This window comes from Sprattus sprattus (assembly GCF_963457725.1).
Source record: "Sprattus sprattus genome assembly, chromosome: 2".
NCBI classification, from domain to species: Eukaryota; Metazoa; Chordata; class Actinopteri; order Clupeiformes; family Clupeidae; genus Sprattus; species Sprattus sprattus.
The window spans coordinates 42,480,217-42,595,216 of NC_137921.1; the positions used below are offsets into that span (position 1 = coordinate 42,480,217).

The window sequence follows — 115,000 nt, forward strand, 5'->3', positions numbered from 1 at the left end:
TCTGTGAGAGAGAAAGAGTCCCTTCAGCATCTGCATTCTGCACATACTGTATTCCACTGCTGCACACCGCCATAATGCACCATGTGCCTCTATATTCCACCGACATAATGCACCATGTGCCTCTATATTCCACCGCCTTAATGCACCATGTGCCTCTATATTCCACCGCCATAATGCAACATGTGCCTCTATATTCCACCGACATAATGCACCATGTGCCTCTATATTCCACCGCCATAATGCAACATGTGCCTCTATATTCCACCGCCATAATGCACCATGTGCCTCTATATTCCACCGCCATAATGCAACATGTGCCTCTATATTCCACCGACATAATGCACCATGTGCCTCTATATTCCACCGCCATAATGCACCATGTGCCTCCATATTCCACCGCCATAATGCACCATGTGCCTCTATATTCCACCGCCATAATGCACCATGTGCGTCTTTATTCCACTGCAATAATGCACCATGTGCGTCTATATTCCACCGCCATAATGCACCATGTGCGTCTATATTCCACTGCCATAATGCACCATGTGCCTCTATATACCAGCATGTGCCTCTATATTCCACCATGTGCCTCTATATTCCACTGCCATAATGCAACATGTGCCTCTATATTCCACCGCCATAATGCACCATGTGCCTCTATATTCCACCGCCATAATGCAACATGTGCCTCTATATTCCACCGACATAATGCACCATGTGCCTCTATATTCCACCGCCATAATGCACCATGTGCCTCCATATTCCACCGCCATAATGCACCATGTGCCTCTATATTCCACCGCCATAATGCACCATGTGCGTCTTTATTCCACTGCAATAATGCACCATGTGCGTCTATATTCCACTGCCATAATGCACCATGTGCCTCTATATACCACCATGTGCCTCTATATTCCACCATGTGCCTCTATATTCCACTGCCATAATGCACCATGTGCCTCTATATACCACCATGTGCCTCTATATTCCACCATGTGCGTCTATATTCCACCGCCATAATGCACCATGTGCGTCTATATTCCACTGCCATAATGCACCATGTGCCTCTATATACCACCATGTGCCTCTATATTCCACCATGTGCCTCTATATTCCACTGCCATAATGCACCATGTGCCTCTATATACCACCATGTGCCTCTATATTCCACCATGTGCCTCTATATTCCACTGCCATAATGCACCATGTGCCTTTATATTCCACCATGTGCCTCTATATTCCACCATGTGCCTCTTAGTCCACTGCCATAATGCACCATGTGCGTCTATATTCCACCACCATAATACACCATGTGCCTCTTTATCCCACCGCCATAAATCACCATATGTGCCTATATTCCACCATGTGCCTCTATATTCCACCATGTGCCTCTATATTCCGCCGCCATAATGCACCATGTGTGCCTATATTCCACCATGTGTGCCTATATTCCACCATGTGCCTCTATATTCCACCGCCATAATGCACCATGTGTGCATATATTTCACCATGTGTGCCTATATTCCACCATGTTTCTCTATATTCCACCATGTGCGTCTATATTCCACCGCCATAATGCACCATGTGCCTCTATATTCCACCGCCATAATGCACCATGTGTGCCTATATTCCACCATGTGCCTCTACAGTATATTCCACCGCCATAATGTACCATGTGTGCCTATATTCCACTATGTGCCTCTACATTCCACCACCATAATGCACCATGTGAGTCTATATTCCATGTACCTCTATATTCCAACGCCATAATGCACCATGTGTGCCTATATTCCACCATGTGCCTCTATATTCCACCGCCATAATGCACCATGTGCCTCTATATTCCACCGCCATAACGCACCATGTGCCTCTATATTCCACCGCCATAATGCACCATGTGTGCCTATATTCCACCATGTGCCTCTATATTCCACTGGCATAATGCACCATGTGTGCCTATATTCCACCATGTGCCTCTATATTCCACTGGCATAATGCACCATGTGCCTCTATATTCCACCATCTGAGTCTATATTCCACCATGTGCCTCTATATTCCACTGCCATAATGCACCATGTGCGTCTATATTCCACCACCATAATGCACCATGTGCCTTTATATTCCACCGCCATAATGCACCATGTGCCTTTATATTCCACCATATGCCTCTATATTCTCCTGCCATAATGCACCATGTGCCTTTATATTCCACCATATGCCTCTATATTCCACTGCCATAATGCACCATGTGCCTCTATATTCCACCGCCATAATACACCATGTGCCTCTATAGTCCACTGCCATAATGCACCATGTGCCTCTATATTCCACCATGTGCCTCTATATTCCACCATGAGCCTCTATATTCCACTGCCATAATGCACCATGTGCATCTATATTCCACTGCCATAATGTACAATGTGCCTCTATAGTCCACTGCCATAATGCACCATGTGCCTCTATATTCCACCATGTGCCTCTATATTCCACCATATGCCTCTATATTCCACTGCCATAATGCACCATGTGCCTCTATATTCCACCGCCATAATACACCATGTGCCTCTATAGTCCACTGCCATAATGCACCATGTGCCTTTATATTCCACCATATGCCTCTATATTCCACCATGTGCCTCTATATTCCACCATGAGCCTCTATATTCCCCTGCCATAATGCACCATGTGCGTGTATATTCCACTGCCATAATGCACCATGTGCCTTTATATTCCACCATGTGCCTCTATATTCCACCATGTGCCTCTATATTCCACTGCCATAATACACCATGTGCCTCTATATTCCACCGCCATAATGCACCATCTGAGTCTATATTCCACCATGTGAGCCTATATTCCACCATGTGTGCCTATATTCCACCATGTTTCTCTATATTCCACCATGTTTCTCTATATTCCACCATGTGCCTCTATATTCCACCGCCATAATGCACCATGTGCCTCTATATTCCACCGCCATAATGCACCATGTGTGCCTATATTCCACCATGTGCCTCTATATTCCACCGCCATAATGCACCATGTGTGCCTATATTCCACCATGTGCCTCTATATTCCACCACCATAATGCACCATGTGAGTCTATATTCCACCATGTACCTCTATATTCCACCGCCATAATGCACCATGTGCCTCTATTTTCAACCATGTGCCTCTATATTCCACCATTTAACTCTATATTCCACCGCCATAATGCACCATGTGCTTCTATATTCCACTGCCATAATGCACCATGTGCCTCTATATTCCACTGCCATAATGCACCATGTGTGTCTATATTCCACCGCCATAATGCACCATGTGCCTCTATATTCCACCATGTGCCTCTATATTCCACTGCAATAATGCACCATGTGCGTCTATATTCCACTGCCCTAATGCACCATGTGCCTCTATATTCCACCATGTGCCTCTATATTCCACCGCCATAATGCACCATGTACCTCTATATTCCACTGCCATAATGCACCATGTGCGTCTATATTCCACTGCCATAATGCACCATGTGCCTCTATATTCCACCGCCATAATGCACCATGTGTGCCTATATTCCACCATGTGTGCCTATATTCCACCATGTGTGCCTATATTCCACCATGTTTCTCTATATTCCACCATGTTTCTCTATATTCCACCATGTGCGTCTATATTCCACCGCCATAATGCACCATATGCCTCTATATTCCACCATGTGTGCCTATATTCCACCATGTTTCTCTATATTCCACCATGTTTCTCTATATTCCACCATGTGCGTCTATATTCCACCGCCATAATGCACCATGTGCCTCTATATTCCACCGCCATAATGCACCATGTGTGCCTATATTCCACCATGTGCCTCTATATTCCACTGCCATAATGCATCATGTCTGTCTATATTCCACCATGTGCCTCTATATTCAACAGCCATAATGCACCATGTCTGTCTATATTCCACCATGTACCTCTATATTCCACCGCCATAATGCACCATGTCTGTCTTTATTCCACCATGTGCCTCTATATTCCACCGCCATAATGCACCATGTGCCTCTATATTCCACTGGCATAATGCACCATGTCTGTCTATATTCCACCATGTACCTCTATATTCCACCGCCATAATGCACCATGTCTGTCTATATTCCACCATGTGCCTCTATATTCAACAGCCATAATGCACCATATGCCTCTACTGTATATTCCACCGCCATAATGCACCATGAAAGGCACTAAGTGGTCGCTTTACTTTTCCTCTACCCAGAACAAATGCACTTAAGGAAACAGTAATGTACAGAGCCATTGCATACTGGAATGTGCTCCCCTAATATTTGACTCTTACAAGAAATAATTGTGATTTCAAAAGGAAACTTAAGGCAGCAATAATCAGAAAGGAAATTTGAGTAAATGAGGTTATTATTTCAGGTATTTAAGGTATTTAGTTATATATTTTTTTTATTATTATTTTACTTTTAATGTAAATGTTGTTTTCTAAGTCTGTGTTTTTGTTCACCATTAAGCTACATCCACTTCAAGTCTTTTATCCAAATGCAAAGACAGAGACAAATTATTTTGTTGGTTGAATAGATACAGTTACAGATACAGATAGAGACAATGACCTCTCTGTACACATCTATATTCATCCCAGTCTCCTGAGTCACTGGTATAAACAGACCTCCTTGAGAGAGAAAGAGTCCCTTCAGCATCTGCTTTCTGCACATATTCCACTGCTGCACAGCCATAATGCACCATGTGCCTCTATATTCCACCGCCATAATGCACCATGTGCCTCTATATTCCACCGCCATAATGCACCATGTGCCTCTATATTCCACCGCCATAATGCACCATGTGCATCTATATTCCACCGCCATAATGCACCATGTGTGCCTATATTCCACCGCCATAATGCACCATGTTCATCTATATTCCACCGCCATAATGCACCATGTGCCTCTATATTCCACCGCCATAATGCACCATGTGCATCTATATTCCACCGCCATAATGCAGCATGTGCCTCTATATTCCACTGCTGCACACAGCCATAATGCACCATGTGCCTCTATATTCCACCGCCATAATGCACCATGTGCCTCTATATTCCACCGCCATAATGCACCATGTGCATCTATATTCCACCGCCATAATGCAGCATGTGCCTCTATATTCCACCGCCATAATGCACCATGTGCCTCTATATTCCACCGCCATAATGCACCATGTGCATCTATATTCCACCGCCATAATGCAGCATGTGCCTCTATATTCCACCGCCATAATGCACCATGTGCATCTATATTCCACCGCCATAATGCAGCATGTGCCTCTATATTCCACCGCCATAATGCACCATGTGCATCTATATTCCACCGCCATAATGCAGCATGTGCCTCTATATTCCACCGCCATAATGCACCATGTGCCTCTATATTCCACCGCCATAATGCACCATGTGCCTCTATATTCCACCGCCATAATGCACCATGTGCATCTATATTCCACCGCCATAATGCAGCATGTGCCTCTATATTCCACTGCTGCACACAGCCATAATGCACCATGTGCCTCTATATTCCACCGCCATAATGCACCATGTGCCTCTATATTCCACCGCCATAATGCACCATGTGCATCTATATTCCACCGCCATAATGCAGCATGTGCCTCTATATTCCACCGCCATAATGCACCATGTGCCTCTATATTCCACCGCCATAATGCACCATGTGCCTCTATATTCCACCGCCATAATGCACCATGTGCCTCTATATTCCACCGCCATAATGCACCATGTGCCTCTATATTCCACCGCCATAATGCACCATGTGCCTCTATATTCCACCGCCATAATGAACCATGTCCCTCTATATTCCACCGCCATAATGCACCATGTGCCTCTATATTCCACCGCCATAATGCACCATATGTGCCTATATTCCACCATGTGCCTCTATATTCCACTGCCATAATGCACCATCTGAGTCTATATTCCACCATGTGCGTCTATATCCCACCGCCATAATGCACCATGTGCCTCTATATTCCACCGCCATAATGCACCATGTGTGCCTATATTCCACCATGTGCGTCTATATTCCACCGCCATAATGCACCATATGCCTCTGTATTCCACCGCCATAATGCACCATCTGAGTCTATATTCCACCATGTGCGTCTATATTCCACCGCCAAAATGCACCATGTCTGCCTATATTCCACCATGTGCGTCTATATCCCACCGCCATAATGCACCATGTGCCTCTATATTCCACCGCCATAATGCACCATGTGTGCCTATATTCCACCATGTGCGTCTATATTCCACCGCCATAATGCACCATATGCCTCTATATTCCACCGCCATAATGCACCATCTGAGTCTATATTCCACCATGTGCGTCTATATTTCACCACCATAAAGCACCATGTGTGCCTATATTCCACCATGTGCCTATATATTCCACCACCATAATGCACCATGTGTGCCTATATTCCACCATGTGCCTCTATATTCCACCGCCATAATGCACCATGTCTGCCTATATTCCACCATGTGCCTCTATATTCCACTGCCATAATGCACCATCTGAGTCTATATTCCACCATGTGCGTCTATATTCCACCGCCATAATGCACCATGTGTGTCTATATTCCACCGCCATAATGCACCATGTGTCTATATATTCCACCATGTGCCTCTATATTTCACCACCATAAAGCACCATGTGTGCCTATATTCCACCATGTGCCTATATATTCCACAGCTGCATACAGCCATAATGCACCATGTGTGCCTATATTCCACCACCATAATGCACCATGTGTCTATATATTCCACCATGTGCCTCTATATTTCACCACCATAAAGCACCATGTGTCTATATATTCCACCATGTGCCTCTATATTTCACCACCATAAAGCACCATGTGTGCCTATATTCCACCATGTGCCTCTATATTCCACCGCCATAATGCACCATGTGTGTCTATATTCCACTGCCATAACGCACCATGTGTGTCTATATTCCACTGCCATAACGCACCATGACAGGCCCTAAGTGATCATTTTACTTTTCCTCTACCTTGAACAAATGCACTTAAGGAAGCAGTAATGTACAGAGCCATTGCATACTGGAATTTGCTCCCCTAATATTTGATTCTAACAAGAAATAAATGTGATTTCAAAAGGAAACTTAAGGCAGCAATAATCGGAAAGGAAATTTGAGGAGATTAGGTTATTATTTAAGGTATTTAAGGTATTTAGGTATATTTTTTTATTATTATTTTACTTTTAATGTTAATGTTGTTTTCTAAGTCTGTGTTTTTGTTCACCATCATTGATCATGCGGTACTGCATTTTATGATTTGTATTGTAATGTTTTTTTGCCTGGACCCCAGGAAGAATAGTCTCCACTACGGTGTAGACTAATGGGGATCCTTAATAAACATAAACATAAACATGTGTCTATTCCACCACCATAATGCACCATGTGCCTCTATATTCCACCGCCATAATGCACCATGTGTGCCTATATTCCACCATGTGCCTCTATATTCCACCGCCATAATGCACCATGTGTGTCTATATTCCACTGCCATAACGCACCATGACAGGCCCTAAGTGATCATTTTACTTTTCCTCTACCTTGAACAAATGCACTTAAGGAAGCAGTAATGTACAGAGCCATTGCATACTGGAATTTGCTCCCCTAATATTTGATTCTAACAAGAAATAAATGTGATTTCAAAAGGAAACTTAAGGCAGCAATAATCGGAAAGGAAATTTGAGGAGATTAGGTTATTATTTAAGGTATTTAAGGTATTTAGGTATATTTTTTTATTATTATTTTACTTTTAATGTTAATGTTGTTTTCTAAGTCTGTGTTTTTGTTCACCATCATTGATCATGCGGTACTGCATTTTATGATTTGTATTGTAATGTTTTTTTGCCTGGACCCCAGGAAGAATAGTCTCCACTACGGTGTAGACTAATGGGGATCCTTAATAAACATAAACATAAACATGTGTCTATTCCACCACCATAATGCACCATGTGCCTCTATATTCCACCGCCATAATGCACCATGTGTGCCTATATTCCACCATGTGCGTCTATATTCCACCGCCATAATGCACCATATGCCTCTATATTCCACCGCCATAATGCACCATCTGAGTCTATATTCCACCATGTGCGTCTATATTCCACCGCCATAATGCACCATGTCTGCCTATATTCCACCATGTGCGTCTATATCCCACCGCCATAATGCACCATGTGCCTCTATATTCCACCGCCATAATGCACCATGTGTGCCTATATTCCACCATGTGCGTCTATATTCCACCGCCATAATGCACCATATGCCTCTATATTCCACCGCCATAATGCACCATCTGAGTCTATATTCCACCATGTGCGTCTATATTTCACCACCATAAAGCACCATGTGTGCCTATATTCCACCATGTGCCTATATATTCCACCACCATAATGCACCATGTGTGCCTATATTCCACCATGTGCCTCTATATTCCACCGCCATAATGCACCATGTCTGCCTATATTCCACCATGTGCCTCTATATTCCACTGCCATAATGCACCATCTGAGTCTATATTCCACCATGTGCGTCTATATTCCACCGCCATAATGCACCATGTGTGTCTATATTCCACCGCCATAATGCACCATGTGTCTATATATTCCACCATGTGCCTCTATATTTCACCACCATAAAGCACCATGTGTGCCTATATTCCACCATGTGCCTATATATTCCACAGCTGCATACAGCCATAATGCACCATGTGTGCCTATATTCCACCACCATAATGCACCATGTGTCTATATATTCCACCATGTGCCTCTATATTTCACCACCATAAAGCACCATGTGTCTATATATTCCACCATGTGCCTCTATATTTCACCACCATAAAGCACCATGTGTGCCTATATTCCACCATGTGCCTCTATATTCCACCGCCATAATGCACCATGTGTGTCTATATTCCACTGCCATAACGCACCATGACAGGCCCTAAGTGATCATTTTACTTTTCCTCTACCTTGAACAAATGCACTTAAGGAAGCAGTAATGTACAGAGCCATTGCATACTGGAATTTGCTCCCCTAATATTTGATTCTAACAAGAAATAAATGTGATTTCAAAAGGAAACTTAAGGCAGCAATAATCGGAAAGGAAATTTGAGGAGATTAGGTTATTATTTAAGGTATTTAAGGTATTTAGGTATATTTTTTTATTATTATTTTACTTTTAATGTTAATGTTGTTTTCTAAGTCTGTGTTTTTGTTCACCATCATTGATCATGCGGTACTGCATTTTATGATTTGTATTGTAATGTTTTTTTGCCTGGACCCCAGGAAGAATAGTCTCCACTACGGTGTAGACTAATGGGGATCCTTAATAAACATAAACATAAACATGTGTCTATTCCACCACCATAATGCACCATGTGCCTCTATATTCCACCGCCATAATGCACCATGTGTGCCTATATTCCACCATGTGCCTCTATATTCCACCGCCATAATGCACCATGTGTGTCTATATTCCACTGCCATAACGCACCATGACAGGCCCTAAGTGATCATTTTACTTTTCCTCTACCTTGAACAAATGCACTTAAGGAAGCAGTAATGTACAGAGCCATTGCATACTGGAATTTGCTCCCCTAATATTTGATTCTAACAAGAAATAAATGTGATTTCAAAAGGAAACTTAAGGCAGCAATAATCGGAAAGGAAATTTGAGGAGATTAGGTTATTATTTAAGGTATTTAAGGTATTTAGGTATATTTTTTTATTATTATTTTACTTTTAATGTTAATGTTGTTTTCTAAGTCTGTGTTTTTGTTCACCATCATTGATCATGCGGTACTGCATTTTATGATTTGTATTGTAATGTTTTTTTGCCTGGACCCCAGGAAGAATAGTCTCCACTACGGTGTAGACTAATGGGGATCCTTAATAAACATAAACATAAACATGTGTCTATTCCACCACCATAATGCACCATGTGCCTCTATATTCCACCGCCATAATGCACCATGTGTGCCTATATTCCACCATGTGCGTCTATATTCCACCGCCATAATGCACCATATGCCTCTATATTCCACCGCCATAATGCACCATCTGAGTCTATATTCCACCATGTGCGTCTATATTCCACCGCCATAATGCACCATGTCTGCCTATATTCCACCATGTGCGTCTATATCCCACCGCCATAATGCACCATGTGCCTCTATATTCCACCGCCATAATGCACCATGTGTGCCTATATTCCACCATGTGCGTCTATATTCCACCGCCATAATGCACCATATGCCTCTATATTCCACCGCCATAATGCACCATCTGAGTCTATATTCCACCATGTGCGTCTATATTTCACCACCATAAAGCACCATGTGTGCCTATATTCCACCATGTGCCTATATATTCCACCACCATAATGCACCATGTGTGCCTATATTCCACCATGTGCCTCTATATTCCACCGCCATAATGCACCATGTCTGCCTATATTCCACCATGTGCCTCTATATTCCACTGCCATAATGCACCATCTGAGTCTATATTCCACCATGTGCGTCTATATTCCACCGCCATAATGCACCATGTGTGTCTATATTCCACCGCCATAATGCACCATGTGTCTATATATTCCACCATGTGCCTCTATATTTCACCACCATAAAGCACCATGTGTGCCTATATTCCACCATGTGCCTATATATTCCACAGCTGCATACAGCCATAATGCACCATGTGTGCCTATATTCCACCACCATAATGCACCATGTGTCTATATATTCCACCATGTGCCTCTATATTTCACCACCATAAAGCACCATGTGTCTATATATTCCACCATGTGCCTCTATATTTCACCACCATAAAGCACCATGTGTGCCTATATTCCACCATGTGCCTCTATATTCCACCGCCATAATGCACCATGTGTGTCTATATTCCACTGCCATAACGCACCATGACAGGCCCTAAGTGATCATTTTACTTTTCCTCTACCTTGAACAAATGCACTTAAGGAAGCAGTAATGTACAGAGCCATTGCATACTGGAATTTGCTCCCCTAATATTTGATTCTAACAAGAAATAAATGTGATTTCAAAAGGAAACTTAAGGCAGCAATAATCGGAAAGGAAATTTGAGGAGATTAGGTTATTATTTAAGGTATTTAAGGTATTTAGGTATATTTTTTTATTATTATTTTACTTTTAATGTTAATGTTGTTTTCTAAGTCTGTGTTTTTGTTCACCATCATTGATCATGCGGTACTGCATTTTATGATTTGTATTGTAATGTTTTTTTGCCTGGACCCCAGGAAGAATAGTCTCCACTACGGTGTAGACTAATGGGGATCCTTAATAAACATAAACATAAACATGTGTCTATTCCACCACCATAATGCACCATGTGCCTCTATATTCCACCACCATAATGCACCATGTGTGCCTATATTCAACTGCCAAAATGCATCATGTGCGTCAATGTTTTACAAACTTTTACCTTCACAGTCTGGCTGTTGGTTTAAATGCTGTAACCAATGGAATGTGTTCAGACAAACGCAGTTACTCTCCATGACAACCTTTATAAATAAATACAAGCCAAACCATGACAAAAATGCATGACATGCATGTTTAGATCGGAGATGAGCGTCAACTGACAAATTAAGAGCTTATGGCAGTCGAGAGCAGAAAGGTAGTTTTCAGAAACTAGGTTAGTAACTGTGCATAGAGACCTGCGTATTTGCCCACTGAGAGCAGACGTTTCTCCTTTCTTTTTCGTCTTCATCAAGTCATTGTTGCTTTATGGCAGTGGCCCTCATGTTAATCTAATTCTTATCGTAAAACTATTTCCAGGTCAAGGTTTGTTTTATCCCAAGGTCGGCAAATTTACCTTACACACTGCTGATAAGACCCCCAGGACACACAGTATGTGTACTTTCACAAATTACAGTGTGAATCAGATAGTGTGAATCTGCATGTACTGTACTTGCTGAGCAACATGTGTCACTTTCATCAAACAGGCAAACTTGTTCGTCACGGCGATGTGGCTGAAAACGCAAGTGTGTGCTGAGCTGTCCAGGCCTGGTGTTCACACGTCTAGTTGTGTGTGTGTGTGTGTGTGTGTGTGTGTGTGTGTGTGTGTGTGTGTGTGTGTGTGTGTGTGTGTGTGTGTGTGTCTGTGTGTGTGTGTGTCTGTGTGTGTGTGTGTGTGTGTGTGTGTGTGTGTGTGTGTGTGTGTGTGTGTTTGTCTCTGTGTGTGTGTGTGTGTGTGTCTGTGTGTGTGTGTGTGTGTGTGTGTGTGTGCTGAGCTGGGCAGGCCTGATATTCACACATCTAGTTTGTGTAGGTGCGGTAACAGTTCCTCCTGTGTTTACCCCTCAGCCCATTTGCCCCTCTGCCCTAAATGGAGCTCTGTAATGTGAGCCTGTCTGTCCAGCAAGCCCTCTTGGAAGCCTCTTCCGACTCATGTACCTTCAGTTGAGGATTTTTAGCCCTACAAAGCCCAGCCTGGCTCTGATAGGACAAATATAGCGCCTGTAAAAGTACTCTGCGTACAAACAGAGCCAGATGGGAAGACTAACAGGCAGGCGGGCAGGGAGGCAGGCAGACAGGCAGGCAGGCCAGCAGACAGGCAGGCAGGCAATCAGACAGGCAGGCCAGCAGGGAGGCAGGCAGACAGGCAGGCAGGCAGGCAGGCAGGCAGACAGGCAGACAGGCAAAGCACAGAGGTGCTCAATGTTGGTTTAATGCCCTGATTAAACACAGGCTTAAGTGTCTCTGACACATCTCCTGCAGTCATATTAAATAGAAAATGTCGTGATGACTTTGAGAATGACTGAATATTGTTCTGAAGAGAAGAGCATTGTGGGGAAGATTATTTGATCTGGATTTGTATTATTTGTATTAGATGTAAATTGTATTTAGGTGATAGTTCTCCTCTCTGTGTTAGCGATGCAATGACCTCCTTCCTCAACATGAGGTTATCTCTGTTCTCCACAGCCTTGCCAGGAGCCCGGCCATGGCATCTTTGTAAAGATCAAGAATGAAAGGTTGTACCAGGCTAAAGTAATGGTTGTGCATAAGATGTTGATAGCCTGTATTCGAGTCGTGAAGGCTGTCGTCTTGGCCACCAGGGTGGAGTGACTTTCACATGAGAGAAAGTATACCCTCCCTCCCTCCCTGAGCTGAACATGCATTAGCTCATGCAGCATGCTGATATGACCGTCAGAGACATTTACAGTCAAAACACACAAGTCCACTGCAGTTAAACATAAACACGACATTCCCAAACCACTGCAGGTACAGCTACACACGATCATTCCCAAACCACTTGAGTTAAACATACACACAAAATTCCCAAACCACTGCAGGTACAGCTACACACAACATTCCCGAACCACTTCGGGTACAGTTAAACACACCTGTAGGTAAACCTTGCAACAACGCTTTCTATTCTACCGGCTTCTTATAGCTGTATGCTTGCTCTCTATTGCTGTGTTGTATAACGTGGGGAGAGAACAGCTAAAGAAAGCTTGTTTTGGAAAACACAGTGGTGGTCCATCGTCTCCCGATTCTACAGTAACAGCAGAGATGGGCAGTATTTCAATTACTTGTATTTGAAATACTAGTTTATTCACTTTTGAGTATTTAGTAATTTGTATTTGATAGGGGCGATAAAAAATCGAATGTAATTTGTAACAAAATACTTTAGAGTGGAGTAATTTTGTATTTAAAATACTCAAAATACTTTCTCCAGTGTTTAGGCAGAAGGAGATTTTTTTCTGTCGGATTCTACCACTAGACCATCTGATCTGCCTCTGAATTTCATTGTCGAATCAGGCATCAGTCAATTTGCCAAAAGTGGTTCTTCTTATGGCCCGCCCCTTTTTGGGGCGAAAAGGAAATCACCCCAGATCTCTCTCATTGACCCTCATGTTAAATCCATTTTTTTTCACAAAACAGGGCTGTGGTCGAAAACTTAGATAGCTGTCTTGATCCTTGTCAATTTATCTTCATGAGTACACCGACTAAAAGGAGGTTCTTTCAAAGAGCGAATCGAGTTGTTGCACTGAACGTCAGCCATCACAGAATGTGACTTGATCAAAGCCGTATGATGTCATTAAAGCAATTACGTATGACGAAAGTACGGTGGGGATAGCCCTCCCGGAAGCTATAGAGATTGCAATGAGAGCCCTGTTTTGTGAAAACATGAGTCACACAGCTGCTGCCTGCAAAAATATATATATACAAAATCAATCAAGTTGTTGTCTTTTAATAGCTTTGCTTAGTTACACTGACATTCTGTGACTGTTCTTCCTTATTGTGTGGTTCACCAGAGCTTTGTGTGCATTATATAGCCCCGTAGCCAGGGTCCATAGGCATATTTATGTCAATCTTAATAGTCTGAATAGCCATGTCACATTGCCAAAAATACTGATGTATACCTATATTCAGCGAAAACATTACACAGGTGTAATAGGCGGAATATGTGTGCGGGGGGAGGGGCGTGGTGGTGGCGGTTACAAACATGATAAAAAGGATACGGGACTCAAATGTTTGGGAACCACTGCCTTACAACACTGACAAGGGCCCGTCATAATAGCTTGCACCTGGGCCCGTGGTGACTAAGTTACGCCACTGAATAGCCCAAACCTGAATGTTCTGCTATAACAAATTGTGAGAAAACTGAAAATTCAGAAAAAGTATTTCCTGTATTTTAAAAATACAAAATACATGTAGCCTATTGTATTTTGTTACATTTTCTGGCAACAGTATTTTGTATTTTATTTTGATACATTTATTTGAAGGGTATTTTGTATTTTGTATCAAAATACATTTTGATGTATTTTTGCCCATCTCTGAGAAACAGCACACAGCACACCTGCATTATCGCATCAGCAGAATAGATCATATCAAGGACAAGGGTTATCAAATTAATTCCAGAGGCATGAAGGCCAGATAAAGTACTGCTGAACGTGTGAGTTAGACTGTTATGATAACAGTACGCATCAGTGTCACAAGGGTGCAAAGACTGATCCTGTGCCTCTCGTAGGCGACCCTATCTCTCTTTCGGAGACCCCACCCTACCAAGCAAGTTAATTTGATAGCAGAAGGACGCGGCCTTGTTCCACATATGGTCATGGGTGGAGTAAGAACTCGAGAGCCGCTCTGTGATTGAAAGATGCGGGGTGACATGACTGGTTTTTTCTAGCTCAGGGTCGCTGCTCATTGGCTGTCAGACTTGGTACGATTCAGACAAATTTTCTTAATGAGTATAGAGATGGTGGACGTAGGAGTAAAGAAGTAGAAATCTAGCCAAGGAAATCTTAGGTGACGGGAGACCGGCAGTGGTGTTTTGATCCTGGATCGAACACCGGTTGGAGATAGAATGCTTGAAAACAAGAGGGAAAGGTTGAAAACCTTTTTAAGGAAGATAGACGAGAAAGCTATTTTCAAAATCAAGCATTTCATGAAGGAGAGGTAAGATGCCGTTCGCTGATAGCTAAACTCTACTATCTGATACCGTTATGTTGATGCTAGCTTCCGAGCCGTTATGCTCGAAACTAATGACACTGCTGTTCTGGAGTTAATTTTGAACTGTACTTTATACTTGTTTGTGATGTTACCGTGTGCTCAGCCATTGATAAGTAAAGTTACTTATTCATGGGCATTTGAAGAAGTGCTAGCTGGATAGCTTGCTAGTAAGGAATCTAACCTGTGTTAACCAGCCAAGCTAGCAAATTGCGCTAGCCAAATTAGCTTCTATGTAACTTAACGTTACACGTTGGCATTTTAAAAGCCAACCTAAGCAGACCTCTGCCAGTGTCCCCTTTAATTTTCTATCGACATATTGCTGGGACTTGGGACGGAATGTATAACGTTAGCATTGCATGTTGGGGAGGCTAAAGCCTAATGTCATAAAGTTAGTTGCTTTATTAGTGAAACCAATAGCTAGTGGTGCAATTTGGCTCACTTACTCCCTCTAATTTGTGTTGCTAATTAGGTTGCTTCCTGATACAGCCATGAAGGAGGGTAAAGATAATATTACATTCCGTTTGAGATGCAGACGATGGCACAGTTAAAGATGTGTTTTAGGATTGTTTTGAGTTTTTAAGGAGTTTAGAATGAAACTAACTTCCGCTTTAGTCATTGATGTTGGGCTGATTCTTAGACATGGTATGGTATCTTATATGGCATGACTGGAATTTCCAGGTAAACTGTGAGTTTCCCTTGAAATTGGGAGGTTTGTAATTGGTTGTTTTTTTCGCTCTTAGTGATCTATTTCTTAACCCAGTGATGTTGTTTAACTGGAAAAATCCCCATGTCATATCTTTGTTTACACGTGACTGATATAGCGCCTCCGGGAGCCGAAAATACCCTCCACCAGATAAAGAGGTGATGGTCACCATCGTGACATTGTTTAATAAAATCTGCCTCACATAGGCACACATCCGCTCTCAATCCTAATGTTTAATCCGCCGACTTTCCCTGCGAAGAGATGCGTTACACCATGAAGCCATCCATACAGGTCAGACGTTGTGTCCTTCTCCACACGGAGTGGCCTGGGTTGTTAGTGTCAGTAAATTAAGAGAGACGTGAGAGCCATGTTGTGTTTACAGTCTATTAATACCTCCGACCGCTGCCACTGGGACACAGGTGGTGGGCCAGGTGCGTGCTTGGCTGAGGGAGCATGAGTGTTCTCACAGTCCTTGCCTTGCCCTATGAGCTCCCTGCAACACTGTGGGCTGAGGCGGTGTGTTGTACACTTCCATCTCCATGTCTGTGTGTCTTAAGTAACATGTAGGCTAGTTTATTACAGAGCACTTGCAGGGAAAGCTGGGTGGGTTGTGTGTCTGTAGTGAAAGGCTGTCGTGCACAGATGCCGGAAAGCTCTCATTAGTCTGGGTGGGGCAGAGAGAGGAGAGGATAGAGAGCGTGTGTGTGTGTGTGTGGTTACTCCCTTAGGTGGCGTGTCTGTTGTCTGAAAAATATCATGGACGTATAAACTATGCTCTAAGGTTGTCAGTGGAGACTGAATTGCAGGCTGGCTGTGGGGTTTTAGCACTGCCCGAAGCCACATCTCTCTGCAGCGAGGGCGGGGCCTGTCAGTGCAGGAAGGGTGCTCTGTCATTAGTGTGTGAATGATTCTCCCCCTCAGGCGCTGGCCCTGAAGACGCCAGAAAGTTCAAGGTATTCCTCCTCCAAGGGCCCTTTTTGGGCTTCACAGAGGGCTGCTGAATTCTGCATGAAACTCACTCTAGGCTCAAGCTTTCATCAAGGCTTCATGCCTTCCAGACATGTGTGTGCCTTTGTGTGTGTGCCTGTGTATCACAGCAGTGCAGATTGAAGGAGGAAGAAGCTTGCTGCTCTTTTTAAGTAAAATATTTTGATATTTATTTTAAGAGTGCATGTGCGTGCGCGTGCATGCGTGCATATCCTCTGCGTCGTCCTCAGCTGAGGGATCTGGTCATCCGAAGGGAGGGTTAAATTCTGTGACTTGGCCCTTTCCCAGATCATGCGGAATTCAGGTGGGAATTCTAGCGTTCTGGATAAGAACCGTTGGGTGTTAAAAGAAAAGGCCCTCTGTTCTGACCGACAGTCACACTGCAGAAGAGCACTAACCGCCTGACTGACCACACACACAGCTCTTAGTGTAATGCCAGAATAGCAGCCTGCTGCTGTGGCTGCCTGTAGTGGCTTTGTTTGAAATCTCAGTACAGTGTACCCAGTTCACACACACACATGCACTCTCGCAGGCACAGACGCAGTCAGCTGACACGCACACTTAAACCCACACACACACACTTTCTCACGCAGGCACATACACACTTAGCTGACACCAACTTAAACACACACGCACGCACACGCTCACGCCTGTTTGCTGAAGCTTAAATATTGTTCTTGCTGAGATTATTTTGGCATTGATGGACCAAAGTTTGTCATCTTGAGTTACTTTTACAGCTTTGACCATTAGGGTGGTGAAACACTGGACTGTAAAGCAATGCAGATTACTCGAAGCTGTATGTGTGTAAGTAAGTGTGAGGAAGCTGTATTTGTACGTATGGGGAAATGGCTGGTCATCTGGCTCATACGCTCTTCATGTTTCACATCTGATCACATTCAGATTTCCAAAGGCAACGGAGGAGGTGCATCAGGCAGAAATGCCCGGCAGGAAGACCACCAATCATGTATTTCCAATTTGGTCTGTGCTCTTGGTCTTTTGGTCTTTTTCTGTCTTTTGGCTAGTTTGGCAGTCCTCAACATTTATTGGATGAAGGTGCAGTTTCCTGGAAATGGCCAGTAGATGGCGCCACCTGTCAGGTATGGTTTTGGATCCTGCTGACACCTGTGGTTGGTTGGGTCCCACTCATCACCAGAGCTTTTGTCCTGAGCCACTGAAGGCTTTTTGCCTGACTGAATGAGGCTGAATTCTAGAAGGTCTGAAAGGACTTATACACACACGCACACTCACACAGACATTCCACTCTTACATCACTACCAGGAAGTTTGGTGCATAGGGATCTGGGAGGGGCTGATGGTAAGGCACCTCTTGCTCTCGGTTCTTCCTCATAGTGGAACCTGAGTGCTGGGGTGGGCAGATGAGAGGCCTGGCAGGAGTACAAACAGGCGCACGCACACGCACACACACACGCACACACACACACACACACACACACTCCCTCACTCTATGTTGTGTCGGCTCAGATTAACTCTGGACCACACCTTTGTGTTGTATAATAACCCATTAGCAACTCTCTGTCACACGACACACACACACAGGAACACACACTCTCTCACTCAGTCCCAAAGGCCCACGCCTTTGCCAGCAGAGCTACAGTTGAGAATGTTATGTGCCTGTCAAGCTCAGTTACACCATGTTCTCATGTCTGACTGTGGCTGCACGTTTGTAAACACTATGGTGTGTGTGTGTGGTTTTATAAGAGATGGGGTGCTGTTTGGGTTAGTCCAGCTTGGAGTTCCCCCGGAAGCTGAGCAAACACGAACACACACACACACACACACACACACACACACACACACACACACACACACACACACACACACACACACACACTCCAAAGAACCTGGCTTGAGGAGGAAATGGGATTAAGTTATTGTTGGCGTGCGTGGGTGGGTTAATGTGAAGCATGATGAGTCAGAGAGCCTTATTTGACCAGCAGCTGTCACACAGAGAGCTCATGCTGTATGGATCAGTAAAACACTGACTGTCCCGTGAAGTCTTGTTTGTGATCAGCTGACTGAAGTGTCTATTGTGATGAGTGTTAGTTAGTCATCACTCGTTAACTTCTGAGAAGAGGCACAGTAGTCTCTGGGAGGGCTGATGAACTTAAGCTCTCTCTCTCACACACACACTCCTGAATCTCTTTGAGCAGCTAGGCCACCTGATCTCATTCATGGCTGTTATGTTCCCATCATTTGGTGTGTGTGGTGTGTGTGGTGTGTGTGTGTGTGTGTGTGTTTGGGCGTCTGTGAAAGGTGTGAATGTTGTTCCCACTGGCCCAGTGAGGCTCTGCAGGCGTGGCTGGTGTTTTTATTCAAACTCACTTCCTGGTCATCTACTTCCTGCGTGGACATGGGAGTGGAGCCTCAGAGGCCTTGGGGCCCTCACCCCGGGGAGAGTGTGCTGGGCCCGGTGTGGACAGTCAGACCCTGCGTTGGGGTCTGATGACAGGAGAGGTAGAGATGGTGGTAGAGGGAAGCGAAGGAGGAAAAAAAGTGAGAGAGAAAGGGAGAGAGAGACCGTTGGAGAGAGAACTGGAATATTAGTCTGTGATTCGCCTCCTTCAACCAAACCTCCCCCTGTTGCCAAGGCAACGCAGACTGGCTCTGGAGGATTTGATGCAAACCTCATACATTCTCTCCCCCACCCACCCCCCCCTCTCTCTCTCTCTGCATGCGGAACCTTCAACTCTGCTTTATTATTTTGCGGCAAACAGGGCTGTAAAACTTAGACCTTTAGACACTGATATCCTGCTGCTTCCGTAACCACACGCACACACACTTAAACAGTCATTGGCACTCGGACGTAGTAAAGCAGCTCCGTGATTCTGGTTGTGGTTGTGTGTGCTGATGGAGCGTGGGATGACGACGACCACTCAAACTAAAGGAGAAGAGGTGACTCCAGGGGTGAAGAGCCACAGGTAGGAACACAGAGGGTCGTCTCAGGCCTGGGGAGGGGGGTGGAGGTGGAGGTTTCGCTCACGCTCAACACTCATGGTGACGCTCAAAGCTCATGCCCTGTCTATGTTTGTGTGCTTGTCTGTAGAGTCCTTCTGCCTGACTGAAAGAGAAGGAATTCCAGTGTAAACTAATGCAGATTCCTTCAGTCTGACTGCATCATTCACTCGTAGACTTTAGACTTCTGCCCTGTGCCCAGACCATAGCGTGCCACTCTGCTTCATTCACTCTGACCCAGACCATAGCGTGCCACTCTGCTTCATTCACTCTGACCCAGACCATAGCGTGCCACTCTGCTTCATTCAGTCTGACCCAGACCATAAGGTGCCACTCTGCTTCATTCACTCTGACCCAGACCATAGCGTGCCACTCTGCTTCATTCAGTCTGACCCAGACCATAGCGTGCCACTCTGCTTCATTCACTCTGACCCAGACCATAGCGTGCCACTGCTTCATTCAGTCTGACCCAGACCATAGCGTGCCACTCTGCTTCATTCAGTCTGACCCAGACCATAAGGTGCCACTCTGCTTCATTCACTCTGACCCAGACCATAAGGTGCCACTCTGCTTCATTCAGTCTGACCCAGACCATAGCGTGCCATTCTGCTTCATTCAGTCTGACCCAGACCATAGCGTGCCACTCTGCTTCATTCAGTCTGACCCAGACCATAGCGTGCCACTCTGCTTCATTCACTCTGACCCAGACCATAGCGTGCCACTCTGCTTCATTCAGTCTGACCCAGACCATAGCGTGCCACTCTGCTTCATTCACTCTGACCCCGACCATAGCGTGCCACTCCAGGAGTGTCGCTGCTCCATCTGACACTCAGCTGCCTCTCTGGCCTCTGTCGCTCCTCCTCTCTGCTGGCTGAGTGTGAGTGAGGCACCTGGATGCTGAGGAGTGGTGTCCTCTGTTTGTTAAACTAGCTGTGGCATGATATGAAAAGGATTTCTGTATTTAACGTGAAGAAAGGATATCTGTCAGACAGCCATGGAAGTATTGCCATCTACGCTGCTGCTGTTTTAGATCATATAAACTTGTATCACAGTTGTCAATATGCCTTAAAGCTCTGCGACTTTCGTCCTAGAAACATAAAAATAACACCCCCAGAAACTTTGAATCTTCTACTTTTCGAAACAAAACCATAAATTAGCACTTTGTAAGGGGACTAGAACTAAAATGACTCATGTTATTATTGCTGAGGTCTTCTAGAATATAAGCATATATGCCACTTCGGAGTCAATGTTTTTAGTATGTCAGGCCTCCCAAGTGTTAAGGCTGATTCATGGTCGAAAGAAGAGCACTCGTGTGTTTGCATAACGTTAACTTGTAGTTGGAAGAAATAAACAGTAGTAGACCAAACTCCGTAGACGGCCTTATTTGTATCGAAATTGAATTTGTTTGGGGTTGGTTTAGCCAACATATAGACATTGTACAATCTGATAACTCTGTTATTGTAACCCAAAAATACGTCTGATGTGATTTTTGAGGTGTCTGCCAGCTATCCACGGCTAAGCGACCAATCCCAAGCGTCTGGTAAGCGGACCAATCGCAGTTGTTGTCTGCATCGCCGCAGTGTGTAGTTCCATGTCTGGGGAGGTGTGCATCAGGCTTTGGTGTAGGGGACGATGCTGTGCTTCATTGATTTCAACACAAGCAGAAATCAGCCTTTGGCCGTGTGTGGGGGTGTGTGCGTGCACTTGAGGAGAAATTGATCTGTAGTATCTGCTTACAGCCATCATCTCCTGGCCTTGTAGGTTATGTGATGGCCTTGTAGGTTATGTGATGGCCTTGTAGGTTATGTGATTGTGGTGTGTGTTGGTGGCATACTTTGATAAGAGTGTGTGTGTGTGTGGCACAGGGCGTGGTCTCTCCTCAGGAGCGAGAGGGGAACTTTATGTTTGTCACCTGCGTGTTGGCAAACACTCCCACCATCTGCTCTTCATTGACCACCTGATCTAGACTCGTCTACATTCCCTGCGTTACCGTGTCTCAACGCTACACACTGCGAGTGTGTGTCTCTCAGACTTTTTGCTTGTTTCAGCCTTTCTGGGCAGGAAGCAACATGCACACCAGTTGTGCGTGCGTGCGTGCGCTACTTGTGACTGACTGTGTTCTGATAACATAATATCAGATTTATTTTATTTGCACGAACATGCACTTCCTGCATGTGAGGGGCCAAGCTTTCTTTTCTCCTGGCTGCCTGTCTTTAGGTCACATGAGTAAAGCCCCTTTGAGTGGTGGTCGGGTGGAGGAACGTGTGATGCCAACTCCTCCTCTGCCTGCCTGTGGGCTGGTATGGCCTGATCTCTGAGGAGTGTTTGCTCCAATCACAGAGTGGTGTAATCTGACACCGTCTGTGTGTGTGACTGATGAGGGCCATGTGAGTGTTGATGCATGTTGGCAGTGTGAGGCCTTAAGTCAATAAGTCATGAGGGCCAGTGTGCTGGTTAGGCCACATCACACACGTCACTCCTGCTGTGTGTGTGTGTGTGGCCATACCACTCAGTCCCAAACGCAGAGGGAGTGGACTCTGGACATGTGATTCCTGCTGCTCGACAGCGCCACCATCACGCCACCATCACCCCACCAGTCTAATGACCAGCACAGTCAACTCCATTATTAACTCTGTCTGTCAACACAAACATACACCCATGGACACATCAGGTTGTGGACACACTCATCTCACATGCCATGAAGGCAGTGTTTTACTGACTCTTTATGCTGTAGCGTAATTAGTTTTAAACCGGCTGTGACAGGAAGTGACCACGTGTGTGTCGTGTGTGATGTGTGTGTACACACACACACAGAGCAACCTGAAGGCAAAGTGCCTGCAGGCAGCAGATGGAGCAGCCTGGAATGGACATCAGCTCCCAGGCGGTCACCATGCAACACACACACCACTGCCAGCAGGATAAATAGGACACGCCATCACTTCACACAGAAACACAGGCAAAAGCAAGAGGTATTCTGGAGGTATACAATTTACTGACGCTGTGCTCCTGGATGCGTTCACACACCCACACACACCAGTTTGCTCACTTAAGGGCCTGTGGTGTCTGGTTTGGGCACTTTCTCTCTCTCTCTCTCATGGTCTAGTCTCTTTCCTTTGTTCTCCTCCTGGGATAATGATGTGTTCCTCCCTCCCTCCTTCTCTCTTTCTCTCTCTTTGTGTCTCCCTGAGCTTGTGAGTGTAGTGAGTCCTTAAAGGTAAAGGCTAGGCTATTCCGATTCAGAGGTGAACGATTCCGATTCTAAACCAATAATCGATTTCAATTCTAAATCAATTAACGATTATCAATGCATTTCGACTTTTAAAACACTCGAGTTTGCTACTCAGAGTCTTTGCTACACTTCCTACTTTGTGTTTGCTAAATAAAGAAAATCAACAGAATTCCCTTCTCTATTTTTTATTAGAGAAAAAGCTTTTCCTTGGCACAATTTTTACTTTCTAAGAACAATGCAATAATCGATGCAGCTAGCATTTTCAACATAAAATTGATGTGTATTTCAAAATCGAAAATAAACTTTTCTGAATCGAGACAGAATCGTTAAAAAGAGAATCGAGAAAAATCGAATAATCAATTTTTTTCCCCCCACCCCTAGTGAAGGCTGAGGTACACTTGGGTACTGTGGAAATGGCTTTGCACAATACGGATTGGTACATGCGCATTGGTGTGTTTCTAGTATACTCGTTTTTCTGCTGTTGTGGCCAATCTGAGCGCCTAGGCACTATGACCTTATTGTACTGAGCATATGGGGACTACTGCAAACTCTGTTTCGCACATGTGCAGTCAATACGGACATCTCCGTACAGACACACACTTTCGCTGCAGCACTGACCGCCTATATGGACTGTGCTGGTGAGGACCTATTATCCACTCCTTGCGGAGACTGCATTCCCAGAAGTTACCTAGAAATCTCTCTAGGTACATTTTAGCGGTTACAACAGTGGAATTTTACAGACACGGCCAGGCAGGTGTGTTTGAGTGTTCGGCTAGTCCAGGCAAAGCCCTGGAACACACACACACACACACACACAGAGGGAGGAGTTCCATTACATCAGCCTGCTTGAGGTGTCACACCATTTCAGCCGAGACACTCCTCTGTGTGGAATGTGTGTGTCTGTGGGCTCAGCTCTGCGTTGGGTACAGGCAGCTCAGGGTCAGCTTTCAGTCAGGCTCCTCTTCAGCTCCTCGGTGTCTTTGGGTGCATTGGCCTCCGCTTGTGTGTGTATGTGATCTCTGGGGGTTCCCTGCTGTGGACTTGAGCTGCTGCCGGCGGGGCCTGTTTGACGCCCTCGGCCTACAGAGAACCGAGGGACTGATATGAGAAGGTCCTGGAGCGCACGCTTGTCCAGGAAATTCGGAGATCGACTGCACAGGTAAGGCGCTGATGCGTACAACGACGCTATCGGAGGCGAGACTGCAGGCCGTTAGCCGAGCCCTCCGGCATGAGTGAGGCGCTGAGTGCGGCTCTGATCTGGCAGACTCCTCAGATGGGTTTGCCCGCCGTTTTGGGATGTGCGTGCAGACTGCTTGAGTTCTAGGGTTACAGCTATAGTTACAGGGAGGAGGAGGAGGTGGGGGGGACGCTCATCTTTCTAAGAACACGCAGGGAAGAGGACACTCGGCCGTCACTGTCTTAAAAAGAGCACACACACACACACACACACACACACACACACACACACACACACACACACAAACACTTCCTATCTGCTTTAGCAGCATAGGACCAGTACCACGGTCACAACGGGTGCCTGCGTGTGTGCTTTTCCATGTCTGAAAGATAAAGATGTGTTGGCGTTGACCACATCTTTCCGCTGGTCTGTGTGTTGTCTACTCATCAGTGATGCAGGGCCTGGACCTCTCCTGATCTGGTGATTATTTCTGTCTCGTTTCCTCCTTTGGGGGGCGGGGGTGATTCTCTCAGGCTAGAGCTCTGACTGTCTGCTGCTCTCTGCCAGGTCATCGCTGTAGACATCTGACTTCCAACACACACAACTCACCCCTGCTACAAAAACGGGTCTTTACTACACACATGCATCCCAAAGGGCCTCCACTGTACTTTACCAGATCAGCTCTGATGTGAAGCTAGAGGAAGCACTGAGCTGATGCAATGGGGTTGGATTTTGACTGGGTCTTCAGCTAACCTGACTACATCCTTCCTTTCTTGTTTTACATAGACGTTGTGTTTAGAGGTGTATTACTGGGCGACGTGTGTGGAATGGTCCAGCGCAGGCTTCTGTGGTTCTGTTGAGGGCGTGTGTGTTGCGGCTGTGTTGCCTGTCTTGTCGGTCTTGTCGTTGATGTTGGAGCCACGCCTGAGACGCGTGACTCACGTAGGCAGTGTGAATACTGTAACCTGTTCACATTAGCGCCCAAATTAAAATCAACAGGTAACAGTCAGTGAGTTTCGCATTGAGCGTGTGTAAATGTTGCTGACATCACTAGCATTCACTGACACATGATTCACGTGGTCACAGTTGTTTTTTTTTTACTTCAATACATAGCACAATCAACTAGCTAGCTAGCTAAACCGAAAAGCATCACTTTCTCACTTTCTAAATCAGAATGTAATTCAACACAATAGTTCTTGTGGGTGAGAACACGGCTGACACGGACAATCTCTGTTTACTGCTACATGTGTGGAAGGGAAACTGGACAAAATCCAGACCTGATTCTCCGGATGAGGCCTGGTGTTCATTTGAGGAAATGGCTACGCACACATGTCTAGGGGGTGAAAGTGTTTTGTGTGTCAGGTGATCATCATGGCTAGAGTGAAGTAATCTCTGTCTCTCTGTCTCTCTCTCTCTCTCTCTCTCTCGCTCTCTCTCTCGCTCTCTCTCCTTCAGTTATACGGTGGAGGGGGCTCCTGTTCCTGGAGGGAGGTTGAGGAAGGGGAAGTCACTGAAGAAAGTGGAGCCGCGCAAAGCTCTGAGTCTGGAGGAGTCTCAGCTGGAGAGCCTGCAGCCCAGCAGAAGTCCAAGGCTGCCCCCCATAAGGTGTGTGGTGTGTGTGTGTGTGTGTGTGTGTGTGTGTGTGTGTGTGTGTGTGTGTGTGTTCTAATTTATGGACCTTGTCAGTTTAACAATACTACTAGAGAGAGTGTGTGTTGATGTTAATATGCATCTCTGTGCTGTCTTCCAGGTCTCAGACATTTGACATTGATCGATCATCTGAGAGGACCGACAGTATTGGCTCCAGAAGTGTGAGTATGCTATTGAACTGATACACACACACATGCATACGTATACACACGTACACACACCATACACTGATGAACTTAACCACACACACACTGGTTTGCTCACCTATCTCAATGGTTTCTGTCCTGTCTTGTGCAGAGTTTTATTAAGCACAACAAAACATTCCACAAGATCTTCCATGATATTCCTGAGACCGAAGACCTCCTTCATGGTAAGCTGCATTATGGGCATATAATAAAGTGTGTGTATGTGTGTGCGCTGAGACTGTGATTAAAAAATCAAACATTATGAAGTGTGTGTATGTGTGATTGGACACAATGAGAGAGGTGTTGCCTCAACCCACTTGTCAAACACCAATGTCAAACTAACCTCTGGCCTAGTTACTATGATGAGAGGGATGTGTTTGTGTGTGTGAGATATTTAGGTGTGTGTGATGCAGATAAGTTAAGTGAGCTGATATGTGTGTGTGCGCGCGGGCAGGCTCACTGATGTGCTGCAGCTTGCTGCAGGTGTGTGATGTCAGCTCTTTTACCAGCAGTGCTGCGTAAGCCTTGTGTTATCTGACCCTTTGTCTCTGTCCTTACTTCCCCTGTCTCTCTCATTTATTTCTTCTCTTGCTCTCTCTCTTTCTTTCTCTCTCTCTCTCTCTGTCGCTCTGTCTCCCTCTCTCCTCTCTCCCTCTGTTAGCGTACATCTGTGCCCTGCAGAAGGAGGTGCCCTACCACGGCCGTCTCTACGTCACTGAGAACCACGTCTGCTTCCACTCCTCTGTGCTGCTCAAGGCCACCAAGGTGCCAACCAGCGCACACACACATATATGTACACTCACACACCCAAAAGTTTTGAGAATGACACAAATATGCATTTTCACAAAGTTTGCTGCTTCTGTGTCTTTAGAATTTTTTTGTCAGATGCTACTATGGAAGACTGAAATATAAATACAAACATTTAATAGGTGTCACTGGCTTTTATTGGCAATTACATGAAGTTAATGCAAAAAGTCAATATGTGCATATGACCCTTCTTTTTCAAGACCTCTGCCATCCGAGAGCAACTTCTCCCAACCATCCAGGAACAGTTTGGTGATGAACAATAACTTTCCCAGCATGATGGAGCACCTTGCCATAAGGCAAAAGTGATAACAAAGTGGCTGGGGAACAAAACATTGATATTTTGGGTCCATTGGCCAGGAAACTCCCCAGACCTTAATCCCATTAAGAACTTGTGGTCAATCCTCAAGAGGCGGGTGGACAAACAAAAAAAAACTATTTCTGACAAACTCCAAGCATTGATTATGCAAGAATGGGCCGCCATCAGTCAGGATGTGGCCCAGAAGTTAATTGACAGCATGCCAGGGCGGATTGCAGAGGTCTTGAAAAAGAAGGGTCAAAACTGCTCATATTGACTTTTTGCATTAACTTCATGTAATTGCCAATAAAAGCCAGTGACACTTATTAAATGTTTGTAATTATACTTCAGCCTTCCATAGTAACATCTGACAAAAATATCTAAAGACGTTAAAGCAGCAAACTTTGTGAAAATGCTTATTTGTGTCATTCTCTACTTTTGGCCACGACTGTACACACTCATGCACACACTCACATGCATACATTCACATGCACACTCTCATATGCATACACACACACACACAAACAAACATTCACATGCACACACACACACACGGTTATTGGGTTATAAGGGTTCAGCATGTTCGGATGCCATGCATGTGTCTTTGTGTGTTGAGTAAGTATAGTGTCTGTTTAGTGGTGGTGTATGCCTAATGTGTGTGTGTGTGTGTGTTTTGCAGGTGGTTATTCCTATATCCTGTGTAAATGTGCTGAAGAAGCAGAACACAGCTCTACTGGTGCCAAATGCCATGTCTATACGCACTACTGAGGGGGAGAAGGTAATGCATGCACACGCGCACACATACTCACACTCACATACTCACATACTCACACTCACACACGTCTCCCACACAAACAACTGCCCTGTCCATATGCTCTACTCAGGGGGAGAAGGTAGTCACACACACACACACACACACACACATACCATTTGCAATTTTGTTCTAATTTCTATTCTAACTAAATTAGCCAGTTCATATGTTTATCATTTGTGAGGGAAGAGGTCAGGTTATAGGCACACACACACACACACACTCACACACATTTACTCATGGAGCAGAGTCCATCCTGTCTCTGTGATAAGTCATTGCTATAATGGAAATATGCTCATGTAACACCCAGCACCCCCACCTTACATCAAACACCTCCACCCAACACCCCGTATTAATCTCATCAAAGATTTTTTTTTCATCTCCTACAGTTCTTATTTGTGTCTTTGCGGAACCGAGAAGGCTGCTATAAACTCCTACGCTCTGTTTGCCTTCAGTTGGAGGTGGGTATCTAGCTCACACAAACACATATACTGAGACACACACACATACTGTATATACTGAGATGCGCACGCACACACACACACACACACACATATATTGAGATGCACGCACACTCATACTGAGACACACACACACACACGTATGTATATATACTGAGACACATTGTCTTTCTGTTCCTGTCCTAGGATGGCAGCACAAACAGCAGCCCCCTCTTCTCCTCTGCAGAGAACAGCTTTGACCAGGGCAAACTGCCGGTAAGCTGTGTGTGTGTGTGTGTGTGTGTGGTTTCCTGTCTGTATTTCTCTACAGGAGGCCAACTTAAGAGCTGCTCCATTATGATTATCATCTGCCCCTCTCCTGGCCTTGGAAAACAGAACCATGTGTGTGATTGGTCTGTTGCTTTGAAACATAACCGTGTGTGTGATTGGTCTGTTGCTTTGAAACATAACCGTGTGTGTGATTGGTCTGTTGCTTTGAAACAGAACCATGTGTGTGATTGGTCTAGGGCTGAAACAATAACTCGAGTAACTCTAATAATTCGATTACAAAAAATGTTTCGAAGCAAATTATTTACATCGAGGCTTCGTTTAATTCATATCATGCTCCGGTATCATTGTTTTAAACAGACTGTTATTATATTGACACACACATTCAAAGATTTAGAGGGCGCGATGGCGGAGAATCAAGAGACCAGCCGTAAAATGCCTTCCCGCACGTTAACTGTATGAAAAACTCTGTTGATAGTGACGTTGCCTAGTAACGCTGTCTGCTCAGTTAAGTTCAGTGTATAGTGACAAGTTGATTGGTCTGTTGCTTTGAAACAACTGTGTGTGTGATTGGTCTCTCTCTCTCTCTCTCTCTCTCTCTGGTCTTCAGAACTCAAGCCAGTCCAGTCTGGAAGACAGTTTTGACCAGCTGGACAGGGGAGACTCCACCCTGCTGCTAGACCCTCCCCCCACTCGCCTAAGCCGGGGTAAGCACACACGCACTCTCTCTCACACACACACAGGTGTTGTCAGCAAGCATACTGTCTGTCAGTGATTTGAAAAGGCCTTTATGGCTTTCATGGTTTATCAGGCAAAGCTCAAGGTTGTTTTTAATGTGTGTGTGTGTGTGTGTGTGTGTGTCAACAGATCCGCTGACTCATGCGAGTCGCTCAACCTTGAGTTCCCACAGAGAGCATGATGACAGTAGCTCTATAGAAGAATACTCAGGTACGACTACCTCACAAGCATGCAAATCCACACACACAGACGTCTATAAATCGTCCTTCATTGCCACGACTGACAGTACCTTTTATTATTCTAACTGTATTAGTCTAACGTGTGTGTGTGTGTGTGTGTGTGTTCCTCAGGAGGCTCGTGGGTGTGGAGTGTGACAGACAGAGCACGTTCACTCCTTGTGCAGCGAGAGCCTAGCAGCCTCAACACACTCCTCTTCATCTACCTGATCCTGTAAGCATCACACACTCTCTCTTTTTCAACACACACACACACACACACTCTCTTTTTCAACACACACACACACACACTCTCTTTTTCAACACACACTCCTCTTCATCTACCTGATCCTGTAAGCATCACACACACGCACTCCATTTCAACACACACTCCTCCTCAGCTCACATTAACACACAGCAGTGTGAGAACAGCACTTTCTTACATCCTGTACTTATTGTGTGCGCGTGTAGGGTGGTCCTCCTTCTTCTCTCCTCCGGCTACATTGGCCTGCGCATCGTGGCCCTGGAGGAGCAGCTCACATCATTAGGAGCCCTACCTGAGTTCACCCTGCAGGGCGGGTAAGAGCACACGCACACACACACACACACACACACACCTCACTAGGAGCCCTACTGTAGTTCACCCTGCAGAGCGGGTAAGAACACACACACACACCATTAGGAGCCCTACCGTAACTCACCCTGCAGAGCGGGTAGGAACGGACACACACACGCACAGTTTCTGTGCAGTAAATCTGATTAGCATGGAAGCAGGATGAGCTTTTGTGCCAGCAGGCATCTATGTGGCTATGTTCTGCTCACCACACATACACACACACACACACACACACACAGTTTTCTGTGCAGTGAGTCTGATTAGCATTAAACAACAGGATGTGGTTATGTGGCAGCAGTCATCTATGTGGCTATATTCTGCTAACACTACGCCCATGGACCACTGGCCACTGACCTACTTTTAAAGGGCAAATTTGAAACCTTGTTGTGTATATGTTCTCACCGGCTCATCTGAGAAGAACATAACCACTGACCTGACTGTCCTTTATTTGTCACAGGTATAAAGACACATAACCACCGGCTCAATGAGGTGATCGATGACACAGAGGACATGACAGGGTAGCGGCTGACCAGAGATCTGTCCCAAAGAGAAGCATGGAGTCCTCTCAGATGCAACACAGACGCCAGTATCCCCCTTCACCCACCACCACCACCCCCAGCGCGATTGTGGAGTGTGGCCTTTGGGCTCCCTGCGGTTGGCCCTCTGGGCCCCCCTCAGGCAGGCTGGGCTGCAGCCCTAAGGGCTAGCCACATGCACAGCACAGGCGCGGCTGCTGCAGCCTCAGCCACAGGCCTCAACCCTGCACCCTGAACCCTGAACCCTGACCCCCTCTCTCAACAGCAGCTGTGTCCGGCTTCCCGCCGCCCCTTCTCGACCATATCAGCAGCTGTGTGACAGAAACCAAAGACCACTGGCCTGTCTTGGAGCAGAAAGAAAAGAAAATAACTACTGCTATGTGTGATTTAAAAAATGCTCCGTCAAAAGAAGCCAATCTTCCTTTGAATAGCAGTTCTCTGTCCTCTTCAGTGTGTCTGTGCTGGGTCTCCATGACTGCCTGCCACACTGAGGCTGAGGCGGTCAACCACGAGTGCGGATGGGGTCAGAGCCTCGCTGCAGTTGTGCTGGCCTTGTGTTGCATCTGTCCCAGAGTAAGGCTGAAGTTCTGGCCTGGTTCTGTACCAGTGTGGTCACGTCTGGCCTCGCTGGGCCTCCTCTTCCTCTTAGTGCACCGTGTGTGTGTGTGTGTGTGTGTGTGTGTGTTCCTCCTAGTGGGCTCCTGCCTGACTGATCTGTCTGCAGCTGCTCCTCTTGAACTCCTCTCTTGATGATCACTCCTCGTTCTCTTCCCCCCACCTGCTTGCAGTATTATCTCTACTCCTTTGTCCTCCCTTTTCACATGATTTCAAAGACTGGATGCCCAGTGCTTTGAGGCCCATCCTTGAGTATTATGGGATGTAAATGCATATATATACTATGCACAAACAAATCTGATCAGGTCTGTACTTTTCTACTTGAGCTTTTTACTTGTGTCCTTTAATCAGCAGTAGTCATTTTTGTACGCAGTGCGTGTCTCCTAACGGGAAAAACAACACCGCGAACTGTGCAGACAGAAATTATGTTTTCGTGTTTACGGACAGCCAGTCTTGGGCCAGGCAGATGCTGCTGTAGACCCCACCCTCACGAGTACACCACAGCAGAACCTCACTGCTGTGTACTTGGCCTGGACTGGGCCAAGACTGCGTGCTGATCTGAGCAGAGCTGCTGCCGGGCCGGCTGGCGACTGCAGGATGCAGAGTATCTCTGCTCTTGGTGCGAGTTCACGTGGCACTGTTGGGCTCCACAGAAAACCTTCAGCTTTGGCCCATTTAAATAACTTGAATCATATTTTATACAAAGAACAAGAAAAGACTATTCTTTCCAATATATGCATGGTGTTTGTTTGTTTTCGTATGTATGTATGTACTGTATATGTTTAATACCGCAAGGAGCTTTTGTTTGTTTGCCTGTACGGTGAGAGTAAATTATGTCGTTCAGCTGAACGAGCGCACTTTAGGCCTCGTGGAGTTCAGAGACCCAATCAGGAAGTGGCTTTTTGATTGGAGTAGATGTTTCGGATGGTGCTAATGGCGCTAGCTCTCAGGGCGGGGGGTAGGTTACCTGTGACCTGCCGGGGCGGTTGCACCTTACACATTTCACGTCCTTGGTTGGATAAGTTATTCACCAAGATTGCGCACCTCCTCCCTCCGCACCTGCAGCTCCTCTCCTCCGCGGAGGAGAAACCAATGATCTGTCTGTCTGATCCGAATGCATTTCACTAGAGGGGTTTGCTTTTGGTGCTTGTAATGCAAAGATCAGCAGAATCCCTTTTTTTCTAATGTTTGCACGTTGACAATTCTTCATGTCTGTTTTGCTGTTCTTCAAAAGAGCTTTTTGGAACACTCCTAAATAACAACAGCTGATGCTAAGATGAAGCCATCGATGTTTTCCCAAATGATCAATGATTGCCACATGGCTAGGGCAGACAGCAGAGCATTCCCTGGTACATGGACTTCATCGACCTCCCTCCAGGGGGCAGTGGAAGTCATTACATCTGATAACCAAAATGCAAGAATCTATCAAGTTCATGTCTTTCTTCTTCTTTTTTTCTGGTTCTTTTTTTGTTTGCACTATCCACGTTTGTAAATAATTTTTGTATCGATTCTAATGTCAGCGACCTTCCTGTGTATTTATTGCATAATGTGTTATTCAAAGTAGTCTCTGTGAGACCTGCTTTGGGATTGTTCAAAAATAAATCAGATGTTAAGGAAAGATATATCCTCTCTTTGTTGTCGAAAACATGTGCATCTTGTAAGCTATTTAAAACTCTCAAAGACGCGTTTAATTAGACCTACTCCTGTGACTTCTGTAAATTGTGTGTCATACAAAAGGAAGAAACTAAATGAATTGCATTTGGGAATCACGTGTTGCCCATAGACTTTGAAGTTCTACAAGTATTTATTTACACAAGAACACAAACATTGACAAAGCATTGGGAAAAAAAATATCATTGACACACACACACACACACACACCCTCACACACAAGGTCAAAATACTTAACACTTTCAGCATTTCAGTAGACTATGTGAACTAAACTGTGGATACTTTTGCATTGCTTAGATTAGATACAACATGCATCCAATGACCTTAAAAATGAATGGATACCCATCTCAGTCAATGTTCACCACCAGCAAAACTCAACTACAGCCATTTTGCAGACATTAAGATATTCTGTTCATCAAAACCGCTAACTTTTAGTTCCAAACCATCACATTTTAGATCACTGTAGATGGAAAGATGCTGTATTTTGATAGACAAATGAATGTATACACATGACGTATATACAGTGCTGCTTAAAAGTATAGATCTTCTCAGTATTTTCAAAGTGCACGAGCTGTGCAAGAAAGGTGCGCGTTTATCATAGACCCATGCACATGAATGACTGGCGATTTAACTAGCGAGATTCAAAGTAATGTAGAGGCAAATCTTTTTCACACACTTCACGTAGAGCATAAACCCTTGAATACTCCATGAAATTGGTTGCGAATGCGTAAAACCCAGTTTGGGGTGATTGCACCATATTGCACTGCCTCCCCTGCCCATAGACACCAATGCAACCCACGGCACGTCCCTGTTTTCTGGAACCGGAAATGCGCAAATGCAGTGATTTTGATAATAAAAATGCTCGAAATGATCGGAATCATGCAGAAATGACACCCGTAACACAGATTACTAGAGAAATATGAATATTTATTTTATAATACATAAATATATATTACTATTATATATATTTTTTTTTTACTTTTCAAAATGAGGCTCTGCTCTGCCTCCCCTGCCTCCTATGACCGCACGTCCCTGTTTCACACATGGTCAATGTCTCTATTGACGGTTAAAATTATAGGGAAGTCTGTTGCGTCCGCCATTAGGAAGCGGTGAGGACGCGCTTAAGAATAGCGGCATCAAAGTCTCTCAATACAAACTGCATCTTACAAATGGAGCACTTATAAAGTCAGCTCCTTTGCACCTTGCATCATTACCAAATATACTTGTATATCTCCTTGAAATCCCAGTTTTTATACATTTTTCTAGATGTGTCAATGGTAAACAAATGCCAGCTTTAAGTATGGCCTGCCTGTTCTGCCTATGTGCCCACCACTGATTATGAAAAAGTCAAAGATGTCCCTGTTTATCATCTAAAATGATTGCAGTAACTGTGTAAAGAAGATTTTTGTATGAATATGGCATGTATAGTTGATGATTTTTTTTTGTCAGGGCAAAGATGACGATCTGCAATGTGACCATCCCTAGAGAGGTGCAGGTCTTCCAGATGGTGACAGCCGTCCCGACGTTCATCCTGGGCTTCCTTGCCAACTCCACCTTACTGGTTCTGTTCTGCCGGCAGAGGAAGAACTGCAGTGACATGATGGTGTACCTCGCCAACATCGCTCTGGCCAACAGCACTGCGCTGGTGTCGCTGCCCTTCAGGATGTACTCCTACAGCAACCACTGGCCCTTCTCTGTCAGCTCCTGCATGGTGTTCGTCTCCACCTACTTCGTCAACATGTACGTCAGCATCTTCACCACCGTGGCCATCAGCGTGGTGCGCTTCGTGGCAGTTAAGTACCCCTTCAAGGCCAGGGCGGTCAAGTCCCCCTGGAAGGCCCCCCTGTGGGGATTTGGGCGGTGATTGGTTCTCTGAGCGCCATGTTTCACTCGGTGGACGCTCCTGAAGCCAACGCCAGCAACTTTAGATGCTTCCAGAAGAACTCAGAGCGGCCACTGCCACTCTCCTTCATCATGACGCTGGACGTGGTCGGCTACCTGCTGCCATTCTTCGTCATTACGTACTGCACGGCTAACGTGATCCGCACACTGTCAAGGAGAAACAACTCCAGCAGCAGTGCTATTAAGAACAGATCCATCCACATCATGGCCGCCAACCTGGCCGTGTTCATCGTCTGCTTCTCCCCGCTCCATTTTGGCTACCTGTTGAAGTTCCTGGCCGAGACCCACTCGCCGCACAACTGCAAGCTGCAGCAGTTTGCTCATTCGTTTGTCCACGTAGCCAACAGCGTGGCCTCCACTAACTGCTTCCTGGACGCTTTCAGCTACTACTTTCTGGCCAAAGCCAGCTGGGGGACTCTAAGGGAGGCATGCTGTGGCACCCAGCGCAGGGAAAGAGGCAGCACAGTCATCTGACACAGGGAGGGGGGAATATTGAACTCCTCTCTTGACGATCACTCCTCGTTCTCTTCCCCTTACCTGCTTGCAGTATTATCAATGCTCCTGTGCCCTCCCTTTTCACATGATTTCAAAGACTGAATGCCCAGTGCTTTGAGACCCATCCTTGAGTATTAGTGGATGTATGTGCATATACAGCCGCGGAAAAAATTAAGAGACCACTTCAAAATTATCAGTTTCTCTGGTTTTACAGGCCAGTAAAGGTGTGGATGGAGTACCACCAGATCAGGACCCTGTCATGGCCAGCCCAATTTCGAGACCTGAATCCCCAAAAAAAACCTCTGAAATGTGATCAAGAGGAAGATGGATGGTCACAAGCCATGAAAAGAAGCCGAGCTGCTTGAATTCTTGCGCCAGGAGTAGCATAAAGTCACCCAACGGCAATGTGAAAGACTGGTGGAGAGCATGCCAAGACACATGAAAGTTGTGATTTTAAATCAAGGTTATTCCACCAAATATTGATTTCTGAACTCTTCCTAAGTTAAAGCATTAGTATTGTGTAGTTTAAAAATGAATATGAGCTTGTTTTCTTTGCATTATTCGAGATCTGAAGACACTGCATCTTTTTTGCTATTTTGACCAATTGTCATTTTTCTGCAAATAAATGATCTAAATGACAATATTTTTATTTGAAATTTAGGTAGGTTTAGTAGGTTATAGAATAAAACAAAAATGTACATTTTACTCTAACACATACCAATAAATAGTAAAACCAGAGAAACTGATAATTTTGAAGTGGTCTCTTAATTTTTTCCGCGGCTGTATATACTATGCCCAGTGCTTTGAGGAGTATTATGGGATGTATATCAATAAGTCTTTACCCCCTTGGACGTTTTATCCTTTTATTGCTTTTATAAATCAATCATGGTCAATAGAAGTTGGCTTTTGTTGGCAAAAAAAGCCCTCTGAAAACAGATTTCTACACAGTTATGTCAAATATGTAATGAAAAATGAGTGATTCCATAAGTATTCACCCTCTTTAAAGTGACTGACCTAATTCAACAGAGGTCCAGCCAATTGGTGCTAGAAGCCTAAGAATTAGTGAAATGGGGCAGAACCTCACCGCAGTAGAACCTCAGTGGAGTGGACCTGGCCTGGACTGGGCCAAGACTGCATCCTGATCTGAGCAGAGCTGCTGCCGGGCCGGCTGTCGACTGCAGGATGCAGAGTATCTCTGAACTTGAGGCAAGTCCATGTGGCACGTGCCTCTGGAGAGACTGTTGGGCTTCACAGTTAAATAACTTGAATCATATTTCATACAAAGAACAAGAAAAGACTATTCTTCCCAATATATGCATGGTGTTTGTTTGTATGAATGTTTGCTTTCGTATGTATGTATATGTTTTAATAGTGCAAGGAAATGAGTTTGTTTGCCTGTACGGTGAGAGGAAATTATGTCGTTCAGCTGAACAATCACACTTTAGACCTCGTGGAGTTCAGAGACCCAATCAGGAAGTGTTTTTTTGATTGGAGTAGATGTGTCGGATGGTGCTAATGGCGCTAGCGCTAAGGGCGGGGGGTAGGTTACCTGTGACTGTCAGCCGGGGCGGTTGCACCTTACACATTTCACGTCCTTGGTTGAATAAATTAAGATTACGCACCTCCTCCCTCCGCGGAGGGGAAACCAATGATCTGTCTGTCTGATCCGAATGCATTTCACTAAAGGGGTGTACTTTTGGTGCTTGTAATGCAAAGATCAGCAGAATCCCTTTTTTTTCTAATGTTTGCACGTTGACAATTCTTCATGTCTGTTTTGCTGTCCTTCTAACAAGCTTTTTGGAAAGCTGATGCTAAGAAGAAGCCATTGATGTTTTCCCAAATGATCAATGATTGCCACATGGCTGGGGCAGACAGCAGAGCATTCCCTGGTACATGGACTTCATCGACCTCCCTCCAGGGGGCAGTGTAAGTCGTTACATCTGATAACCAAAATGCAAGAATCTATTATTTCATGTCTTCTTCTTTTTCCCTTTCTTTTTTTATTTGCACTATCCACGTTTGTAAATAATTTTTGTATCGATTCTAATGTCAGCGACCTTCCTGTGTATTTATTGTATAATGTGTTATTCAAAGTAGTCTCTGTGAGCCCTGCTTTGGGATTGTTCAGAAATAAATCAGATGTTAAGGAAAGATACATCCTCTCTTTATTGCCAATGACATGTGCATCTTGTTAGCTATTTAAAACTCACAAAGACGCGTTGAAGTAGACCTTCTCTTCTACTTCTGTAAATCGTGTATCATACAAAAGGAAGAAACTAAATGCATTGCATTTGGGAATCACGGGTTGCCCATAGACTTTGACGTTCTAAAACACACACACTCATACACAAGGTTAAGTTACTAATGTTTTTAACACATTTTGCATTGCTTAGATACAACATGTGGCCGGTTCGATCCCCGACCAGTAGGAAAAATGTGGGTAGAGCACTGCTCTCCCATGCCCACATCCACGGCTGAAGTGCCCTTGAGCAAAGCACCTAACCCTGATCACTGCTCCCCGGGCGCCGCCAAAGGCAGCTCACTGCTCCGGGTTAGTGTAACTTCACTTCACTGTGTGTGTGTTCAGTGGGTGCTGTGTGTGTCACTTCCCTGGATTGGTCAAATGCAGAGGTGGAATTCGGAGTGTGTGTGTCTACACCACCTCTGCCATAGAGTCACTTTCACTTCACATGCATTCAATGAACTTCCAGAATTCATGGATCCCATCTCAGTCAATGTTCACCACCAGCAAAACTCAACGACAACCATTTTTGCAGACATTTAGATGCTCTGTTCAAAACCGTTAACTTTCAATTCCGAACCGGACACATTTTAGATTACTGTAGATAGAGATATGCTTTATTTTGACAGGCAAATTAAATTATACACTTAAAATATATATAAATATATATATTCAAATTTTTGCTGAAAATGTATTCAGTTTTCTCCTGTTTGCAGCCTTGTTGCCAAGTATACAACAGTGGTGCAGTACAGTATAAATATCGATGTTCTAAAAGAATAAATAATAAAATATAGATGTTATAAAATAATACATGATACAATATAGATGTACTTGTCACTGTAGACATTTTCCCACTTTTACTGCTGTATTTGTAATTCATGGCTTTGAATGAGTCTAAGTGACCCAAAAATGCTTCTATATGACTTGCAGAATAGCACCTTGCATTGTCCAGCAACTGAATCATTGAACCAGATCAGTTACTTGTTATTCACCAACACTTACCATTGTACCACTTATTACACAAAGTAAACATGCCTCTACCACTCAGTACTCAAAAGTGGTATCTACAGTATTGTGATGGGCAAACTGAAAGAAATTATTATATATTATCATGAAGTTTTAGACTAAAAGAGAATACTTTGAACTGCTATATGTATTGTGTTCTGAGTTTAGTTGAGAGAGCAGTATTTTTCCACAGACAAAAACCGATCAATAACAGCAAGCCTGTGAAACCTAGTAACCTCAAAGAAATGTTTATGTCACCTAGAAACTAGGTCTAGCCATTACTGAAATTGACTTGTTGCTCGGCAGCAGGTATTTAGACATCTGCTGGTGTTTCTTCTTACTACCATGTTGTGAAACCTCTGTTAATGATCAATGTATTTTGTAAACCACTGATGTTCAATAAAAGGATTGTTTTGGTCAGAAGGACGGCAGAAGGAATTCTCCGCCTAGGATCCAGGGCGTAAAACAATCTGTTAAAACTTGTGTTGTCTTTATTCTAAGAAAACTTAGTAAGTGTTTAGGGTTTTTCCCTGACACAAACCAACAGACAAACAAAAAAGTTATTATTGGTGTCATGACAACCTCCTGCCTTGAAATATTAGTAAAATATGGGGATTTAAGGGGTAGATAAGATGTGCTAAAGATTGTTTCTAAGGATTCAAGGCAAGTGAGAATGTTATCGTACTGGAAATGTGAAGTTCACAAATGTTTCACCAAGGATCAGCATTAGGGCTGCATGAAGTGGTCTCATGTATTGTTTCACTTAATGTACTGGTAAAGAAAAGTGTCTGCACACTTTTTTGTACAAGTGTTTTGGTGGTAAATCCCACTGTGTGAAGAGTTTTGAAAAAGTGGACATGATATTGATTAAGTGTAAAAATGACTGGAAAAAAACTAATGTGAGGCGAGTGACTGAAGCTAACAAACTAAAAAGGCACCCAGAGCGCAGTTTCAGACCTCATTCAAGGCTGGGAAGATACCTTCTATCATTATGTTAAAGGAAGTACAATTTAAAATCCTGGATCCTCCATATTTCACATAGTTTTCAACAAACTGTTTCAACAACACACCAAGTGTCTCATATGTATTAAAGGTTGATGATAGACACATCAGATGACACTTTACATATTAAATGACAAAGGGAAATGGAACTCAAAACAATAATAGATGATGACTCATTGCAAACATTCCGTCTTGCTCTCATTTCAAAACCTGCCATCCGGGTTTCTCAGTACAGAGCACAACGAAAGCAGGTTGACGTTGTTGTCCCGAACGCAGTGATCCCTCTTGCGCATAGGCTACTACATCCGACAGGTAAGACGGACTTAGCTTTCTTTGGAGTTTCTATTCAAGCTTACGATTAACGTTTTAATGTCACTGGAATGGAGGAAAAGCCAAATGCATATTTTTAAGAAAATGTCACATCATTTTAGCAATTCCCAGAAATTCTAAATCGTATCCTTGGCATTGTCTATTTAAAATACACAGTGGTGATTAAAGTAGTACCCAAAATCCATACTTGAATAAAAGTAAAGATACCTTACTCGAAAATGACTCTAGTAAAAGTGAGTCACCTTTTTAAATACTACTTGAGTAAAGTCTTAAAGTATCTGATATTTACTTAACTTAAGTATCAAAAGTAACTTTCTGTTATTAAATGTACTTAAGTGAAAGAAAAAGTACAAGTAGGCTACATCCTGTAAATAAAAAAGCAAAGGGTCAGAATTTTGAGAATTATGAAGTTTATTCTTTTAACTGCTGTGGCCACCATGACCAAGGACAAGGAGTTGTGATGGAAATATTTGTGTGCTGTGATCCATCCAGGAGCAACGATGTTCAACATTATATATATTATATACAGCCGCGGAAAAAATTAAGAGACCACTTCAAAATTATCAGTTTCTCTGGTTTTACTATTTATTGGTATGTGTTAAAGTAAAATGTACATTTTTGTTTTATTCTATAACCTACTGGCAACATTCCTACCAAATTTCAAATAAAAATATTGTCATTTAGATCTTTTATTTGCAGAAAAATGACAATTGGTCAAAATAGCAAAAAAGATGCAGTGTCTTCAGATCTCGAATAATGCAAAGAAAAAAAGCTCATATTCATTTTTAAACTACACAATACTAATGCTTACACTTAGGAAGAGTTCAGAAATCAATATTTGGTGGAATAACCTTGATTTAAAATCACAACTTTCATGTGTCTTGGCATGCTCTCCACCAGTCTTTCACATTGCCGTTGGGTGACTTTATGCTACTCCTGGCGCAAGAATTCAAGCAGCTCGGCTTCTTTTCATGGCTTGTGACCATCCATCTTCCTCTTGATCACATTTCAGAGGTTATTTATGGGATTCAGGTCTCGAAATTGGGCTGGCCATGACAGGGTCCTGATCTGGTGGTACTCCATCCACACCTTTACTGGCCTGGCTGTGTGGCATGGAGCATTGCCCTGCTGGAAAAAACATTTCTCAGAGTTGGGGAACATTGTCAGAGCTAAAGGAAGCAAGTTTTTCTTCTGGGACAACGTTGTACTTTGCCTGGCTGAGGTTTGTAAAAGACCATAAGGATTGAAAAAAGGGGACTGGAGGGTCTTCTAGTTCGTCTTCTCTGATGAGTCCAATTTTCAGCTTTGCCCAACACATGGTCGTCTGATGGTTAGACGGAGACCTGGAGAGGCCTACAAGCCAGAGAGTCTTGCACCTACTGTGAAATCGGACTCATCAGAGAAGACGAACTAAGAAGAACCTCCAGTCCGCTTTTTCAATCCTTATGGTCTTTTACAAACCTCAGCCAGGCAAAGTACAACGTTGTCCCGGAAGAAAAACTTGCTTCCTTTTGCTCTGACAATGTTCCCCAACTCTGAGAAGTGTTTTTTCCAGCAGGGCAATGCTCCATGCCACACAGCCAGGCCAGTAAAGGTGTGGATGGAGTACCACCAGATCAGGACCCTGTCATGGCCAGCCCAATTTCGAGACCTGAATCCCATAAATAACCTCTGAAATGTGATCAAGAGGAAGATGGATGGTCACAAGCCATGAAAAGAAGCCGAGCTGCTTGAATTCTTGCGCCAGGAGTAGCATAAAGTCACCCAACGGCAATGTGAAAGACTGGTGGAGAGCATGCCAAGACACATGAAAGTTGTGATTTTAAATCAAGGTTATTCCACCAAATATTGATTTCTGAACTCTTCCTAAGTGTAAGCATTAGTATTGTGTAGTTTAAAAATGAATATGAGCTTTTTTTCTTTGCATTATTCGAGATCTGAAGACACTGCATATTTTTTGCTATTTTGACCAATTGTCATTTTTCTGCAAATAAATGATCTAAATGACAATATTTTTATTTGAAATTTGGTAGGAATGTTGCCAGTAGGTTATAGAATAAAACTAAAATGTACATTTTACTTTAACACATACCAATAAATAGTAAAACCAGAGAAACTGATAATTTTGAAGTGGTCTCTTAATTTTTTCCGCGGCTGTATAAGTATAGCCTACTTTTGCATCTACTATGTAAGGGATAATGTATTGTCTGGAGGTCATTCTCCAAAAATAATTCCCGACAGGGCGAACAACACCCCGACGCACAGAATGACAGAGGAAACAGTTAAACACTGCATACATTGCACACAATACCAACATGTCCTACTGGCCAGTATAATTTATAGTTGGTGCACTTTCGTTGGAGCTCGTAAATAAAACCAAAGTAATCCACTCACGACTTCCCTGTTCAGTGGAAATAGGTTGTCCTCTTCTCCCACGATCATCCTTGAGCGAAATGCAGTCAGTGGCTAGTTTAGCTCACCTAGTCTGCTCAACTTCAAGCCAACTGTCCTGTAGAAGCAGCCTTTAGCGTGGTTCGTGTTGCGCATGTAGTCCCGTTGGGAAACTTGAAACACTCCAATGCAAATGTCAATACATTCTGTCCCGTCGTTTGAAGCAAAACATTTAGCTCCGGCATTGGTCTCCCATTATTTATCATTTCACATATCATTTCACGTTTGGATTGAAAGTCCAGTTTTGAGATCTGCTTCAGCTTAGCAATACGATGTTCCATTTTCGCCGTCAAGTAGAAGTGTAGAAGAAGTCCAACCGACATCAGAACCTATACCCGACAAGTGCGCTCTCGCTCGCCTCCCTACCTGAGGCAGTGGTACTGCCTGCCTCCCCTGAGGGATTTTTCAATGAGTTTTGAGCTCGACTCAAAGGTTCTACGCTTGCGCACGCATGCGTAAAACCCAGTTTGGGGTGATTGCACCATATTGCACTGCCTCCCCTGCCCATAGACACCAATGCAACCCACGGCACGTCCCTGTTTTCTGGAACCGGAAATGCGCAAATTCAGCGATTTTGATAATAAAAATGCTCGAAATGATCGGAATCATGCAGAAATGACACCCGTAACACAGATTACTAGAGAAATATGAATATTTATTTTATAATACATAAATATATATTACTATTATAATTTTTTTTTTTTTAATTTAAAATGAGGCTCTGCTCTGCCTCCCCTGGCTCCTATGACCGCACGTCCCTGTTTCACACATGGTCAATGTCTCTATTGACAGTTAAAATTATACGGAAAGTCTGTTGCGTCCGCCATTAGGAAGCGGTGAGGACGCGCTTAAGAATAGCGGCATCAGAGTCTCTCAAAACAAACTGCATCTTACAAATGGAGCACTTATAAAGTCAGCTCCTTTGCAACTTGCAATATTACCAAATATACTTGTATATCTCCTTGAAATCCCAGTTTTTATACATTTTTCTAGATGTGTCAATGGTAAACAAAGGCCAGCTTTATGTATGGCCTGCCTGTTCTGCCTATGTGCCCACCACTGATTATGAAAAAGTCAAAGATGTCCCTGTTTATCATCTAAAATGATTGCAGTAACTGTGTAAAGAAGATTTTTGTATGAATATGGCATGTAAAGTTGATGATTTTTTTTTGTCAGGGCAAAGATGACGATCTGCAATGTGACCATCCCTAGAGAGGTGCAGGTCTTCCAGATGGTGACAGCCGTCCCGACGTTCATCCTGGGCTTCCTTGCCAACTCCACCTTACTGGTTCTGTTCTGCCGGCAGAGGAAGAACTGCAGTGACATGATGGTGTACCTCGCCAACATCGCCCTGGCCGACAGCACTGCGCTGGTGTCGCTGCCCTTCAGGATGTACTCCTACAGCAACCACTGGCCCTTCTCTGTCAGCTCCTGCATGGTGTTCGTCTCCACCTACTTCGTCAACATGTACGTCAGCATCTTCACCACCGTGGCCATCAGCGTGGTGCGCTTCGTGGCAGTTAAGTACCCCTTCAAGGCCAGGGCGGTCAAGTCCCCCTGGAAGGCCCTGGTGGTGTGTGTGGGGATCTGGGCGGTGATTGGTTCTCTGAGCGCCATGTTTCACTCGGTGGACGCTCCTGAAGCCAACGCCAGCAACTTTAGATGCTTCCAGAAGAACTCAGAGGACCCACTGCCACTCTCCTTTATCATGACGCTGGACGTGGTCGGCTACCTGCTGCCTTTCGTCATCATTACGTACTGCACGGCTAACGTGATCCACACACTGTCTAGAAGTAAATCTGCTGAGGAAGTAAAACTGAGGAAGAACAAAGCCATCCACATCATGGCCGCCAACCTGGCCGTGTTCATCGTCTGCTTCTCCCCGCTCCATTTTGGCTACCTGTTGAAGTTCCTAGCCGAGACCCACTGGCCGCTCAACTGCGAGCTGCAGCAGTTTGCTCATTCGTTTGTCCACGTGGCCAACAGCGTGGCCTCCACTAACTGCTTCCTGGACGCTTTCAGCTACTACTTCCTGGCCAAAGCCAGCTGGGGGACTCTAAGAGAGGCATGCTGTGGCACCCATAGCAGGGAGAGAGGCAGCATAGTCATCTGACACAGGGAGGGGGGAATATTACCCCCCATCCCCCCTTATGACCTACTGCACAATGTAGAAGGATACTTTATAAGCATCTTATTACCTGTTGCACAAATGCGAAGGATGCCTAAATGCTATCTGACTAACAACAGAAACGTTGTCAGGGTTTGTCTTGATCAGTTTAAGTACTTGGCCTGACTTACAGCCACAACATAGAGATCTACTCTTGAATTGACTCTTGAACAAAAAAAAAGCCTACTGATGATGTTTATAAACCTGGATTGTTTATATGTTTTTATAAGTGCTGTCAAACGATTAAAATATTTAAACGCGATTAATCGCATTTTTGTCATAGTTAACCCAAAATGAATCGCGATTAATCGCAAATGTATTAATCGCACATTTTTATCTATTCTAAATGTCCCTTCAATCATTTTTTTTTTTTTAATGCTCTTATCAACATGGAAAAGTGGATTGGCTTGCTTTATGCAATGTTTTATTTTATTGAAAAACAACATTGCCAAACAGGGCGGTACAAAATAAAATTATAAAGTGCAAATTTCAGATAAACAAGGACATGCGCACCGTGTGCATGGCGTGGCCCATGTAGATGAGTGCAGTTAAACCATAGCTTAATATTTTCTTTTTTTCAAGTTTGCTGTGAACATAGAAGTCAGGCCTCTTATTTCAAAAACAATGAACCGTAACAATTAGGTTACCAATAAAAGGTAAGCCTACTACTTCTGTGCTTTCAGCCAGTTGCCTGTTGACATTTTCAGACAACAGTGAAGCTTGCTTTTTTTGATCAACACAACTTTTAAAGGTAAACTTTCTATTCAGAAGCTTTTTATCATCCATTTTGCCGTATCGCGCTCACCATTCAGTCAAACGTAACGTTAGCCTACTACACAGTTTGGGAGAGCAAAAAGAGCGTAAATCTAAAAAACACGTTAATCGCGCGATAATAAAATGTACGGCGTTAAAATGGGCTAGTTTTTATATTTGAATAGTCTGTCTTTTATTCATATTGTGCTTCATGTTGTTGACTGTGACCTGCTGTTCTGCCTATGGACTGCTGCCTGTGTGGTCTTGTGATGTAGCCCATCATCAGTCCACTGTTTATCCAGGAGAATAATGGAGATAAACACTGTTAATGACTTAACTATATTAGAAGAATATATTAATCAAGTGCCCTGTATTAATAAGTACCTTGTATGAATCTTGTGCTTATGTATCAAGAACATGGCTTCTGTGTGTGTGTAACCTAGATTATTAGGTGTGTTGGATATTTTTTATAAATTGATGAACATGGATTAATTCATTAGTATGAAAAGCCTCACTGAAAATGGCTGACAAACAATACCAAACAGTTGACTTTTTAGAGGGAGATAGCCGGGATGGAGACAAGATGAATTGATCCTCAACAGGATCCAAGGGTAAGAAAGGGGTACCAAAAACACACACACACACACACAGAGAGAAGTTAGGAGTAAAAGTTAGAGAATGGGGTTAGTTCTGATTGGCCTTGGAGAAGGCCAAACACAAGAGAGTGGGAGGAACTAGGTTCCTTTAAAAACAGACATTCATACAATGAAATGGAGCTAATCCATGGACCATCTCTTATTGTGGCTGAATGACTACAATAAACCTCAGATCAACACATGTGGCCTTTTGACAATTGATTGTGGAATTGCAAGAGAGTGGCTGGTTTTCGCCGCGACAGGTGCCACATAGTTGGCATATGTGCAAGAGCATGTTGGGTCAGAGGTGATAAGAAGGGTCGAACTGTGCTTCTTTTGACCTTGTGTAAAACTAACATCCTTGCAAGACAGGAAGCATAGTTAGATGACCTCGGACGTCAGAGACTCACCACGTGGTTATCCATGCTGACAAGTTGTTTTGGCATCAGATATCGCTAACTTCTATCTATATAAACCTTGTGTGATGTGTTCTAATTTTGCTTCTCTTTCGTCTGGGCTCTCTCTCTCTCTCTCTCTGAGAGATGGCACGTGCCTTTCTCTGGCCTGCTTGTTGTTGCCTTTCTCTGGCCTGCTTGTTGTTGTTGTTTGTTAAATATACTTATTCAAATCTGGAATCCTGAGATAACCTGAGTGAATTTTCACCAAACAAAGAATGTTCAAGCACTCAAAGTTACAGCGGAGGCAACAGGTGTCCAAAACATATTTTTAATGTTTTTGTTTTAATGCTTTCTAATTTACAACCGCATCTGAACCCTGTTACATTGTACCAGCCATGTTTCTATGGGTAGGCACTAGTCTCTTCAGAGGATGAGAGGGATAGGGTGTGTGTGTGTGTGTGTGTTTGGTGCTCAGCTGTCGGACAGGTCTGGGGGTGGAGGCTCTGCTGTGTTCCTCTGATAAGCCCAGAGCTGAAACATACCTGAGACAGGACAGACAACACAGAGGAAATAATGACCAACCATTATTAATGACCGCCAGGAACTCATTCATTCATTCACTCACTCACACTCACATTACAGCTAAACCAAATATGGGCTGCCATACAGGCTTTGTGACCTCAAGGGTAACTCTGTGGTACTGTAGACACAATTTTGTTTTTGAAATATACACAACACTGCATCAAACATGCATTTCACAGGGAACAGGGAAGTGACAGTATTTCCTAATATTTTGTTCTATGCAACCCGTTTCTTACTTTCAGATGTTTAATTTAGTGTGTTATTATTTCACTTACCCGAAATGTAAACAAATGCTTACATTTTTTAATTCAATTAGAATTACTATGAAAGGTGTTTTGTTATCAGGCCTTCATGATAATTGTAGTTTTAAGTCTTAAAGAAACGTGACATATTGCACTGTCAAACTACAAGCTGTGCAGTAGAGCAGTATCCATGGCAAAGTCACAAGTTATGCGTGATGGTGAGGTTGGTATTATAATCGTGCAGGAATAGAGCGTCATGGTGAGGTTGGCATTACTAGTGTGCAGTACTAGAGCAAGGTGGTGATGTTGGCATTACTAGTGTGCAGTACTAGAGCAAGCTGGTGATGTTGGCATTATAATCATGGAGTACTAGAGCAAGCTGGTGAGGTTGGCATAATAATCCTGCAGTACTAGAGCAAGCTGGTGAGGTTGGCATTATAATCCTGCTGTACTACAGTGTGATGGCGAGGTTGGCATTATCAGTGTGCAGTAATAAAGCAAGGTGGCAAGGTTGGCATTACTAGTGTGCAGTAATAGAGCAAGGTGTTGATGTTGGCATAATAATCCTGCAGTACTAGAGCAAGGTGGTGATGTTTGCATTATAATCCTGCAGTACTACAGTGTGATGGTCAGGTTGGCATTATCAGTGTGCAGTAATAAAGCAAGGTGGCAAGCTTGGCATTACCAGCGGTGAGAGAAAGGATGATCCCGAGCCATCCCAGGATGTAGGACCAGGAGAAACGCCAGTCGATGTAGCGCTTGCCAAAGAAGTTGACCGTCACCCCCGTGTAGATTGCCAAAGCAAGCAGTGCAAGAAAACCTGTCTCAGCACAAAGCCAAGCAAAGACACGGCCAGAGGTTAATACCACTGTGTTCCACCCAACTGCTGCACAGGCTGTGAGAGTGGATTAGAACAGTAAGGGAGAAATAAAGAACATACAGGATATGTGCCATAGGGTCGTCATCTATGCAACTATTCTAGGAAATGTACACAATTCTCAAAAATTATAGTTCTGCTGTTTTGTGATGTGAGTGGGTCTGTGTGTATGTGTGTGTGTGTGTGTGGGGGGGGGGGGGGGGGGGGGTATGTGTATTTGTGTATGAGTGGGTGTGGGTGTGCAGACCTGACAGCAGCAGGGCGAAGCCTCCGGTCCGCACCCTCCTACTCTTGGCTCCATTGGCAAAGGCGCTAAGTCCAAGCACAACTCCAGCAAAACAACTCAGGATGGACAACAGCATGAAGGCACGCGTAGCATCCCAGAAAGCTGAGAAGCACACACACACACACACACACACACACAGAGATACATCAGCCCAGGATGGACAAGAGCATATGTGGCTTCCCAGAAAGCAGGGGAGCACACACACACACAGATGACAACCACACACATACACACACACACACACACACACACACACACACACACACACACACACATACACACACACACACATACATACACAGGTGCCAACAAGATGCGTGAAGTAAACCTACACCATCTGTATAACAACATGAAGGTGTAAGTTGCCATCACAGAAAGGTAACAGTTTAGGGCAGGGGTGCCCAAATTCTTTCTCGTCAGGGGCCAAATATTAATCGGAGTGGAGGGCCGCGGGCCAAAACCAGAGTTTCATGTTAGGTCAGGTCCCATTATATTGAAATGTATTGCATATGTGTACCCAATTAACATTACCATTAATATACATACCTGCAAACTCAGAAGGGCTAAAAAAGGTGACAAACCAAGCCCCTGTAGGGGGGTCTGGGGGTATCCCCCCCAGATTATTTTGTTATTTTAACATGTAGGCCTAAATTAAGCATTCTGGTATACTCCAAGACGAAAATAATGGGGAAAGATAACATTTGCTTCAGGTAAAAAAAGAAACATTTATTAACATATCATACTAATTTAATGTAATCTATTAGTATACACAGGGAAGATAGGTAGGGGACTTCTATAATGGCCAATCAACTAACAGCAAGTTAAAGGCTAATAAACATGATTGCAGGCAACAAGAGTGACTGCTGATGTTTCGATGGAAATACTCCCATTATTTTCTATTTGTATCCGTCAAAAGAGAAAGATATAACAGTTACGCGTAAGCTGTGCCGTGGAAACAAGCGCCGTGACAGCACTTGACTTCAAAGGCTACCTCCACAAACATTTGTTAAGCTAACACGTACAGGTGAAACTTGTAGCAAGAGAGCGTCATGCCTTGACCTCAACTGAAGGACAGACTGCCCCAACTCAGATAGAGAGAGAGAGAGCTTGCACATTGACTACTGGTTGATTTCATATTTCATATCAACATTCTTTACACAAACATAAGTAAGGTACTTACAGTTGGCAGTTGCTAAACTCGTGTTGACATGTGTGAATTTGAACTCATGAATATGAACTTGTTCTACCTTTTCCCATTATACATGTAAGTTGAGAAGACTATAACATCAGCTAGATAACTAGCTATCATTTCATGCAAACGGAGCTCTTCCATTTAAATCGTTTAAGGTTAAGGTAAAAGCTAGCTAGTTAGCTAGCATAGCAACAAGATAACCATAGATATGGATCTGTATTGACAAAAGGTCAATAGCGCCCCCCTTGACCCATCTGAAACAATGTAAAAACTGTGGCCAAGCAGTGAACTGCAACCAGTCTTAGTTAAATATGACGTTGAAACAGAGACCCTGTTAAAAATGGGTTAAAATGCTGTCTAACGAATGACGTTCTAACTATAATTCTGACCGGAGCGCGGGCCAAAATAAATCCAGCGCGGGCCCCAAATTGGTCAGCCCTGGTTTAGGGCATCCTAGAAATCTGAAAAAACAGGCATGAACAGACATACATTCTAGACATCACACACTTAAACACACATACCTCAGTGCACACATACACACACACACAGCAATAACAGGAGAGGCCCTGAGATCTCACCCTACCTGTAGAACACACCCATACAAACACAAACTGTCGGTACGCACAGGTGGAATGAGATATGGGGCCTTGCCTTAGCTGCTGAGCTTCTCACCACCTGTTTCTCTGGCTGCACACAGATCAGCCTTTCCGAAGATGTCCACTTCTCTACACATTCATACACACAGACCGCTATGTAATGCTGTTCTACAATGCTCGCACACACACACGCATACGCACACACCCACACACAGACACTTGTCACTCACACAACAGTGAGTGTGTGTGTAGTCACTCACCCCCAGTGAGAGTGTGTGTAGTCACTCACTCAGCCCCAGTGACAGTGTGTTAAGTCACTCATCCACAGTGTGAGTGTGTGTAGTCTCTCACCCCCAGTGAGAGTGTGTGTAGTCACTCACCCCCAGTGAGAGTGTGTGTAGTCACTCACCCACAGTGAGAGTGTGCGCATGACACTTGTTGTTGATACAGAATCTCCACAGTCCTTGGCTGGCCGAGTTCCCCGAGTAACGGTACTGCATCCAGAAGTCAGTTGCCGTGGAGACGATGAGGAGCACTAGGGCAGCCACACCGCAGAGTGTGCCCCCACCTGCCAGTGTGTACAGCATCAAGGAGTGACCTGGGATAGCACAGTCCTCCTGTTGGCAGGAGGCAGCGCATAAAGTTGGGGCTACTCGGAGAAGACAAACATTACTCACCAACATCTACCGAAGACCTGCAATGGTGTCTGTTTGTTCTGAAACACGGAAAGATTGTAGTATTTTGAAACGCTCCAAAGAAACCTTCTATTAACCTTAAGCTAAAATGGAACCTGTTCCGTATCTCCATAGAACCTCGCTTTAACCTTAAGCTAAGATATGACCTGTTCCATATTGGCCAGTTACACTAAGAAAATGAGTCAGCAGGTTAGAAACGAGGAAGGTCAGCCATGCACTTACATCAAGAAAATGATTCAGCAGGTTAGAAATGAGAAAGACAGCCATGCACCAGGAGCTTGTCTAGTGGCGCTCCTCTGGGACAGAGTATAAATTCTGCCCCGTGAAAAGACACGGGGGCAATTAATTAATCTAGCCCTTTCTGGGCCATGAATGTGAACTGTCCACACAGCACAGACCACATCAGCACATTTCACCCACACAACGCTGGCCTACCCCCATCCCCCCCCCCCCCCCCCCCCCCCTAAACCCAACACCCCTACAGCAGGTCGGCACAGTGGTGCTTGGGTAAGCGTTGCACTGCATATCACAATCCAACATTCATCTGCTAAATACAACACTGTTCGCTGTGGAACCTTGGGGAAAGCATGAAAATAATCCCAGATGGACGCGGCTGCAGAACAAGAACAAACCGGCTCTTTGTGTGAAACTGTCCTTGCTGTTGCTTTTCAACCCAACCAGAAACAGCAGCGTTGTGGTGTTAGAAGCTTAATTCCTTGAGTTATCAGTAAAAAGAAACATGCTTTTCGATCTCAGACCACAATATAGCTTATGCTGAATGTGAGGATTATAGAACATCAGGTTGGTATGGTTACGTCTGGACGGTGTTATCCTTCACTAGCTTGATGGTGCTGGTGTGAACATACTCTGTGTTCATGTGTTGCAGTGTCTTTATGTGTTAATGTGAGGCAGTGTGTAAAGTACCTGTGTGGTGATGTGTTAGTGTCTGTGTGTGTGTTAGTGTGAGGCAGTGTTATAGTGTATAATGTTGTGTTAAAGTGTCTATGGTGTGTTATAGTGTCTAGGGTTATATTAGCTGTGTGTGTGTGTGTGTGTGTGTTAGGTGTGTTATTAGCTGTGTGACTTGTATTATGTGTCCATGTGTGTGTGTGTGTGTGTGTGTGAGGTGTGTTATAAGCTGTGTGTCTTGTATTATGTGTTTATGTGTGTGAGGTGTCTTATTAGCTGTGTGTCTTGTATTATGTGTGTGTGTGTGTGTGTGTGTGTGTGTGTGTGAGTACCTCTGGTGCCGGTGTGTCTCCCCAGCGGGTGGCTGCAGCCTGAGGGTCCTGTTGCTTTTTAAAGCGCCTGGACCATGCTGGCATTATCTCTGCCACAATAGAGCGAATGATCCAGTACCACACGTGAGCAGTGAGGTCATCTCTCCCTCTCTCTCACTCCCTTTCTCTCTCTGTCTCTCTCTCTCTCTCCCTTTCCCTCTCTGCATGCACTCGCCCGTGCCCTCTCTCCTTTCACCCCTCTACAATCACTTCACTCTTCTCCTCCTCCTCCCTGTCTCTCCATGTCCAGCTGCTGTGGCGTGAACCACACATCTATCACACACACACATCTATCACACACACACACACACACACACACACAGCCTCTGTCCTGCCTCTCTTTCTCCCCTCTCGTTCCTCTTGAGTGAAAGTCGCTGATCATGCCTGGCAGAGCCCTCCCATCATGTGGCTGTTTTTTGGGGGGGGGGGGGGGGGCTATCAGTAGGAGACCCTCTCGCCCCTCTACACATTCTTGGGCACCCCGCTCAGACTGGCATCACAGGGCAGACCCATCCAGCACCAGGCCTGTTTGCCCTCCCTGGTGGCATAAAAACCCCACTCCATCCTAGGAAGTCCCTTCCCTGTCAGTGGTGTGATTACTACTGCTGCTCATGGTGGCTAAATTAGATCACCTTTGAGTAGAAAGGAGTGGGTAAGATGACCTGGGGCGGATGGCAGAGGACACCCTCCGTCCTGACAGCATGGCCTCGGCCTCGCGGGGAGCACAGAGCTATTAACACACTGCTACGAAAGGCCGCACACTAATCCTTATCGCAGCGCAGTTTTAGCAGGCCGCTGCACATGACACAGAATGCGGCGGTGCATTTGTTCTTCGATCGGGCAAGGACGACACATAGAACTCCTCTGCCTGCGATTAATTCAGCTCGAATTGCTTAACGCAGAATGGCTAGTACAGGACACGTGTGCTGTGTATTGTTCACTTTTCTGAACATGTAATTAAACTGTCTTGCACCTGTTTCAGCTCCCTTTCTCTGTCCCCCGTCAATATAGGCCTAGCTGTGGAGAATCTACATGTCCATCTGTGCGTCTTTGTATCGATCTATCCATCTACTACTACTGTTACACTCCATCTCTCTGCATCACGCCACTTCTCTCCTTCTTTACTCGTTCCCTTCGCCTTGACATTTTCACTCTTCTTTCTATTTCTCCATCAATGTCTACCAATTCTCAATTTTTTCTTTTCATGCCAGCTTTCTTATAAGTCACTCACTCTTTTTTTTGCTCTCCCTGTCTCTATTTCTTTTGCTCTATTTTAATATTTAAGTTCCCCATTTATTTCATTTCATCTCTCTTTCACTTTCAATCAGTCTGTTTTTCTGTCTTTGGGTTGAGCATGGGCATCATTTGCTTGACGGATTAAAGCCATGCTGTCTGCAGCTTGCATTCTCATCATGCTTTGGAGGGTGGTGCTCACTATGGGGTTTTGTGCTTTGCATTGACTATTTTATCCCCTAGATTTATATTAGTCAATTTATATATTGAAATAAAACCCTATTTTATCCTCTAGAGAGTTCAAGTATTTTAATTAATTAAAATAAACCTCTATTTTTGTAAACTTTGTGGTCAAATGCATGTTGCAGCTCATGAGCCGGGTAGTAATAATGTTAAAACACCCAACTGCTCGATAGGTTCCATTTCTTTCTCTCCCTCTTTTGTTCACTTTCTCTCCTTTTCTCTCTTTATCAATCAATCTAGCAACCATCTTAGCTAGCTGTTGTGGTTACAGATTTTTTTTAATCTAATGTTTTGTTAGTCACTTTGGCAAAAAGCATCTGCTTAATACCTTCACTATAATCCTTCTGAACACCACATACACACTTGTGAATGAGGACATTACTAGAGAGAGCAAGTGAGAGAGCACGCACGCACACACAAATACACCTCACCACTCAAAACAACAGAGTTTCTCTCAAGTTTATTCAAAGTAAGATTTACATATCGCAAACCTGAAAGTGAAAACATGGACACACAACAATACAAACCCGTGTGTAATGTACATAATTTTGACACCAATCAGAAATAACAAACTCGGACGTCAGGGCTTTGCACTAAAGTGTAAGTCTTTACACTAAACGTCTCTCATTCACAGATTGTGTGAAAGGCAACCCATAGGTTCCGCATCCTGTGCAGGAGGTCATGGTGACAGCATTCTTAGCTCACAGACAATACAACCTACACATTCTAATCAGAGTTATATATAAAAAATAAATATATATAGATCCTCCGGAATACCCACAACGCACCATGGGTGGGTATGACTAGATGACTCTTCCTGGGGAAATGCGATTGGTTCCCAGGCTCAGGGCCATGTGTCACAGCACTGGGCTGCATGAGTCGCTAAGGATGAGGGGTGGGGTTAGGAGGAGGGTCAGGGGCGCCAACTTCCTGTTTACCTGCGACCCCTTCCTCCCCTGCCGCCTCCACCTCCCCTGCCGCCTCCACCTCCTCTTCCGCCAAATCCTCCTCCTCCCCCGCCGAATCCTCCCCCTCCTCTGCCGCCTCCACCTCCTCCTCTGCCACCAAATCCTCCTCCTCCTCCTCTGCCGCCTCTTCCTCTTCCACCACCTCCTCCTCTTCCGCCACCTCCTCCTCTTCCTCCACCTCCTGCTCTTCCGCCACTTCCTCCTCTTCCTCTTCCTCCACCTGGTGCCCCTCTTCTGCCCCTGCCTCCACTTGCCCTCTGTTCGCCCCTCAGGTCCTTCTTCATGCGGGAGTCCACCACACGGAACGCACCCTTCACGCCGGCCGGACGCGACACCTTTCGGCCAGCCCCTTTCTTCGCCACCAGGTACGTCACCTCGCGTTTCTCCTTGCCCACGCCCGCCTTCTTGTAGATGCTGCAGTTGGAGGGGTAAGAGAGAGAAAGGGATGTGACTAACTGTCATGGTGGTGGTGTGTGTGTGTGTGTGTGTGTGTGTGTGAGCCTGTGACATACTGACCTTCTGAGCTGTGCCATCTTCTCCCTCTCAGAGATGTCCACAGTGTCCACCACTGCCTCCGCCTTCTTCTTAGCCGACTCCATCTTCTTCAGCTCCTGTATACACACACACACACACACACACACAGAAATTAAACTCTCTCATTCCAGGTTTCACTCATTTTCACCACCAAAATCACATTTTTGTGTCTGATTCGCAATGACAAGTTCACTAACTTATCATCCTGCCATAATACATAATAACACTGGTATTATATAACACTTTCTGGTTGACTGACTATTAATTGCTTGGAGTGATGAGTTTAACCACAGTGATGAGAGGGGAGTTTAACAACGTTGATGAGTAAATGCAGTGAATGTGCGCTGAATGTGGTGAATGCGATGGGTGCCGTGAATGAACATTTTGCATCATTTAGCACCTCTTAAGAATTACGAGGTGTAAAGAGGCTTATCACATTGTATGCTAGCTACTTACCGTTTTTATAAATGCATCTCATAAGGATATACTCCTCGAAATGCATCACCTCGTAAAGTTACCGAACACGTTTTAACGTTTTCTTAACATTATGGTCATGTTAATGTGCCTGATTATTAGTCCCTCACTTCCCATTACACCTCAGCATTGCAGCATGTAGTAGTGTCAGTGGATGTTGAGTGAGTGAGAGTACTATTTCGGGTCGGGTCGGGTTACAGAACCACAGGCACAAGGTCGTAGCATCTGGTACAACCCGAGGGATGTAGTTTAAATAAATGTACGGTATAGGTTTGTATTGATTGATTTTTTTTGTGTAGTTTCAGCTGGCATTTCGTACCTGCGTAATTTGACCAAGATAGGATTGGCACACAAAATGCGTGCAGGTTGGCAGGTCTGCATTCATGACTGAAACCGATCATCATGACTACACATCACAGCAACATTAACAGACAAGCTAGACATGCTATGCAGACATAGTCGTTTTAAGTCTGAAAGCACAACCTCCTTGGCGGAAGAAGTTTGGTAGCTAACCATAAGGTGGCATTTTGCAAATACTGTGGTATAGAAATGTCTACACCACAGCAGCCCTAGTGTGTGTGTCGCTCTCTCTCACCCTGCTATATACACCCGCGGAAAAAATTAAGAGACCACTTCAAAATTATCAGTTTCTCTGGTTTTACTATTTATTGGTATGTGTTAAAGTAAAATGTACATTTTAGTTTTATTCTATAACCTACTGGCAACATTCCTACCAAATTTCAAATAAAAATATTGTCATTTAGATCATCTATTTGCAGAAAAATGACAATTGGTCAAAATAGCAAAAAAGATGCAGTGTCTTCAGATCTCGAATAATGCAAAGAAAACAAGCTCATATTCATTTTTAAACTACACAATACTAATGCTTTAACTTAGGAAGAGTTCAGAAATCAATATTTGGTGGAATAACCTTGATTTAAAATCACAACTTTCATGTGTCTTGGCATGCTCTCCACCAGTCTTTCACATTGCCGTTGGGTGACTTTATGCTACTCCTGGCGCAAGAATTCAAGCAGCTCGGCTTCTTTTCATGGCTTGTGACCATCCATCTTCCTCTTGATCACATTTCAGAGGTTTTTTTATGGGATTCAGGTCTCGAAATTGGGCTGGCCATGACAGGGTCCTGATCTGGTGATACTCCATCCACACCTTTACTGGCCTGGCTGTGTCTTCTCTGATGAGTCCAATTTCACAGTAGGTGCAAGACTCTGTGGCTTGTAGGCCTCTCCAGGTCTCCGTCTAACCATCAGACGACCATGTGTTGGGCAAAGCTGAAAATTGGACTCATCAGAGAAGACGAACTAGGAGACCTTCCAGTCTGCTTTGGTTCAATCCTTATGGTCTTTTACAAACCTCAGCCAGGCAAAGTACAACGTTGTCCCGGAAGAAAAACTTGCTTACTTTTTCTCTGACAATGTTCCCCAACTCTGAGAAGTGTTTTTTCCAGCAGGGCAATGCTCCATGCCACACAGCCAGGCCAGTAAAGGTGTGGATGGAGTACCACCAGATCAGGACCCTGTCATGGCCAGCCCAATTTCGAGACCTGAATCCCATAAAAAAAAACTCTGAAGTGTGATCAAGAGGAAGATGGATGGTCACAAGCCATGAAAAGAAGCCGAGCTGCTTGAATTCTTGCGCCAGGAGTAGCATAAAGTCACCCAACGGCAATGTGAAAGACTGGTGGAGAGCATGCCAAGACACATTAAAGTTGTGATTTTAAATCAAGGTTATTCCACAAAATATTGATTTCTGAACTCTTCCTAAGTTAAAGCATTAGTATTGTGTAGTTTAAAAATGAATATGAGCTTGTTTTCTTTGCATTATTCGAGATCTGAAGACACTGCATATTTTTTGCTATTTTGACCAATTGTCATTTTTCTGCAAATAAATGATCTAAATGACAATATTTTTATTTGAAATTTGGTAGGAATGTTGCCAGTAGGTTATATAATAAAACTAAAATGTACATTTTACTTTAACACATACCAATAAATAGTAAAACCAGAGAAACTGATAATTTTGAAGTGGTCTCTTAATTTTTTCCGCGGCTGTATATATATAGCACATATATACATACAGTGGTGGCCAAAATTATTAGAACACTAGACATATTTAAGAGTTTTCAGTTGTTTTTGTTGAATTGGCCATTAAAATACCCTAAAAACTAATTCAATATGTACAAAGTCATCATTATGCTCTATTAATCATAGAATAGAGCCATCATAATGAGATTTAGGTCATTTTCCGTGCAAAAACAAGCTAGGCCTATTTCACTGTCAATGTCACACAATCATGTTCCTGCACAGAAGAAGCCAAATTACTTGTGTATTCATTGTCAGGTGTTATTGTGGTTAAATTGATGGTGATGCAAGAGTCTTAGGACACAGCTTGGCGATTCTTTTGAATGTACAAGGCCTATCCTGCTCATTAAGTGATTGGTAACATCAGGGTTTTGTCACTGAGGCCACACCACAAAATTGTATAGATCCAAAGCCTCTAGAAGCAGTCTTGAAGCACATGTTGCTCTTTGAACATGGCTAGGGTGAAGAAGGAGCTAACGAGTGAGCAACGGGTTCGAATAAAGGCTTTTTTTGATGCTGGCTGGAGTTACTGCCCCATAGCCAAGGTCTCCCACCATGGCACCAGAACCGAAAGGAGGGAGGTTTCAAAAAGAAACTCTCAGACACACAAGTGAAGCATCTAAAAATTCTCAGTCTTCAGGACCGAAAAAAGACTTTACAATAACTGTGTGACGAGACCAACATCACAATGACTAATGGTGCAACAGTGTCTTCAAGAACTGTCCATCGAAAACTGGGAGAAAAAGGACTTTTTGGCAGAATAGCAGCAAAGAAACATTACTGAAAGAGAACAATTGAGTGTTACGCCTGAAATTTGCAAAAGAACACAAGAAATGGACAAATAAAGATTGGTTTAAGTGTTGTGTACTGATGAGTCCAGGTTTGAATAGTTTGGCAACAAGCAAAGCGTGTATGTTCCATGAAGTGAGGGGGAGAGATATACAAATTAGTGTCTCTTGCCAACAGTTAAACAAGGAGGGGGTAGTATTATAGTATGGGGTGCAATTTAAGCCTCAGGAACAGGTGACTTTGGCTATTTTGATGGCATCATGGATAAAAAAGTATACCACAACATTTCTGGTGAGGCACGGAGTTCCTTCTTGTAGACGTCTTATTGGGCCTGGATTTATTTTCCAAGGGGACAATGACCCTAAACATTATTTTAACTATTGCCGGATCTACCAGCGACAAGGAATCTGCTGGAACATTGAAAATGATGGACCGGCCCTCTCAAAGTCCGGACTTCAAACCCATCAAGCAAATTCGGGGCAAGTTGGAAAATAAACTCGACATATCTACTGTAAATTCCAAGGAAAGCCTTTGGCTTGAGTTGCAGAAGGCATGGAATAACATTATTGTTGAGGTTCTCAAGAAATATATTGACTCAATGCTAGAGAGATGTGCTGCTGTAATTGCTGCAAAAGGTGGACGTACCACATATTAAAGTTAAAAGTGGATAAAAACAGTAGGAATCACTTCATCTGATATTTGTTGTGCTCAGAACAGCCATCTGCATGTTTCATGAACATTATGAAATTAAATCATGTTTTGGAGGCAAACAAAGGTAATTATTCTCAGATCTGTCAGGTGTTCTAATAATTTTGGCCACCACTGTATATATATATACAGCCGCGGAAAAAATTAAGAGACCACTTCAAAATTATCAGTTTCTCTGGTTTTACTATTTATTGGTATGTGTTAAAGTAAAATGTACATTTTAGTTTTATTCTATAACCTACTGGCAACATTCCTACCAAATTTCAAATAAAAATATTGTCATTTAGATCATCTATTTGCAGAAAAATGACAATTGGTCAAAATAGCAAAAAAGATGCAGTGTCTTCAGATCTCGAATAATGCAAAGAAAACAAGCTCATATTCATTTTTAAACTACACAATACTAATGCTTTAACTTAGGAAGAGTTCAGAAATCAATATTTGGTGGAATAACCTTGATTTAAAATCACAACTTTCATGTGTCTTGGCATGCTCTCCACCAGTCTTTCACATTGCCGTTGGGTGACTTTATGCTACTCCTGGCGCAAGAATTCAAGCAGCTCGGCTTCTTTTCATGGCTTGTGACCATCCATCTTCCTCTTGATCACATTTCAGAGGTTTTTGATGGGATTCAGGTCTCGAAATTGGGCTGGCCATGACAGGGTCCTGATCTGGTGGTACTCCATCCACACCTTTACTGGCCTGGCTGTGTGGCATGGAGCATTGCCCTGCTGGAAAAAACATTTCTCAGAGTTGGGGAACATTGTCAGAGCTAAAGGAAGCAAGTTTTTCTTCCGGGACAACGTTGTACTTTGCCTGGCTGAGGTTTGTAAAAGACCATAAGGATTGAAAAAAGCGGACTGGAGGGTCTTCTAGTTCGTCTTCTCTGATGAGTCCAATTTTCAGCTTTGCCCAACACATGGTCGTCTGATGGTTAGACGGAGACCTGGAGAGGCCTACAAGCCAGAGAGTCTTGCACCTACTGTGAAATCGGACTCATCAGAGAAGACGAACTTAGAAGAACCTCCAGTCCGCTTTTTCAATCCTTATGGTCTTTTACAAACCTCAGCCAGGCAAAGTACAACGTTGTCCCGGAAGAAAAACTTGCTTCCTTTTGCTCTGACAATGTTCCCCAACTCTGAGAAGTGTTTTTTCCAGCAGGGCAATGCTCCATGCCACACAGCCAGGCCAGTAAAGGTGTGGATGGAGTACCACCAGATCAGGACCCTGTCATGGCCAGCCCAATTTCGAGACCTGAATCCCATCAAAAACCTCTGAAATGTGATCAAGAGGAAGATGGATGGTCACAAGCCATGAAAAGAAGCCGAGCTGCTTGAATTCTTGCGCCAGGAGTAGCATAAAGTCACCCAACGGCAATGTGAAAGACTGGTGGAGAGCATGCCAAGACACATGAAAGTTGTGATTTTAAATCAAGGTTATTCCACCAAATATTGATTTCTGAACTCTTCCTAAGTGTAAGCATTAGTATTGTGTAGTTTAAAAATGAATATGAGCTTGTTTTCTTTGCATTATTCGAGATCTGAAGACACTGCATCAATTTTGCTATTTTGACCAATTGTCATTTTTCTGCAAATAAATGATCTAAATGACAATATTTTTATTTGAAATTTGGTAGGAATGTTGCCAGTAGGTTATAGAATAAAACAAAAATGTACATTTTACTTTAACACATACCAATAAATAGTAAAACCAGAGAAACTGATAATTTTGAAGTGGTCTCTTAATTTTTTCCGCGGCTGTATATATATATATATATTACACACACACACACACCTAGTGTTCATGTCGCACTCTCCCTTACCCTTCTCTTCTTGCGGGCCTTGGCCTCGGCCACTTTCTTGATGGGCCGGGCGTTGATCTCTTTCCAGCGCTGTTTATACTCCTCCACCATCTCCTTGGAGACAGGGATTGGCTTCTTCCGGTGCTTCTTCTCATCATCCACAAACCACATCGGGACTCCAGTGATACCCTCAGAGCTCGCGAACCTGGGAAAACAAAAACACACACACACACACACACACACACACACACACAGGTTTGACAGCTGATGCAGTCACACCGTTTGTTCACAAAGCCTTGTGGCCAAGGATACCTAAATACCCAGAGCCAATGTGTAGCACCTACCTGTGGAAGGACCCATCAATCAGGTCTCTGCTTCTCTTCTTAGAGGTGGCGAGCTGTGTGCCGAGGGCCAGTCCCTCTGGGGTGAGGATGCGCGCCCTCTTACCTACACACAGGTGAGATGGGCACAGCGTCACAGTGATGTTACCATGATGCTGTTACCATGACAACCACACAGACCACCAGATCTCATACTCACTGGTGCTCTCCACCGGTACGACTTTAAAGTCCTCGCCATCGCCGTCTCCCTGGTCACCGAGTGACCCTGCTGACCCCTGGGCACCGTGTGACCCCGCTGACCTCTTCATCTCAGCAATGTCTCTGGAGAGAGAGAGAGAGCGAGAGGTGCTTAACTGACTGACCACTGGAGACATACTTCAGGTATGTGACCTTCACGAAACCACTCAAGGTCATTACAATCAGCTCAGATAAGTAGCCTTGTCTGCTGAAGTCACTTTCAAAGGAAGCTGGAGTTGTAAATCCCACTGTTGGACTGAATGAACCAGGACAGGTGGGAACATGGAAATTCCAAATAACAGACCTTCCCATTGGTCCTGGCCAGGGTGCTTCCTTATCCAAACTTTAAGGTCAACACTAACTTTAAAGTGAAACCAGATACATAGTGAAAGACATACTTGGAGATAGGGCTGAACGATTTTAAGAAAAAATTGAAATTGCGATTTTTCTGGTAGAGATTGCGGTTTCGATTTCAACCACGATTTATTTTCTTTAAATCAAGTTTCAGTATAAATTAATACAACCAATTAATTCCATTAAGGTAATGCAAGAATGAAAACGGCTGGCAACAGATTTCAAATGCAAGACTGTTTATTCAAGTACCTAAGAAACAACAACCAAAAAAGTCAAATAAAAAGGGAGCCCTCTTTCTTAAGTAAACTTTTGCTTCAATGGCTCATCAGCATCAAAATAATTGCACTTTTGTAAAATAACAAAGGCTACATAAAAATTATAAAATATAACAACAAAGTGGAGCAAAAAATAGGTCTTACCTTAAAAGTAGTGCAAAATGCTCAAAACACAGTATTCAGAACATATCATCTGTTGTCATATGATCAATGACGTTTTTTAACAGAGGTCAGGTGGTACTACCACATTAAGTTATTGCCCATTAATTCATTTGCAGCAATATGCTTCTTAGATATTCCACTAAAAACAAAAAACAACTTTTAATCCGTAATAGTATAGTGGCATTAGTGGTTGCACCATCCTGATATCTGCTACAAACACGTCATTGGCCCATTAGTAAGGGCTTCAAAAATAGGGGAAACCGCATTTGTATCTCTCTGTTCCTTGGCATTCCGCAGTTAAACAGAAGCAAGCAGTAGCTTATTGGGAGGTTTCAAAGTTTACCCATGAAAGGGTTTTACCCCTAGGATAAATGGTTGCATTGCGCTAACCAAACAGTTGGCCAGCTAACGACAGCTTGACAACAAACTTATCGGCGCTACACTTGTAAATTTGGAAACACACACACACATTGACATTGATTGTAGCCACTTTTCCACGACATGTTTGGCAAATCACCTGTTTCTGGTGTTCATCAGTGGCCTTAAATCCAAAATACTGCCAAATGACCGACGTGCTGTTTTTCTTTGACAATAATTTCGTCGGCTCTGCGTCTTCTCCCGCTCCAGCCATGCTTGAAGTTGAATGTCGAGCTACACTGATTGCAAGAGTCACCTGGTCACGCGCAGCCTGCAGCTTTGTGATTCGTAGCTGACACAGAGCCTTTCTACACCGGCATTGAACATGCATGGGAATTATTGACGAAATGATTAGGCCTAGGCTATTATTATGCACCAAGAAAAAACGCAGCTTTGACGATTCCAAAATCGTAATGTTTGAGATCGCGATTTTCGGTCGAAAATGATAGATCGTTCAGCCCTACTTGGAGAGACGGGATGTCCACGCCTCATAAGTACCGCTCAGATGGGTTAGGACCCATCTTCACTTTCCCATTATCACAATCATCATTATCACCATCATCCTCATCATCATCCTCCCCCCTTCCTCACACACCTCTCATCATCGCTGGTGTCATCATCAGAGTCACTCCCAGTGTCCTCTTCTTTTCCCGCGGCGGGCACTTCCTGTGAAGGCCCCTCCTCTTCATCCTCCGCTGATGGCTCCTCTTCAGCTTTCCTCTTTCTGCCTTTTCCTGATACAACAGAACACAGGTTACACACACACACACACACACACACACACACACACACAAACAAACACACACACCTGTGGCCTGTTTGCTCTGAAGTATCTGCGTCTGTCTGATCTCCCTCAATGCATCCGTTTCCCCATCCAGCTCCAGCTCAGAGAAGATCCCCTGCAGGAAAACACCCACACTTGGAATGAGATAAACGGACACACGGTCGACATATACGGACACTGGGAAAAGACTGCGGAAGGTGTGTAGTGGGTTTTCCTGGAGTTCCGACTCCGATTTAACTAATTCTCGTTCCAAACTAATTTCCAACTCACTTCCATTAAAAACATCTTCTCAACAGGGAATACCGGTCTCAGTACAGAGGTTAATGCCCCATGATCTCACATAACAGAACTAAAATCCAAACATTCCCAGGACTTCCAAGTCAAAGTGTTTATTGTCACATGCACCAAATACAGGCATGAAAACGGGTCAGGGGTGAAAAAGGTGAGGAGGATATTACCCCTCTAGGGGGGTCCGGGGGCGTGCTCCCCCGTAAGTAAAATTTTAATATTCCATATTTTAAAGCGTCAATCTGATGCAGTTTGAGATGCTTTTTTTCCAACCTGGGGTGAGCTGGAGGAACTTAGCTTCAGCCATGAGTCAAAAATGATTTTGGCCTCCTTACTTAGTATTATGCAAGCCATTTCATGCCAGCCTGTCACTGGGTCTATCATTTACAGTATATGAGGCACAATGTGGTAAGGGCACCACAAATGGCTTAATGCATAGCCCCCACGAGAGATGCCGTAACTTAACTTGTCTACTCTTCCATCCATGATTGACAGCCAATACAATGTAATGTAATTCAGATTTCAATACATTGTATTGGCAAGGCCCTTCGCGTTAATCAGCGGCGAAAAAAACAATACAATCATATATTCTTTAGAAGTACTAAATGATGCAAAATGTAAGGATCTCTTCATTTATGGAATTCTTGTCAAGAAAATATGATTCTATTGTTTGTTTCGCCGCTGATTAATTATGTTGAATAACTGTGTATATATATATACAGCCGCGGAAAAAATTAAGAGACCACTTCAAAATTATCAGTTTCTCTGGTTTTACTATTTATTGGTATGTGTTAAAGTAAAATGTACATTTTTGTTTTATTCTATAACCTACTGGCAACATTCCTACCAAATTTCAAATAAAAATATTGTCATTTAGATCATTTATTTGCAGAAAAATGACAATTGGTTAAAATAGCAAAAAAGATGCAGTGTCTTCAGATCTCGAATAATGCAAAGAAAACAAGCTCATATTCATTTTTAAACTACACAATACTAATGCTTTAACTTAGGAAGAGTTCAGAAATCAATATTTGGTGGAATAACCTTGATTTAAAATCACAACTTTCATGTGTCTTGGCATGCTCTCCACGGGTCTTTCACATTGCCGTTGGGTGACTTTATGCTACTCCTGGCGCAAGAATTCAAGCAGCTCGGCTTCTTTTCATGGCTTGTGACCATCCATCTTCCTCTTGATCACATTTCAGAGGTTTTTTATGGGATTCAGGTCTCGAAATTGGGCTGGCCATGACAGGGTCCTGATCTGGTGGTACTCCATCCACACCTTTACTGGCCTGGCTGTGTGGCATGGAGCATTGCCCTGCTGGAAAAAACACTTCTCAGAGTTGGGGAACATTGTCAGAGCAAAAGGAAGCAAGTTTTTCTTCCGGGACAACGTTGTACTTTGCCTGGCTGAGGTTTGTAAAAGACCATAAGGATTGAAAAAGCGGACTGGAGGTTCTTCTAAGTTCGTCTTCTCTGATGAGTCCGATTTCACAGTAGGTGCAAGACTCTCTGGCTTGTAGGCCTCTCCAGGTCTCCGTCTAACCATCAGACGACCATGTGTTGGGCAAAGCTGAAAATTGGACTCATCAGAGAAGACGAACTAGAAGACCCTCCAGTCCGCTTTTTTCAATCCATATGGTCTTTTACAAACCTCAGCCAGGCAAAGTACAACGTTGTCCCGGAAGAAAAACTTGCTTCCTTTAGCTCTGACAATGTTCCCCAACTCTGAGAAATGTTTTTTCCAGCAGGGCAATGCTCCATGCCACACAGCCAGGCCAGTAAAGGTGTGGATGGAGTACCACCAGATCAGGACCCTGTCATGGCCAGCCCAATTTCGAGACCTGAATCCCATAAAAAAAACTCTGAAATGTGATCAAGAGGAAGATGGATGGTCACAAGCCATGAAAAGAAGCCGAGCTGCTTGAATTCTTGCGCCAGGAGTAGCATAAAGTCACCCAACGGCAATGTGAAAGACCCGTGGAGAGCATGCCAAGACACATGAAAGTTGTGATTTTAAATCAAGGTTATTCCACCAAATATTGATTTCTGAACTCTTCCTAAGTGTAAGCATTACTATTGTGTAGTTTAAAAATGAATATGAGCTTGTTTTCTTTGCATTATTCGAGATCTGAAGACACTGCATCTTTTTTGCTATTTTGACCAATTGTCATTTTTCTGCAAATAAATGATCTAAATGACAATATTTTTATTTGAAATTTGGTAGGAATGTTGCCAGTAGGTTATAGAATAAAACAAAAATGTACATTTTACTTTAACACATACCAATACATAGTAAAACCAGAGAAACTGATAATTTTGAAGTGGTCTCTTAATTTTTTCCGCGGCTGTATATATATATATATATTTAAATATATGTTGAGCTCCTATTAAAGTATCCATCTATCTACTTCCAGTGGCACTTGCTCTTGACTGCTTTGCCTCATAGCTTGGCGACTTGGCCTTTTTGAGCAGAGCTCACCTTTCTTGTCACCAAAGTGCTTGTCATGTCAGTGCTCAGGGTTGCTCTGTATTGGGTCTTGTTTATGGTAACGAAACTGAAAATCGTCATCTGACGTCATGATTTGTTTTATACCTGCAAGGCTTGTAGGTTGACTGGCTGCAATAGTAGGAATTATTTGCTACGTTAACAGTCTGTAGTCAAACACCTTTGCAATGGTCACTTTGCCCCAAAAGAGCGATTCAAAGTTAGAACAGGGAGTCTCCGTGACGTTTGAGTTAATGTAGCTAAATGAGCTTACTCAGTTATTCAGTACATCAGTTATTCACACCGTAGCCGTCTCGTTACCAGGCTAATCACATCATATGCTTGCTAACTTTTTTTATACAAATGTATCTGGAGGTTATACCCCTTGAAATGAATCATCTGGTTAAGTTACCGAACACATGTTTTAACGTTTTATATGCTTACATTACGGTCACAAAAAAAAAATGCGTCCAGCAGGGATTCCAAAATTGTCCGGGATTTTGCCTCGTCGGATATAAGTGTTTCTCTGGGTCTTTCACAAATTAGTTATTACGTCTTTACACGTTTTGGAAACTGTATCTAAGACTTACGTTCCACCTTCTTGCGCGAGCTCTGACTGTAGACAGAATTGTCATTGGTCAAACTTTCCCAGTGTTGACAGATAGAATTCATTATCCTCCAAATACGATCATTTTGAGCCTCTGATATGATACGCCATTTACAATCTGGCAACACTGACGCCTGCCGCCACTGAATATGACCCACCCCCCCCACACACAAAAACAAAATTCATCGAATCTACACGATTCACGTTGGTCACCTATTTTGTTTTCAAAACGGCGAATTCTCGCTGAAAGGTGAGTGATTCTCATGCCTGCAAATAGCTTAGCATCATCAGAGCAGTGAAATTCCCCCTTCCCTTTACTGACTTTGATTCTATCTGAGTATTCCCCTGACATGCGTCTGGGAACCAGTGTGTGTACGTGCGTGTGTGTTTGTGTGTGTACGTGCGTGTGTGAGTGCGTGCGTGTGTGTACACATCACACCTTGCTGAACCACATGCTTGTCTCTCGTTCTGTCTTCTCATCTTTTTCCTCCAGGTCAACCAGCAGCTCGTTGGCTGTGCCTTCCTCCTCCTCCTCCTCCTCATCAGGGGCACAGAACGACACTCTACAACAAACAAAAATACAAACCATCAATACAAGAGAACATCCAATCAGCAAAGAGAACAAACCATCAATACAGGAGGCTATCCAATCAGCAAAGAGAACCAATCATCCATACAAGAGGACAACCAATTAGAGGACAAACCATAACAACCAATCAAAACAGAGACTCACAAATTAGTCTCGAAAATCGGGGCAAAGACACTCAGTAAGGGGACTCCTGAAATATCCAGGTATATTCCACAAGCAGGAAGGGACATAAACAGGCACAAATATATGACAGAAAGTGCTGTGGTACTTTTTCTTGGGCATTTTCTCCATTTTCATCTCCATCTCCTTCTGCTCCACCTCCTCCATGTCGTCCGAGTCCAGATCGGAGGCCAGAGAGATCTTATCTTCATCTTCATCGGAGAAGTACACATGGTCCTCAGCCTCCTCATCTTCATTCAGTATGGCGTCCACTGCCTTCATGTCCCCCCCAGTGATCTCACACAGGGCCTGGGGTAGAACAGAGGTTATAGAATGCTAATCTCACACAGGGCCTGGGGTAGATCAGAGGTTATAGAACGCTAATCTCACACAGGGCCTGGGGTAGAACAAAGGTTAGAGAACGCCAATCTCAGACAGGGCCTGGGGTAGAACAGAGGTTAGAGATTGCTAATCTCACACAGGGTTTGGGGTAGAACAGAGGTTAGAGATTGCTATTCTCACACAGGGTTTGGGGTAGAACCGAGGTTAGAGATTGCTAATCTCACACAGGGGTTGGGGTATCAGAACTCTAGCGCTGTCTGGGTTAGGGTAGGAGCCCTACTAGACCAGAGCACAAAAGATGATCTCCAGGCAGCATTTGTAAACCATCCACTAGTTTACATAGTCAGTGGTAAAAGAACGTCCCCCTGTACACACACACTTGGAAATTGATAAAAACCCTTTCTGAATAACAGAAGATAAAAGTTTGATTTCAGTAATCGAATTAAACTTCTGCCAATGGTGTTCTTATGCTAACTAGAGAGGTCCACACCCTGGCGCCGCTTTAGGCTAACTCCTACAGTCCCACACGACGGCTATCAATTACCGAAGAAGTACTAGGTTAGTACTGGGAGAGGCTTACAGAAAACCATCTTAACAAAGGGCCATCAAAAGTTAATTAGCTTTAACCTTATTTACACAAAAGGGAGTTACCAGAGCTTAATTATTATACATTACAGCAACAGATCTAATTATTATACACAAGGTAAATTAAAACCACCCCCTTTCTGTATAGGTGTTATACATCTTCATGAAGGGTTATGGTAAGTTAATATATATTTATTGTGTGTTCTACAATGCTTCAGGATTCGTTTTGACGCAGTTGAATCCAAAGCATTCACGTACTTTGCTACTGCCAATTATTGGATTAAGGCTTAATTTTTATTCCAACCTCGAAGAGTCCTCCTTTTTCTTGCACACACACAGACAGACAGACAGACAGAGACAGACAGACAGACAGACAGAGACAGATAGACACACCTTGGCCTTCTTAATGGTGCTGAGGGAGAACATGGAGGAGTCGTTGCCATCGGCGATAGACACCCCTGGCAGATCCATCTTCAGTGCCACCCTCTCTCTCTGCTTACGGTTCTCCTTTAGCAGCCTCTTCTTCTTACTAAACACACACACACACACACACACACACACACGCGCAAGAAGAAACACACACAGGGAGACACACACACACACACACACACACACGGAGGGACACACACAGGTTATATTGTATGCATGTTTTCGACCAGTGTTACATTGTATGCATGGCAGTAGTGATGTATTTGACCAGTGTTACATTAGGCATGGATACATGTGTCAATTTAACCCACCCAAATCGCTTTTCAGCCATTTGAAGCTCGTAATTAGCTTATAATTGCCTCATGTAGCTCACATCTATTTAACCCTCTCATATTTCCGGCGATGTCTGAGCCTTTCGAGAAAGGTGGTCTACGCCGATCGGTGAGCTCAAACAAGGCCGGTCAAACAAGGCTGATGTAACATGGGTTTAGTGGTGCCAGGGAAGCCACTCATAGGGAGTGTTATGAGCATGCGTGCCTATGTGGCAGTAGACCACCAGGCTACAGACCGTATATGTAAATATCAGCAGTAATTAATCAACTGCACTGATATTAAATGTAATACTAACATGCCATTCTCAAATTAAAGCCAGTGACATGAGTATTAACGATTAACGAGTTAACGATGGATGGATACCGACAGTTAGCATACCTAGCTAGGTAGCATTACCATTGGATCCGAATGGCAGTTATGCTAAGCTAGCTGGCTACCACCAGCCGGGCCTCTTGCTAGCCCGACGAAGGAGCACTGTTACCGGACACTTTTCACTTGACGAGTGGAGGCAATCAGTGTCAGGCAATCCATCAGTACGGGTTGTGTTTTCTTGTTGCAGAAGGCCCTTTTTTAAAGATAAGTTACCCGAAGGCATATGGGATGGCCCTATTGCATGTATTCTCGTTCATTAAGCGGTTGATCTAGCTTTCAATTTGGCTGCAAAAAACGTAGCCCAGTTCATTGCTTATGCATTGCATTGCTAAAATACCCAGAGGTGAGCTGTGACGTAGTAAGCTCGCGCATTAATGTATCAACTATCTGTTGTGATGTATCAACTGTCACACTTGTTGCACTGGTCAGAATTCAGTTAAAGACGGAGCAAACACAGTTTTTCTACTATTGTTGAAACACATACACGCGTAGACTCGTTTTCTTTCCGTCCGAAAGTGGTTATTCAAATAAAATGTTAAGAACTATCTACTGATAGAAAGGAGGGAACTTTTAGCCACTACACTGCCTGTGCACGATGCGGATCCACGTTGATGTTGTTAGTAAACAAACAAGGTGGTCCATGTATACACTTACCAACAAGAGCCGTTTCCCTTATTTTTTTTTTTTTACACCTACTCGCGAAGATGATTCCGTCAGAGTGGCTTACAAAAAAGACACATGTACACGGCCTACTGTATGCATGACAGTAGTGATGTATTTGACCAGTGTTATAGTGTATGCATGACAGTAGTGATGTATTTGACCAGTGTTATAGTGTATGCATGACAGTAGTGATAAGTAGGGATGCACGATATTGAATTTTAGCCGATATCCGATATGCCGATATTTACAAGCTCATTTTGGCCGATTGCCGATGCCGATACCGATATATACATCTCAGCTTTTTAATTATTGAAAAGTCTCTCCTGTACTAGAATTAATCTGTTATTATGCTAGGGTATTGCTGTAAATACAGGACATTACAGACTTGATGTGTATCAATTTAGAAATAGACATTCACTCATGAAACTGAAATGGTTTCAAATATGGCAGATTTATTTATATTTTCACGTCACAATTTTCATACTTGAACAGTACCTCCTTGAACTTGAACAACTACACTCTGGAAATGCAGCTTGGCTTACTTGGCAAGCTAACGTTGGTTAACTGACTTACAGTTTAATAACGTCCCTTCTAGGATTTCTAGACTAATCTATGTCACGTTATTGCCAAGTTAGCAGTTTAAATTCCACATATGGAAAAGTAAGCCATGTAGATCGCGTGGGCTCGTGACATAACGTTTCACATCGGGTCAAATGAGGCATCATCAACTTCTCTGGTGTCACGTAGCATGCTTGGCTAACTTTGCAAGCTAACCTTGGTTGACTGACTTACAGTTTAACAATGTCCATTCTAGGATTTCTAGACTAATCTATGTAATGTTATTGCCAAGTTAGCTGTATAAATTCCATAAATGCAAAAGTGAGCCATGTACAGATAGCGTTGGCTTGTGACATAACGTTTCACATCCTGTGAAATGAGGTATCATCAACTTCTCTGGTGCCACGTAGCATGCTTGGCTAACTTTGCAAGCTAACCTTGGTTAACTGATTTACAGTTTAGTAACGTCCCTTCTAGGATTTCTAGACTAAGCTATGTAACGTTATTGCCAAGTTAGCTGTATAAATTCCATAAATGCAAAAGTGAGCCATGTACAGATAGCGTGGGCTTGAGACATAACGTTTCACATCCCGTGAAATGAGGTATCATCAACTTCTCTGGTGTCACGTAGCATGCAAGCTAACAAGCTAGTGTTGTCTAACTAACTCAGTGACTTATTAACGTCAATTGGCGCGACAGGTAATGTTGTAAAGCGTGGCACGCGGGTGGTCTGCATCTATGCATGCAACCTACATTATGGCCAAGCTGCATCTCCTCCTCCTTCTCCTGAAAAGTTTTCTGACAAATAGGCATTTTGTCATCATCCTCTGATACTGTGAAGTAGGATACTGCCACACAGCCGACGCTCATAAACATTTGCTTTGCGTGCGCATAAATTACACGTCACCTTATCGGCCAGGTACATCGGCAGAAATTTTTCATATCTGCAGATACCAATAATTACGTTTTTAAGCCGATATCTGCCGATACCGATGTCTTGCCGATAATATCGTGCATCCCTAGTGATAAGTGATGACTCACCGCTTGAGCTCAGCCACCTCCTCTGCCTTCAGCTCTGCTAGCTTCTTGTCCATCTCCTCCTCCTCCCTGTCCTCTTCATCGTCTTGGTCTTCAGCCTGGCCCGCTGTCTTCTCCTCCACCTCCTGCCCATCGGAGTCACTCTCGTCACTGGAGCCCAGCAGGACATGGGGCAGAGAGAGACAGGGAGAGAAGGAGACATCAAACATCACAGGGACAGAGGACAGACAGACAGAAGCTTTTTCCATGCAACCTGTGAGGCCCTTCACTGGGAGTAACAGTATGCCAAGGGCAGAGTTTCCAGGAACAGAGTATGCCAGGGCAACGAGTGTAAAAGTAGGAAAGGAGAGAAAACCAATGTAACCAAAGAGGAAAAGGTAGACACCCACAGAGACACACAGACACAGGGTGAGAGGTTCGGAGTATGAGGACGTAAGATTGTGTGAGTGTAAGGTTGATAGATGAGGTAAGAGTGGGTGAGTGTAAGGTTGAGAGATGAGGAGGTAAGAGTGTGTGAGTGTAAGGTTGAGAGATGAGGAGGTAAGAGTGGGTGAGTGTAAGGTTGAGAGATGAGGAGGTAAGAGTGGGTGAGTGTAAGGATGAGAGGTTCGAAGGGAACTGGTACCTGATCTCCTTGCCAGTCAGGATGGCCTCCTCCTTCAGCTTCTTGGCCTCAATCCGCCTCAGCTTGGCCCTCCAGGACAGCAGCAGGCTGGAACACACACACACACACACACACACACACACACACACACTATCAGAGGAGAGGTGGAGAGAACTGGAACACAGCTCAAGTGTCCCTCAACAGCAGACTAGCAGCACAACAGTCTTAACATGCCATCCAACCTGTCTCACACCATCCAACCGGTCTTACAACACATCATCAAACCTGTCTTACAACATCCAACCTGTCTCACAACACAAAATCCAACCTGTCTTACAACATAAAACCTGTCTTAAAACACACCATCAATCTTGTTTTAGAACCCAACATCAAACCTGTCTGGCAGCAGTGGCTCCAGACACACAGTGGTTTCCTGGCTAGCTAGCTGTGCGCTAAAACACCACCGGCAGGGGAAGCGAAAGCAGGCAGAGCCTTGCTGGCAGGAGACTTACCGGAGCTCTTTCCGCCCGAGGACTTTGATGTCACGGCAACACTCCTTGATCTCCTCCGTGGTGGCCGAGTGAGACTCAAGCTCGGCGTCATCAAAGGTGATCTAGAGCACAGGGAGTACGTAGACACAGGAGGCGTCAGGAGGAAACGCGACACACACACACCTACCGCCAGTCCGCGCACACACTCCTACCCCAGTGCACACACACACACACACCAGTCCGCGCACAAATTCCTACCCCAGTGCACACACACACACACACACACACTCACACCTACCCCAGTCCGCGCACACACTCCTACCCCAGTGCACACACACACAAACACACACTCCTACCCCAGTGCACGCACACACACACACACCCCTACCCCAGTGCACACACACACACAAACACACACTCCTACCCCAGTCTGCGCGCACACACACACACTCCGACCCCAGTGCAAACACACATGAATGAGAGCAGAGATGCTAACATGTGTCAGAGCAGAGCACTCACCGCGCTGGCTTTGCTGAGGAAGTCCACAGGGTTCTCGACCCGCAGGAACTCTGAGACGTTGAAGGTGTGGTAGAGTGTGAGGTCTCCATCTTCATACCCCTCCGCCTGAAACACAGCATCAGTCATGATGACTGAGGAATAGCAGAGATACAGAGCAGCTCAGCTCGCTCACAGACAGACAGGCACAGACAGGCAGACAGACACGCACCCTTGGTTTCTTTGTTGTGACGAGCTCCTTAACAGTCTTAACTTGAACCTCCACCTCTTTGAAGGCATATTTGGGGTCAAAGAATTTGTTATCGATTTTATCTGGGGCAAGAAAGCCTAGAGAGGAAGCCAGAAAAACATTAAAAAAACTAAAATTCAAACCAGACAGTTTTAATGATGAACAAACACAACACGGCCTGTAATGTGTGGTTGACATGGCACCCACCCTGGCAGACGACAAAGATCTCGGCAGACTCGTTACGTGAGGCCTGGGGCTTGGTTGCCTGGACCTTCTTGAAGAACTGCTGGAAAATCCAGATGAGGGGCTGGTAGTCTTTGGAGCGGAACACCTTGGTGATGAAGCTCCCACCTTTGGCCAGAAACTCACAGGCCAGCTTCAGAGCCATGAGGGTGAGGTTGGCTGGGGGTGGGGGGGGGGGGGGGGGGGACAGAACAGGTGATGTGAAGGAGCTTCCAGCTGCACTCGTTCAACTAGCTGATCTAAAAACGATTCTGGGTCTGTTGCAGGCAACAGACAAGTCTAGTACAATAGCCTTGTCTGTTGTCTAACACTCATTAGTGAATTCAACACATTAACCGCAGCCCAAACTTGGTTAAGGTAATGCGTGAAGTAGGGATGCAAATTATCGATTAATTCATTAATCATTAGTTGATAATCTTATCGATCGACTTTCAATTAATTGATAAGCGGCGTTTTTCACCTGAGTTTCAGTACTTCAATAGGGCCTTTATAAATATCAGCTAAATAGTTGAGTTATTATATTACATTACATTATGATAATTATATTCTATTCTATTATACATTCCTCAAGTAATTATGCATTAGGAAAAGAAAGCAGAAAAGTTTTTTTATGGTATAACAAAATACATTCTTTAATTTAAAACAAAGAAATAAATTATGGACTGGCTCAGTTCTTGCATTTGAAACAGACATAAAAAAAAAATAGAAGAAATTAAATAGAGAGCCAAACAGAATATTATTGAGCCTATAGATAGGAAGATAAGAAACTGCATCTAGGCTATTACAAGCTAAATAGCCAACACAACTCTCTGAAGTTTAACTCGCGCTCACGGTAGTGAGGGATAGAGTAGTTACATTCTTAATGGCAAGCCATCAGGCAAAGGTAAGCTAGCCCGCTAACGAGCTAGGTATATAATATCATTAAGCCTGAGTGAGCTAGTCCGCTATCAAGCTAAATAGCCAACTCAACTCTTACTTACTTACTTACTAACTCTCATGAGCCAAACTCGCGGGCACACGTTAGCGCGGGAGTAGACAGAGATATTCACATTCATAGCAAGGTGAGCTAGCCCGCTAACGAGCTAACAGCTAACCTGAGTTTTAAGCCTTAACTCGCGGCAGTAAGCGAGAGAAGGTATAATACAGTGTAGCTGTGATTTTAGGTTGACCAGGTGAACTGGTGGTGCCATGCAGGACAGCAGCATGCACGGTGTTCAAATGATAACTGAGTGAGCTAGTGGAACTATTGTATTTCAATACCGCATTACACAGAGAACATTTGACTTCTTTGCCTGAATTAACAATGTTGAAGTGGTCCCACACCGCACTTCTTTTCGCCCGCTTCATTTTGTTTTCAACCGGTCTCTCTCGCTAGCGCCCTCTAGCGATTAATCGTGATTAATACATTTTGATCGAGCAACCTCTTGATCGACAATTAATCTAAAGTCGATTAATCATTTGCATCCCTAGCGTGAAGTGAAGAAATAACCAGTGCTAACAACTCATTGAATCTGAAATCTGTTTGTAAAGTCCAAGGTATCTGGTTACTTAGGGAGCAAAAGGACCGCACACAAACATACACATACACACACACACTACACAGGACAGTTTGGTAGTTGAGCTTTGGCACACACACACTACACTGTGAACAGAGTGTCTTACCCTGAAAGAGGCACGCACGCACAGCTCTTACCCAGAGAAAAGAGCGCACACACACACACACACACACGCACACACACACACACACACACACACACACACACACACACACACACACACACACACACACACACACACACACAGACACAGACACAAGTCTTACCCTGAGAGAAGGCATCATGCACCCAGTTGGCTCCAACATTGGGGGCTCCGTCGTTGAGGACCACGTCTACCTTCCAGGTCTTGAGCTCCTTTTTCAGAGCCTGTGCAGGATGTCAGGTACAGGGGACAAGTGAGGGACGGGGGACAAGTACATTAGTGGAGTACATGAGGTGACGGTGCGACAAGTACATGAGGGGATGGGGGACAAGTACATCAGGGGATGGGGCACAAGTACATGAGGGGACAAGTTAATTAGGGACGGTGGACAAGTGCATGAGGGATGGGGGACAAATACACGAGGGGACAGGTGAGCCTCTAGTCTCAAGAGCTGGCCCACAGAGCAGCCACTGTATCCAATGCAAGGACAGGCAGACAGCAGCTCAATAGGACGTTCTCTTACACCAACATAACTGGCCATGGTCTCAGAAGGACATTCTCTTACACTGACATAACTGGCCATGGTCTCAGAAGGATGTTCTCTTACACAACTGGCCATGGTCTCAGAAGGATGTTCTTTTACACAACTAGCCATGGTCTCAGTCCTGATTTAAAATGGCACTGAGGTTCTACACAGTGACCTCAGATACCGCAGTTTTTAAGCAAAACTGTGAACATAATTTGTTAAAAGCTAGCAAAGGAATGCTAAAAATAAAAACCAACACAAGGTGTATGGTACTGAAGAACCCAATGATGTACTACTGCTTCAGTAGAGCACCTAAAGTGCTGACAAAGACAAAAACCTCCTAGCCACCTGGCTTTCTGTCCACTCTTCCAGCTTCCAGACAGGAGCGGTCTGTGTATGTGTGGCAGCAGTAGTGTGTGTGTGTGTGTGTTAAGTACCTGTCTGCACTTCTCAGTGGTGATGTCCTCCTGCAGAGCCACCACATTTGGTATGGGTTTAATGGGTACCAGGTCAACACCTGGAACATCATGAAGGACCAAATCACATTAGTACATCTGAGAGCGACACACACACACACACACACACACACACACACACACACACACACACAGTGGGTTTCTTTCTCGAAGATTTGCAACATTGTTTACACATCCCTCCTAAAATCATCCCAAACACCAAATGTAATATTATTTGATGAGGTAGTTTCAAATAAAAAATAGTCAACGCATCACAAGAACTTTATTCATTTTGCATAAAATATATAAAACACAATCTATACTCACCAATAATGAGACTGGACACGGGCATAAACTTAGACGCCACCTGCAACCTGAAATGAAAACGACGCAAGAAAGTCTATTAGAATCCCAATATCTATATGATGAGCCTTGTGGTTTCACGGTAGATCCGTCTCAATTACCGCATCAGACAATTATGCTGCAAATAATTGAGTAATATAAATAACTGAGGAATATGGTCAACACACAACAAATAAAATACTATCAAGATCAGTGGCGCATGTTAAAGGGGATCAGCCTGTGCTTACCAGCCACCCGGAGCCGCGCAGAGATCCACCACAGCCCTCGCTTTCTGGAGAAACTGGAACTTTCTGTTCAGCTGGATGAGCTTAAAAGACGAACGGGATCTGTATCCTGTCGGGAAACGGTGGTGCAAACTTTAGGAAAAGAGATGTCTACAACGTTTTGATAGATTTTATGACGTGTTCCCCAAGCAAGCAATTGTGCCTGTGCCGTGTCGTGTCGTGTCTTTACTAGCATTCACGACTGGGACATGTCAAGGCAATGGTTGGTGTTAAGAGTGATATTTTCATACATATTATATTCAGATTTTCACGAGCGAGGGCCATGTCTTATCAAAACTAGTACACTTTACCCTTTAACGTTAACGTTAGCTATAGTAGTACGTTGCCGCTGGCTAGCACCAGCAATTTATTAGTACAACTAGTTAATTCATTCTATTAAGTTGGCTACTTACCCGTCTCCTTTGCCAAATGGTAAAATTTATCTTTTCTGGTCTTTCCGACCTTTAGTTTTTTGCCCATTTTAAATCCTTTTTTTGCTGGCCAATGTAGTTATGGGTTTCAGGTTAACGATACCACCAGCCGTCGAAAACACAACACGTGTGTCTATCTGGCGCAGAAAGATTACGTCACGACACATGCTTTGCCGTCTTCCTCTGTGGTGAAGTGATTTTTGCCGTTGTTTCCAACGGCCTCATCACTGCCACCTATAGGTGTACTATTCGATTTCTTGTTGCTGTCCATACGATTTATGTAAATTCTCCTTTTTTTCTGAGGAATTTTGTTTTGTTTCTATAACATCACGTTTTGGAATCGAAGCCCATCACCGCAACAAAGAGTAAGTCACATGCCATATTCACCCATACGTTTATTCTTTATTGAAACAGTGTACAAGCACTATTCATATGGATTGTATGAAAGGATTACAACAAAAACACCATTGTTTATATTTCTTAACTATTCCCTTTTCAACACCATGTTTTTGGAAATCTTTTAGCACTTAGTTTTTCAGTTAAATTATTAATAATTTCAATTAAAAAATTGGAAATCAGATCACTGAAAACATTCCCACATTTCACTGTTGATCATACAGGAATTTAATCATTGCAACATTTCCGTTGCAATCACAAGGTGGGTCATTTAGGGTTATATATTTTAACATTTTTGATAATGGATTAGATACAATTATTTTATTGATGGCTGGATTTGGTTAACCTGTGGAGAACATGGTGTTAGGATACCTGGTTTATCAGCAAGGACTAAGTATGGTTCAGACTCAGGTAAATCCATGAACTGAATCCTGAAATGTTATGGCATTGTGTAGCCGAATAGCTTGTCTAGAGATCCTTTAAGACCCTCCACCAGAGTAAGTATGCAAGTTAGGCTTTGTCATATCCAGGTTCCCTAGCTCACAGTCTCTGCAGCTTAAGGTGGTGCTTCCTGGACTGGGCGGAGTCAATAGGTCAAAGGTCACATGGCATGGACTTGAGGATGGTTGGAGCCAGTGTAGGTGGGGGCATAGACATATAAAGGTATATATGTCCAGCGGTGGCGGCTTGGAGGTGAGAGGCTACTTCCTCGAGTGGGTGGAGTGTAGAGGTCATAGGTCAGAATGGGCGGTTCCTGGAGCGTGTGTTTATCAGGCCCAGCACTGAGCAGGCACTCGCTGCGGCCGTCACAAGACTGATCGCTCCGATGGCTCGGGTCGCCTACGGAAAAAAATGCATCAAAGCAGAGAGAAGACAGAGTCAGTCTCAATCACTCCCACTCTCAAGGATGCGACAGAGAACAGAGAAGATGCATGAGTGAAGTTTGGTTTAACACAAGTACTGACCTAAGAATAATATTATGTGTGTGTGTGGGTGTGTGTGTGTGTGTGTGTGTGTGTGTGTGTGTGTGTGTGTGTGTGTCTGTGTGTGTTTGTGTGTGTGGCAAAGACAGAGACCTGCTCAGAAACTCCTTCCCCGTATCGTAGCAGCGTCACAAAGTGCTCACAGTTGCTCCCCAGTAGATCATATGACACCTCTTGACCAATGAGGAGCTGTGAGCGCTGTATGATGTCATAGACGGGCAGGGGTGTGTGGTCGTCGTCATACTTGTTGTTGACGCGGTACGAGTCCCCGCCCACCACCTCCTTCAGCAGCTGCATACGCACCACAGCCTTCCGACTGAACACCGACTTAACACTCGACATGGCCGCCGCTTGGCCCTCCTCTGACACAGGGGAGAAGGACAGGGCGCTGAGGTTAAGGGGGTCAATCACACACACACACACACACACACACACACACACTGTAGTCTTCTGTCTGAGCACCAAGCTCACACTGAACTGCAGCCTGGTTCCCATTTGGCTGTGCGGCTGAGTAGGGGTTGGATGGAGATTGAACAACCAGACACTCTCATACACACACTCTCTGCTCGCTCACACACACACACACAAACACACACACAGACACACAGACACACAGACACACAAACACACAAACACAAACTCACACACACACACACACTCTCTACTCACCAACAGGCGTTAGGTTAATGATGTACCCATCGCCTAGGTAAAGCGCCCAGTGCTGATAGGCTGGCCGAAAGATCTCAATGAGATCACCGGGCTGGGGGTTCCCGGGAGGGTCAGAGGGGTCAGCTTCACTGGAGGCCATCTGTACACACACACACACGCACACACACACACAAGCACACACACACACACACACACACACACGCACACACACACATGGCAGATTGTTTGTTTGTTTGTTTGGATGCCTAGAAACAACAGTGGCACTGAGCGGATCCGTCCCTGACCTGTCCAGTCCACACTGGAGCCAAAACCAGAACCAGAATCAGAACCAGCTGCCTCTAGGATGAAGCCTGGATCTCACTTTAATATATGACGGCCTACATGTATCACACAAGAGACCCCACAGTCTTTGTACCTTTGAGATCAGTGTTTAGTCCCCAGAATGCATACACCACACAAAGGCACTGAAGTAGTGGATGGACGATTACTACTGGCCTAGTGTCATGAGGTAAGTGGGCGTACTCTGCATTTCACACAGGCAGTGACATGCACTGCACAGGGTCTAAGGAGCCTTCTCTTAAACATCCCATAATGCTCTTCCTCAGAACAACCACAGAGACCTGATCCCCTGTGATGTTTCAAAACTCTCTATATTAAAGACACGATTGGCCTTGAAGTCTTGGTAACACTTTATACAACAAAACCTGTTTGCTTTGACTGAAAATAGAAACTTGTGGCAATAATCTATGATTTAAATTGAGTTTATGTCTTTGCCCAAGTAGGATTTTTGATGATGGTCATCATCCTGGCTCCACAGAACTGAGTTCCAACACAGTGTAAAGGCCCCCCCCCCTGTGTGTGTCTGACTGGATGGGGTCACGCGTAAACTGATCACGGTTCACAAGTATCGCCTGTCACAGTCTTTCATCACAGGAGCAGATCTAGGATTCAACAGGCTAAATTACCCCACTGCTCCACAGGTCTGTCATATGAAAGCCCTATAATATCAACACAGAGCTTTGTGAAGAGGAAGACATCAAGTAAGGAAACGTAGCTCACATTAAAAGTCTCTATTGGTGGTCTATCCATCCCACATCATGTTTCCACACCTTCTGAAATGACAAACAAAACTATGTAATTTATTTAGAAAACAATAACACTCTTCATAGGCATTAATGGTATAGTTAGAAACGTGATTAATCACAGAGCTATTATGTCATTTATTTAGAAAAGAATAACACTCTTCATAAGCATTAAAGGTGTAGTAAGAAGAATAACACTCCTCATAAGCATTAAAGGTGTGGTTAGAAACATGTTTGGTCAAAGAGTTATTATGTCAAGAGAGGGTTCAGTGCTCCATGTTTGATTTCATGTCAGAATGGCGAGAGAATGCTGGACTGTTTAGCACAAAGAGTGACAAGGCTGCTACAATGAACACACACAAGCTCTCCCTTTCCCTCTCTCTCTCTCTCTCTCTCTCTCTCTCAACACACAAACACACACACACACACACACAGACAATGCTCAGTCTCTTCAACAAGACTCACAATAGCACTCACAGAATGGAGAAATTGCTAGAAAACAATAAAAAATGCTTTTTAAATGTACTTTAAACAAAACAAAATAGCAATAACACAGAGGACCAATGGATGCAAAATGGGCTACGTTGTATGTTTAAGTTGAAGTACATTTCTCATGTAAGATCGTTTCTCACTCTACTTCTGTAATACAAGTCCTTTACCACAACATTCGAATAATTTCTGAAATTCTGGCTGCCGCTGGATTACGAACGAAGAAGGCTCATTGACTTTCTAATCATAAGGCTGACCATTAAAACTTCATGACTACTGATTACATCTTCTTGTATAACCTTTACACATGAACATTAGTCCACCTCTGTTTAAATCTATGATCTGATTGGAATACGCATAGTTCCATCATACAACTTTCTACCCCTGTGAAGTGTTATTAAACTTATTAGGCTACTCACTCAAAAAAGAGGATAAGCATCTGGTGCGCCATCTTAGCTCTCCATCGTTGATCCGCGCTGGCAAACGAAAATGCACTGGTCCAAAAATATGAAGTTTCACACAGCGAGGATATCACAGAGAAGCGCATACAGAGCTGATATCAGTGCAAAACTGACTTGTAACTCAACAGCCCGAGGGAGGTTCGTGTCTTGGTGTGCTGAGAGAAAATAGCGCTTCTGCTAAGTCCAGCGGATAACTGTCAACACTTGAACTGATGTTTGCCCCGCTGGTGTTATTCGTGTCAGTTGTAGGCCTGGCCTGTTAGCCTATTGCGGGACGAGGCGAGACTGTGTATTTGATGTCATCAAGGTGAACATTATTTGTACACCTTTATTTTTAAAGAAAAGGCTACATTTGCTCAACTACAATGATATTATTAATTTGCTAAATTGTTAACCTACCCTTTATTTGTCAGATTTGCTAGGCTTAACCTATAGGCTATTATATACGTTCATATAATATATTTGAATACTCTTTTTGAAATATGTAGCCTATATAATAGGTTAAGCGATATTATAATTGTTTTGTATATTTATTGTTTGTCATTGTCATGTTTTCTGTTCTGTTCTAATCGAACCTATTTTCGATCCATTTTCAGCCGCTGTGCAATGTGTAGCCACAAGGTGACGCACAGAACAAAGCTTTCGTCTGCGGCCTGGCAAGAACGCTTTCTATCTTTCTTTCTTTCTTTCATTAATCCGATGTGAAACCAAACTACACAAAGCAGTGTAGTGGCTGATCCAATAGTGACTCGAGAATCCAATAATGGCTGGCAAGCCCTTCTGAGTCCTGGTAGGATGAAGCTGGATGTGTTGGTGTTTGAATGGCCTACTTGTCATGGTCAGCTAGGATAAAGGCTGACTCTGGATCTAATCGGTTTCTTAGCTGCTGTCCTTGTCCTTGTATTTTCAGGGACTTTGCCTGGTAATAAGCAACTAAACTAAACTAAACACAACTCCCTCATACAGGGACGTGCAGTCATAGGAGGCAGGGGAGGCAGAACCTGTCATTTTGAAAAGTAAAAAAAATAAATATTCATATTTCTCTACTAATCTGTGGTATGGGTGTAATTTCTGCATGATTGCGATAATTTCGAGCATTTTTATTATCAAAATCGCTGAATTTGTGCATTTCCGCTTTCTGAAAACAGGGACGTGCCGTGGACTGAGGCAGATGCATTGGTGTCTATGGGCAGCTGAGCCAGTGCCTCAGTAAGGATTGCGCAATCACTCCAAACTGGGTTTTACGCATGCGTGCGCAAGCGTAGAACCTTTGAGTTGAGCTCAAAACGCATTGAAAAATATTGTTACTGAGGCAGGCAGTACCACTGCCTTTGGAAGGGAGGCGAGCGAGAGCGCAATTGTCGGATATATGTTGTTTTTAAAGCTGGGCTTCTTCTAGGCTTCTACTTGACGGCGAAAATGGAAGGTTGTATTGCTAAGCTGAAGCAGTTCTCAAAATTGGACTTGCAGTCCAAACGTGAAATGATTAATAATGGGAGACCAATGGCGGAGCTTAAATGTTTGCTTCAAAGGACGGAACCGAAGGTATTGACATTTGCATTGGAGTGTTAAACGTTTCCCAACGGGACATATTCATGCGCAACACAAACCTCGCTAAAGGCTGCTAGGTGCAGGGGAGCCGTGAATGGATTACGAGCTTCAACGAAAGTGCACCAACTTTAAATTATACCGGTCAGTAGAACATTTTGGTATTGTGTGCTATGTCTGTGGTGTTTAACTGTTTGCTTGTTAATACGTTGTGTAAATAAATATGTAAGTGTTTTTTTCTCAACTTCGAATTCAAGTGTCCGAGTTGCAGTGTTGGGCAAGCTACTTGATATTTGTAGTGAGCTAAGCTATCAGCTGCTCTACAATAAATTCAGCTTCACTACACAGAAGCTACCACTCAAAAAAAAAAAGTAGCAAGCTAAGTTACTTAAACCTGTCAAAAGTAGTTTGATACATTAGAAGCTACTTTCAGTTAAACAAACTGCATGCCAAGTAAATGCAATTTTAGTGATCAACACAACTATCAGTCAGATAAAAACGGTTGAATGGATGAAATTCGTGTGTTCGTATGTTTGTGTTGGATGTCATTGACGTTGACAGGAACTTTTTCTTTGGATTTCAAAGAAGACATCTGAAAACATATTTAGTTTCACTCGTCTCTTATAAAGTGACGTACTTTTGAAGGTATGGCTGTTGAGTCAGGTATTCAAACGCAGATGAAAACAAATGAGTGCAGAAGACCTCGCCTACCTTCATCTTTCGTCTATTTCGTGCATTTTCGCAATTCGACTCCCTGAGCAGACAGCACGGACTTTTCACTTTTTAACTTTCATCATCTTCAACTGTATCTAAATATCAACAGCATTCTAGTTATCCGGTTGTCTAGAATCTGCATGCAAACTACCCATTTAAAATTAGGGGAGAATTCATTTTAAATGTATGAGCAGCGTCTGGTGTACTTCAAATGACGATATCTATCTATCTATTTTCACTCGTCTCGCCTAAAGTGACGTACTGCTTAATTTTTGTGTTTGATGGCTGCAGGGAAGCCTGTTATGAATGAACATCAGAAAGGTCCAGGATAAATTAGCTTTCGAGGACGCTACTGCGGTACTTGATCAATAAAAGAGCTTAGCTACTGAAAAGTTACTTGGTTTTGTAAATAGCGACGTTACTGCCAAGCTACTGACAAATGTAGTTAAGCTAGTAGCGTCGATACAAGTAGTGACGCTACTGCCCATCACTGCCGAGTTGTGTAAAAGGTTATATTTTCCCTAGACAAATTTAAATGAGCCATATCATTGGTGGGAGGGCTACATACGCTACCTTGTAACTATTAATATCTTATTTGACACGGTGTAAAAGTTCAATTACCACACCGATTGTACGTTTAGCTGTAGGCCTATAGCCTCGTAAATGTCAGTTGACTATTGAGCCGCATAACTTCTTATAATAATAATCGTTTAAAAGTAATAGTATTAGACAATAAAACATAACTTTTTTTCAGTTCTGGTGAGATGACAATTTTTAAACCATAAGCACATGTATGATGTATACATTTCTATTTTTTTTAAACAACTACAGATCGGAATGACGTAATCACTTCCGGTTTCTGTGCCTCACCAGCTGCGAACCTCACCGCACGTCACTGCCCTCATAAGGGTACCACACCTGCCTGTAAAGTCACACCATCACACTTAGGATAGACTGAGGGTGTGTGTGTGTGTGTGTGTGTGTGTGTGTGTGTGTGTGTGTGTGTGTGTGTGTGTGTGTGTGTGTGTGTGTGTGTGTGTGTGTGTGTGTGTGTTTGTGGTTCATGGGCCTGACATTCTGCTGCCACCAACAAACCCCTCTCATTAGAGATAATTATCCAATCACAGAGCCGTGTTTCCCCTGGAGCTGCACCCACAGCCTGCCATTTTCTCTTTTTTTTCGTTAATAATAAAAGTCTGAAAGAGAAAACATTTCACTATTTTCCACACTCTCTCTCAAACTGGAGGACAGCAGCTTTCCCTAATAAAGAAACCACAGTGGCTGGCCGGGATGCTTATGCATTGAGCTGAAATCAGGAGCTGGCGTGGTTGCTAATGGACTGGAGCTGCGGTCAGGACACATTTTAATTGCTATGCATTAGGCCTTCTGAGGTGGAAGATGAGGAAGTGCATTAGGTAGGGTTGCATCAGGCAGTGAGGGTCTGTATCAGGCATAGAAGGGCTGCATCAGGCATAGAAGGGCTGCATCAGGCATAGAAGGGCTGCATCAGGCATAGAGGGGCTGCATCAGGCATAGAGGGGCTGCTTCAGGCATGGGGGGGCTGCATCAGGCATAGAGGGGCTGCATCAGGCATGGGGGGGCTGCATCAGGCATGGGGGGGGCTGTATCAGGCATGGGGGGGCTGTATCAGGCATAGAGGGGCTGCATCAGGCATGGGGGGGATGCATCAGGCATAGAGGGGCTGCATCAGGCATAGAAGGGCTGCTTCAGGCATGGGGGGGCTGCATCAGGCATAGAAGGGCTGTGTCAGGCATGGGGGGGCTGCATCAGGCATTGAAGGGCTGCTTCAGGCATGGGGGGCCTGCATCAGGCATAGAAGGGCTGTGTCAGGCATGGACGGGCTGCATCAGGCATGGACGGGCTGCATCAGGCATTGAAGGGCTGTGTCAGGCATGGAGGGGTTGTATCAGGCATGGAGGGGCAGCATCAGGCATGGGGGGGGTGTTTCAGGCATAGAGGCAAAGAAGGGGCTGTTTCATGCATGGAGGGGCTGCATCAGGCATGGGGGGGTTGTTTCAGGCATGGGGGGGTTGTTTCAGGCATGGAGGGGTTACATCAGGCATGGAGGGGCTGCATCAGGCATGGGGGGGCTGTTTCAGGCATGGAGGAGTTGTTTCAGGCATGGGGGGGTTACATCAGGCATGGAGGGGCTGCTTCAGGCAATGAGGGGCTGCATAATGAACATGCTTTGCCTGCTCTAATGACCATGTGAGACTCACCCTAAACTCTGCCATCAATAGTGTGGTTAAAGATGTTATACAGTACTGTTCAAATGTTTGGACACACCTTATCATTCATTGTTTTTTCTTTATTTTCATTATTTTCTACATAATAATAATAATAATAAACATTATAATCACAGGTGACATGAAAGTTGTTTATTTGTCGTCACACAGCAATGACGCACAACAACACACACATGCAATGGGCGGCGACACAGAACACACACAGACACACACGGTCGCTGGTGAAATTCGTCATCTGCCTTTAACCCACCTGAGCTGTCCTTCCTCAAGGGTAGCCAGGAGCAGTGGGCAGCCTTTATGGTGCCCGGGGACCAAGCCAAGTGCTTATATCCGGACCTGGTCAGGGACGGACAGGAGAGTGATCTGTTCTTCTGCTCTTCTGCATGTTTTTATATTGGGGTTCTTGAAACCCTTGTGAAAATAGGGGAGAACATGCAAACTCCAAACATTGTAACTTGGAATTATGTATTAAGCAAAAAAGTATGAAACAAACCAGAATATGTTTTACATTTTAGATTCTTCAAAGTATCCCTCTTTTGCTTTGATGACAGCTTTGCACACTCTTGGCATTCTATCAATCAGATTCATAAGGTAGTCACCTGAAATTGTTTTCATTAGGTAGTCACCTGGAATGATAGATAGATAGATGGATACTTTATTGATCCCGAGGGAAATTAAGGTCATCCAGTAGCTTAACTTACATACATACATGAATCACAATAAATACAAAAATCACAATAAATGCAAAAACAATAACAATACACATTGGGAGAACATGTACACAGGGGTTGGGGTGTTTACATATAACATGTACAACATTGTGCATTGCTTTGACAGGGCTGCAAATAGTGAAAAGTAGTAGTGCAAAAGTGTTCATGTGCATGTGTGGATAGTGCAAAGAGTCCTGTGCTTGTGTGTGTGGGGATAGTGTAAAGTGATATAAATACTTAAATAAAGTAAAGACAGTCCAAGGGGTTAGTGTAGCCAGTAAAAAAGTAGAAAAGTAGAAAAGGATGGGCAGTGGGATGGAATAAAGTGTGATGAGAAGAGGAGGGCAGACTGAGGTAGAATCATGCAGAGAAGTCCATCTCCCTCCCCCTCCCCTTCTGTGTGGCGTTGTAGAGCTGAATGGCCCTGAGGACAAAGGACTTCCTCAGCCTGTCTGATGAGCATGATAGTGACAGGAGTCTGCCACTGAAGATGCTCATCTGTCCATTAAAAGTACTGTACAGTGGTGGATATTGTCCACGATGGTCAGCAGCCTGCTCAGGGTCCTACTCTCCGCCACTGTTGTTAGACAGTCCAGATCGGTGCCAACAACAGCTCCTGCCTTTCTCACCAGCCTGTCAAGTCGCCCTGCATCCCTCTTCTTTATGCTGCCTCCCCAGCACACCACAGCATAGAAAAGGACGCTGGCAACAACAGACTGGTAAAACATGCGCAGGAGTTTGTTGCAGCCATTGAAGGACCTCAGCCTCCTCAGGAAGTAGAGTCGGCTCTGGCCCTTCTTGTAGATGGCATTTATGTTAGCTGACCAGTCCAGTTTATTGTCCAGATGAACTCCTAAGTACTTGTAGGTGCTGACCACCTCCACACTGACACCCTCTATGGAGACTGGTAGCAGAGGAGGCTGAGACCTCCTAAAATCTACCACCATCTCCTTGGTCTTGGAGGTGTTCAGTTGCAGGTGGTTATGCCTACACCACTGCACAAAGTTGTCCACCAGGCTCCTGTACTCACCCTCCTGTCCATCCCTGATACACCCCACAACAGCAGAGTCATCAGAGAACTTCTGGATGTGGCACAACTCGCTGCTGCACAACACAGTCTCAGATACGCAGTCTTTGAGCCTGACAAACTACGGCCTCTTCGTCAGGTAGTCCGTGACCCAGGATACAAGGTGAGCGTTCATGGTCTTCATGAGGTAGTCACCTGGAATGGGTTTCAATTAACAGGTGTGCCTTATCAAGAGTTATTTGCGGAATTTCTTGCCTTCTTTATGTGTTTGGGACCATTAGTTGTGTTGTGCAGAGACAGGGTTGGTATACAGTGAATAACTCTATTACTACTACTACGACTACTGTACTAATCCACATTATGGCAAGAACCACTCAACTAAGTAAAGAGAAACGACAGTCCATCATTACTTTAACACATGAAGTCAATGACGTCAATCCGAGACAATTTTAAGAACTTTGAAAGAACAAGAAGAGAATTGCTTGGGCCAGGAGACACAACAAGTGGAAATCTGTACTTTGGTCCAAATTTGAGATTTTTTGTTCCAACCGCTGTGTCTTTGTGAGAAGGTGAGCGGATGGTTTCTGCATGTGTGGTTCCCACCGTGAAGCATGGACGAGGAGGTGTGATGGTGTGGGGCTGCTTTGGTGACACTGGCGCTGATTTATTTTAAATTCAAGGCACACTTAATCAGCATTACTACCACAGTATTCTGCAGCGACATGCCATCCCATCTGGTTTGTGCTTAGTGGGGTCGTCATTTGTTTTTCAACGGGACATTTACCCCAAACACACCTCCAGGCTATGTGATGGCTATTTGACCAAGAAGGAGAGTGATGGAGTGCTGCTTCAGATGACCTGGTCTTTACAATCACCGACCTTAATCCAACTGAGATGGTTTGGGATGAATTGGACCGCAGAGTGGAGAAAAAACAACCAGTAGTGTGTGTGGCAGCAATAGTGTGTGTGTGTGTGTGGCAGCAGTAGTGTGGGTGTATGTGTGTGTGTAGCAGCAGTAGTGTGTGTGTGTGTGTGTGTGTGTGTGTGTGTGTGTGTGTGTGTGTGTGTGTGTGTGTGTGTGTGTGTGTGTGTGTGTGTGTGTGTGTGTGTGTTTTCATGTGCAAGGCAGCAGTAGTGTGCGTGTGTGTGTGTGTGGCAGCAGTAGTGTGTGTGTGTGGCAGCAGTAGTGTGTGTGTGTGTGGAAGCAGTAGTGTGTGTGTATGTGTGGCAGCAGTAGTATGTGTGTGTGGAAGCAGTAGTGTGTGTGTGTGTGTGTAATAGCATGGCAGCAGTAGTATGTGTGTGTGTGTGTGTGTGTGGCAGCAGTAGTGTGTGTGTGTGTCTGTGTGTGGCAGTGTTCTGGCAGCAGTAGTAGTGTGTGTGTGTGTGTGTATGTGGCAGCAGTAGTGTGTGTGTGGCAGCAGTAGTGTGTGTGTGTGTGTGTGTGGCGGCAGTAGTGTGTGCGTGTGTGTATGTGTGTCAGTGTTCTGGCAGCAGTAGTAGTGTGTGTGTGTGTGTGTATGTGGCAGCAGTAGTGTGTGTGTGTGTGTGGCAGCAGTAGTGTGTGTGTGTGTGTGTGTGTGTGTGTGTGGCGGCAGTAGTGTGTGTGTGTGTGTGTGTGGCAGCAGTAGTGTGGCTGGAGCTGAAATGTAACTGCTGTGTTCACATCATCACTCGTTTGAGCTCCAACACCTATCAACACATTTGACAGCATTAGCTCTGTGTGTGTGTGTGTGTGTGTGTGTGTGTGTGTGTGTGTGTGTGTGTGTGTGCGTGTGTGTGTGTCTCTCTCCCTCTAAATCTCTAAATCACTTTTTCTCCCCTCTCTCTCCGGACTAGATTCACATTCTCTCTCTCCTCTCCTATGGCCTGGTTTAGCCTCACAGGAACCTGTAACTATGGTAACCCAGCTCTACATCATGTTTTTGGCTGCCTCTCTCCAAAACCCACATACAATCGTGGGCTAGAGAGCATAGCTGAACTATCACTCAACATCACGCACAGAGCCCCAGCTCAGGCCACAGCCCCCATCACGTGTTGAGAGTTTGTGTGTTTGTGTGGGGGGGGGGGGGGGGGGGGGGGTGCGCGCATGTGTGTTTGTGTGTGTGTGGTGACTGACCTAACGTTCCACTTCATAACTCACAGAGCTCCATCCCCAGCCCAGGCCACAGCGTCCATCTAGCTACGACCCCATCTTTCCTTCACCCTCACCTGTGGTACTTGGATTTTTATATTTGACCCTGCAGCTGTAAGAATTTGAAATCTATCTTTCTCTCTTCCCCTATGTATTTCCTCTTTACACAACCTTGTGCTCAGTCACTGAGTGTGTGTGTGTGTGTGTGTGTGTGTGTGTGTGTGCATGTGTGCGTATGGGAGTGTGTATGTGCATGTGTGTGTATGGGAGTGTGTGTGTGTATGTGTACGTATGGGAGTGTGTGTGTATGGATGTGTGTGTATGGGAGTGTGTGTGTGTATGTGTACGTATGGGAGTGTGTGTGTGCATGTGTGCATATGGGAGTGTGTGTGTATGGATGTGTGTGTATGGGAGTGTGTGTGTGCGTGTGTGTGTATGGGAGTGGTCAGTTTTAATGAAATGGCCTCTGGTCTGCCATCCCTATGGCAGATTTATCACAGCAGAGAGAGTGATGATGACACTGCTGCGTGTGTGTGTGTGTGTGTCTCTCTGTCTGTCTCTCTGTGCATCTGTGTCTGTCCATCTCTCTGTCTGTCTGTCTGTCTGTCTGTCTGTCTGTCTGTCTGTCTGTCTGTCTGTCTGTCTGTCTGTCTGTCTGTCTGTCTGTCTGTCTCTCTGTGCCTCTGTGTCTCTCTGTCTCTATCTCTGTGCATCTGTGTCTCTCTGTCTGTCTCTGTGTACAACTGTGCCTGTCTGTCCGTCTCTCTGTCTGACTGTCTGTCTCTCTGGTCATCCAGGCTGTAGGCTATGGCTCCCCTCCCTCACAGCTGAAATGGTGACTCATGTCACACTGTCATTTTCCATGCCGCCTTGTTATATTATCGTTGGCTCCTGACCCTTCTGCCATGCCTGTTCGGCTTGGGAAGATGTTGCTCGCTCCAACTGTCATCCTGTATTAGCTCTTGAACACCTGAACCAGGGACATGTCCCCAATTGAACACCTGAACCAGGGACATGTCCCCAATTGAACACCTGAACCAGGGACATGTCCCCAATTGCACTTTAAGAGTGAGAGCACAGAACAGAGGTATGGAAGATGTTTTGGGTCACTGTTTCTCCGTGTTGAGCCTCACGGGGTGTCTGATTTTCCCTTTCAGCAGGCCCGGGGTGGGTAATCGGGAGAATCGGGAGAGCTCCCGGTGGGCCGCTTCACTTCTGGGCCGGTCGAGAATAAAATTTTGTGACATTTGTCACGTTAGTCCAGTGTTTCTCAAACTTTTTCAGACCAAGGACCACTTAACCAATAAAAAAAATCTCGCGGACCATCTAACTAAACAGAAAATCCCCGGAACAACATGCCTACACAGACCTGGCGCCAGACAATTGTTAAAGGCACATGAATTTCGCGGGTGGGCTCTCCTTTTTTTACGTACCGGTAGGCTGGTTATAGATATGACAATGCGCAAGGCAAAGCATCTGGAACCCTGCTCCATGCGTGACTTGGTTATGTTACAAACTATAGTTCGCTCACAGCCTCATACTTCAATCACACACTCAGACAGGCCAATGTATCACAAAATACAAAGATGCGGCCGACCGCAGTAATTCAGTACCAGGCTACATGCAGTACATGCATCCTAGTAGACAACATTTCGGAATTAAGAGCTGTCATTATCCAACGTCACACAACACAGAATATAGTGATCATCTTGTTGTCTCTGCAGTGGGAGAAAAAAACGCTGTTTGAATGCAGCTCCGCCGCGGGATAATGCCAAATAAGGCTGAACCATCTCGTCGTTTCACCTTCTCCTTGTATGTGTCAGACTTTCTCAATTCATTTTCTTATCATAGTCGATGTCTTAAGCCACCAATCCATGACCTTGTTAATAGATTAGGCAACTCTTTATTAGATTAGGCTACTGGCTGTGTTCTCTTCTTTCTGAGTTGTATGTTAGAAATGTCGCAATAATTTGCTTTTGGACGTCGCGGACCATTACGGGGCACTGGCGGACCACACTTTGAGAACGACTGCGTTAGTCCATCTTCTCTTAAAGTAGGCTACACACGTTGTGCATTATGACACAGCAGCCTCTGCATGGGTTGTACCATGCGAGGAAGTTCTCCCCTCCCAAATACAATTGGTTGGGTCCTAGCCCGTCCTTTCCAAAACGTTTTCTCAGATAGGCTACCGATGGCCCGGCCCTACCGCAACGATACGAGGCAGGGAGGATGGATGGGAGGGAAAGGCCAGGAGGGCTGAAAAAGCCATGTTGAAAAAAAGAAAGGCTTTGGAGGAGGATGCTGCCAAATGTGCCAAGCTTACCGATTTATTTTCAAGAGGACAAACACAAGTGGCAACTGGTAAAGAGAGACATACGTAACTATTGTTATACAGCTAACGTTGTAGCGTTGGTTAATATCGTTGCAGCGTTGTCAACCTATTCGCAAGCAAAATATTAGATTAGCCTCTTTATACCCAATATATGGCGATCCATAGACTTGTCAAATATTATGCAAAAACTCAAACTTGATCTGTGTATGCATTCAAATGACTCTTGCTGAAAATGATGAGCCCAAAATTTGCAATAAGGAGGCCATGGCTACACGTACAGGTAGAGAGGATAACAGAGTACACTATATGAATTCAAGTTATTTAATGTAGAAGGAGCAGTATATGACAGTACTTGATGAAAGAAAAGATTGCCAGGGGAGATTTTAGATGATGAACCAGTAGCCTCATCTGATGCTGCCTTTGAGGTGAATGTCCATAATGTTGTTCTGGACACTGTGGCAGGTAGCATGGATAGGAGGATTTCAGCAAATACAAAACTTGCCTCATTTCGCTTGTCTTGACCCTAAAAACTTTCCTGAAATAAAGATAAATGGGCTCCCTAACTCAGCACTCCAGGAAATCAGCAAATGTCTGCTTACGTTAGATGACAGAGCTACTGTTAGCACATTACAAACTGAGCTGTCTAGCTTGGCATACCATTGGGAGAGACTGAAAAAGTCCTCTCTTGAAGGTTATACTGTCAGGGCATGTAGTGAGGTGGCACAGGAAGGTCAGGAGGATTGTGGCGCAATGTAACTATACTGTACTGTGAGTTGAACTGTAAACATTAGTTCAATATGTCTCCTTGTTGAAGAGTGGGATATGTTTCAAATGCTTTTTTTTTCTACTTTTGTTAATTTATCAACCTATCCTTGTGAAATAGTGAAATATTTTTTGTTAACTTCTTAGCTTAAGTGGATTATTATTTAACCTTTACATTATTTGTTGAACCATGGTATTAATACAAAAAAAACTACAGGATAGTAAGAGCTGAACTACTGCTTCATTTATCCAATTTCCACTCCCATGGAAAAAGTGGGCCGGTTTTGGGCCTGAAATTCCCGGGCTGAAAAGTGACCCCACTCCGGCCCTGCCTTTCAGCCTTTACATTATGAGCTTCTGACCTGACCCACGAACATCTGAAGCTTTGGGTTGGTCTGGGCTATGGAGCCTATGGAGCTTATGCTCACTGAAGACTCGATCCAACTCAAGCTCAACTGTCAGAAGACATGCCCTCACTGACGACTCCATCCATCCATTCCACTGAAGACAGAGGCTCGGCCGAACCTTAAACCACTAATTTCAGGCATAATGTTTGTGTGATTGTGAGCTCCTGAGTCTCTTACCATCCACAGACTGAGTGTTTGAGTGTTCGATTCTCCCAACTACAGACAGCCCTAGTGTCTTGGCTGGAGCCTTAAGGCGGCTGCTTGGTTCAGCGTTGGGGTTAATTGTTGCGCAAAATTTACTCAGTGCAGTTCATGCTCCCAAAGGTTGCGCGTGTTGTCATGAGCCTGCCATTTGCTTGGCAGATAGAAAGCTGTTTCCCTAACAGAAAGTCTGAAGCTTGAAGTTCTTTTCAAACCTTTGCTTGGGTAGCACTGTTAAACTGAGCAGACATGCAGACTTCATTTTAGTAATTTCATCACGTAACATTCGTTTTCTAAAAACAATCACATAGTATTGCATGTTTTACTGTGGTAGAAAATACGTTAGCTTAATGCTAACGTATATGGGGAATCCTATAGAGACCGCGCTAGGTATTAGCATCAATTGATTCACGTTAATGTTTTTGTATGAGCCTGACATTTGCTCTGCAGATAGATAACATGTTCCCTAACAGAAAGTCTGAAGCTTGAAGTTATTTTCAAACCTTTACTTGGGAAGCACTGTAAAACTGAGTAGACATGCAGAATATTTTAGTAACCTCATCTCGTAACATTCGTTGATAGAATGCAGGCTGCGAGGCTCGCGTAAAGGCTGATTCATGCTTCCTTACGTAAGCGTAAGCGCAAGCGCAAGAGGCCGCGCAAGCCCCTTGCGCGACCCTTGCGCGACTTCTTACGTCTTGCGTGCGTCGGCCCCTTTTTCTAGACTTGCGTCATTTTTTACGTGAGCCCTTACGCGAGCCTCGCAGCCTGCATTCTATCAACGAATGATACGAGATGAGGTTACTAAAATATTCTGCATGTCTACTCAGTTTTACAGTGCTTCCCAAGTAAAGGTTTGAAAATAACTTCAAGCTTCAGACTTTCTGTTAGGGAACCTGTTATCTATCTGCAGAGCAAATGTCAGGCTCATACAAAAACATTAACGTGAATTACTTGATGCTAATACCTAGCGCGGTGTCTATAGGATTTTCCATATACGTTAGCATTAAGCTAACGTATTTTCTACCACAGTAAAACATGCAATACTATGTGATTGTTTTTAGAAAACGAATGTTACGAGATGAGATTACTCAAATGTAGTCTGCATGTCTGCTCAGTTTAACAGTGCTACCCAAGCAAAGGTTTGAAAAGAACTTCAAGCTTCAGACTTTCTGTTAGGGAAACAGCTTTCTATCTGCCAGGCAAATGGCAGGCTCATGACAACACGCGCAACCTTTGGGAGCATGAACTGCACCGAGTAAATTTTGCGCAACCGTTAACCCCCAACGCTGTAGCATGCAGCCGCCTTAAGACCTTACGTAAAAAATTACGCAAGTCTAGAAAAAGGGGCCGACGCACGCAAGACGTGAAAAGTCGCGCAAGGGTCGCGCGCGGCCTCTTGCGCTTACGTCCCTGAGCATAAATCAGCCTTTAATCTCACGTTATGGAGCATGTCAGTGTGAGGTAAATGCAGTGAGGTGCTTCAGGTCGCAGTTTCATGATATATGCAGGGATATTATACACACACCCACACACACACACACAAACACACACACACAAACACACACACACACACACACATACACATACACACACACACACACACACACACACACACACACACACTCACAAAATGCAGTCAAGGTGTGGAACACTTCAAAGGTCAGAAGAGGAAAAAGAGTGATCTTATCCACATTTAGCAATGGAAAGAAAACATAAAAGGAACATGTGACATTACTACGCTGCTGGAAAATGGGTGAGAGTGCCATCGTTGGCGATAACTGCACAGTGCAACTGTTTACCAATAGAAAACATGACAGTGTGCGGGGATCGGCCTTGTTGACGGATGAGTTATAGCAGTCGTAAAGGGCTATGTTATCTTCAAGTAGGGACAATGTTCAACAGCGTTCAATCTGCAGTTTCCAGTCTGGAAAATTTCTGAAACATTTCACCTCAAAACAACCTGCAGTCATCAAGCAGCTCTACACTAACATGCATCGACAATGCATAGACTTACAGGCCATGTGCTTCACTAAGTGTTCATTCCTTTGCACAAAACGTAGTGCTACGATGTTAGATGTTATAGGGACTGAAATAAAGGCAAATACAGATGCCACTGTTCTGATTGCATGAAAAAAGTCAACTGTTTTTAATCAGATGTTCCTTATACCATGACAATTTTCCTGAAATTAGGTGTAAAAATTTAAATTGCAATATATCGGCTTGCCTACAGCATCACAATATATTGCAATATGTTGAATCGTAACCCCTGTATTATGATGTGCATGTGATGCGGTATGCATATGACATGCTTGGCCCTTGCCGCACCATAGGCTGAAATTCCTGCCGTTATCAGGCCAGGAAGGTTTGTATAACACTTACAGTCTTGGCTATTTGCCAATACTGAGGTGCTTTACAACCAATGTTGCAGTTTTACCACCCACATAAATGAGTCTCATGACAGAGAGGAAGGTGACGGCTAACTGTGGCCCAGTGTCAGGCATCACGAGTGTGTGTGTGTGTTTGTGTTTGTTTGTGTGTGTGTGTGTGTGTGTGTGTGTGTGTGTGTGTGTGTGTGTGTGTGTGTGTGTGTGTGTGTGTGTGTGTGTGTGTGTGTGTGTGTGTGTGTGTGTGTGTTTGTGACAGAGAGAGAGAGAGAGAGGTAGGAGGGGGGCATGATAAGAGTTATTGACATATGATAATGGTGGGTGTGGCCACTCCCATGAGCAGGTTTAAAAGTTTGTCTGTGAGTGTCAGTTACTAAAGGCAGGAACATAAACGCCCCTCTGCAAACCTGTGGCTGTGAGCATCACCGCTACTCCCCTCTGCACACCTGCAAGTACTTAGCCTCTCCTTTCGCACTTTATGGAAATGGACAGCCAGAGCAAGAGACGAAAGAGCAACAGCCAAGAGGATCTGCTAGGTAATTCAATTATTTCCCTCTATGTGTGTATGTATAAGATTAGATAAGATCAACTTGTAATGTCATAGCAGCAAGTGTGTGCGTGTATATTTGTGTGTGTGTGTGTGTGTGTGTGTGTGTGTGTGTTTGAAGAAATGAAGAAATAAGCCAAACTGTCAAGACTGAGATAGTTGAAACAGTTATACAACACAGTGTTAAGTATGTTAGTCATGATTACCAACATGGTTAAGACAGTTTAACAGTCTTTCTCTACCTATGTAACATTGAGAGAGAGAGAGAGAGAGAGAGAGGACTTTGATCTGGGTTTGAGCTTTAAGCTGTATTGTGTTAATGACAGCACCAGGTGCAGCTTCAGTGAAGGTCTGTTGGGTACAGCTTTCTTCTGCTACAGCAGGTAACCACTGGCCCAAATACACACACAGTATAAACCTAGTGGGTCATTTAGATCTGCAGGAAGTGGTCAGCTAGTGGTGCCCAAACCAGAAAAACCTGTTCATATTGCGCATTTTTATTGTGTGTGTGTGTGTGTGTGTGTGTGTGTGTGTGTGTGTGTGTGTGTGTGTGTGTGTGTGTGTGTGTGTGTGTGTGTGTGTGTGTGTGTGTGTGTGTGTGTGTGTGTGTGTGTGTGTGTGTGTGTGTGTGTCTGTGTGTCTGTGTCTGTGTCTGTGTGTGTGTGTGTGTGTGTGTGTGTGTGTGTGTGTGTGTGTGTGGAGGGGAGGGGAGGGGAGGGGAGAGAAAGCAGAGGGAGAGGGATGGTCTCTTCCTTAGAGACGCTGTTGTCAGTGACACACACCTTTTATGATGCCATTACCTGGGCAAACACAGTTAGGCCTCAGCTGGTTGCAACAGCACAAGCACAAACACACACACACACACACACACACACACACACACACACACACGACAAACATACTCCCCAGCGGTGCAGATGGGATTTTTGAACTGGGGGGGATGCTCACATTTTTTAAACGTTATTTACTGATGATTGTCGCCTTGCTTTCTGCGCCCCCCAGTGCTATCTGCGCCCCTGATACTCCCTCCTGGTTGTTTGACGAATTGAAACCTGGTAGGTCTCTAGTTCTAGAATAGGTCTCTTAGTTCTGCTCAGCTAGCCTAAACAGGTAGTTGAAACTAAACAGGACAAAATACCAATCAGCTGTATTGAGAACAGATCTGCCCTGACTCTATCCTGTTTTTAAAAAGAAACTAAAAATTGCCTTATTAGACTCCATTGCCTGAATCAGTTGGATTTTATTTTCATCTTTGCTAAACTTGCACTGTTATTTACCCCTTTGTATTTATATCTAATGCCTACTATTTATTCACAAACTTGCCCTTTTACTTAGATAATATTTGCTTTTTTATAACCCAGTAGCAGCTCACTGTAGATATCCCCAGTCCATAGTTTGCTATAAGTGAGGCCACTTGGACATCCTGTGACGTCTCCCATAAGAGGCAGCTGTACAGTACAGTATTTTCGGCCTGGTAGCTGTTACATTTTGTATCTTTGTACTAAGGTTTATTTGTCTCTTGAAGCTTAAAGTGTGAAGCACATCGAATGACCTCTGTGTATGATAATGTGGTATAATAAACAAACCTGAACTTGAACTTGAAATCCCAGGGTCTCAGGGTTCCAGTGGCAATCATGCCAGTAGAAATGTGTGTGTGTGTGTGTGTGTGTGTGTGTGTGTGTGTGTGTGTGTGTGTGTGTTAATGCTGACAGGGTTTTAATGATCAGGTCTTGTGGATAGAGGTGTGAGAATAGCCCAATCCTGCCATCTCACGATGTGGGTTGTACGCTGCTGGATTGTGGTTGCAGGAAGGCAGGAGCACACACAGCGCAGGAGACAGTGGCTTTCTTATAGGAATAGCTATTTATCACAGGGACTCAACCCCCAAAACACATAATCAAAACCAGGGTAATCACAATCTCAAAACATAAACAAAAACCAGAGTTATCACAACCCCAATACATAGCATCACACACTGAACAGAACTAAAGCTCTAAAAGAGTCAAGGTACACCTCTGTACTCAACAACATGTTTAGTCTATGTACCTGCCCAAGCTTTCTTCCAGCTCTTCAGTCTCTTCAGTCTCACCTTTTAACACCACCCACCCAATCAGTCCCAATTGGACCCATATACCGATGTGGCGGAACCAATCTGGTGGGTCCCCTTCTCCCCTCTTGGGCCACAGTGAGAAGGGGGAGGGACTTCACTTTCACACAAGAGGACATACCTTATCCAGACAAGAGCTCAGTGAAGAGCATGGTTTCAGTCTCTGTATGCTTGTGTGTGTGTGTGTGTTTGTGTGTGTATGTGTGTATAGCAATTGATGTATGTGTGTGTTAATAAATGTGTGTGTGTTTGTGAATGGGTGAGTGATGTAATGCTCGTGTCTTCCACAGACGATGAAGACAGGAGTCTGGGCTGCATTGGGTGGACCCTGGTCATCCTCTCTGCCTTTGTGGCTCTGTTGCCCTGCTTCTGGATCATCTCTATATTCATCTGCCCAAAGGTATGTCTGACACACACACGCACACGCACACGCAAACACACGCACCCTCATGTTCACGCTCACACAAACGCACACACACACGCTTACAGAAACACACACATGCACACGCACACGCACACGCACACGCACACACACATTCACTCACACACGCAAATTCAGTCTTATTTCACTCAGAAAACAATGTGAAAAGGAATCTGTTCAGTAAATGGCTGTAAATGTTTCAGGTCGTTAAAGAATATGAGCGTGCTGTCATATTCCGTCTGGGACGTATTATAGACAAGAAGCCTAAAGGACCAGGTATGTAACCAGCCACGCCAGAGGAGTGACTTGCGTGCTTATTCACATATTCACTTATTCAGACTGATTATATTATTATTATTATCATTATTATTTGTATTATTATTATTTGTATTATTAAGAATAATAATAATTAAAATGAACAACCAAGCGATAATGACATAAGAGTGGAATCATGAAGGCGATATTTTTTATCATCTTAGTTGGTGGAGCAGGGTGAAGGGTGGGAAACTCACGTTATATGTTTTTTTCAGGCATTTTCTTCATCCTTCCGTGCACTGACTCCTTTGTGAAGGTGGACATGAGAACAGTCTCCTTTGATATCCCGCCCCAGGAGGTACAGTGGGCGCCTCTGCTCCCCCTCATTTTCACTGCGCAGAGATACAAGCCTACAAGTCTTTGAATAGAGATGTTAACCGAAAGTGATTTTTTTTCTGGGGATAAAATGGATCGTATCTCGGACAGGTCATGTGTCAGTTTGGAATATAGAACTAACCTTGTGTATGCTTCTGGTGTAGGTCTTAACCAAGGACTCTGTGACGGTGGCCGTAGACGGAGTGGTGTACTTCCGAGTCAGCGACCCCATCAAGTCCGTCGCTAATGTGTCCAACGCAGACTTCGCCACCCGACTGCTAGCCCAGACGACCCTGAGGAATATGCTCGGAACCAAGAACCTGTCAGAGGTTCTCTCTGACCGTGAGACCATTGCCCACGGAATGCAGGTACATGTCGCCGTTCCTGTATGTAAACCTCAATGTAAGCCTTGTCCTTCTTCCCCCTTAAGCGCAATTTATTGTCGTCCGTTTTCGGAGACACGGAGAGCCCTCTCCGACGTTGCAAACCTTCTCCGAGCACCTCTCTGTTCAACTTAGTGGGAAGAAGAATGCCAACATTAGATAGCTGGATCAGACACTTCAAATCCCCTCAGATGTATTTTTCAGTTACAATATTAGGGTTTTTACATTGCACAGTGTCTATTTCTTGGTAACTATTACAAAATCTAAGCAAAATAGTCAAACAAACAAGTTTTATGTACAAATACGACCATCAACGGAGTTAGGTCCAGCGCCATCTTTTTTTTTAATGCTTTACAACACCCACAACCGTGGGAGAACCATGAATGAAAACGTATCCGTAGAGGCACGAGTCGTAGAAACATAAAAAAGCCTTTAGAGCCACAGTCATCTCACACTCAAAAAAAAATGAGGAGAAGAATGATACCAATAGTAAGTCTTTGTAAAGTCAGGAATTCAGAATAATATCAACAGCCATATTTCACATTCTGCATTGATTCATCATTAATGACATAATTGATTTTGCTAGGGCGAAACCATGTTCCCCGCGAACCTGTCCAAACTATATCACAAAACCATGTTCCTCACGAACCTGCCCAAACCATATTGGGACCATGTAGCAAAACCATGTACCTCACGAACCTGCCCTGACCTGATGTTGTTAGTGTATTTAAGACCCTCCTCTCTGACCTGATGTCGTTGGTGTGTTTTAGGCATCCCTGGACGAGGCCACAGACTCGTGGGGGATCAAAGTGGAGCGTGTGGAGATTAAAGACGTGAAGCTGCCACAACAGCTGCAGAGAGCCATGGCTGCAGAGGCTGAGGCCACACGCGAGGCCAGGGCAAAGGTGAAAACACACACACACACACACACACACACACACACACACACACACACACACACACACACATGCACGCAACACTGCCACACAACACTGCCACACTCTCAGCAACACTGCCAAAAAGATCAAACAGTTCAACTCAATCCCATCATCCCCCGGGTAGATGATTGTTTTAATGTTAGTTAAAAACACAAACGTTATTAACTTTATTGTTTAAGGACGTTAAGCAGACGACAGTAATCAAGGCTGCTCAGGCCCTGGTATGTTGGGTTGCATTGTGGGTAATGTATACCCTGTCTGTAGGTGATCGCGGCAGAGGGAGAGATGAACGCCTCCCGCGCCCTGAAGGAGGCATCTCTGGTGATCGCCGAGTCTCCATCCGGCCTTCAGCTGCGCTACCTGCAGACTCTGAACACCATCGCCGCAGAGAAGAACTCCACCATCATCTTCCCTCTTCCCATTGACATGATGAGCCAGTTCATGAACAGGAAGTAGGCCACAGACACGGTGGCCAGATGAGGAGGAAGATAAATTGCACACTTTCTATTTTTTTCTAATTGTTGAAAGGAAGTGGATTTATATGACAAATAGTTGATGGGAAACTTGTTTGTTTGCTGCGGTTTTTAAAATCTGTTTTGATGTTTCCCTGCAACATTTGAATGTAAGTTATGGTTAACAGTAAACATTCATACAAAAACTAATGTCATGTATATATGTCTAATGAGAATGTATATATTGTGAATATATCAGTAATAAGTAATATATAATGTAACTTTATAGTAATATATAACTGTATAGTAATATATATAAGTTAATCAAAAATGATTTCATTTGTTATGTCACACTTCACTAATAAAGATTTAGATTACTAAACTGGGAAATCCTTTCGTATTTCTTTAGATAAACTTTTAAATAATAATGCAAACTAAGTTGTTTCAAGATTAAAAACAAAAACAAATAGAACACACTGTCTTGAAAATCCTTTGTTGACCCCTCAACAAATGCTTTGAGGTTTCCACCCATGAGTTTCAGAGAGGTCCAGTAGCTAACTGCTGCATGTAAGAGAGGGGAGACCATGGGTTTCAGAGAGGTCCAGTAGCTCACTGCTGCTTGTTAGAGAGGGCAGCGGCGTAGAGCTGACTGGAAGATGCTGAGATAAGGCTGTCTCGTTGGAAAAATGCAGAACAGCTGTTTCGGCCCCAGCAGATAGGGGCATTTTCACACTCATGCATCCAGAACAGAGACCCTTTGAAAGGCAGTGTGTTTGTGTGTATGTATACTTCTTATATGGACACATGCACGGAGCCATTCATTTTACTAAAACACACACGCGCACACACAAACATGCGAGCAGACACACACACACACACTCACAGAGAGAGTAAAAGAGTGAACCCCCCCCCCCCTTCTTTCCCTGACCCCCGGTCTAATTGCATCATTAAGTTATTGCATTATTGCATCCTTAAACGGTGTGTGTGCGCATATGGTGATGTGTTCTTTATACTACGAAAGTTTTCCTGAAATTAGGTGTAAAACAAAAATCGCAATATATCGGCTTGCCTACAGCATCATGATATATTGCAATTTGTTGAACAGTAACCCCTGTATCATGATGTGAATGTGTTTGTGATGCGGTATGCATATGACATGCTTGGCCTCTGCTGTCATTTAAGTCTTGACTATTTGCAAATACTGAGGTGCTTTTCAACCAATGTTGCAGTTTTACCACCCACATAAATTAGTCTCATGACAGAGAGGAAGGTGACGGCTAACTCTGGCCAAGTGTCAGCAATCACGAGTGTGATAAGCAGGGAGCCATTCATTTAACTAAATCACACACATACACACATACATATACACACGCACACACACACACATACGCGCAGACACACACACACACACACACAATGCCCCCCTTCGTCGCACATCCAAGGTCCAGGTTCTTTTATATGGAGGATTATCGGGGCCAAAACTAAATAAATAAATAAATGAATGGTTAAATACTTGGATAAATACATAATTAGATTTATGTATACCTACATTTATTTATTTATACTTACATATATGGTAAGGCTTCCTTTTACAGTCCCCTAATAACCAAGTAATTACCAAGTAAATACCTGGTAATAAGATGTATTTACTAGGTAATAACCATTTAATTAAATACAATTACCAGGTAATTACCAAGTACATACCAGGTTATTACCAGGTAATTACCCAGTGTTTACAATATATTTTCCTGACTACTACCAGGCATTTACCCAATAATTACCTGGTAGATAAGCAGTAATTGTATATTGTAGATTTTAAACCCGGTAGTTAAAAATATTTACCTTTTATTTATCTGGTAAATAACAACAAGTTACCTGGTATTTACCCATTAATTACTTGGTAGATATCCTGCAATTGCATATTTTAGACTATAAACCCACTGAATGTGTCTATATGTGACTTTGTTAGGGTGATAACATAGATATTTACCTGGTAATTACCAGGTATTTACTGAAAATGATCACGCACTTACCTGCTAACTACCACTTATTTACGTGGTAGTTACCTAATATTTACCTGGTAAATACCACTTATTTACGTGGTAGTTACCTGATAACTACCACTTATTTACATGGTAGTTACCTGATATTTGCCTGGTAAATACCAACTAGTTATCTAGTATTTACTAGAAATATACTGAAAACTACCAGATATTTATCCAGGAATTATAGATGATGTATTACCAGCCAACCTGTGTGGTAAGTGACAGTGAGGGTATAACTTCCAACTATTTACAAAGTAATTACTTTCTAATTACCCAGTAGTTACAATTTACATTATCAGGTAAAACCTTGTGAATTACCCTGTAAGGAAGGTGAAACTGTACTGTAAAAGGAAGCGTGGCTTGTTTCAATGATATTACCATGTACTTTCCTGGTAACTATAGATTATAATCCTCTACCACCCATCAGGGTGTGTAGTTTTGAACATGGTACCTGGCAAGAACTCCCATATCTCCATGATAATTATCAGGTAAATATCGGGGTGATATCAGAGTTTTACAGTGTCGTTACCCTGTAAGGAAGGTGGAACTGTACTGTAAAAGGAAGCGTGGTTTGATTCAATGATATTACCATGTACTTTCCAATGCATTTTGTTACACTCCTTCACACAACCTGTGACAAAAATGCAGAAACAGGTGAACTGTCAAAGAGACAAATTTATATCTTCTTAATCTGCAAAACTTGACGAGAGTAACTTCAATACTCAATAAATAAAGTGCAAAACAGTGGCATAGCTTTCTAGTGTACTTTTATTGCAAAACAAGTGGGACATGTAAATAAAAAGTGCAAAAGTGCAAATGGAATCTAACACCAAAAAAAGTGTCAGGGTCAGAAGAGGTAGAAATAGGCCTAACGGTTATTGAACATAATTGGTTATTGAATTGATTATTGAATATCCGGGTCACGGCACCATTGTAACGGGATCTTCTGCGTTGTGTTCTAGTTGTCTGCTTTGCTGAACAATTAACCGCCATGAACTGATCTTTTTGGTATTTATTCCTGCACACGTCAACACACACGAGACAGTCATGAACATGCAGTCATTCCATACACTGGACATTAGCCTGCTGTCTTCAGTTCAGAAACCGCAAACTCATTCATTTTACAACAATGAACGTCATGTGAAAGCACATAAAATATAGCATTATCACTTTACACATTCTAACAACAATAGAGGAAACTATACATGACAATTAACATACACTGAATACAACATAGCTGCACACGTCAACACACAGAGACAGTCATGAACATGCAGTCATTCCATACACTGGACATTAGCCTGCTAGCAAAGGAAAACATATGCTAGAGACCTCATGGTATGATACAAAACGGAAAATATTTAATATCACAATATCAGTATGGTAAATTGCATGTTAAGTATTCTCTAGTATTAACCCCCTTATGTCAACATTATATCTAATATTTGTTGGTTTATTACTTATAAATATGAGTTAAGTTTGTCTGTCATGGGAACAAGCATACCTGTCTTCAGTTCAGAAACCGCAAACTGAAGACCATACGGGGCTTCGAACGTACTAAACTAATTCTCTTAAAGGGGCAGTACAGTTTTACGTACTCAGTGTGTTCAATTGTCAACCTTTAATATGTACAAGATAGAAAAGAAAAGCATAATTAAATCAGAATATGGTTACATTTCATTAACTAAATGCAAACAAAATAATACACTTTAAACTTCATTACATACATACGGTTATTGAATTACGGTTATGTAGGGGTACACCCAGTCCCAGAGTGTGGACATATTTCTTTATATGCAGCCCCTGCACAGAACTTTGCCAAAGGCCCAGCCAATCAGGGACTGGAGAGTTGGTGCGCTGACCAATGGAGAGAGCGGAGGGGGCGGGACAAGGGGCAGACGGAGAAAGTTAAGAGAGAAGATGGCGGCGCCCGGAGAACCCGCATGTCATTGAGAAAGAGTGACGGTAGGATAAGTCAGCTAATTACAAGTTTAGCTCCAAGTTTGTTAGGTTTGTTCGTGTCCGTGTTACGGATGAATTACGGTAGAGTGGCCGTGTGGAGGAAGCAATAATCTACATCAGTGGTTCTCAACCGGGGGTACGCGTACCCCTGGGGGTACGTGAAGGTAGTCCAGATGGTACGTGAGATTTTTAAAAGATATATTCCAAATTAGCCTCCATTCAAAAATCCTTTAAAAATAGTTATTATACGGCTATTCAGAATGTTCAGTTGATTTGTATGGGCCATAGCTATGTGGGTTAAATGTCTGCGTTCGCAGTTCCTTGATTTTCACTGCTGCGAAAAGTTTATATCCGCTGTCATTGGCAACGGTTTTTGTGCTTCTAATTCACATCTTTCATATCAGTCCGCAAGTAGTCCAGTAATTGAACGTAACGGAAAGTCATTGAAACTTGAAGTAAGAATGTGGGTTGCTACGCATTTGCGTGAAGAACTATTTTTTTTCTTAGGGAAATCACGGAGGAATGTCTTCTATTGTTTTGGCAAGTAACTGTAGCCTATAATAAGCGTGATTTGTTCGCGAAAACATGGAAGCTGAACACACACAACTGCTGCTGCACACAGATATGCGATGGCTCTCTCGAGGGAGAATACTTAACCGGCTGTTGGAATTACGATCTGAGTACACACCTTTCTGATTGAGCACAGATCTCCCCATGCATGCCACACAGACTGGCTTGCAAATATGTGCTATCTGGCAGATATATTTAGCAAATTGAACAAACTGAATATGTCTGCAGGGAAAGGACACCAGCATTTTAAACCTGTATGACAAGGAAGAAAGCAGAGCCGTGTTGAAGAGCCAGGGGGATTTAACAGGGGAATTTCACCTGCTTTCCTCAGGTGGATGATTTTCTCTCTAGTGAGGATGTGGACAGAGCTCCTGTCAAGTTAGTCATCGTGGGACATTTGACCAATTTGATTCGAAATTTAAATTTTCGAATGTCTTACTTTCCTGACATGGAGGAGAAATCTACACAGCTGGATTGGGTGAGAACCCTATTTCTCTTGTCCAAAGCATATGGAAGCAAGCTACCTGTCACTAATCAGGAAAGACTCCTGGAAGTGTAATCTGCCTGGCCTCCAGATGAAGTTTGCCAAATCCACACTCACACAGTTTTGGATGTGTGTGAAGCAGGAGCACCCTGACCTGGGAGAGAAAGCTTTGGAGCAGCTACTACCCTTTTACTCCTTATATTTATGTTAGGCCTCCTTCTCTGCAATGACTGTGATCAAAACAATGCAGTGAAACAGACTTTGTCTGGAGAAGAGCTTGATCACAGCAGTTGCCTTCCTGCCACCAAGACTGACAAAGATTTTCAGTGAAGCACAAGCACAAGGTTCTTACTAAAATATAATTGCAAATGCACTCAGTTCAATGCAACAATGTTCAATATTCAGTGTTGACAGTTTAAGAAATCAGACAATGATGGCATAGCGCTGTGAATTTCATATTCTTTTCAATCAAAAATGCTTTGCGCTGGTTAGGGGGTACTTGGCTGAAAAAATATTTCACAGGGGGTACATCACTGAAAAAAGGTTGAGAACCACTGATCTACATCACCAGCTCTGAAGATCGCCCGGTGTTACTGCTAAGAAGTATAGCACGTTGTAGTGTGAGGTGGAATGTCCTCGCTAGTTAGCAGAGTGTATTAATATTTAGAAACTAGCTCGTCGCCAACATCGGAGACTACACCACGCCAGCGAACGAGGACAGCTAGCCGTTTCCACCACTACATCCCCTGATGTGCCTGCTGCACACTTGCTCTCTCTCTCTCCCTCCCTCCCTCTCCCACGCCACTGATTGATGGTGTGGTTTGTAGGTAGTACCCTGCCACATGTGACTCCATGTTGTCAATGAGCTGCAAAGTGTCTGGGACGGTAATATCCATCTTGGGAACATTCCCATACACTTTGATGACCGTAGCTCGACCATTTTGAACTAAACGTTGAACAGAACAGTGAATTGCAACGAACAGCATACTGAATGTGAAAAACATTGAATTTTGATTGTGGAATATGTTTAACGGGCAAAACGATCTTTGTTGCATTTATGTATATACGTTTATTGCATTTATGAATATATGTTGCTAGTGTTATTAACACACAGTGGATTTAGTGCATGTTGATACGGGGCAATGATATTTTGTGTTCCGGTTATTGTGCCTTTTGTTTCAGTTAGAAGAACTCACCAGTGAGTAGGACAGGTATCTGTGTTAAGAATATTGTCATGAACAGGTTGGAAAGTGTTTCAGTTTGAAATCATTGTTTGAAGCTTTAATTAAATAATACATTTAATATAACCTTTTCCTATGGTTGGTTCCACCTGTTACAGTTACATACGGTTATTGAATTGATTCCATTTGCACTTTATTTACATGTCCCACTTGTTTTGCAATAAAAGTACACTAGAAAGCTATGCCACTGTTTTGCACTTTATGTATTGAGTATTGAAGTTACAAGTTTTGTCACAGGTTATGTGAAGGAGTGTACCAAATGCATTGTATCTTTATGTAAAGGAAAGTAGATGGTAATATCATTGAATCAAACCACGCTTCCTTTTACAGTACAGTTCCACCTTCCTTACAGGGTAACGACACTGTAAAACTCTGATATCACCCCGATATTTACCTGATCATTTTCATGGAGATATGGGAGTTCTTTCCAGGTACCATGTTCAAAACTACACACCCTGATGGGTGGTAGAGGATTATAATCTATAGTTACCAGGAAAGTACATGGTAATATCATTGAAACAAGCCGTAAATACTAGTAAATACTAGATAACTAATACTAGATAACTAATTGGTATTTACCAGGTAAATATCAGGTAACTACCATGTAAATAAGTGGTAGTTATCAGGTAACTACCACGTAAATAAGTGGTATTTACCAGGTAAATATTAGGTAACTACCACGTAAATAAGCAGGTAAGTGTGTGATCATTTTCAGTAAATACCTGGTAATTACCAGGTAAATATCTATGTTATCACCCTAACAAAGTCACATATATACACATTCAGTGGGTTTATAGTCTACAATATGCAATTGCAGGATATCTACCAAGTAATTAATGGGTAAATACCAGGTAACTTGTTGTTATTTACCAGATAAATAAAGGTAAATATTTTTAACTACCGGGTTTAAAATCTACAATATACAATTACTGCTTATCTACCAGGTAATTATTGGGTAAATGCCTGGTAGTAGTCAGGAAAATATCTTGTAAACACTGGGTAATTACCTGGTAATAACATGGTATGTACTTGGTAATTACCTGGTAATTGTATTTAATTAAATGGTTATTACCTAGTAAATACATCTCATTACCAGGTATTTACCTGGTAATTACTTGGTTATTAGGGGACTGTAAAAGGAAGCGTTACCACATATATTTATTTATACTTACATTTTGTCATACATTTTGTCATACATTTTGTCAAACATTTTGTCATACTTACATTTTGTCATACATTTTGTCATACATTTTGTCATACTTATTGTCATACTTATTGTCATACTTATTGTCCACGGTGTAACTTGCTTGCAGCAAAATAAATCCGTCATCCCCCGTCACCAAGTCAGGGGGCGGGTTAAAGCCTCTGATTGGTGTTACACACCAGGCAGGCTCAACCAGTCGATCAGGCTCGAGGGATACTGAATTTTGGCGTTTATGGATGCCAAGCGCCAGATTTAGTTTAATGAAAGTTATTGAGCATTATTTAAATAAATCAAGATACCAGAATGTCCCAGAAGACATACCCTCAGCTGCTGCGTGAGGCTGCATCCTTAATTTAAGAGGCCTTCAACTCGTCTACTACTAGTAGTATTTCTAGTAGTGTTATGAAATGTTGGGTTTAATGTGGCCTACTGGGTGCACTGGCCGTAGTAGTCGTAGCCAGGTCGTAGCGCTGTCGTTACCCCTTCACGTCTATCTCTTCCATAGTTTGCATCAGGCTGCTATTAGAATGTTACGCTGTAGCATGGTTCTTATGTCCTCAGTTTTTGAATCACCAGTGATGAAGAAAGTGTTTTGTCCGTCTCTTCATAAACGGATGACTAAGAGTAAGACCACATTTACACATAGCCGGGTAATTACAGAATAGAGAATATTTCTGCCCTTCCGTTCAAAAATAACGTCGTACACACAAGGTCTTTTTCCAAAAAACTTTCTGTTTACATGAACCCGCATATACGCCCCCAAACGCCATCATAACTATGCTAAACCTGTAGGTTTGCATAAGTAGGCTGCTAATCCATTAAATTGGCTATGAGTCCTAGATATGTCCTTTACGTTTATTTGGCTACAACAGGTAGACAAGATGGAATGTAAAACTCGTAGTCCACTGGTGGAAGTGCAGGGGATACCATTGTTAAAGCCAATAGTCACACACTGGGGAAGGGTTGAGAGATTCAGTTATAGGGTTGAAAGAATGCAATCCTGCGTTTGCATTAACGTATAAATGAGCACTACGTTAACAGCATCCATGATCAGTAAACAGTAAATATAGGACACTCACATCACGAATGCATTTTAGGCGCATATGTGACGCAAACTCCGTTTGACCCAGTGCACACGCAAAAACTGAGTTTTCCTGAAATCTCCACTTTGGCCGGAGTTTTTAGAAATGATCGTTTCCCGTGATAAAACCTCCGTTTTTTCTCGTAAATGAAAGGCCAAACCGCATGAAAATATATACGTTTTCCCACCGTATAAACGGGGTCTACGTTCAGTTGAGTTCTGGATTTTAAGACGTTTATCAATCTGTAGATTGGGAGAGAAACCCAGACCTCTGACAATAAAAAACAACACAACACCAGGCTTAGGTCTCAATCATGTCTCTCTCCGCTCTGAAGGCCGGAGGACCATCTTTTATAGGGCACAATACTGTAAACATAGTGACAGTCAAGCAGTAATGACGTTACAACAGTCTCAGAGAAAGAGTCTCACAGCTCCCCAACAAATGACAACTCTCAGACTAGAGAGTTAATAGTTGGAGCTCTCCTTTTAGTCATGACAAGGGACGTTTACCCATTACTTTCTCCAGATCCCGAACATCTATACCCCTGACACAGACACAGTCTACTCTTATTAATACCTGATACCACTCTGCTGCATTTGTCGCTTGATAGTGCGCTTGGACACTCGAAAAAGGTTCGCAATATCTTGTATTTTCAGGCCAGAGAGTGCGAAGTGTTCAATTGTGCCAGCCGAAGATCAAACAGAGTACGACCACCTCCAGGATGTATGACCATCACTCAGCCTCATCTGCTACCATCTCGCTGAGGATCGTGAACACATTTTCATCTATGTCTGTGTCAGTCAGGGCCGATACCGTTGATATAATCTCAGCGAAGCCCTCAATATGATTTTAAAAACAATGTGAATTGCAGTTGCCTCCATCTCCTCAGCTACAGCCAACATTTCGACTACTGTAGCATGCAATATTCCATTTATTTAATCCACACCGGGTGCTGCCATCTTGAATTAGTCAAAAGCAGTCAATTCAAGTTGAACCACCAATCAGAGGCTTTAACCCGCCCCCTGACTTGGTGACGGGGGATGACGGATTTATTTTGCTGCAAGCAAGTTACACCGTGGACAATAAGTATGACAAAATGTATGACAAAATGTATGACAAAATGTATGACAAAATGTAAGTATGACAAAATGTATGACAAAATGTATGACAAAATGTAAGTATAAATAAATATATGTAAGTATAAATAAATATATGTAAGTATAAATAAATAAATGTAGGTATAAATAAATCTAATTATGTATTTATCCAAGTATTTAACCATTCATTTATTTATTTATTTAGTTATTTATTTATTTAGTTTTGGCCCCGATAATCCTCCATACTTTTATACTGATGTTCTTTATTGTGCCGACAAACGCAGCCACTAAAACACTGTAGAACTATACAGAAATGAATGAAAGACATACAGCAATCAATCATACATTCATAAACACAAGAACAATTTTATACTTTATTAAAATAATAACCAAACAAAATGAAACAACCACTTTTTCCTGCTTGTGGACTAAGAGGGGATATACAGTTTGCAGTTCTTCATAGAGCATAAGAGAGGATATTTTAGCTTGTATCGTCTTTTACCAAGTAGCCAATCCTAGCTAAACTTGAACTCACACGGGCAACCAGTCATCCATCGAAACGCTCAACAGGAAGTGACATGTTACATGCATGATGGGAAATTGAGTCAAACATACATTTAAAAATCTTAAGTAGCTCAATATACCATATAGACGGAGAAACTATTGAAAACTTTTGTGGCAATTGCACACACACACACACACACACACAAACACACACACACACACACACACACAGAGTAAAAGAGAGAACCCCCCCCCCTTTTTTCCCTGACCCCTAGTCTAATTGCATCATTAAGTTATTGCATTATTGCATCCTTAAACGGAATGTGAGCGAATATGGAGGACCAAACCTGCCATATTCAAAAATGAATGAATGAATACATAAATGAATGAATACAGAAATAAATGAATTAATGAATAAATACATCAATCAATCAATAAATGAATGAATAAATGAATGTGTGTGTGTGTGTCCATAACCCTGTGCATCATGTCAGGACGCCCCCACCCCCATCTTACCGTACCCCTTACCTGGTGTGTGTGTGTAACCATGCCTCTGTGTATCATGTCTGTCTTTCCGGCTACCACCTGTCCCCCTCCTGACCTTGCCCTACCCCTTACTTCATACCTGTTCTTGGGTTCGGCTCTAAATGCAGTCCAGGTGTGGAAGATTTCCAAGGTCAGAAGAGGAAAAAGAGTGATCTTATCCACATTTAGCAATGGAAAGAAAACATAAAAGGAACATGTGACATTACTCATACGCTGCTGGAAAATGGGCGAGAGTGCCATCGTTGGCGATAACGGCACAGTGCAACTGTTTACCAATAGGAAACATGACAGTGTGCGGGGATCGGCCTTGTTGACGGATGAGTTACAGCAGTCATATAGGGCTATGTTATCTTCAAGTGGTGACAATGTTCAACAGAGTTCAATCTGCAGTTTCCAGTCTGGAAAATGTCTGAAACATTTCACCTCAAAACAACCTGCAGTCATCAAGCAGCTCTACAAATACTGCATCGACAATGCATAGACTTACAGGCCTTGTGCTTGACTAAGTGGTCCTTCCTTTACACAAAACGTAGTGCTACAATGTTAGATGTTACAGGGACTGTAATAATGGCAAATCAGAATCAGAATCAGAATTCTTTTAATGGCCAAGTATATTCACACATACAGGAAATTGACTTGGTGTGGTTGGTGCATAAGACATAACATAACATCAAAAAAGCATAAACAAGAACAATGGACAAATGTTTTTTAAGATAATAATAAATAATAATAAATAATTGGGCATAGAAGGGCAAGTTAGTTTGAGTACGTAAACCCAGAGTCAGTGTGATGCAGGGGGCTTGTTTGTGAGTCCAACTGCCGTGGGGAAAAAACTGTTCAGGTGGCGAGAGGTTTTGGTCTTAATAGCCCGGAACCTTCTGCCGGATGGGAGACACAGAAATAGGTGGTGACTGGGATGAGAAGGATCAGCGATGATCTTCCCTGCTCTCTTGCTGGTCCTTAAGTGAAACAGGTCTAGAAGAGACGGCAGGTCGCAGCCGATGACCTTCTCGGCTGACCGAATGATCCACTGCAGTCGGCTTTTATCCTTTGCAGTAGAGGCAGCGAACCAGATGGTTATTGAAGAGGTGAGGATGGATTCAATGATGGCTATGTAGAATTCCACCATCACTTTCTTCGGCATGTTGAATCTTTTTAGCTGTCGAAGGAAGAACATCCTCTGCTGGGCCTTCTTGATTTTGGAGGTGATGTTCTCCGCCCACCTTAGGTCTTGTGCCATGACTGTTCCCAGGAATCTGAAAGATGAGGGTGGTGTCATCCGCAAATGTTATGAGTTTGACAGAGGGGTGGCTGGAGGTGCAGTTGTTGGTGTAGAGGGAGAAAAGTAAAGGAGAGAGCACACAGCCTTGGGGGGCTCCAGTGCTGATGGTCCGAGGCTCCGAGACAAGCTTGCCCAGCCTCACTCGCTGCTTCCTGTCTGACAGGAAGTCAGTGATCCACCTGCAGGTGGGCTCAGGCACGTTCAGCTGTGTTAGCTTGTCTTGGAGGAGAGCTGGGGCGATGGTGTTAAATGCCGAGCTGAAATCAACAAACAGGATCCTGGCATAGGTGCCGGGGGAATCAAGGTGCTGGAGGATGTAGTGGAGTCCCATGTTGATTGCGTCATCAACAGACCTGTTGGCTCTGTAGGCAAACAACAGAGTCAACTGTTGCAGATGCCACTGTTCTGATTGCAAGAAAAAGTTAACTGTTTTTAATCAGATTTTAAAGGTGTGAAAACAAAAATTGCAATATTGGCTTGCCTACAGCATCACGATACATTGCAATATGTTTAATCTTAACCCCTGTATCAAGATGTGAATGTGCATGTGATGCGGTATGCATATGACATGCTTGG

The 115,000-nt window shown here is 43.7% G+C and overlaps 6 protein-coding genes and 1 pseudogene across 7 annotated transcripts; 4 read left to right on the forward strand and 3 right to left on the reverse strand.

The window, feature by feature from the left end:
• Nucleotides 1-15,385: 15,385 nt before the first annotated feature.
• On the forward strand, nucleotides 15,386-33,387 carry LOC308361252 (GRAM domain-containing protein 2B). The gene is made up of 13 exons (XM_080833540.1): nucleotides 15,386-15,549; nucleotides 26,127-26,276; nucleotides 26,422-26,482; nucleotides 26,619-26,691; nucleotides 27,168-27,271; nucleotides 28,288-28,386; nucleotides 28,809-28,880; nucleotides 29,067-29,135; nucleotides 29,758-29,854; nucleotides 30,015-30,095; nucleotides 30,236-30,335; nucleotides 30,572-30,679; nucleotides 31,174-33,387. Exons 1-13 carry the CDS (start codon nucleotides 15,458-15,460, stop codon nucleotides 31,187-31,189), a joined length of 1,122 nt encoding a protein of 373 aa, XP_080689666.1. The 5' UTR covers nucleotides 15,386-15,457; the 3' UTR covers nucleotides 31,190-33,387.
• A 1,607-nt stretch (nucleotides 33,388-34,994) lies between these two features.
• On the forward strand, nucleotides 34,995-35,914 carry LOC308360933 (lysophosphatidic acid receptor 4-like; annotated as a pseudogene). The gene has a single exon. The product of its transcript is annotated as a lysophosphatidic acid receptor 4-like (transcript).
• An 8,234-nt stretch (nucleotides 35,915-44,148) lies between these two features.
• LOC308361179 (lysophosphatidic acid receptor 4-like) lies at nucleotides 44,149-45,078 on the forward strand (the record flags this gene model as incomplete). Its single annotated transcript, XM_080833441.1, has 1 exon — nucleotides 44,149-45,078. The coding sequence occupies one exon, from the start codon at nucleotides 44,149-44,151 to the stop codon at nucleotides 45,076-45,078; it is 930 nt and encodes a 309-aa protein (XP_080689567.1).
• Nucleotides 45,079-47,274: 2,196 nt separating this feature from the next.
• On the reverse strand, nucleotides 47,275-51,280 carry lim2.2 (lens intrinsic membrane protein 2.2; the record flags this gene model as incomplete). The annotated part of the gene is made up of 4 exons (XM_080833427.1): nucleotides 47,275-47,460; nucleotides 48,428-48,562; nucleotides 48,867-49,007; nucleotides 51,103-51,280. 4 exons carry the CDS (start codon nucleotides 51,278-51,280, stop codon nucleotides 47,390-47,392), a joined length of 525 nt encoding a protein of 174 aa, XP_080689553.1. The 3' UTR covers nucleotides 47,275-47,389.
• A 919-nt stretch (nucleotides 51,281-52,199) lies between these two features.
• On the reverse strand, nucleotides 52,200-78,472 carry ftsj3 (FtsJ RNA 2'-O-methyltransferase 3; the record flags this gene model as incomplete). Its single annotated transcript, XM_080860224.1, has 22 exons — nucleotides 78,343-78,472; nucleotides 77,894-77,999; nucleotides 77,631-77,677; nucleotides 77,286-77,365; nucleotides 76,447-76,546; nucleotides 74,589-74,783; nucleotides 74,364-74,479; nucleotides 74,156-74,260; nucleotides 73,658-73,758; nucleotides 73,167-73,253; nucleotides 72,545-72,691; nucleotides 69,542-69,677; nucleotides 68,331-68,530; nucleotides 67,913-68,036; nucleotides 64,115-64,205; nucleotides 63,902-64,040; nucleotides 62,061-62,182; nucleotides 61,865-61,967; nucleotides 61,542-61,725; nucleotides 55,629-55,723; nucleotides 55,195-55,526; nucleotides 52,200-52,255 (listed from the first exon to the last, which is right to left on the reverse strand). The coding sequence occupies exons 1-22, from the start codon at nucleotides 78,407-78,409 to the stop codon at nucleotides 52,200-52,202; spliced, it is 2,733 nt and encodes a 910-aa protein (XP_080716350.1). The 5' UTR covers nucleotides 78,410-78,472.
• A 1,022-nt stretch (nucleotides 78,473-79,494) lies between these two features.
• plaat1 (phospholipase A and acyltransferase 1) lies at nucleotides 79,495-81,497 on the reverse strand (the record flags this gene model as incomplete). The annotated part of the gene is made up of 4 exons (XM_080831860.1): nucleotides 79,495-79,596; nucleotides 79,833-80,101; nucleotides 80,409-80,547; nucleotides 81,468-81,497. 4 exons carry the CDS (start codon nucleotides 81,495-81,497, stop codon nucleotides 79,495-79,497), a joined length of 540 nt encoding a protein of 179 aa, XP_080687986.1.
• Nucleotides 81,498-97,407: 15,910 nt separating this feature from the next.
• Nucleotides 97,408-102,411, forward strand: LOC308361013 (stomatin-like; the record flags this gene model as incomplete). The annotated part of the gene is made up of 7 exons (XM_080833244.1): nucleotides 97,408-97,465; nucleotides 99,874-99,983; nucleotides 100,208-100,280; nucleotides 100,535-100,617; nucleotides 100,799-101,002; nucleotides 101,788-101,922; nucleotides 102,220-102,411. The coding sequence occupies 7 exons, from the start codon at nucleotides 97,408-97,410 to the stop codon at nucleotides 102,409-102,411; spliced, it is 855 nt and encodes a 284-aa protein (XP_080689370.1).
• Between the last annotated feature and the right edge of the window lie 12,589 nt (nucleotides 102,412-115,000).

What these genes read in the sequence shown, in the direction of transcription:
- LOC308361252 (XM_080833540.1), top strand. Translation starts at nt 15,458, where the DNA reads ATGCTTGAAAACAAGAGGGAAAGGTTGAAAACCTTTTTAAGGAAGATA. An exon ending in CCCCACTCGCCTAAGCCGGG is followed by an intron (nt 29,855 to 30,014) that starts GTAAGCACACAC and finishes GTGTGTCAACAG; the next exon opens with ATCCGCTGACTCATGCGAGT. An exon ending in CTCTATAGAAGAATACTCAG is followed by an intron (nt 30,096 to 30,235) that starts GTACGACTACCT and finishes TGTGTTCCTCAG; the next exon opens with GAGGCTCGTGGGTGTGGAGT.